This window comes from Sparus aurata, chromosome 9, assembly GCF_900880675.1.
Source record: "Sparus aurata chromosome 9, fSpaAur1.1, whole genome shotgun sequence".
NCBI lineage: Eukaryota > Metazoa > Chordata > Actinopteri > Spariformes > Sparidae > Sparus > Sparus aurata.
This window is the reverse complement of record NC_044195.1, coordinates 14,742,702-14,864,702: the sequence shown is the minus strand read 5'-3', so window position 1 is coordinate 14,864,702 and position 122,001 is coordinate 14,742,702. Positions and strand designations below refer to the sequence as shown.

At 40.9% G+C, this 122,001-nt stretch overlaps 9 protein-coding genes across 19 annotated transcripts; 4 read left to right on the top strand and 5 right to left on the bottom strand.

The window, feature by feature from the left end:
- Positions 1-524: 524 nt before the first annotated feature.
- On the bottom strand, positions 525-8,060 carry LOC115587584 (T-cell surface glycoprotein CD3 zeta chain-like). 2 transcript variants are annotated; one of them, XM_030427497.1, is made up of 7 exons: positions 7,815-8,059; positions 2,917-3,011; positions 1,790-1,819; positions 1,607-1,639; positions 1,464-1,523; positions 1,333-1,365; positions 525-1,165 (listed from the first exon to the last, which is right to left on the bottom strand). In XM_030427497.1, the coding sequence occupies exons 1-7, from the start codon at positions 7,876-7,878 to the stop codon at positions 1,085-1,087; spliced, it is 396 nt and encodes a 131-aa protein (XP_030283357.1). In that variant the 5' UTR covers positions 7,879-8,059; the 3' UTR covers positions 525-1,084. The 2 variants fall into 2 exon arrangements, with proteins under 2 accessions (XP_030283357.1, XP_030283358.1); XM_030427498.1 differs by lacking the exon at positions 1,790-1,819 and having other exon boundaries at positions 7,815-8,060.
- A 3,234-nt stretch (positions 8,061-11,294) lies between these two features.
- Positions 11,295-18,843, top strand: LOC115588376 (lysosome-associated membrane glycoprotein 1-like). The gene is made up of 6 exons (XM_030428974.1): positions 11,295-11,687; positions 14,073-14,266; positions 14,346-14,474; positions 14,663-14,729; positions 16,271-16,438; positions 16,530-18,843. Exons 1-6 carry the CDS (start codon positions 11,627-11,629, stop codon positions 16,667-16,669), a joined length of 759 nt encoding a protein of 252 aa, XP_030284834.1. The 5' UTR covers positions 11,295-11,626; the 3' UTR covers positions 16,670-18,843.
- Positions 18,844-19,538: 695 nt separating this feature from the next.
- LOC115588373 (growth hormone-regulated TBC protein 1-A-like) lies at positions 19,539-24,871 on the bottom strand. 2 transcript variants are annotated; one of them, XM_030428967.1, is made up of 8 exons: positions 24,672-24,871; positions 24,003-24,151; positions 23,752-23,910; positions 23,417-23,541; positions 23,214-23,310; positions 21,677-21,849; positions 21,400-21,585; positions 19,539-20,897 (listed from the first exon to the last, which is right to left on the bottom strand). In XM_030428967.1, the coding sequence occupies exons 1-8, from the start codon at positions 24,725-24,727 to the stop codon at positions 20,796-20,798; spliced, it is 1,047 nt and encodes a 348-aa protein (XP_030284827.1). In that variant the 5' UTR covers positions 24,728-24,871; the 3' UTR covers positions 19,539-20,795. The 2 variants fall into 2 exon arrangements, with proteins under 2 accessions (XP_030284827.1, XP_030284828.1); XM_030428968.1 differs by having other exon boundaries at positions 24,003-24,148.
- A 919-nt stretch (positions 24,872-25,790) lies between these two features.
- On the bottom strand, positions 25,791-32,795 carry dcun1d2a (DCN1, defective in cullin neddylation 1, domain containing 2a). Of its 3 annotated transcripts, none has more exons than XM_030428970.1 (7): positions 32,670-32,795; positions 30,080-30,296; positions 29,773-29,941; positions 29,318-29,448; positions 29,139-29,221; positions 28,389-28,485; positions 25,791-27,219 (listed from the first exon to the last, which is right to left on the bottom strand). In XM_030428970.1, exons 1-7 carry the CDS (start codon positions 32,670-32,672, stop codon positions 27,140-27,142), a joined length of 780 nt encoding a protein of 259 aa, XP_030284830.1. In that variant the 5' UTR covers positions 32,673-32,795; the 3' UTR covers positions 25,791-27,139. The 3 variants fall into 3 exon arrangements, with proteins under 3 accessions (XP_030284830.1, XP_030284831.1, XP_030284829.1); XM_030428971.1 differs by lacking the exon at positions 32,670-32,795 and adding an exon at positions 32,395-32,654; XM_030428969.1 differs by lacking the exon at positions 32,670-32,795 and having other exon boundaries at positions 30,080-31,947.
- tfdp1a (transcription factor Dp-1, a) lies at positions 32,110-47,624 on the top strand. 5 transcript variants are annotated; one of them, XM_030428965.1, is made up of 12 exons: positions 32,110-32,238; positions 39,704-39,790; positions 40,166-40,232; positions 40,447-40,568; positions 41,750-41,871; positions 42,040-42,205; positions 42,352-42,498; positions 42,594-42,662; positions 42,903-43,054; positions 44,696-44,862; positions 46,263-46,338; positions 46,438-47,624. In XM_030428965.1, exons 2-12 carry the CDS (start codon positions 39,779-39,781, stop codon positions 46,574-46,576), a joined length of 1,239 nt encoding a protein of 412 aa, XP_030284825.1. In that variant the 5' UTR covers positions 32,110-32,238; positions 39,704-39,778; the 3' UTR covers positions 46,577-47,624. The 5 variants fall into 5 exon arrangements, with proteins under 5 accessions (XP_030284825.1, XP_030284822.1, XP_030284823.1 ...); XM_030428962.1 differs by lacking the exon at positions 32,110-32,238 and adding an exon at positions 37,471-37,625; XM_030428963.1 differs by lacking the exon at positions 32,110-32,238 and adding an exon at positions 37,497-37,686.
- A 180-nt stretch (positions 47,625-47,804) lies between these two features.
- On the top strand, positions 47,805-55,241 carry LOC115588371 (rhodopsin kinase GRK1-like). The gene is made up of 8 exons (XM_030428960.1): positions 47,805-47,965; positions 49,868-50,581; positions 51,504-51,631; positions 52,639-52,796; positions 52,888-52,971; positions 53,074-53,198; positions 53,291-53,492; positions 53,627-55,241. The coding sequence occupies exons 1-8, from the start codon at positions 47,930-47,932 to the stop codon at positions 53,914-53,916; spliced, it is 1,737 nt and encodes a 578-aa protein (XP_030284820.1). The 5' UTR covers positions 47,805-47,929; the 3' UTR covers positions 53,917-55,241.
- On the bottom strand, positions 54,984-59,605 carry mettl21cb (methyltransferase 21C, AARS1 lysine b). Of its 2 annotated transcripts, XM_030428972.1 has the most exons (5): positions 59,268-59,605; positions 58,008-58,134; positions 57,704-57,867; positions 57,475-57,592; positions 54,984-55,786 (listed from the first exon to the last, which is right to left on the bottom strand). In XM_030428972.1, the coding sequence occupies exons 2-5, from the start codon at positions 58,120-58,122 to the stop codon at positions 55,389-55,391; spliced, it is 795 nt and encodes a 264-aa protein (XP_030284832.1). In that variant the 5' UTR covers positions 58,123-58,134; positions 59,268-59,605; the 3' UTR covers positions 54,984-55,388. The 2 variants fall into 2 exon arrangements, with proteins under 2 accessions (XP_030284832.1, XP_030284833.1); XM_030428973.1 differs by lacking the exon at positions 59,268-59,605 and having other exon boundaries at positions 58,008-58,202.
- Positions 59,606-66,599: 6,994 nt separating this feature from the next.
- Positions 66,600-69,207, bottom strand: LOC115587450 (pinin-like). Of its 2 annotated transcripts, XM_030427267.1 has the most exons (3): positions 69,031-69,207; positions 67,921-68,261; positions 66,600-67,857 (listed from the first exon to the last, which is right to left on the bottom strand). In XM_030427267.1, exons 1-3 carry the CDS (start codon positions 69,065-69,067, stop codon positions 66,856-66,858), a joined length of 1,380 nt encoding a protein of 459 aa, XP_030283127.1. In that variant the 5' UTR covers positions 69,068-69,207; the 3' UTR covers positions 66,600-66,855. The 2 variants fall into 2 exon arrangements, with proteins under 2 accessions (XP_030283127.1, XP_030283126.1); XM_030427266.1 differs by having other exon boundaries at positions 66,600-68,261.
- A 5,070-nt stretch (positions 69,208-74,277) lies between these two features.
- Positions 74,278-84,320, top strand: jam2b (junctional adhesion molecule 2b). The gene is made up of 10 exons (XM_030427467.1): positions 74,278-74,509; positions 77,493-77,558; positions 78,308-78,418; positions 79,338-79,487; positions 81,329-81,510; positions 81,620-81,728; positions 81,820-81,927; positions 83,229-83,247; positions 83,346-83,391; positions 83,549-84,320. The coding sequence occupies exons 1-10, from the start codon at positions 74,458-74,460 to the stop codon at positions 83,585-83,587; spliced, it is 882 nt and encodes a 293-aa protein (XP_030283327.1). The 5' UTR covers positions 74,278-74,457; the 3' UTR covers positions 83,588-84,320.
- Positions 84,321-122,001: the final 37,681 nt, after the last annotated feature.

Here is a 122,001-nt window from a genome sequence, read left to right as displayed (position 1 = left end):
TGTCAGTAGCATGGCTAGATTTTTTAACACTGCAAATTGACACAGAAATCAACACAGTGATTTGTAACTATAACTGCTAATGTTACATAACTGCATGCTGGTAGTTATTGTTAGCATTAGCACGTTAGCTACTGCTAATTGCAGCCTCAGGTTGCCTGTAGGCTAGCCTGGTTTTATTATTTATTTTATTTATGATGACAATTATGAAATGTACACAAACTTCAAATTATGTCCAAAACCTTAAGATACATTTTACAATCATCCAAGCATTGTTAGCATTAGCACATTAGTAAGTGCAGTGCATAATTACAGTCTCATGTATGGTTAGACTGTTTTTTGATGTGGCTGATATGTAGCCTAAATGCAAAAATGAAGTTATAATGTCTATCTGAGAGTTAATAATCATTTTTCTTGATATACATTAATTTGTCATTTTCCTTATCATTTGATTTATTAAATATAAGAAAACTGAAAAAAGGCGCATCACAATAAAGTGGAAACTCTGAGAAATGACACAACCAACAGTCCAAAACCCAAAGATTAATTTACTATCATCAATGACAAAGTAAAGCAGAAAATCCTCACATTTAAGAAGCTGGAATCAACAAGTGTTTGACATATTTGGCTACATTGCCATTATTAGCATTAGCACGTTAGCTGTGCTTAATTACAGCCTCATGTTGCTTTTATGTGGACGATAAGAAGCTGAAAAAGTGCAAAAATGAAAAGTTTAATGTACATCTTAAGAGCTTAAATTTGAGTTAGCAATTATTTTTATTATAATTATCCAATAATTCTCATTTTCTTCATCATTTGGTGAATGAAATGGAAGAAATCTGTGTTTTGTGCACAACCAACAGTCCCAAACCCAAAGACATATAATTTACTAACCTATAAAAGAAAAGCAGAAAATCTTTTTTGAGAAGCTGGATCTGGAGAATGTTTGGCAATTTAATTAGATAAATTACTAAAACAATCAATTGATTATTGAAATAGCTGCTGATTAATCTTTTGACAAATTAATCAGCTTATGGTTTCAGATCTAATCAGCGGCACAGAGGAGGAGAGGGCAGGTTGGAGGACCTCAGTGTGGAGACAGAGGTGGAGCATTGTGCCTGATGTTCAAAGGTTCGTAGTCTCTGTCCATTCCCTCAGCTGGGCCCGGCTGTGAGGAGCAGAGACGAAAGATTACAGCTCTGCATTGATTAAAGCAGCAGCTCTCTGTCTCGTGACATCAGGAGGAGACGGGCCTTTGACCCACGATCATAGAAAGTTTATTTTCTTTAAGATTTATGACTGTAAGAGACCATGTGAGCAAGTAAACCGTCTTACCTTAGGTGATTTCTTCTTCTTGCCAGCTTTTTTCTAGAGATAAACACGACACGATGACTGACAGTTTAGGTGCCAGAACAGGCGAGAATGTGACCTTTAAAAGTGTCCGTCAACAAAAGAAGGTGACTTACTTTTCTCTTAGAAGGCTCAAGCACCTGGTAAGGATCTGCGTCAGCTGGTCTCCTGAGCTCCTGGAGAGGAAGAATGACATTAGAAACGTAAAAGCTAACAGCAGAGCAGCAAAGTGAAACAACACCTGGTCAGATCCCCTCACCTGGTAAACAACTCCATTAGGTTCCTGGTTATCCTGTGAGAAAAAAAAAGGAACATGGAATAAACTTTATAAATCAACATATACAATTTATAGATACCATATATAAATCAATAGTCAGTATGAAATTATCAATATAGCAGTCACTGTGAAATGTAAATACACTGGCGAGATCGTGTGACTTACAGACACTTCAACAGGCTGGGTTAAGGAAAACTACGGAGAGAGAAGAGAGAAATGTGCTGAATGAATCCTGCATCTTATTGTTTATTACTGTCTTACTTTGACTCTGTTTTTTTCTCATTCTTCCATATTGTTTGTGGCAAGACACATTCTTCATACGCTTTCAAAGGTGTTAATTAATAAATTAATCTTCTAGTTGTTTAAATAATTGATTAATATTGGCGAACTGCCATCACATTACAAGATCATCAGAACTGAACAGTTGTTGAAGTCGTTCATTGAGGCTTTCTTCTCTGTAAAGATTAGCTGCTTTTTATAAAAAATCTGTTTTATAGCATTTTAAATTAAATACGTTTTTGGCTGGGCAACATTAGCAACGTGAAGATGTTGCCTTGTTCTTTCTTTCTTTCTTTCTTTCTTTCTTTACTGTTTTATTCACTTCACCATTATTCACAAAATAGTAGTTGGAAAAATTGATAAAGAAAATAATTGTTAGTTGCAGCTGTGCTTCAAATAGCTGTCTGTTCAACAGTCAGACGGCTTGGAGCTGTTTTTATGATGTTAAAACAGAGAAAAACATGAAGAAGCCTTCACCAGAAAACTGGTATTTTTACTGGTTATGCTTTACAATAAGGTACACAAATATGAGAGTAGTTACTAAGGAGCGAATAAGGAATGACTCAGAAAGTAATTGATAGTTAATGAATCGTTCATGAGCAATTCCTAAAATAACTGTGATACAAGAACTATATAGTAGATAATGATGAGTTACTGGAGAACAGACTGGGAGATACCACATTAATGAATCATTAGATTATAGTTCATAGATGTCTGTGAATCAACATACTGACTGACTGAAGTACAGTGAGACATCATACTGAGTAGTTACCGTGTAGAATCGTTAAATACATATAACTTAATCAGTAGTTACTATATTTATACACCTTCAAGTAAAGTGAGACGTCATACTGAGTAGTGACCCACTACCATATTTCCTGATTCAGTCTCTACTCACTCCTCAGTAACTACTCACATTTTTGCATACCTTATTGTAAAGTTACCTTTTTACCTGTTATATGTCTCGAATACAGCTATCAAGCAGCTGGCGTTAGTAAGTCAGCTAAACACACCTTTTCTCTGAAGTACAATGCAGTGGCAATGATGCAATAAAGAATAAGGATCCCGTCCAGGAGGAAGCAGGTGACCGGCTCAGTGAAGAACACATCTGCATGACAAACAGAGGACAGAAATGTTTAACTGCAGGCAGATGCTGGAAGTAACTAAGTACATAGACTCAAGTTCTGAACTAAAGTACATTTTCTTTAGTGCTTTCAGTGTTTCTGGACCTTTCCTACATTTTGCAAATTTTAGCAAAATTGTTTAAATATACATTAAGGGTAAAACAAGCAAATTAATTAAAACCATTAAAAGGCTTTTATATGGAAAAAACGGGTTTGACATGTCATGAATACATTAAAAACGGCCCTCCTCTATTCAAGTGCCCAGGAAGTCATGACATGGAGCCAACTACGACGCGTTGGTCAGTGCACAAAATCTGCTTATTGACTAATTTCAATCCATACTCAAGCCCCTTTAAGTCCTCTTCTAATAAAAAGTGACAAATTACAATGTTAATTTCATAAATCAAGCATAACATCATGCTATGGACACTCAAATCAATGACTTTTAAGATTATTTTTGGGTACTTTCTAGCGTTTATCAGATAGGACAGCCAAGAGATTGACAGGAAATGAGGGAGAGAGAGTGGCGGAAGACACGCAGTAAAGGACCACCAGCTGGATTCAAACACAGGGCCGCTGATGAGGAATCAACTCTGCTGTAAGAGATTTTTTTTTATTTCTTAGGAGAAAATCAAGGTTTTTAGAACTCAATTATACATTAAATTGTTCACAAAAAACACACAAAAAAAACATTTCTCTGCACAACAAGTTTAGCACTATGTAGTTTTGGAAGAACCATTCAAACTGAGAAAGGTAACATTTAGAAAATAATGCAAAAATAGAAATATTGATTGGCTATATTCCAGTTACTAAATAAACAAGCTGTACAGAGAATAAGGTCTCATAAATGCTGTATGAAGCTAGAAAGGTGGCAGGGTCCGCCAAATATAAACAAATAGAACAGTATGTACTGTGTTTTCCTTTAAGGTCAGATTGTTTCTAGTTTATTCGGTCATGATTTTTTTTTCTCTTTTGATTGAAATGTCTTCCCCAAAACAACATAGTGCACCTTTAAGTACATTTTGCTGAATATACTGCTGTACTTTTACTGAACTGAAATTTTGAAGGCAGGACAACTGAAGTGTTTTATTTGGAACAAGAGACGGAGCTTCAGCTGTGCAGTTGTGAGTGCTGGCTGTTAAAAGCTGATGCTAAACTGCATTGCTGGCTTTAAAAAGAGGAATGATAATAAGCAGCTGAAGGGAAACATATGTGAGGAGAATGTGAGTATTCTATTGGGAATTCAATCACTGAACACATCCTCCACTACTGGGTTTAAGTAAGAATAATAATTTAATAACAGAAATATTCAACATCAGTTGTTTCATTCATTTTGCTTACACAAATTATTGAGTGTGGAGCTTTTCTCATAAGAGTAGAAGATGAAACCTTGACCGATCACTTATCACATTCAAATGTTACAGCGCAAGAGACATTTTGTTCAGATAAACAACATTTGAATTATATAGATAAAGATGCAAAAAACTGAAAGGAATGAAAAAAATGTTTTTAAACGTTATCTATAAAGAGTCATATGAACATATCAATGAAAGGATAAAGATTTCTCTTCTGACTTTAAGGAGAAAGTCTACGTTGTGTGCGTCAGTGAATCTGATGTACAGGATGTCCATTCAGCAAACTATGATGGAAAAAAAGCAACATAGTAGGGCACATGACAGAATTGAGTAAGACCCCAGAAACAGGAAATAAGAGACTACAGATGTGCGGCTCAGTGTGTTCAGCGTCTTCCTGTCTGTTTGGTGGGCTTGTTTATCTCGGTGTGCGGTTGGAACAGAAGTCATGCTGTGAGAGCGAAGCCAGCGGTGGTGATTCATTGAAGCTATATAACTTCCACATTAAAATCTTGATCATCTAACGTTGCCTCGGGATGTAACATTTCTCTTAGTTTATATTTATACTTCAAAAAAGGCGAATTGCGTAATTACAGTTAGAGAATGAGGAGGTTAAAAAGAGTGAACCCTCACTTTTATCAAAATTTTTGACTCAGAAACTCTTCAGCTCGTCTTTACTGTTATCTGGTTTCGTTCTAATTTATGTAAATTGTTTAAAAAAATGTGTTCATAACCTTTCCATAAAATTAATCATGATCTTAGAGGAGGAAACACACTTAAATGCCACGTACTCTCTGAGTTAGATATTTGAACTGATACCATTCTAATGCCTGAAGCCAGCTCTGATTAGTTTAGTTAGGCACAAAACTCCTCTTCTTTTTATGCCTTCACCATTTCATCAAACGGAAATATTCTACGTTTGTTGTTTAATTTACATACATGGAAAACATTTACTTTTATTAAAAAAATCCCCAAAACTCAGCCTGACATTTTATGTTTAAAATACTTTATCACTAGTCGGATTTAAAGGTGCACTATGTATTATGAAGACATTTTAAAAGAAGAGAAAGTTCTTAACATATTGATTTTCATGACTGACTAAACAAACTATCCTCAAAGGAATTTGTTAATGTGAGTATGACCCTTCCTTGTTCCCCTTAAGAACAAACTATTTTTGAGTTTGTATCATCCCCTCATTAATATTGTAAGCATTAAGTTTGATTTGATAACTACACAGTGTTGAAATATGAATATATGAAGCACAGTGAAAGCAAGCATTTGCTGCCCAAACTACCGTACGGCACATATATTTTCAAAAATCAGTTTTGTGGACATTTTAATGTTTAATGAAAATGATTTGCCTTGTGATGTGTCATAAACAAGTTGCCTCTCCCAGGAAAATAAATAGCAAAACACAACTTAGTACGTAAAGAAAAATAACATCAGCCATCTTAGCTCCTAGCCAAGCAAACAGCTCATGGCCGTAGCTTCATATTTCACTGACAAACATCAGGGTGTTGTCAGTCTTCTATTCATCATCCCAGCTAAGACAGCGAAAAAGCTCATTCCACTAAATGACAAACTTTTCCTCTAAATACTTCCTAAAGGTGCAATGTGCAAGAATTTTAGATGAAAACATTCAAATATTAACTAAAATTGTCAACAGAATGTGAAGAAATAACAGTGCTGATGTTAGTTCAACGATGTCCATGTGTTGTGTCGACGAGATATCTACTGAAGTTAGCGTGCTGACTAGCTAGCCCGGGGCCCTGCACGACCTCTTTCTGCCAGCGGTGCAAAGCTCCTGTGCTCGCGTTGTAAAAACACCAACACTACCATGTTTGTCCCTCTAACTAAGCTATTAATTCAAAACTACATTTGTGGATGTATTGTGAATACAGCCAGCAGCTGTTAGCAGTCACTCGGGTGATATGATTTTGCGGTAACCAAGTCTTACATATTGCACCTTTAAAAAGGAAAGGCCCGCAGATAAGTCAGGTATTACAAACTCATGATGTCCAAACAAACATTGTTCAAACCCACAAAGTTTTGTGTATAACTCTGCTGGAGGCCCTGGTGTTTTTAAAAAACATACCAAAGTACACGATGACTTTTGAGGAAATGTGTTTAAACTATGCACACTTTTTACTGAAGGTATATACTGTGTTTTGGTCACTCTCTTCATTGGTAAAGCAAACACGTCATACATTTCTTGATAAATATATATTAGGAGGCTAATTGTTGCTAATTCATAATAATAAATGTAGATGAAACAAGATATCATCGGCAGGTCAGAACCAATCAACCCAGGCAATTAAAAGGTCACAAGGTTACAAATATGCAGCAAAGTAGTAAAGTTTATCAATTTGTCCCCCACAAGCACACAGTGTAGTGTGTTTCTCTGCAGTGGGAGTTTTATTTTTTTTCTTATCTTCTTCCGTCACAAATCGCTGCGGAAAACGCTGGCAATTCACCTTTGGTGTTGTCACACGCAGAGGAAGATTATTTATTCATGCCAGCTTCCTTGTAACTTTCATCGTGATGAATCTTACTTAGATACACGACAGGACATGAAAGTGCTTTTTGATCATTTTGAAAATATTTTTTAACTGCTACATGAAAGAGAAAGTCTGGGAAACATCAAATGAACAGAAACTTCCACTCATAAAAAAAAAAAAAACTTCTCGAGCTAAACCCAAAGGAGAGACAGGGCGTAGCATATTACTGTTCGCTTTATGTCGACGCTGCTTTGAATTACAGTCATCCACGTATGGATTTATTGATAACAAGACACAGATGATAAAATGGCAGAATATGAAGAACGGAACAAGCAAACTCCCTCTGCAAAATGCAACATGTAGGAGCAAGAAAATAGATTTTAGTTTTTGTGTCTTCACTTAACAGCAAACATTATGTATTTTTGTTTCCAGTGTTCCAAAAATAGAAAACTTTTTTATAGCATCAGATGGAAAATGTAATTACTGTCTCAAGTGTTCATTTCCTTGCCTCAGACATCTCTACTACTTTTTTCCATCAGATAAATGCTGTGTGGAAATAAAAAAAAAGCTTGTCTCATCTCCTCTTGATCTTTTCGTAATGCAGAAAGGTGAGAGAGAGGCGATCCCTTATTCACTGCTCCCTTTATACATGTTACCTCTCCAAAAAAAGTCATTTAAAGAGCTGCATGTGGTGATTGTCCGAGCAGAGAAGGCCCGTGTCGCAGAAGATGACGAGGAATTGCCAGATCAGGGCGTGAAACATAAAACGCATTAGAGCTTTACTAAATATAAATATAAATGAATACAGCATCAGTCTCTCAACACCTGCCGACTCTTTCCCAACACCAGCCTAGATCTCACATTCAAAAAAAGTCAGCCCTTTTTTCTGATTTTTGTCAACCTTAAAGAAAAGCTGTTTTGTATTTGCGTCACTTACCTTTACAGGAAACGGGCACCAGGAGCACAAACAGCACAATCACACCTGTCCTCACTACACCCATGACTCTCTTATTTCTGTCTTTCTGTGTGTGTGAACGGGGTTTTCTCTCTCTCTCTCGTTCTGTCCTGGTTGTTTTTTCTCTGGCTGCCTCGTTCAGAGTCCCCCTCCCCTCACTCTGATCTGATCAGAGGAAGTGGCTGAACTCTCTACCTGCCAATGGACTGAGTCGCTGCCTGTGTGAACCTCAGAGCATTGCGCACAATCTTCGACACCCACGGTGAGCCTCTCTGACTGTGGTCTGTTCAGCTGTTACCCAAACCAGGTCACTTTTTTCTTAGAAACACACACAGTAACAGGCCAGGGTGCTGAAATATAACAGGTGGATAAACTTCTGCTAGTCAGCTATAAAGGGAAATCAAAAGTGACTGAATGTGCCCTGTTATCTATATTTTTAGAAACATTTTTTCACAATTTATTTGAAGTCGAACATTACAACACACTTTATATAAGATACAGTTTAAGTGTTTCCTGTTAATCTTTAAAATGTTTTGCATGTTTTGACTGTCACTCAGATTTCATGTTGAGATTTGACTTTGGTTAAAGTGAAAGTCAGCCACATAAGAACCCTGAAGTAAAAGTCTTCAAAGTATAAAAATATAAGAGTAAATGTAAATCATACATATACTTACATATGCATATTCCGTATACTATGTGTCGATCAATTATTATGATCAGATCTGATATTCAGCATCAATGCAGATATATGAGAAATGTATATACTATGTACTGCAGCATGACATCTACAATGTAACCGGTAACTAAGGTGATCAAATACATGTAATGGAGTAAAATGTGCAATATTTGTCTCCAAAATGTAGAGAAGTGGAAACATGAAGGAGCAGAAAATGGAAAACTTAAAAAAATAAAGTTCAAATGCCTTAAAACTGTACTTAAAGTGGCAACAGACAATTCTCCCCTCAAGCATTTCTGAGTGGTTTTATTACTGGCGCCAGTGTTGCAAAGGCAACACGATCGTTACCATTTTCCTGCCAATGGGTTTATCATTCTACATCTATGACATTGTGCAATCAACATCTACTTCATAATGACAAGCTGAAGCAGAAAACTTGTCAATTGCCAGTTTCAGGACAGCACAGTGCTTGAGTAAACGCCCCATCGCTAGTCATGTTGTGTTATTAGGTTTTCTTTAACTGTTCAAACACCAGGTATGGACGCTTCAGGAGCAGTTATAATTATAGTGTTATAAATAGTGTGTCGAGCGTTTATATCATGCTCGTTGATGATTCATGAAGTAGGAGGGGCGACCCAATCGCCATCTATGTTGTGGCGACACTGGCCATTATAAGATCATGTGACGCCTGACCAACTTCTGTCATCTCAAACAAACAAAAAAACCTGGAACACATATCCGGTGGTTCCTCGCTTTAAAATGTGGAAACACCATCTACAACCTCTGTGCAGTCTCAACCAGCTCTCGCTCCATCACCACCCCCTCCACCTCCCGTCAGCTGTGTCATGTAGCGTAAATATGATATGTTACATATGAGAGGTACAAATTTGAGTGTATCCACGCAATGCATCCATCTCCATCCATTAGACAAAATAAAATTGTACAGGAATAAATACGTTTTTTGTTTTTTTTATCCTTTACAGATAATTTGTAGGATGCACTTTACATCCTCTTACTTACTGTGGGTAACTTGCAGGGATGAACAAACTCTATAAACACAGCCTACGTCAGAGAGTAAAAATCGGATTGTACAGATTACAAGGTTCAAAATCCTCCACTTAGTTTACAGTTGGCTAGAAAAACATCAACGTCTCATCAGCAGGCTGCAGAAACACTGTTGACATTTGTAGCCAGTTACAGCGTCTTGAGGTGACTGTGTGTTCAAAGGGTCAAAAGATAGGTCGCCCCTATGATACTTAAATGTTAGTGTTTGTGTAGAGGAAGAGGTTACAGACACGAGACCTCTGCAATCTTCCAAAGACTTGTATCTCAAGTTGCATAATCACACCGATCTGTGACGCTTAAGGAAACCAGTGAACCAGCAGGCAAATAAGTGAGGCCAGGTTAAGTTGCACTAAGAGGAGACTTCATTTTGTCACCGGTGTGTAAAATGTTTGTCTGACTGAGGAGGTCTGACCTCAGGGACCTTTAATTAGACGCCCACACCCAAGCATCTGGACCCTGTTAGTTAGACAAATCAAGTGGGTATCATTGCACTGTGAGGGACACAGCCACCAAACTACATAGACCTTAAATATAAATAAACAATGAGGTTAATGATATAATTAGTTTTTTACAGACATTTCTATTTCATTATAAGTCTTTCATAAATCTGACTTTACAAAAGGTATGCTCAGGTACAGGTACTAGTACCCATACCCTGTCTGTCGGTCTTTGAGTGAATCCCTGCTCTCAAGACATAAGGGGTGTCTTGTTTTCCGAGAGCCCCCAGATATCTACTTCTGCCTCTGGGAGACACCTATGTCTCTGAGTTAACTCAGACTGTCCCCTGTAACATCAGTGTCATCATAAATGACCCTACTAATTGGTTAATATGAATGCATCGGTGTGTAAGCATCATTTACTGTTGCAGCCGGTCGAGGCTGTGCTAATTTTAATCTCCATATTTTGTCAGTTTTGTCCAACCTCGGGGTCAGGCTGGGTGGTGTGACAAGATAAATCTGAGGGGTTGTGAGATGATTAATGGGAGAGGCTTAATCATCACTAGTTTACTGTTTAAAGGGTAACTCCAACAGTTTTCCACATTTAAATGTGTTTACACGTCTTGGGGAGTGCCACTGCCGCATGAGGACAGAGCTGCATAAAGCTCTTTTGTGACTCCAAAAGAAATTCCATGTTATCTGATAATCTGCCTCCAGTGACATCATTTTGTTGCATTATGGGTAATGTAGGCTCCAGGATAAAGAATACATGGAATGAAAAAAAAAGATGTCTATGGTCTTGTTGTATTGATTTTGATCATTTGTTTACAAACTGCCAACAGTCCAGTTTTAGTCCAGTGGACCGCTTTTCAAAACCTGCTGCCTACATTACCCACAATGCAGCAGAGCCGCTGAGCAACATCGCTGGAGGCAATTTATCAGATTACACAGCTTCCACTGCAGCAAGAAATTGCTTTCTACGACTTCTTTCACATATGCAGTAATACTTCCCAAGACCAGTAAACACACTTTAATATGTAAAACACCCTTCAATGTTAAATCTCAATCTACAAAGTAATAAGTGACTACTGATGTTGTAGCCTAGTAGAATAGAAGTAGGCCTATGTAAATGACACACTTTAATAAAAAAAAGTACCTTGACAGTGAGTAAAGTACTTGAGTTAATCAGAGCATGTCATCATTGCACTGACTTGTACATAACTCTTCTCCATGATAAGATGGTGTTGTGTCGCCGCGGTGACCACGTGACTTTCTGGGTGTTTCTTAAAGCCTCGGTCACATGATCCTGATGTCAGTCTTTGCAGCAGCAGCGGCGGTGATAAAGTGTTAGCGGCGAGCTGAATTAACCTCACGACCGGCACGTACGAATACAAAAACTAATCTGAACCGTCGGGGTGTTCTTTTGTTGCCAACGAGCGGCGTTATCTCCCCTCTAGCTGTTGTTGTGACGCTAGCTCACGTTAGCCCCGCTAATCTAGCACAACATCCCCCAGTTAGCTAACAAGCGGCGCCCTGCCACAGCCTCTCAGCCTCTCTGCGTCTGAGTCTGCTGTTGTGTTGCTGTGATTTCGGTCTGAGCACTTCGGAGAAAAAACATGAAGCAGATGTGTTGTGTCCAGTCATGGTGCCTGGGAGTAACGTTACAGCTGATTTTAGGTGAGTATTAATGTTAACGTTACTCGGAAGGTCACAGGTACCCCCTCCCCAACTAGTTAGTTGGACTGGCTAGAGGAAAAGACAACGTTTTTATTTGTCTGAAGATGTGTTTTATATTCACGTTAACTGTAATGAGTGTACAGAAATGAAGGTTCGTGTCAATCAGTTCGCCAGGCCTGTAAATGTTAGTTAATCTCTGTTTCTGTGGCTGAGTCGGTGTATTAAACCCCGAGCTGTGTTTGGGTAGCTCGGCTGTGATAATACTGAGTTCACATCTCTGTGGCGCATGTTAGCACGATTCTCAGGTCAGACAGAGGCTGGTCAAACAAACCATCATGGATCAATGAGGGTCAATACTGAAGCTTTGTTACCTCGTCAGTCCGCCATTGATTGTCTGTTGCCCTAACAGTCATAAGAGGAAGGGACGAGGGGAGGAATGAAGTTGAGAAATAGGAGTACGGTCTTCATCTGACATCGCGATATTTTGTTTAGGCCATATCGCGATACATGATGTAGCTCTCCATATTTTGAGATTTCTTCACAATCTAAGACAGGGAGACAAAATCAAATATGACAATATTTCTGACCAAATACATCGATATTAATGCTGCAACAATATTTGAGGAATGACTACTGGTACTTTTTAAAAATATGAACACAATGAGAGTTTTGATCAATAATCATCAGTGATGTGGATGTAATGATAAAGCGGTTAGAGACAAGTAATTGAACAACTACGACAGGATGGTAAATTCATAAAAGAATTGCATCGCTTTTCTGTAATGCAGCCTTTCAAACCACAGACAGCACTTATGCTGTATCACGATATCCAAAGATCTAAGATGATATATAATTACAATAACTTGCCCAGTTCTGGAGCATAGGATACTTGAGACAGTTTCTTTGATAATCTGTAATCACAATGGAGGCATTTTATTAAAAGTGGCTGGACATAATAGATGCTTTAAACTCATGCACTTTGATATAGCTGTGAGGTTTGTGCTTTGACAAAATATGTTAAAGACCCCCAAATCACATGTGACAAGACATCTGAAAATACTGTGATTAATAACAATAACAGTGATAAACTTTATTTGTATCTCAGTTTTCCGAAACATGATTACAGGTGAAAAATTTAAATGGCACACACCAAATATGAAAACAAGAAAACAGAAAATGCTACAGACAAGATAAAAAAAAAAACAACACACCACAAATGCATATGACAAAATAACAATAAAACTGATATATATATATATATATATATATATATATGTATATATATGTATATGTGTGTGTATGTATATATATATAGATACATACACACACACGCACGCGCACACGCACGCACAAGCACACACACACACGAAGCCACCCTAAAAAAGTACATTTTGAGTAGAGATATAAAAAAGGTAACTGAACAAGACCAGCTTCCTTTTGTGGGGATCGAAGACAGTGGCTCAGCACAAAGGGCACAAGTAAATCTATGATGCAGGCAGGAGCAGGGCCGTGTAGAGCTTTAAAAGTAACTAGTAAAGGTTTAAATCAATTCTGTATTGAGCGGGTAGCCATTGAAGCATTGCAAGGATCGGAGTAACATGGCTATATTTCTTATAAAATTATAGTAATTTTGAATAGTCATATGTGTCTGATATTATTATTATTATTATTTTTTTTTATTATTATTGTTAATATTAGTGTCTACTCCTTACAAGTAGGCCTATACAGCTTTAGTTTTAAATGTTAAAATGGTTGGCCCATACTTCCCTAAAAAGTCCACTCTCAGTGTCTCTGTACTGTAGGTCTCAAGTTTCCAAATCACACTTGTGATTTAGATTTGAGGTGAACACGAGGGGACTTTGCCCTCTCAGCAGCGGTCTTCTGTTGCACACACATTATTCTATCATGTGAAGGTTAAACGTCCAAGTTAAGCAACCATTAATCATCAGAGCAACATTTTATATGTTCTACTCTATAAAACAATTATTCGTATGATTAAGTAGTCAGTTGAGAGAAAGATAACGTGCTTTTATTTATGTGTTTATTTGAATGTCAAACTGCAAAGTCATTATAAAGCATTGAGCATTTTACTAAAGTATCGTAGACATTTTATGTTGTCTGCTGTAAGCAATAATGTTAGTTAGAAAATGTTTTTATATGTGGTTGAGGGTGTTGGAAGAAGTCTCTACCTTGGTTTTCATCATATTTCATACTTTGACTAGTCTGATTGTGAAACATGTATTACTTTGCATTTGATGTGATTTAAAAAAAAAAAGCATTACATTTAACCAGTCGAACCTTTCAGAAACCCTCTATTTGTTAATTTAGCATTGAACTGCTTGCATCGCTGTAATACTACACTCATAACTGAATGACCTCTTGCAGCTGCCGTCCTGCACCAGGGATCTGCGACTGTTGCTCCGCCAACAACTGCCCAAACAACCACTGCACCGCACAAGGAGCCCGCCAGACCTGAAAGAGGAATCTACCACGTCAGCGGCAGCAATGGCACTATGTGTTTAATGGCGTATATGGGTCTGCAGCTCAACATCACCTTCAACTCTGTCTCCCAGAATAAGGTACGCCCATGCTGTTGAACTAAAACTATAGACACATGAGCAGGTTTCAGATTCTTAATGTTCCATCTTCGATTCGCAGACTGTTCAGGAAGTCGTGAACATTCAGCCAAATGTGACAAAGAGCTCTGGATCATGTCGCTCAGAGAATGCCTCGCTGCTGCTTACAACAGATGGAGAGAAGACCAACCTCACCTTTGTTTTCACCCTAGTAAGTTACTGTTGGTATACTTCACAGCTGAGTGCATAAAAAAAACAAACCCTGAGCTTCTTATCTTCCTGTTTTTATTTTCACCTTGTACTTCCTGAAACAGCCACTAGATGGCAGCTGTGGCTCGAGGTAAAGTTGCTTTTCCTGAAGTGTCACTGACTTCTGGTGATGTTGCTGTTTTACTCTAGAATACTACGTCCAATAAGTACCACCTGGGTGAGGTGCATCTGTCAGCAGCCTGGCCAGACATGAAAGGTGAGTGCCCTTTACCTCCCAGGTGACGTCCTTATATTAGATTAATAAGCATTTTTCCAGCCTTTACTGTGATATTTACCAGTTTTTGCACCTTCATCAGGGTTTTTGTTGACTCAAAATGATGGAAAGGAAGGCTTCGCAACTGTACCTCACTTAAGTAACAGAACAATTAAACATAACCAGATGTGTGTGAAGCCTGATAAACCTATTCTAACTCTACAACTGACTGTGATTTGATGCTCAAATATATAGTAAATATTACACAGGAAATCAGATCTTCTGTTTTTACACTGCGGTGCTTTAAATCTACTCTGAAATACCAAGTACTAGGAACAGCTCAATGATGTGATGCAATGTGATACATAAGCCCTGCAATATATCCTCCCACTACGAAATATTTAGTTTTTGTTGAAACCATGTCAGGTGTTGATTCAACTGCCTCCGGGTAAAAGGCGTTTTCTAATCTTGTGATTGTTCTGGACATAATCTGAGAAAAAAAGTAGAAAAATGTTAAAAGGCCCAAATTAATCAGTGAGTTGACACATGTTTATCCTTCCTTATAACTTATTTAAAGCAGGTGGCTTTACAATGTGCCTACATATAATCTAATAAGGGATGAACCTTGTTGGTGAACTCGATTACAACCTGAAAAGGTAACTGAACAGTGGTCTTGGGACTATAATAGTGGATGATAACTTTGGATAACTTCAGAGCAATTGCATTTACAGGGCCATCATTAAATCGATTTTAGTGACATTTTTCCTATTTTTACAATGTATTAAATGCTAATTACACATAAAACATGTTATTTTCTTTGGTGCTGATAGGGTCTCTACGTTTGTTCTATCCCCTCTGATGACTGGTATTCTGAGATAACATCTGTTATCCTAAGAAAGTATTAAAATTAGACTTGATTGGACTACAACTCTCTCAACAGAGTGTTGGATTCTCCTTACTCCTGAAGAATTTCTTAAAACCAGTCCTCATGGGTTATCTTTTGTTGTTTCTCTGGGCAACTTACAGCAGTAACAGGTCATCGATATCCATTATCTAAAGCTGCTGACACAACTGGAGTGCACAGCGTGTACTTGGCACCACAGTTAACGCGTCATCTATCATCAGAGATTTTAAATCACTGACACGTTCAGTCAACTGTTAACTGGAAAACTAGTTGTCTGTTTCTCTTGCAGTAGTCCTGTATTTCTGTATGTGACTGTATCTGACAACACATTTACAGCACTTTGATTGAACATGAATTATGTGTTATTCTTTCAGTTCACCCCCCTGCAGTTGTTATGCTGGTTCATCAGTTGCTTGTCTTTTAAAATGGGTCTAGTTACCTTCGAGATCCGCAAGCCTCAAATTAATCACCCACCTTCAAATAAAATAAAAGATTCTTTATGCACAAAGAGTGAAATACTGCTGCCATTCTTCTCTAAAGTTTATCTTCTTTCATTTAAATGTGTTTTCCCTCTTCACCTTTCTTCTGCCGTGTCCTTCTCATTTCTTTTGTTTGCTCCCTGCGCTGTCCTCTACTGTAGAGCCCTTCTTTGTCCAAAACCGTAGTCTGGACTACCTGCGTGGCACCCTGGGGTTCTCCTACATGTGCCGCGAGGAGCAAACCCTGATTGTGGACCCGAAGTTGTCCATCAACACCTTCCAGGTGCAGGTGCAGCCCTTCAATCTCACTGGAGACCAGTTTGGAGCAGGTAAACACTTGTGTCTAGTATAGTATGTAATAGGATTTATCTATTTCTTTCTCGCTCTAAGTTGTCCTCCCTGTTAATTTTACACTTTCAGCTGAGGAATGCCAGTTGGATGAAGATGACATGTTGATCCCCATCATAGTTGGAGCAGCTCTAGCTGGTCTCGTCCTCATCGTCCTCTTAGCCTACCTCATTGGCAGGAAGAGGAGCCACGCTGGCTACCAGACCATCTGAGCTCCCTTGTCACTCTCATGTTCCCCTGAGGCCAGAGTACTCTATCCCACCCTGAGATTAACCTCTGTTTTATGAGACTTAACACTTCCCCTCCACCTGTGCCCCGTCTATCCCTCCATCCCTCTTCTCTCTGCCTCTGTGTGTGCTGTTCTTCGCCCTCATCAGTAACACTGGTCATTATATCACTTTGTGGAGGTTGATATGCTCTTTCTGAACTGACCTGCTCTGTCATTAAATATAGGGGGGGGGGGCTTTGTTTGGAGATGAAGAAAACTCTTTACTGGTACTATGTTAAAAGGGGGATGGATGTTGATCAGAGGGTCCATGAGAGTCCTCAAAACTGTAATGTACTATTTATAATTTCTATGAAAGGAATTTTGAGGGATTGTGGGATATGCTGCTGTAGCGTTTCTTATTGTTTATCTGCGTTTGGGTGGACCATTTTTTTTTTTTAGTGGTCTTGCCCTTAATGAGGTTCATCATTGTAAAGGGAATTTTTCAGGCTGTTTAACTTAATCCACATCAGACAGTAAAGATCTGATATTTTATCACTGTATCTCTGCATTTAGCCCAAGTGTGCAGATTTTAGGGAACAGACTACAAACACAGATATGTGAGGAGTCCTGTAGTTACGATGTATGCAGGGATTTGTTTTGTCTACTGGGATTGGTGATGATATGTCATTTCCCCCATTAAGGTTCTCAACACGTTTTGTATGGAGACTGTGGATGCAGTCGTTAGCTTTTTGTGTGGGCATTTTGGCCTTTTTCACTTCATTTAAAGGAATAGTTCAACATACTGAGAAATTGACATTTTCTTTCTTGCTGAGAGTAAGATGAGAACATCGATCCAGTCTATCGATACTTGCTAAATATGAAGCTACGGTTAGCAGAAGGTTGGCTCAGCTTAGCACACAGAAAGGGTCATTTTTACATTTAGTTGTTTCTTAGCTATAGAGTTCCTGGCAGGCAGATTATGTTACCTTTGAGCAGAGCTAGGCTAGCTGTCGTCCCCTGTTGATAGTCTTCATGCTAAGATAAGTTAACTCCAAGCTTGCTCTTGGCTGTATTTTCATATGTTCACTGAGGACATTTCCCAAAATGTCAAACTATTCCTTTAAAGGGTTACTACAACCAAGTTTACACTATTCAGTGTGTTAGTAGGTTGTGGGAAAAACTACTGCATATGTGAAAAAGAAGCTGCATTTAATCTGATGAATTGCCTCCTGTGATGTCACTGTGATGTGGCTAAGTTGCATTGTGGGTAATGTAGGTGCCATGATTTGAAAAAGGATGTGTGGTTAAAAAGGGGATGTCTCTTTTTTTTGCGGTATTGATATTGATTATATCGGTATTTGATCAGTTGCTTTTAAACTTTCTGTTATGAGTCCAGCAGTTTTAGACCAGTGGACTGCTTTTTTCACACCTGGCGCCTGCATTACCCACAATGCAACATAACCACAGGGTGGTAATTTATCAGATTACATGCAGCTTCCTCTGGAGCCACTGAAGGCTTTGTACTTCTTTTTCACATCCATAGTTGTACTCCCCAAAAAAACTTAATGTGTCAAATCTGTGGAGTTGCCCTTTAAGTTATAGTAGCCACTCTTTTGGATTTTGCTGTTACAATATACAAGCACACAAGCAGAGTTGCTTAAACAATCTAAATGAAAGAAACAGTTCTGTTGGTTTAGTTGGATGAAGAAGCTCAGGACATCACTGTCTGAATGTGATTATGTTGTTTTTAGTCCTCTGGGTGGTTTTTCTGTTCATTTCTGGGTCCACTCTTGATTTTTGGTTTGTGAAGGGAAAGAAGTTGCACTAAAGTCCTGAGAAACAGCCCCGTGTAATGATTTAAGTGGCCAAAACGCTCTGGTCAGTGTTCATCAGTGCCTTCCCAGCTGTAACATAGATGGGATTAAAGTAAAGCCAATACCACACTCACTCACTGACACTGTGTGCTGTCATGTCTGGGACATTTACTTTGTGTCTCACAAAGCCTTCGTGTACTGTTACTACCATAAATATGCATTATTAGATGTAGTAGGAGAAAGTGTTTTTTGTTTTGTTTTTGTCCTGCCTCATCTAAATCTCCATGTAGTGATTTAATAAAGTTTTAATGGATTTGTTTGAGCTGTTTTCTAAAGGAGAGGTCAATAAAAGTGAATGAACGGAGCTGTTTGACTTTTGTTTTGTCTTTACACTGTACAGTCCAGCAGCAGTCAAACCTGTTCCTGGTTGGTTTTGTTTGTTTTGACTCTTTAGAGGTGTAGGTCACAACATTACGGGGGAAAGAAGTGATAAGTGGTAAAAGTGAATTAACGTTAACTTTTTTTTAAAGCTAAACTACAGTTTAGGTTTTTAATTTAATTTAAGTGGTTGTCAGTGCTGCAGGTTTTATGTTCTTGAGGTGGAGTCCATCTCTAATAGATGACTGAAGTGAAAGCCAGCGGGAGTCTGAACAACAGGGCTTAATATTTTATAGTTTTTTTTATTTTTTTATCATATATGAAAATGCTCAGAGAACAAAATACAGAGCCTGGCTTTACTTATTCTTTTAAGTGTGTGTGTGTACATGCAGGGTGGAGTCAAGTTTTTCAAGGTGTCTGACAAACATGTTTGACCATAACAGTCCTCAGGCACCTTGGGCCTGTTACAGGGGGCACGTTCACCAACTTATCGAAATAAAGCAAGGGAAACATGTATTTACATGATGCCACTGTCCCCAGAGCTGGTGAAAGTTACCCAGTTAGTTTCATGGATATAAGTGGAAAGAGTTGTAAATGGCTTCAAAGAGACACAACGTGACTAAGATAAGATGGAAAGTGACCACAAAAATGAAAAATGATTACAAAGTCTTACCAACTGACTCTGGCTGTAGGCTATTTATTTTACATTGATTATTTATTGCATTGAGTAATTATAACAAAAGCACAGTTTTTATTGCCAAGAATGGTCTTGAATTTGAGTACAAACACATTTTTGCATATTTCATAACATTTTCTGTGAATTTTGGTTTGTTTAGATTTTAGTCAGCAAAAGAATGCAAATAGGCCTGCCTGCCTTTTTAATCTCTGATCTCACGGCTGGTAAATCAGTCTATTCTGCAACTGGGACAACCAAGCTTAATAAGTCATTTGTCTGAGCTCAGAAATGAACATCTAGCTTTTTGTAACCAAAACGTTTTTTTCACAGCTAAATCAATTTTTCTGAAACTTTTTTCAGATTTTTTGGTCCTTTAAGTTTTTTCTTAAAGCTGCTGTAAGTGTCAGTATAGCTAATGAACAGACAGGACCGCCTCTTTCTGGAGTTCTCTTTGCTGATTGGATAAAGTGGGCAGGGATACCAGAAAATGTCTTTTCTCTTTATCAGCATGAGCAGGATGAGGAGAGACATGAGTCACCTTATAACAGTGATTACTTTTTGAATATAAAGCTATTTAATACTTAATTTAATAACAACATATCACTTCCAGCAGCTTTAACTCCAGTTCCAGGTTTGGAGCGCCTGAATTTAGTCGTTAAAGATCATGTGATGCAGAAATTACTAGTTCTCCTCGATTTGATAGTTGTGAGGTCAGCTAAATCAGTAAAAAGATGAGACTAGTTCTGAGGTTCCTGATAATAAAAAAAAAGTGAAACGCAATGCTCTGTAAATTAGATCACAACAAATGATAACAACTTATTTTACTTCATAAAAAGAAATGGACAGTTAGGACAGTGTGGCAGTGCAAGAAACTATACTCTGAAAGATAAAATAGATTTTAAATTCTTACAACCCTTTTTCGTCAAAAGTAACAATCATTCTTATATTACTATTGTACAACTAATTAAAAAACATGACAGATTTAAATACTTTCTACAAAGCATCAGGCAAACTTGAAATGTATGTAGCAGTAAAAACATTCTGCAGAACATGAGACCATGAGCATAAGATGACCTTCAAAATCATTTCAGATCAGTTGAGAAACTTCAGCAACTTGTTGTAACACAGCAACTTATTACAGAAGAAACCAAAGAAAGTCACCAGTGTGTTCATTTGGTATTCGTCAATTGTCCCTGATAGTACAGTGATGCGTTTGAATGAACACTGTTCAGTCAGATGGAGCAAACGGAGGATCTAGAACCTTATGGCTGTGCAGACGCCTCCTCCTGTATCCGTTGTCTGCATTTCTCTCTCAGTTTATCGATAGTTGTCAAAGACAGGCTTCCGGGCTCTGTAAAGATTTTCTGTAAAAAATAAAAAAAGAATTCAGGGTTCGAGATTATTCCTCTAGAGACATTAACACACCAAGATGTGTTGACATGGAGCCTGCAACCTTCCTCATAAGAACCTCAGACAGCTTTCCTTGTCTAAAGGATAGTAAATTACTGTATATATTTGGGTTAGGAGCTGCTGTGTGGCAAAAACATGGGGAAGACATTTTGACAAATACTAGTTGGCTTTTTTCCACAGGTTTTATACATTTTATGGACCAAACAATCAAAGTTTGATCAACAGAGTATTCAGCTGAATGACTGATATTGAAAAAAGTAATAAGTTGCAGCCCCAAAGTGCTTCATGCAGGTTGCTCTTTTGCAAAGGATGAGTAGTGATGTAGAACTGGTGTTGGGGTAAGAACTGTTTAAACTGTTCTCAGCAGTGAACAGTTAATCTCATTGATTATGTTACAAAGGATAAATCCAGCCAGTGTTTGGTTATTTGTTCTCCGACAGTCCTTTCTTGTCGTACCTGCATGAAGTTGTGACAGTCCAGAGTGAAAGCTCCACACGTGATTTGTTTGAAGCACTCGCAGACATCAGGCAAAGAGCGAGCTCTCAGGATCTCCGGCTGGTGATGAATGATTAGAGTCAGAGCAACACGGAAAAGAACCTTAGAGCCTTCGTAGAAGAGACAATCCCAGACACGCAGGACAGTCTGCAAAGTATAAGAGACAGGACACATGTCACCATGAATTCCTCATTCGTCCATATCATTAAAGTTAAACATTAAACCAACTTCTCCTCACCTCAATTGGTAGTATATCAATATAGAGGCAGATGAACCAGCGGGACACCACCAGTGTCCAAATGCCAGGATACTGGGCCATGAGCTGTCCCACTGCAGGAGCTTTAGCCTTCACCAGCTCCCCAAGGACCTCCTGGTCGGTCTTCAGGCCCAACATGGCCGAGCTGTAGTAGTCTACAATATCCCCAAAAAGTAGACACGTTTACCTTTTGTATATCTGCAGCAGTAACACTTGTTGGTCAGCCTTTTAAGCACAGTTGTGAAACGGTTTTGTTTTTATCTCTCTGATCAAATCTAAACAATTCAGATTGTTGTGTTGGTCGCGAACCTATTACAAAAATGAATTTTACATGTGGAGTTCCACAAGGCCCCAAAACAGGTCCACTACTTTTCATTTTGTATAAATTAAACAAAGGGTCATCACGAGCAAGCAGGACTAATCTAAATTGTTATGCATATGATGCACAATCCGTCATTACTACAAATGTTATATCTGCCTCAATTACCTTAAAATTAATTTCTTATGCTGATAATGGACAATTTTATATAGTAGACTGAATCACAGTCATGTTGCTCTGACAGCAACTTAACAAACATCTTCATTTCTGTAGTTGCATTTAGTCGTAACTGAAAAATATATAATCAAACACTATGGTCCTACCTTTATGACAAAACAAAGCAACATGGTGTATATAATGTGCCATGTTGCTTTGCTGGTTTCTTTGATAAACCAAATCTACCCAACAGCGACTTGCTGCTGGTTTCAGGTAAACTCAAGCTGTCATTTTCTTTAGTCTGTGGCCCAATGGGTCTCACAACTAATGTAAGTGAAAGTCTTGTTACTAATGAGATATGAAAGCACCAAACATGTATGGCTGTTGTATGTAAACAAACACTGACGGTTCTATATACTATTATCTAATTCAGAGAGACAAAACCTGCTCCAAGATGGCCGTTATAAAACACAGTTACTGGTTCAAATCAATTTAAAGAATGGAGCACCTGCACACCACAGGCAAATTAATTCACTTTTCAGCTACGGGTAGATAAAACAGCTGAAACAGCATGTTGTCTTTGTTTCTTAAAGCCAAGATCATGTTGTTCTTCCCCTTATAAAAAGGGAAACAATGCAGACCTTTGTTGTAGGTTTAGGTTTAATTACTGTACTGCTTTACTCTGAGGGGCTGCCCAAAACCTCAGTTCACTCAGCATGCGGCTGCTACAGCTCTAAGGTCTGTACGCTTCTTTCATCTAATATAACTTGATCCATTAATATTAGAGGGGCTGTTAAAATCTTAAAAACTTTTTATGTGCTGAACATTTTACAGACTTGCCTTTACAAACATTGTGCTGCCAGGTTAAGCTCTTTCTGACGGAATAAGTTTGATTGATTAAAGGGCCTGCACCACTGTGGTTTACAGACAGCTGTTTTCACTTAGTGTCTGATAAGACCTCCTCTCAGGATTATTGGTGTTTATTCGAGTAATTCCTGGTACGACCAACAAAAAAAAAAAAAAAAAAAAAAAAAAAAAACCTACCTGGGAGAATTCTGCCCAACAATGCATCCATGAGCCAGAATGACTTCTCTTCATCTTTGGTGATGATGATGAGGTAGCCTGCAATAAAGTTCATGCCCTGGAATAAACAGAGGCAGCAGTGAGCTAACGGTGTGTGAGCCTGTTCTTTAGGTAAACAGGTGTTATGTTAAGTCAACTTTCATCTGTGACAGTGCTTTCTTCACCTGACAGTACCCCACTGCCTCATTATGATGTCCGTAGGCCAGCAGCACGTTATACAGAGCCCTCTGTAGGCTCGGTTCTGATTTGCTCTTGAAGAGGACGTTGTCTGGAAAGGTCCGGTGCATGTCTTACAAAATAAAACATGACAAGAATTGTACTATGTTATGGATCCGTGTGTCACTTGTGAAAATGTCCAGTTCACGTGTAACATTATTTTCTATTCTTGGTGTGTAATTATTCAATTGTGTAAAGGCCCCATTTGACGTTGTTAGGGCTTTCACATCCGTGCTTTTCCTATTGTCAAAATGTCTCCCATGAACAAGGCCTGTTGTCGCACCTATACGAATGGTTTCCTCCAGTTTGCCGTCGTGCTCCGCCGCCAGCAGAGACTTGTAATAACCCGGGTTGCTCTCCAGTTGTTCCTGTGCACCGCTAGCCGCCATCCAAATCCTGGCCCGGTGCTCGTTAGGCACTCCTTTACGCACATACCTTTTCACTTCCAAAACAAAAACCCAACAATTACATGACACAACCACACCTGCATGAGAGGGCCCCGACACTAAACAGCAGTGTGTTTGTTTCCTGTACCTGTCAAGTTCTTCTCGACATGCGGCTTCTCTTGCAGGAGTTTGGACCATCTCATGGACCTTCTGTTGAGGACTGCCACATACTCGTTCATCATCTCCTTATAGGGTTCAAAATCCTGATGTCTCTCGAAGCCGTAGGGGTCAACACTGCTGGGGCCAATCCACACAGTCCAGTGTCACGTACATAAATGTCAATGCACAAAGCATGATTGTGAAGAGAGGACTGACAGCTGGGTCACTTCCCTCCCCACCACACCCTTCTTTCTCTCTCCTATTCCCTGATGACAGACACTACAACAGCCTCCTCTGGGTAGGGTTTCTGGAGCAGGGAGATCAAATGCCCCATCTGCACAATTAGTCAGTTTTAAATTACTTTCAAGCGGGAGCAAGGAGCAAAATTCAAAGTAAAAAATAACAGAAAATGTCTTGTATTTTTCCACAAAACAACTCCTGGCTATGACATTTTACACAACTTGGTAGCTGGCTCCTAAAAGCAGCTTCACTAGTTTGTTAAGTAAAACATCAACTGCAAATACAATGAGGAAACAAGGTGATGCAAATAACTGGCAGTCGGGAAGGAAGCACAACAACACACGACACAAACATACAGTGAATATCAGAGGGACAAAACATGAAGTTAGAGTGAGCGTCACATCGACAAAAGGCTCACCTCTCACTGCCAGAATTACACGTCTGGGCCTGAGAAACATTTCCTGTTATCTCCATTTTCCACGGTGTGTCAGGTGCTGCAGGTTCAGTAGTCCACCGAGGCTATTAACAACCTGCACCGAGGAGGTTATTTCATTGGTAATACTTGGAAGAGATCCGGCTGCTGTCAAGGTAAATAACAAAGAGGTCTGAGTCTCAAATGACTCATGTTCGCTGAGAGGAGGGGCTTGTCTAAGTAACACCCAGGTAACTTCCACATGTACAGGTATGTGCTTTATTTGCATGGAAAACAATTAGAGGAAGAGAAGTGGAAATGTCTGCTTGTGATGTCCTCCTGGCGACAATGGTGACAGGAGTATAGACAGCAAAAGGTTTTATCTCTTTTAGATGGGAGAATGTTATGTTTCAGCCAGGATTGTAGGATTTAACAAAAAGATATAGCAATCCAAATTCCCCAAATGCACTGCCATCAAACTCAAATGTTGACTGACTACAAAAAGTACATAATCCTTTAACTGTTTAAATATATTTTATTAAAATGTAATTTCCATGCATGATCTAAATGCTGTTTAAAATCTGTCTCCACTGTGCCGGGAATACTAACATAATTTAAAAAGAAATCCCTCTTATTACTTGAACTTACAATGAAAATGTATTTAAAGTGACTACAATTTCTACATCAAGAATGCAGCATGTTAGCATCTTTCAGCCTTCTGTTTTGGTTTTGCAGCCCACATCTTTAATGTTCTGGTCGACTCTCACTGCTCTCATCAATCTTAGTTCCAGCAGCAGTTAGCAGGCAGACCCACTGTTTTGTACAGTCTCAGCATGTAACAGCACAGGCGGGTAAGGTTAATGCTAATTACTATTCAAAGATCTTGTTAACTGTTGTTGATTCACAAACAACTTATTACGTTATATTCTTTGAGGTGAAAATACATAGGATCCCTATAAATTATAATTTACTTTTTATAATCTGAGCCCCACATGCAGAGTGACACCTTACACAGAAACTCAGTTAATTAAGGTACCATTCCGTACTCAGCTTTGGCCCTTCAAGGGAAACATTTGTGCACCCCTGATCTGACTCATCATCAAGAAAAGAACTATGTACATGAAGGAATCTGGAAAAACTCATGCTTTATTCATCTTTCTTAAATGAACAATATACTTAGGCTACTTACATGATGTATCAACAATATATTCTAATTTTCACTACCTTCTGTAACACTGGACAGATGGGCTTGAACAGAAACATAAATATTGAACAGAGATATTTATTCTTAAGGCGTACTTTGTCGTCCTGTTTGTTGCCCTCTTTAGTGTCCTGGTGTCTGAACTAAGGGCTTCGCACTGCCATAACATACAGATATGTGCCATGCAATCCTAAGGGTCTGTGAACTTCTTAACTTTAAATTTCACTCCAATGCTGCTCATTAGTTGCTTTAGGATCATTGTTATCTCAGAGGGATCAACAGAAAAAAAACAAAACTCCTTTTTCCACAAGTTAGAAAAAAAATTCAATATGGTGCTCCTAAGGATTGGACCGACCTTCATTTAGGATTTTAAGACCCGCTCCCAACTGAGATTAACTTGACAAATGAATACCATAAACCATTGCCAATTATCTAAATTAAAGCACTGCTTTTCACTTGGTGAAAATGTATTTGTGTAACCAGCCCGAGGAGACGTAAAATGTGTTGAACATGCTTTCAATGAGAAGCTCACAATTCCATGACTTGACATATCCACCTAATAATTAAACCAACAGCATATCATCCACGATACTGAGGCATCCTGTTAGAGCTTAGTATTTACTGTACATAAAAGAACCATCTTTAGCATTTATAAATTGAACATATTTATATTATTCTTCATATAGCTCTCTTTGTAAACTGTCCCAATAGATACAGTATGTACAGTAAAAACTGCAACAGTTCTGTTGGTGCTGGTGTAGTAAGCACGCTGTCCCAAAGTGAGAGTAAGACTTTGCACAGTCAATCAGAGCCTCATATAACAAAACACAGCTGACTAGGAAGAATCTTTAAAACACACAGTTTTCTCCTCTCCAGGCCCTTCAGAATACACACAGCCGGTGAACCTCCTCCCAGTGCTGTGTCCATTCCCACTTACAGGGCTGTGGCCTGACAGGTGCAGCTCTTCCTGGAGCAGAGCAGAGCAGAGCAGAGCAGAGGGGCGTCCAGGACACTGAGAATCCAGCAGGAGAGACGGAGGTGAATCTGGCAATGTCCATATGACGCCTCAGTCGCAGGACGAGGACAAAAATGTGGCCAGTTGTTTTCATAGTTAGTATTCAGCTCCCTGAAAGGTGGTTTCCTGACAGTTTCAAGTGCTTCTGTTTTCTCTCTGAAGTCTACAATTTTCACTTTTTTTTGTACAAGTCTTAAAAAAACTATGAAGTCACTGTAAAAGAAACAACGTTCTGGTTTTCCAGAGTTGTGACTGGATTTAGAGAGTCTTACGTTTGGATCCTGTTACAATTGGTCGAGCAAATTCCACAAAATCATCTATAAGGACTGGCCATGCTCCTGAGAAAGAAACAACAAGGTATCATTAGTGTCACAGTGATTTAAATAGGAAAGTCCATATTCACTGCATTACTTAAGCTGTTTTTACACACATTAATTCTGGACAATGTCTGGATAATCAGGTGTGTATATAGTCCAGTGTTGCCCCTTCACACATTCTCATCCACTGTAAACACTTTATTTGGTTTAGGCGAGGGTTGGGGCCTGAGAGGTGTTTGCAGCAGGGAGATTTGTCTGTAATGATGGTTTGTTTAATTGTGTTTTTGCATTGATATCAAAACTACATGTTTTTGAATGAATCAATAAACTGAATCATTATGAGGTTGCAAGAACGGTAACAGCTACTTCTAGGTAGAAAACTGGCTGTTGAGTTGCATTATGGAGTTATCTGAAATCAGCAAACTTGTTTAATTGTGTAGTCATTTGCAGCTTTGACTGTAAATGTTCTGATGTTACTACTGTGCTTATTTTATGTACTGCGGTGCTTTGCTTGTTTCTCTGATATCTACACGACAGTGCATCACAGTCGGACTGCTAGTTTGGGTTAAAGTAACTACGAGGATCTTTTAACCATCAGTGAAAAGACTGCTATTTTAAAATATTTATTATTAATACTTGTGCTTGGGTCTGACCACATATATCACATATAAATACATTACCTCATCCCGATCCATCTTGCGGTCTCTCTGTCACTCATTCCAAAACAAATGGATGTGCCGCTGCCACACGCTAGCCAAGATCTTTTCAACAGCAGGAGCTGGCGTTGTACCCCCTTTGTCAAAAGGGGCCGCTACAATCAACAAAAACTGAAGGTTCCTCGTAGTCACTTTAACTAAAGCTGTAATTTTCTTTAGTCTGTGCCACTGCACTAGTATCTTTAAAAAATGTGTATGTAAGGCAATGTGTGAAACAGGGTTTTCTACCTGGAAGTTAAAGTAAAATACAACAAAAAACATTGTGATTCGGTCAATATCCTCAAATGAGTGGAAAGCAATAAAGAAGCAAGCATGAAAGAGTATGAAGCAGCTACACTCTCAACAACACTCTTCACTCATTTTTTAAAAAAAAATCATTTTCTTTGACATGTAGAGCTCCTCTAGGACATTTTCAGGGTTGCTATGCATGTGTGAAAAGGGCTTTATGAAGCAACTGGATCAATGCAAACTCACCTTCCTCATCATAGTTTGACATATCATCTGCAATCATGTTACCAAAGTCCAACAATAGGTTCCAAGTGTCCTTTGGGATTGATCGTTTATGGTGTTCCTGTAATTAACAAGTGTTTGTGAACATATTGGTATATACATCGTTTCATGGCTTCTATTTTCTTATCACTACAAAAAAATGTTGACAATTTCCCATTATAACATCATAGTGTCCATTATGATGGACTGAGAGTATGCAGCTTTGCATTTCAACTTGACACCATCTGGTTATACTCACTGATGTGCCCTTTTTGACTGAGTTTGAAATAATCAGAAAGATGTAATAAAAGCCGGCACAAGTTTCTGGTCAGTAGGCCAAACAGATTTCAACAAGGGACTCGCAAATCCAACTTTCTCACCCGATATCAATTCCAGTACCTGGTTATCTGGTGATACCAAGTAGCAATCTGATATCAGTGCAGACCCTTTTTTTCCAAATGCAAAACCTGTGTCTGGAAGTCATTGGTGTCATTTTTATGTATGGAAACATGAAAGCACTGATTATTCTGACTATAAAATGGGCTGTCATGGCTTGATGATTGTAACTCAAAGCAAGAACACAGGATTTTTTTAAAACTGAAGTTGATGAGGAAATTGTATTTCTGTCAGTCACATCGTTGCCAGACCTAAATTGTTTTATAAGGTCAGTATTTGGGTGTATACCAATTCAACATATTTGATCGGTTCATCTCAAATTTTACATCGGTGACTCACCAAAAGGAATCTATTCCAAAGATCAAGGAACTTAAAACGTCCTGAGAGAACTAGGTTCCAGTAGGCTACAGCCATCTCCAAGTCTGCACAAAGACAAAAGCAGAACATTTAATTGCATCAGTGCGTAATTCAGTGACACCACTCTTCCTCTTGGTGTTGATTATTGTCAGTCTTCTTACCTAGACCTTTCTGTCCAGGATTTTTGGCAAAGTTAAAGGTGAACTGGTAGAAGTCCTTGAACTTCCCACTATCTTTGAGCTCCTGCTCTAATCTTGGCAAAAGGGCCTTCAGTTTCTCTGGGCTGTCACACCTAGAAGTGAGACGATTCAAGCAATAAATAAACAAACTCCAATTTCACACACACACACACACACACACAGGCTTATGTTCAACAGTTGTAACATGATGGTCTTGATGCTGATGACAAATTAGCTGAAGTTAACTCTGACATATGAACCTCAGAAGTCACAACACTGCAGCTCTTCCACTGAGTCATTCTGCGAAGACACAGAATACTCTGCGCTGCGGTTGAGTAGAACTATATATAGATAGCCTTTCCTCCCTGGAGCCACACTATGAGAATCAACATGGGGGCAGTGTGTTTACGTCTTACTTTGTTGATGTCAACACTCACCCGAGCTCCGTCATTCCATCCATAAACTCCTTCTTGGTGAACTCGCACTGAGTGGCAGCACGAAACTTCCACGCGACGACCAGCACGGTGATGCTGGCTGGATCCAGCGAGAGGTCATCGCAAAACTGCTGGATCCCGTCAATACCAATCTTATTCTCATCTTGAGGATCTATCATGGAAAAAACAACAGTTGCACTAACAATAAGTGTGTTAAACACTAAATAATACAGTACTTTTTGGAAAACCTCTGTCGTACTAAATATATCAAATCAAAAACACAGACTGGTTGTGATACTGTGATACTTACCTTTGTAGCGATTGTAGAGCTGCTCGAGCTTTTTCCGGTCTACTGACGTTTTCATGGATTCCTTACAGTAGAGATCTGGATTCTGAAAATAGTTGTCGGTAGCAACCTCTAGTTTCCAGTCATTCTGCGTGAGGCAGTACACAGCTGTCTTTTCACCCGCCTGTGTGAAGGACATGAACTGCCGTACCTTGTCCCTCTGCGAAGACTTCAGCTTATGCTGCGTGAGTACAGGACATGGGCTGTCAGACACAGGTGAGATCAGACCAGGGAGCACAGACAACAGCACGCAAACGCAGACCGAGACACAGACGAAAACACACAGCGAGACAGACACATCTACAGGCATTCAGGCAGCAGTAAAGAAGACAGAGAAGACACTCAGAGACACTCTGACACACATTTCAAAAAGTTAGTCTGTCACACTGACAAGCACGCGTTATAGGTGGCGAGCCAAGACACTGGTGTGGCAATCATGTCCTATCCAAGAGCAACATGGGCTTTTCTGAAGGGGGATGTTGTAGATTCTCAAAGCACATGCTGTACCCGGGAGGGCCCCTCAGATAACTACAGTCATAGATGTAACATGAGTAGGGAAATGGGATGCCATCACCGGGACCTAGAGGTGCAACAAGTCTGGAGTGTAACACAAGCACCCTGCTAGATATATATTTGGCAATATTTAAAAAAATAAACATATTAAAACATTTTAAGAATACATTTGTGTGAAGATATTTTAAAGTGCAGCAAGTGCACAAAACAGAAGTTTTTCGAAGAAATCAGTTATGAAGCGACCATGAAATGGTTTGGTGTACTTTTCATTAGGCTAGAACAGCTGAAACTTTGTTTTTTTAGGTTTGGTAGCAAGTCCTTCTGGGCTGTGCGCAATAAGTGGACAACAATTCGTCTTCTTTTAAGTTTATATCCATTTTCATGACTGTTATTTTGTGAAAACTAAAATAAAGCACTTATTCAAACCAAAAAGAAACTTCTGTTGTCCCTTTAACCATGATATTTTCTGAGATGGTTATACAGTTGAAATCTAATAGTGTTGCAACCCTTATTGACAGCAATTGACAGTTGTTGAAATGTTTACCAAGTCCATATTACAAGATCTAAAGCGGTAAGCTTCTCAAACACTAGGACTTCTTTAAATGTCTTTGTCATTAATAAAAGACACAAATCACATATATACATGATATCTGCATATTTGTTAGTCCAATATATACAGATATAACAACAAGGCATGGGACGATATGAACATTTCATGTAATGATTATGACTAAAATTGCACCAAAACATACTTAAGTCACATAATGTTACATTTTGTGCGGAAACAAATATTTTTATTGCATCACATATGGGACACACATCTTTTTTAAAGGATAAATAAGTGGAGGTAACCTCATCTCCCTGTCATACAATGTGCAACAATGCTTTACGCCATGGTGACAGGCTTAGGTAACTCAAAAGAAATCATGAAACCAATACAGGACTGTATGTCAGCTACCTAGACAGCCTTATCCAGTCATTCGTGTGTAGATATATATGATTATCTTAATTCATGTATACACTAAAAGTTCACCACATTCAACTTACTGTTACCGTGTTTATTTTCGATCCACTATAAAATGTTTTACTGTCCCATTCCTAATTAAAACGTTCATTTTGAGAGATTGCAATACAGAAAAAGGTGCTTGGAGTAATTCATAATTATATTATGGTCTTTGTGCACTAATGTCATTTCCAATATAAAAGTCTAACAGTAAACTCTCAACTGGACAAACAATCAACATGAAGACCTCCCTGTGATGCCTAGTTTCCCCCATTTTCAACACGCATTATAGACAATAACAACAAAACGAGTGGACAGACAGGAGATTAATTAACAAGGCAGGTAATCTTACATCCGAGCCCTAATCGATATCATCCTGAAATATCTTCACATCACCCTACCATCTCCTCACAGCAGCTGCAGTATCTGATCAATTCACTGAAGAGGAGCAGCAGCAGTATTTCCTGAAACCGGAGACTGTGTGACTTCACCAGGCTGCTAATGACTTCAACACCCGTTGCTGATTTCTGTTATTAACGAACACATGAAGTCAAACTGAAGTCTGTGCTGGCTGCTGTTCAGACAGCGCGGATTACTGTGCGACCAGGTGGGTAACGTTAGGTTAGCATTATCTACACACCAGCAGCTAGTAACTTCTACTGGCTAACGTTAGCTAAGTTAGCCAGACTGTATCACTGACATAATATCACGGGAACAGACTGTCAGTATGGTTACGGACATGCCGGCATTTCACTCAAACGACCTTGTGTGTGTCGGTGCTTCAGGTCCAACCGCTGACCTGCTCACAGCCGAAGTTGCCAGACTGCCAAAAAAGGGACGCGTTAGCTAACTTAGCTAGCTGCTCTCAAAATATCAACTGACCTTCCCTGTAACAGCAGCCAACACAAGGAACTGGTCATTGTAGGCTTGCCAAAACGCGACACCGCGTGTACTTTAATAAGACGACAATAGTCCTGAAGGTAAGCATTAGTGGCACCAAAGCCAATGCCTGGCTTTGTGTTTATTTTGGTTACCTACCATTTTCACACCCGCTGTTTGACCAGTTTGGTAGCCCGATTGACGCTCATTATGCGCATGCGCGGAAGTAGCCGAGAAGCTATTGTAGGTTTCAGTAGAAAGATGAGGCTGGCAGTGACTGCTCTGTTATTGTCTGCCATATATGCTTAAAATCAATCTGTGTGTGTGTGTGTGTGTGTGTGTGTGTGTGTGTGTGAGAGAGAGAGAGAGAGAGAGAGAGAGAGAGAGAGAGAGAGAGAGAGAGAGAGAGAGTGTGTGTGTGTGAGAGAGAGAGAGAGAAAGAAAGAGAGAGATTAAGAAAGTGACATTTTTATGGATTATGCTGGTGACCAGATGTGTCAACAACTTATTTCATATTGCAGAGTATGAGGAGGAGTGAATTTGGCTGTGAAAATCCAATACAGGGCACACAGTCAGTGAGGTTGTCACAGAACACCAAGTTTATTGAATACAAGCTTCAAACCTGCAAGATTTTGGGCTCATTTGAGGGCACCCAAAACAAACTGCACTATAAATGCAACACTTTGTTTGTTGCTTCCATTTCTCTCACACGTTTAAGTTAACAATTTGATAAAGTTTTTCTTTTGTATGTACACAAAATAATTCCTTCTTTCAGATGTTGAGCACACATTTGTTAAAATCCAATAAAATAAGCCATCCAGCTGACAGGTGTGGCAAATCAAGATGCTGACGGAACAGGACTCAGGCACAGGTGTTCCCTGCCAGCATGGGCAGGGAACTTCCCATGCTGGTGCATGGGATGCTGGTGACCAGCTTCCTCAGCAACATCACCAGAAAGATTATGCTGGTAGGCCATCATAATTAATGGGACCTTGCTGGTGGACCAGCTTCTTCATGCTGGTCCACCAGCTAAACCAGCACCAAACCAGCACTAACCAGCATAAGAGCATATGGTTCTTTCAGCAGGGCACTCCTACACACTCTCTCTGACTACCAACACCCACACCCACACACACACACACACACACACACACACACACACACACACACACACACACACACACCATCCCATATCACATCCCCTCCTCCACTACACATCACACACTCTGTCTTAATGACCTACAAGGAACAGCAAATTGGCCCCAGGTCTCCAGGAGCCCCCAAAGATCCAGCTTATCTTCGTGTCAAATGCTTCATGCTCACTTAATAGGCACTTTTCTGAGAAGATGCATAATATCAACTGACATGATAAAGGCCTGAGAATCAGTCCAAGTTCATCCCCTACTCTTGAAGTGCTCCCTGTGTCAACTCTGTTTTTGCGAATTTTATTATTTGAGTTGTTTGCTCATATGGATGCATATTTCTAAATGAATGTGTTTAAATCTCAAAGCAAAACAAGTCCTGGTTCAGGTAGCATTCAGACAGAGATCACGTGCACTCTTCACACAGAGAATATGAGAGTTAGGGGGTCAATGGGGGCCCAGCAGCTTATTCTTTGACACCTTGCAGATTAATCTAGCCAGGGGGCGAAAGTATGTCAAAGTGTGTTCTGTGCTACGGTGCAAATACTTGGAGCTTTATTTTATTCTGTGCAGTAAAAACGTAGAGTCATAAAGTGCAGACTGTTAGTTGTGTTTCTTCTTATGTTCTGACAGTGTACAAACAGACAATCTTTCTCTGTAGCTCAAAACACTTTTCAGAGACTTGCCTTCCATTTGTTTTATGTCACCGTTGTGTGATATTTAAAGAATTACTGTCCTCACATGGCGCTCCTTTTATGAGAAAAATAACATCAGTGGCTGTTGGGCTGTGTCTGGCTCGTCTAAGTTTTATCTCATGTGAAAATGAATACACCCTTCAACAAGTGTGAATAACACATGCAGCACTGTGCTGATAGAATATCTATGGACGTCAGCCTTTCCTTTTTTTTGTTTCACTTTGAAAGCGGCCTAGCTGGCGGCCGGATTTCGAGTACACTGCACTTCAGTTGACTCACAGGATGCAGCATGTAAGTCACAATTATGATGAAGGAAAACTCCTGTCAGTCACAACAGTTGTGAAACACATTCATGGGCATTACTCCAAGTACACAAGTTTGTTCTCAGTTATGCTTAGTGATGTTTCTAATATTACATAATAAAGGCTAACCTTAGTGAAAAAAAGTAAATAAGGTGGACAAAATAGTAGAAACACCTCTCATTCAGCAGCCCCATTAATTACATCCTATAGAATTAGCATTAAGTATAATTAACACCTCTCTCAAACAGTTTCAACACAAACCGAGCACAATTAAGGAGAGATTATCATAAACTGCATGAGCATCATCCAGGTGGAGTCAATCAACCCGAAATTGAGTGTACTTTATGAAATTATTTTCATATTTTCTGTATGTGTACATCACAGCAATTACACTTTTGCCAATAAGATCACATCGTTGCCATGGTCTTAGAAATTAAATATGTTCATCTTGTCAGATTTGCTCAACTCAAATGAAACTTAAACTTAAACTTAAATCCATAAAGGTGCTCACTGACTTGGTAGCTCCACTCAGATTTTAAGGCTGAAGAACACTTGGAGCATTGCAAGAGACACGGTCGCTTGTAACTAAGAGGTTACACAATAATTTAAACATGAAAAAATTAGCATGAAAATGTTTGCTGCATGTAAGGGTCGACAGTCTCTGATGAAGTCTAAATGTATGTAAATCTGCTTTTGCAACGTTGCTCGCCATCTTAACTTGCTTCTCAGGTTTTAGATGGGAATCTAATATATTACCCCACAAACCTTTTTCAACATGTCGCCCATTAATCTTTAGTTTAACTCATCAGCATCTGTTGAAGAATGAGTCCTGGAAGACAGGGAAAATGACCCAGTCTTTTACAGGTTGGCATGTTTGGGGAATGTTCCACCTTTTCTTCTTAAAGCTTTAGATTGTTGGCATGTTGTGTGGATGTAGTTAACTGTGGGTGCTGCCAAATGGAAAAAATAACAGTTTTTCTGCCAATCTGCCACGGCTGCAGCCAAGATTTGTAAAATACTGAAGTCACAAGTTATAGTTCTACCAGCGCACGTTACCACCTCTCAGAAATGTTTTACTGAGAGGTCACCAAAGAAGCTTGTAAAAAGAAGTCTGTCAAATTGTCTCTCCTTTTTTTGGGTGAGGTGGGTAAAGGAGGGTCGCCTGTTAATTGCAGGCTTTGTGGTTTAATCCCAGCTCCCTTTGTCCACTTGTGAAAGTGTCCTTGTGTAAGACACTGAAGCTTCATTTCTTCAGACGGTCAGGTCCAAATTTTGGGTGAATGAAAAGCCCCATTGAAAAAGTGCCTTGGTATTAAAAGTGCCACATTTATCTATTCATTTAAATGATCAATTATGTTTTCTATTAATTCTGTTTTCAATCTGGATGCTATAAGGATGTTTCCAGGCGTTTGCCACACTAGTGGGAATATAATAAATGGTATGTTCTCCTTATGTGGAATTAAAATTCAGGGACAATAGCCCTAAAACCCATATGTGTCATTTCTGTGTAGTTGTGGAATGGGCGATTAAACTCCCATATTACCAGAAACAATATGAAGACATAACCTTGATGTCGTCAGTGGTAGCTGTGCACGGCTTGAGAAGACGAATAAAGTATATATTTTTGTGTTTCGGTGCAAGTACAGACTTCAGGCTTTTATACACACCCTGTCAGGAGCTCATTTTTGTTTAATCCGCATGCGGTTATCCCTTAGAAACTTCAAATGTGGCTGAAACAAATCCAGGAGTCTGAGCTGAAGGGAAGAGCTAGCTTTAGAGCATCGGGATTACAGTTTTTCCCAAATTGTTTATATATATTTCCTGAAACTATAGCTCAGTTTCTTAAAACTCTAAACACAAAACTGGAAACTGTTAACCATTTAATCAAAACTCTCTCGTTTTCTCTCTTTTCATGATACATATGGCTGTCATCCACAATTTAAACTCTGGAGCGATAGATTTAAAACACCGCCATCAAAATGCTGTTTATACAATCACGAGGCCATGTTCAAACATACAGAAATGAGTGGGTATTGTTTCATTTCCCTCATTTTTACTTTAATGCCGAAATCATATAGAATGGAACAAAGCAAATTATGTAAAATGTACAGTTGACTGAACTAACTGGTAAACAAAGGAATGAATGGATAGATGGATGGATAAATGAATGAATGAATGAATGAATAAATGAATGAATAAATGAATGAATGAATGAATGAATGAATGGATGGATGGATGGCTGAACAGGAGGCCCACAAAAACATGATGTGGTAAAGTAGATTTACATGTACAGTACACATTCCTGATATTCCTGATCGGGCCAGAGGACCTCGTCATTGGCTTATGTCGGAACCTGGGGACTTCTTTATTCTCTGACATGGTTGAGTTTGAACAGGTGAGATGTGAGTAAAACCAATTAGTAGAAGGGGTGTGTCATTTTAAATAAGCACTATTCTCCCAGCGGACAAAGTGTGCTAAATGATGCCACTTGCATTTAACGTTGAGCAAACAGGCGTTTTAGAAATTCCCTTTAGGTGAAAACAATGGCAGCATGCTTAAAGTGTGGCAGTCTGTAGTTTTGTTTTGATATATGACATTTGGGTTTTCATTATTGTGCGTATAGTAACACTTTTTGTGTGAATGGAGAAGAAACTGTGAATGGTGAAATGGTGTAAAAATGGAGGCAAACTGTAGTGACAGGTGCAGGAGGGAAACGTACCGTCACACTCCTGAGCAGCAGGTGGCGGTATATGCGTCTCTGAAGCAGGCTGGTATCCACCAATCCCAGGAGGCGCAGGTTGTGGGCATGAACTACTTTGACTGCTTTGCCTTCGTCTCGTCGATGCTGCCCAATCAGAGGCCGCGAAAGCGAGACACCGCCAAGATCAGATTGTCAGACGCGCTGCTGTAGCAAGGCTAGCAGAGAGTGGATAGAAAAAGGCTAACAGGCGATTTGCTAACTTGTGAAGTGCACCGGTAAGCCACATTTATTGACTTGTGGCTCGCTACACAGCTGCCGCACAACAAAGTTCCTGAGGTTAGATGACTGTTTTACAAGTTATTGTGCTTTTAATGTCCTGGAAACACACTGGAACCCAGGCAGAAAGCTAACCACGGTAAAACGTGCAGCTAATTGTAGCAGTGTTGTGGGTGACAGCTGTGGATTAGCTCCGTCGTCCGCAAGCTAGCAGCTAGCGTATAGTCAGTTAGCTAACGTTAACAAAGCGCCGGTGGTCCTGGCTGTTCAACCGTAATCGCGAGTTAGCTTGTAGCTAAAATATACAGTTGACATTGCTAACTAGCAAAGTGAGTTGCAAGTCGTCGCTGTACTCTGTGCGTAACTTCAATTAATCTTCTGCAAAATTGCTAGCGAATCGTTCGAAAACTGAGTCATTAGCAGGGGTTTGGTTAGTTTAACCTAACGTTTATTGCAATTGTGAAAGAACTAACCTAGTTACATTTACAAAATCTGCTTGTCTTTTATAAAACATTAACATTACGTTTTTATCAGAGCTTTAACGGACCTTTGTCTTCCGAAACGAAATGAAAACAAATGTTTTAAAATGCCAGATCAGCGGTCGATCAAATCATACAAGTAACGAAAATTTAGTCGTCGATAATTTATTCAAAACAAAGATAATAAGGCTAGCTGGGGAACAATCATGCATTTAAAATGATGCAAGGGATTCTGCTTGTAGCAGCTCACTGCTTGTATGTCTGTTGACTGACCGTCTAAAAGAGTTCTGTGACTGTCGATAAACCACAATTTAACAGCAATAATCTAGCTAATTACAAGCGAGTAATTTAAGGGGTATGCTAGGAGTTGAGGTGCAACTAGGAACTTGGGTGTGACGAGAAAAATATCATAACATTCACAGTCTGAATAAAATATATGTTGTCTGTATTTTATTGTCAACTTTATTTTGTTCATTTCCCAGTGTTTCGTGCTTCTTGAAATTATAGCGATCACTTTTTATACAGCCCCAGTAGTGGACGATCAGGGATAATCATGGCATTACTTACTGTATAGTGTAAAAATGACAAAAACCTGGAAGACAATTAAACTAAAATTAAATACCCAGCAATAGGAACATATTTTGTCCCTGGAATTAACTATATAATTATTAAAAAGTACTTCGACATTGCTTAGTTTGTTTCCTGTTTGGTAGGGATTTAGACCTCCTCTTCCTCCATTCTCAAATGCCAACAACAACAGCCGTCGAAGAAACAGGAGAGTGCACTCGTAAGTGCACAGAATCAATATATTATCCTTCTTCACCGTGCGAAAAGCACACAAATATCTTATCTTTTTAACCCATGCTCAACTGTTCGGAACATGCAGCACGGAAACAAAAATCGCTCATTTTTAAAAAATGTGAATCCTTTCAAAACGTGCATAAGCTAACCAGCTAGCTAGCGCCAGCAAGTTGTATCCTACGCTAACTGCTAGCAGTAACAGTTAGCTAGCTGCATTCAACAAAAGATTGTTCATTGCTATCGCCGTGTGATATATATGCTGTTACTACCGCATGCAACAGTAATATCTGTAACCGTGTGGTGCTATCACTTTGGTCAATCTAATAGTTTTGCGCTGGTGTGATAAAGTTAGCATGTTTGTGTGACCTGTAGCAGAAGTTCGACGATGCTTCTCCTCCGGACGTGCTCGGTACCTGAAGTAGGCCTTGTGCACACTTAGCGTAGTAAAAGTTGTGAGCATCGAGGGCTGCTTTAATATGGTTTTGTGCACACACGATGCGTTCTGAAAGCCCCCCTCCCCAAAGGTTCATACGATTGAGATGGATCGAGAATACTCACATTTTCCACCAGTTTTGTCTTGGGGGGAGAATATCCGTTAACTATGGCTAACGTGAGTGATGTAGCTTTTTACTGTGTGCTGGCAGCAAGCACATCAAATGGGCCTCAGAAATAAGTGCAGTTGAATTTTATACGAAAAACAGAGTCAGACATGTTCGAGCTCGGCAGATATAACGGAAAAATGTGATGTTAGAAACTTGCCATTGTCACTTAATAGTTGGCTGCATTTCTGTCCACAGGGGTCTGAATAGCCACAAATAGGAGAACATTTTTTATTTTAGCCTGAAGCTCAACTCCTCCGGTCCTTTGGGATCATGGCTAAAGATGTAAGTAAATATATGCATGCTTTTTACTGGGAAAAAGTATTGTCATTTGTGTGTCACCTTGTTGGCGCTATAGCTGAAGGCACAAGTGTTAAAATTAGATCTGGAATAACATCATGTTTCTTTGTAGTGTTTTTGTTCAAAGCAACAAATGGTAACCTCCAGAGAAAGCTAGTTGATTGCTGGGTCTTTTCCCCAGGTTATCAAAAACTGACACTTTGGTATCTGACCTGAGCTGCCGACCCAAAGCATCAGTATTTGACGACATGGGGATGAGACTATCTTTCTCCAGGGAGTCACATTCTCTTGCTTTAACTTGGCTATTGTAATGCCTTGAATGTTTATTTCTAAGTTTATTGAGTTATTGTCCCTTTGCAGGCTGGTCTGATTGAAACAAATGGAGAGCTGAAGGTTTTCATCGATCAGAATCTGAGCCCTAGCAAAGGTAAAAGTTAGTAATTGCCTTTCATACAGCAATTGCACACAATTCAGTGTTTTCTTTGCATTTCGTACAGTGTAGTTTTATTGATTACCTGTCCCACAAAAGAAACACTGTTTCTTCTGGTGAAGGTCTAGTTGCTTGTGGTTAGACGATAGGGGGCAATGGAGTATCAATCAAGAGCTCTACTCATTACTGGTCCTCTTATGTCTTCTATTAGGCGTCCTATCTTTGGTTACTGTCCAGCCTACAGCTGCCCCTGTGGCCAAACAGCTACTTCCCAAAACTCTTGGGCCATCCAATGTGAACATTGCTGCCCACATGCAACATGTGCCACACATGGTGAGTGATACTCTACACAACTTCAACATGGTCTTGATACGTCAGGCTTTTGTGCTTTCTTAATTACATTTATATAATTTAGATCCAGTTAAAAAAAAAACAAAAAAACATTCTGCATCATCAGTGATCCACAGATGCATTTGCATTTAGATTACTTGCAAGGTTTCTTTGCTATGTCTTACTATTGTGTAAGCCCCTCCATTATCATAGTGAGGTGACCGAGCGGAGGGTAGGTGGAGGCAGTTGATCCTAAGCTTATCAACTCTACAGTCAGCAGGATTACACCCATCATCCCATTATATACGAGGAATGTATACATAACGGAAATCAGCTTAGATATCACCTTAGTGAAGGAATAGATCACCTATCTCCTAGATGCTTCATATTACTAATAGACATAGTTTATGAATGTCTTTGATCGATAACTAGCCATGATCATAAACAAATTGTTTAGTTGATTAAGATGAAATGCTAAATGGTCTCTTCTGCCATTAAAACTTGACTTAAATAACTTTCAGTGGTTCATTTGGCAGCACAGTACAGATATGTTAGGCATTGGAAACATAGTTGTGTTTTATGAAAGGAGATTTATCAGGTGACAAATTGAATTTAATAATTGTCATTCAGCTGTGCTGCTTAATCTATTGCATCCAATACTCCTGTTGTTATTATGAGTGTATCACTTCACATTAAAAGTTGTACACTACAGCACTAAATGAGTGAAGTCCTCAGGGCAACAACCTGTTTCCTAATGTTGACAAGATAAGAGATGGTTGTTGACTTCAGAAGACAGGGTGTGACCATTTTGGGCCGGTTCCACTGTGAAAAAGGGTTAAACTTGTTCAAATAACCAATGTCTCTCCTGGTCCCTGAACACAACCAGCCTGACTTCCCATTTAAATGAACCTTATCCCCTCTGTTAAACTGATGTTTTTTTTTTGTATGTGCAGTTTTAGAAAAAGTTTAATGTATATCCTTTCATCAGATAAACTAAGACTGGATTTTTTTTCCCATCCCTTGCATTGACGGCACATTAGGACGGGTTCTTCTATTGCTTAGTATGAACAGGAGGGAAGATTACAACAAGCAGAACCTGTGTGCCCTATATTGTACATGACTACTGCTTCAAGACAATAGTCATGAAATGATTTCTTTCCTTTCTTATGCTCTGTCCTCTGTAGGTGATTGGAACACCCCAGAGGCCTACGGTATCCAATACCATTTTGGTAAACAGTCCACACACACCAAGTTCTCAGTTCCTTACTCAGAGTCAACCATCTGACGCCTCTCCCTGGTCATCAGGGTAAGTCTTGAAAGGTCCTGTAGCTTATAAGCTTGGAACATCATTATTGATAATGTTAAACTATTTTAACATGTATTAAGTCACTTAAAAGAAAATAAACAAGTTTGACATACTAATCATTGTGTTTGATGTGAGAATTGAGCGATATGTGGGATTTGTTGTCCACAGAAAACGAGGCAAGAAAGGGGAAAAGAATGGAAAGGGCTTGAGGCATTTCTCCATGAAAGTGTGCGAGAAGGTGCAGAAGAAAGGCGTAACCACCTACAATGAAGTGGCAGATGAACTGGTTGCAGAATTCAGCTCTGCAGACAACCACATGTCACCCAATGACTCGGTGAGTGCTTCAGCTGCGTGATGCTCCATCTGAGTGATGCCAACATGTTTAACAACCCAAAGAAATACTTGAAAAATAGAGCATACAGCATATTGATAGATTTGACAGTTTTTTTTTAAATTTTGAATTATGTTTTCCCATTTTAGCACGTGTATGACCAGAAGAACATCCGGCGGCGTGTCTATGATGCACTTAATGTGCTCATGGCCATGAACATTATCTCTAAAGAGAAGAAGGAAATCAAGTGGATTGGCCTTCCCACTAACTCAGCGCAAGAGTGCCAAAACCTCGAGGTAGAAACACACAGTGAAGACCTGTCCTGTTAGAGATATCTTGTATTTTACTCATGTTATAATTCTTAATTATTGTTCCTTAATTTCAACTGCAGGTGGAGAGACAAAGGCGGCTGGAGAGGATTAAGCAGAAACAATCACAGCTTCAGGAGCTCATACTGCAGGTGGGAATAATATGAGTGCTTGTGTCCAGGGGGTTCACATGAATCCTCTAATATCTGATGATGCCTTTAACTCTGACCTCAGTAATAAGCGTGTAGTTAAATTAACACCTCTCTGACGGCATCAATCACAACTGAGCGTTATTATCTTTGTGAAGGTAGAATTTATGGCAGGCTAATACATTGGATTGTATTAGAATTTACAGGTCTACCTAATAAATAATTTTTTTTTTTGTCTTGCAGCAAATAGCTTTTAAGAACCTGGTTCAGCGAAACAGACAGACAGAGCAGCAGGCAAACAGACCTCCACCTCCCAACTCCATCATCCACCTTCCCTTCATTATTGTCAACACCAGCAAGAAAACTGTCATCGACTGCAGCATCTCTAATGACAAGTATGTGACTGTGCTACCCTTCATTTTAGGTACACTTAGTGCTTTTGCATGTTTACATTTAAGGCTAATGTTCTTTAAATTGATAGCAAAAGAACAGTAATGTGAAATTACCTTTATTATTAAATGTCTCTATACTGTAGGCATACATGTAGATGTGTTTACGCTTCTCAACGCTGGCCAGGTATGATTTAAGATTATCGCTAGCTATACAAGTCATGTGACATAGTTGTATTTAGAGACTATTTAGGGTAGTAAAATGTATTAACTTTTGCTTAATAATTTTCTTGCTCTTTGGAAGTAAGCATAAAGTAATTTGAAATGGGAGGTTATTAAGCTTGGGCGTTGGTATGAGTGTGTAAAACACAAGACAGTTTCTTGAGCAGATGACTCAACACTTCAGTATGTAGCTGTTTAGCAGCAGAATTTTTATGTAACACTTTCCCACTGGCCTCTAAATGAAACGTAATAACTAGGGTCATTATAGGATACAAATATTTGATACAAGCAAACTGTCATGCTGCACCTTTTTCATTTTAAAGGGCAACCACAGATGGAACATCAGCGGTTCTGTGATATGACATGTAAATACTGTTCTTCTCCCTGCCTTTAACATCCGGTTAGATTCATTCGAGTAGATGTAAAGGAAAAATGTATTGGATTATTCCATGATTTAATGGTTCTGATGGTATTACGTGGCATGACTGGAATGGAGCTTGGTAGCAGTTTAAAACATATTACCTTATTGTATCATAACATTTGCTATTAAATGTCTTTTGTGGTAGAAACTGGGAGATAATGGATCAAAACTGTTGTCGCATAAGAATGGAAGAGTGCATATATAAACCATCATTATGTAATCTACAGTTACACATGCACTTAATCCAATACCCTTTAGGCCCACCCAGGGTAGTTAAAATAGGCAAGCTAAGGCTGAAGGACTCACTTTTCGGAGAAGCGCAGCCCAACATCACGGTCTGGTGGCCAGTCATCTAAACTGGCGATCAGACTATCACTGAAGCCATGGTGGAGTGTATGGTGTTTTGTGTATTCTCAGTTTTGCATTGTGCACCACTGTAAAACAAATGTGTTGATGCTGACGCTCACTATAGGACTTGCAGTCTTAACCTACTGTGGCAGAGGCAAGACCAGAGATCCTAAGCAGTGTAGAATGGGTCAGTAGCTGGACGTATTATTTAGCATGGCTTAATGCTACAGAGAGAACACGATGGTTATTTCTCTGTGTAGCGGTAAGTTTTACTTTCACTTCGGTTTGGTCTTGTCCCACAGTTTAAAACACACATTAAAGATCAAGTCTGATCTCATCCCTGTTGTTATTATTTTTAATCCTTCGATGAGGACAAACAATCACTGGTAGGACCAGCGTCATAGAAGCATAACAACATAGCCGCTTAGTCTTTTGGCAAACTGATCAGCGGGGTTTCCCAATACGTCACAATACCAGATTTGGTGTAAATGCAATTTCATTATTCTATATCCATTAGATTGTGCAAACAACCCTGTCTTACACTCAGAACTCCTCAAAGCATTCAAAAGTTAGATTATTAACACTTTTTGTTTGTTTAAAACATTGATAACTCACCCATTCTCGTGTCTTCTCTTCTCCCTCTTTCTCATCTCCAGGTTCGAGTATTTGTTCAATTTTGACAGCATGTTTGAGATCCACGATGATATCGAGGTGCTGAAGCGTATGAACATGGCCTGTGGTTTAGAGGTTGGGAACTGTTCTCAGGAGAATCTGAAGGTTGCACGAAGCCTGGTGCCCAAAGCTCTGGAGCCCTACGTTATAGGTCAGTGCTACGGCCCCCGAGTGTACCACATGCTCATTTTTATTTATTAGTCATTTGTTGACGAGCTACCGCTAAGACAGTACTACCGGAACTGTAAAGCTGAAGTGGTCTAGGACATTTCTCAGAACTTTTAATGCCTCCGCCCCTGTCATAGTCGTGACGGGAGGCATAATGTGCTCTAGTTCTCCATCCATCCCAGTCTTGTAAACACTATTGCATTTTTTAAAAATTTGGCATCCAGTTTGACTTGATTGAACTGATTTTGGTTGTCAAAGGTCAACGTCCAGCATGCATATTGAGTTCTCACTGGAAGTTATTCACTGGAATCATACATATCATTATAGTGAGAATTCTCATTTCTCCAAAAAAATAGACTGGATACTTTTTTACAAATTCCTTCAAAGTATTCACTACATGCGAGTCTGGACAGACTTGGATGTATACTTGAACTTGCCTGGTATGCAAAGGCATACAACTGTGAGGCATTAAATCCAGTTTGGTCAGCGGATCAGTTTTAAGATCACAAAGGAACAAACAGTAGAAGAGGCAGCAGCAGTGAACTGGTTAGATGACAATCTCCTGCTGTGAGGCTTTCTACATCTTTTGGGGTTGGTTCCTTAGTCTCGAGGGTAAGAAGTGTCTCTTGTGTCCACTTCATAGCAGGAGCCATCGAGGTGTCTCAGATGCAGGGAAATATGACATGTGAGAAGAACATGCTATGAAATTATTCAGTTCAAGCTCTAAACCAAGAGAACCCTCACCTACTCTGGTCATTTGTTTTGATTGAAATAAATGTGTTCAAATCCCACACACTGCAAAATTGCAGGTGTTAAAAAGGTTTGATGTGCTGATTTTGGTTGGCATGTAGTAGAGTATGATGGTGCAACAACATTTAAGTAAAGCGCTGCCTGTTTGATATCATACACTGCCTCTGCCTGACTTATATCATTCATTACACTGATAACTGCTAGTCAGCTGCTGCACTTTTATACTACTTTTATAGTGTAACAGTATAAATGCTCCACGTATGACTGAAAATCTTTACCTATTGCATTTTCTGTAGGATATTAGCCATTTACTTGAAGGCATTGTGGGACTGCAGGTGACATTGATTGAAATATATATATTTTTTAACTTGAATAAAGATAAGAGTGAAATTTGCCTCCCTGCAGTAATTTGGTAGTAGTCGTTGAAATTCCATGGAGGAAGTTTTTATTATTGTATCTCCTGGGTTGTTCCTTGCCATTTTATGATGCAGATACAGTGGTGACATAACTTGTTGGAAGAAGTTGTGGCCTTATGACCGTCGATATGCTCACAGCATTAAAGCGAGAAGTTATTGATTTTAGGTTCCACCAAAGGAATTTCTTTATATTGCATTTTCTTATTTTCTATTTCAGAGATGGCAAAGGGTCCCATCAGTAACGTCTACATCACTGGAGGTTCCTCTGCCAATGGAGCTCGTTACCCTGCAAGGTGTGAGAGTGATTCAACCCATGAATATGATAGAAACCAGATGTTTTATTCCATCACCTCCTAAAGAGTGATAACATTTCCCTCCTCCTCTCTTCATAGTGATGGTTGCACTGATGGCACCATGGCCTCCAGCTCGAATGACTCTCACTACAGCGGCTCTCGCGTGGAGACTCCAGTGTCTTATATGGGGGATGATGACGATGAGGATGAGTACGACGAGAACGACGATGAAGACTAACCTGTCTACGCCTTGCCACTCCAACAAGCACAGTCCTTCAAACAACCTTCACCGTGGGAATTTAGTCCCTTTTTTGTGTGTGCTTCTTCGACCTTTTCCCCTGTTTCCCATGCCTGTATCTCTGTGTGGCTTTCTCAGGGGTGTAGATGAATATTGAAAGAACAGAGGTGTAAATTGCACCCATCTTTTTTCTGCTCCTGAAGCACCTGCACCACAGCTCTGGGGGCGGTGTCGTCCAAGGGAACTGTAGTCTGTGGCCCGGCCACCACGCTGAAGTCTTTGTATTTCTAATCCACTTCTCGATAAGCCATCCCACTAAAAAAAAAACCTCTGTAAAACCTACTGCTGTTGGAGAATGTATAATGTACTTGTTTGAATAGTTATTCCTATTATTTTGCAATTGCCTAAGGCAGACACGATGATGATGATCAAAATGTTGCGAGATGGCCAAAGTGTCTGCTTTAACATGCTGCGTTAGTGCAACAACATGGATTCAGAACGGCCTGATACAGGTGCCATTGCATCCCTGGATGGGGCTCCGTCAGATGTGTTGATACTTTTTGTTTTGTGTTCTGGGCAATAATTTGAAATAGTTTCTTATCCCCCATTTTGTTGGGCTGGCTTCCTTCTGTTCTGTAGGCAGCTGCTTTCCTGATCTTGTTTGCTAGTGTTTTTTTGTTTTGTTTTGTATTCTGGAGTTAAAGGAATTCTCCATCACCACCCTGTTAACGCCTTGGTAGTGTTTACAAAATAATGGCACCAGCAAGGTAAAGACTTTTATAACCCAGGCTCCTAATAGGTAAATAAGCTTTTCTTTGTGAATTACGTATATGAATCCTACGACGATTGTAGCTTATAGTATCCTTTAGAGGCCAGTGATAAAGGTAAAAATTATTGATGTAAAAAAAAAAATGTGGTTGCATAGGTCTTTATGTACTCCCTTCAAAGATCTCCCTTTTAAAACTTAGCAACACATGTACTGACTCTTCCAAATACCTTTTTCTGTAATCTAATATAAGTTTGCAAATTAAAATATAGATTGTTTTAATAATTTTGTATCTATAATTCATGTTGGCTTGATGCAGAAACAAGGAGGCCATTGTGGTGTCAGGCCTTGTGCAATGAATTATCAGATTTAATTTCTATTTGCACATTTAGCAGCTAAGCTTTTGACAAATTGTCACGACACTCGTATTTCTCAAACATTTATTAATGGATCTGGCAAAAAGAATGTTTGAGTTTTGAAGACCCTCAGCTGATTGCAGACTCATGGTCACTGATTAAAGACGGTCCCTAGACATAAGTGTGCTGGAGAACAGTGGGGAGGCGTCCGTCTGATTGTCAGAGAACTACATGCTAAACACTAAAGAAGAGGAGGATAGCCATGAGGTGAGACTCCCTTTTATGCTATTAATACCCATAGAATAGGGTTCTTAAATTATTCTACCATAATCTAGAGAATTTAATGAGAGTCTCTTTCACATGAATTTACAACGGCAGTCCCCGACATTGAGACTGAGCCCAAATGTTTTTGACATGGAGAACCAGTAAGGGGCCCATATGTAGCACATGTTGCAGGCACTGGAAGTTTTTACAGTGTCTGACTTGCTTTACTAGGATCCTAGGGCAGTATAACATGTCCCCGCATGGTATTAAGGCAATTTTTTTCAAGACATTTTAAAGGGAAGATTCACTTTTATTTGAAAAAACACAAAAACAAAAAAAGACCTGACATGCCCATGTGTGAAATTAAAGAAATACTTGTTGCTTTAATCATTGCTGCTGCTGCTGCTGCTCATACTGGCTGCAAGGCAATCTCTTCCTTAAATGCTCTCTTTGAGCTTGTGACTGCAGTTCTTTTGTGTTAAATAACACTGAAGTTCAGCTGAAGCTAACATGAGGCTCTGTTAATAATACTAATGCCTCTAAATGACCTACATATTCAAAGGAGACCATCAGTGAGAGGACTGGCAATTTCTATAGTTATCCTAAAGGTCCTATTCTCTGTGATGTCATAACATTACTTGTAAATGTTGATAACCTTAGCTTTCTCAACAAAATTATATTTCTGGAGCAACTGAATCTGTTGGATGTAGGCTTACCTAGGTGTTTGAACACCAACAAAACAAGGATTGTTTCAGCATGGAGAGTTGGGTGAAGTTCTGTAGTCCACAAAACATTTCTGGAGCTTCACAGCAAAACACTGTAAGCATTCTCCTGAACAACTGGGGACTTATAAAATATAATAAAAACATCAGAAATGAAAGTACAGCTTTTCTGGAATAATCCAAGTCTCCAATAGCCCTGAGATCTACTTGAAAAGATGTTACTGCTGTTCTATTTTTAAGCAAAATGTTCACTGTAGCTGCTAAGATAAAAGCGATAGCATGCATCTGAATTGGGTGCACAAGATCGACCACGTGTCCAAGGATAGTTGTCGTTTTGCCGCGATGCTCCAGAAATGTTTTGTGCGCAATGAAACTTCCCTGACTTTCCACCATTATGCGGTTGAAGTAATAGTTAAAGAATTTCCAGCACTTGCTTCCAAAAGAAATGCACAAGATCTTTTACCACTAGAGGCTGGCTGCTTTTGTCCACAGAATTAAGAAGAATGAAAGGTCTTGTTGCTGCTTTAAAGTTGGTCTTTTTATTTAAACTATCTCTTTTTGTGCTTTCACAGCGCCCCTTGCTAAGACGCTTAAACACGACAATGATGCCAATCAGTAATTTTGGAATTGTAATGTATTTTATTTAAATGAGGATTTAAAAGAAGTTTGCACCGTACGTGGTGTATTTAAAAAAAAAAAAAGAATAGTTCCAACATTATTCTATGGCCTTCCAGTTAATCACAGACACATTGTTCCTTTTCCAAACCCGACTTGACTTTTTGATATCCATCATCTGTTTGATCAGCGCCTACATGAGTGTCCCACTGCTAATTGTTATTTCCCAGTTGATTGACTGGTGCCACTCCAGCTGCACATACTGCCTGTGATGTTCTGTTCCAGCATGTGCTCGCACTCTTTGTCTGGGGCATTAGGGTGTTAATGGATTACCGAAAGGTGTTGACTCAGGTGTGTGTGAGCGTGTGTGCGGATGAGGGTGGTATAGTGCTCAGAGGGTGCTGGGATCTAGTTGAGACACCAATCTCAAGTTCCCCTCTCCCTGCTGCTACTCGATCTGTTTCTCACCCCTGCTTCACCCTGCACTGCCTCACTCCTGCACTTTAGTGAGCAGCACTTATTTTTTTGTTTTCTCTTTGCCATGTCTCCTCTTTGCGCTGCATAACAGTCACCCACCCTCAACATGGATATCGGAGGACTGACCACAGTGGTAGCGAACTCCGCTTACATCAATGCCCGTGGAAGCATCGATGGCTCTAATGCAGCAGCTGCTCGGGATAAGAAGTACCATTCTCGCCTCAAACTGCCCCACATCACTGTGTGTGAGGGTCTGAGGGACACCCTGGATCTGGCCTTTGACACAGTCTGTGTAGAGCAGCCTATCGGCAAGCGCCTCTTTAGGGAGTTCTTGGATGCAAATAAAGAATACCACGGAGCTTGTCGTTTGTGGAAAGACATCGAGGACTATGACCTGGCGGAGGACTCTGACAGGGTGAAGAAGGCCTCAAAGATTGTCCAGCGTTACATGGACCAATCTGCCAAACACTACTGCCCATTCCTGCCTGAGGACATCATAGCTAAGGTGAAGGAAGGCCAGGAGGCTGCAAGCGATGATTTGTTTGCTGCAGCGTTGGCCACAACGTTGGACTTTCTGCGGGAGGCCCCCTACACTTTCTTCATGGAGAGCTTGTACCTGAAGAGGTACGTGCAGTGGAAGTGGCTCGAGATGCAGCCCATGGATGCGGACTGGTTCCTGGACTTCCGTGTGCTGGGGAAAGGTGGGTTTGGGGAGGTGTCTGCCTGTCAGATGAAAGCCACTGGGAAACTGTATGCCTGTAAGAAACTCAACAAGAAAAGGCTGAAGAAGAGGAAAGGCTATGAGGTGAGAGAATGATTGTCACTTTGAAAAATGTGTTCACGCACCATGCTTTTGTTTTTTTTGCAACTGGCCAGCTCAGTTTTATGCCTATAAGCCCTCATTTTAATTAACAAATAGAGTCAAAACTTAAATTTACATTGATTCTGGTGGCCTCTAAGAAAAATGGTGACAATGGTGAAACAAAGTAAGCTTTGTTTTAGTGCCGTATCACAAAGCATCTTCGCTCCTCAGGTTTGAATCTCTTTAATTCTTCCTCAGGACTCTGCCACACAAATATAGTTTTAATTTGATGACCTAACCAACCAAGATAATTTGGAATCTGACCCGGTTACAGACTTTAAGAATAACAGAAGTAGCCGATTTTCACCCTGGTGGTCTCTTTTGCTTATGTAGGTCATATAGAGACTTCAGTATCACATTGAGATTGTTTCATAAGTAGTCAACATTCATTGTAGTATATATAAAGAAGCCTCAATCTACACATTGTAGTGTTTCTGTAATTCCTTGCATTAGATTTTGTGGAAACATGAGGCTCGTTAGTTGCCATGCATGCAGTGATTTGATTATAAAGGTATTTTGTCGGCTCCATGTTCCAGAGAAAGTGCCCTGCGATGGTGCTAATCGTCTTTGTCCCTGCCTCTGTCTCGTTTGGCTTTAGCCTGCAGTATTAAACAACTGAGACAGGGATAGAGTGATTACTGGGAGCTTTAGTAGAAAGCTCTTCTGAATGGAACTTCTTGGCACAGTTATATCTTGCCCTTGACTTGTCTGAGGTCATTCTTTGAAATGGAGTTTTACCTCCTTTTCAAAAGGCACGCATATCCAACTGTTCTTCTTCAACCCAGAGGATGAAAAGTCACTGTAGATTTCAGCCTTTCTCTTTTCTTTGTACCATTGTTTTTCAAAAATGTCTTTCCTCCTGTAGGGGGCGATGGTGGAGAAGAGGATTCTTGAGAAGGTTCACAGTCGCTTCATTGTGTCACTGGCGTACGCCTTCCAGACAAAGGACGAACTTTGTCTGGTCATGACCATCATGAATGGAGGAGACCTCAAGTAACTTCACATTCAGAGAAACTCTCGAAGCACAAACATGAACAGACAGGCTCATTGAGGTCACAGAGAGAGCATGTTTCTGCTCTGCTGCGGTTTGATTTAAAAGAGCTCTTTTGGGGAAGAAATTTTAATCACAAGAGAAAGATCTTCATTGACCGGTTTCTTTTTTATGCCTGACCAAACTAAATAAACAAACTCTCTCTCTTTCCATGACTGAATAAACAAACTGCCCTTAAAGGAAAACCCAGTTTTACACTGTTTAACTTTGTGTTTATGTGGCAGACCCTGCCACCTCTCTAGCTTCAAACAGTGTTCTGGGGACCTTATTTTCCTCTGAGAACAGCTTGTTTATTCACTTATGGAAAAAACGAAATATTTCTGAGTTTGTATTATTACCTCATTAATATTGTAAATAATAAAATTCTGAGTTTGAATTTCTTCTCCAAAACTACATAGATTCCTTTTAAAGCCTCTGCTTTTACAGACAGCTTTCCCTACAAAAGACTAACATGAGAGAGTTTGTAATATTCTGTCTATTGTCCAAATGGGTCACATTCACCTCTCTTTGAGGGTTCCTTACTACGTCCTTTACACAAGGACAGATTATATGTAATAATATGCACCTCTGCTTGCTTTTTACAGAGACAACATGTTAATAAGCTACAGTGTCTCAGTCACATTTATGAGAGAAGAAACCCACTCAGAGTCAGTTTGTTGAAGACAAACTGGACTGCAGACTTTATGCAAATGTTCAACTGTTGTTCTGTTATTCTCAAGAGACATAAGGCTCGAACTTGTTTATGATCACCAGAATAACCTGGAGTGGTTCCTCAAAAAGCAACCGTCACTTTTAGTCACATTTTTGTCTCAAAACAGTCTTTTAATGTGTGCAGACAAGCTTTCAAAATAAGAGCACAATAACAACAGCATTGTAGTATGTATAAAGATCCCATATGTAAATAGGTACATATTGGCAAGCTGCACACCTGTTTTTCTGTTACTTATAGGTACCACATCTACTTGGTGGATGAGAACAACCCGGGGTTTCAGGAGCCCAGAGCCTGTTTCTACATCGCTCAGATCATCCAGGGCTTGGAGCACCTCCACCAGAAAAGAATCATCTACAGAGATCTCAAACCAGAAAATGTGCTGCTAGATAATGATGGTAATCAGCTTTTTTAGTCAAACTCTGGAAAAGTGGTCTGTATCCATATGTTCTTCATAGTTAATCAAGGTGTTTTTTCTTTGTTGATCAGGAAACGTGCGTATATCTGATCTGGGTCTTGCTGTGGAGCTTAAAGAAGGCAAAACAATGACCAAAGGATACGCTGGAACACCAGGTGGGTCTCATCTGTATCTACAAAGTAGGATTTGTAGGTGTAAATTCACTGTTTACATGCTCAATGAGAATGTTTTTTTCTTCAATGTTTGACTTCCTGCAGGGTACATGCCTCCAGAGATGCTGAAAGGAGAGAAGTACGACACTTCGGTCGACTACTTCACTCTGGGAGTGACGCTGTACGAGTTCATAGATGCTAAGAACCCGTTCAGAAACAGAGGAGAAAAGGTGAGCCGCCTCTTGTCCAACCCCGAGCTGTGCAACAAAATGGCTAACTATGTTAGAAGGATGAGAGTGAAGAGAGTTTGTCTCCTGTTTAGGTTGAACGCGAGGAGATGAAAGAGCGCATGCTGACGCGGGTGCCGGAATATTCAGAGAAATTCAGCGATAAGGCAAAGTCACTGTGTGACGGGCTGCTGGCCAAAGAGGTTGATAAGAGGATGGGTTTTAAGAACAACTGCTGTGATGAGCTCAGAGCACACCCATTCTTCAGTGATATCAACTGGAGGAAGCTGAATGCAGGTACCATCTATTTTCCACACAATATTACTTACTTATGACTTAAATACTTTGTCTGAAAATAAAGTCTACTTAACCCCATGACAGCCCTTTTGCAGTTCGATGTCATTTCTAATTTCCATTTCTCACCTCTGCAGGTATTCTGCCTCCTCCTTTCGTCCCTGACCCTAAAGTGGTGTACGCTAAAAGTCTGGATGACGTTGGGGCTTTCTCCTCCGTGAAGGGAGTGGCCTTGGATGAGCCTGACAAGACCTTTTTCGATGAGTTCTCCTCAGGAAACATCCCCATCCCCTGGCAGGAAGAGATGATCGACATGGGCATTTATGGTGAGCTCAACGTCTGGGGTCCTGAAGGCACCGTCCCGGACGACCTGCGCAGGGAGTCCATACTAGAGCAGCCAAAGTCATCAACCTGCTGCACATCATAGAGAAAACACCAACCATCCAGTGTACAGACTTGTAGTTCTTTAGAACGTCTGACGTGAAGACTCAGATACTCAGGACTGACGCAAGTCCCTTCTGAACTTTCTGATCGCAGAGCTAAAACAGTTCCGGTGAGTGCAGGAAACAACAAGAACAAAATGGAGGAGGGTTTTAAACCTGGAATCCACTCAAGCATAGATTTTAGAGTTAAAGTGTAATTCCACCAATTTTATACATTACGTGTGTTTATATGTCTTAGGCAGTACTGCTGCATGTGTGACAAACAGATTAAAGCCTTTTGTGGATCCAGAGGAAGCTGCATGTAGTCTAATAAATTACCTCCAGTGATGTCACTTGGTCAGCTAAGTTGCATTCTGGGTAATGTAGGCACAATGTTTTGAAAAGGAGAATGTGTGGAATAAAAGGTCTTAACTTTGGTTCTACAATATTGATTTTGATCCTTTATTTCAAAACTGTCTATAATGTGGACAGAGTTATATGCTAGGCGGTGGACTTTCTCTTCAGAACCTGGTGCCTATGTTGGACACAGTGGAGGAAATTTATCAAAGACATGATACTTTATCTAGGGCTGCAACAGATTTTATCCTATTTTTTTGATATAAGCAGTAATACTCCCAAAGACCAGTTAACACACTATACAAGCATGTAAAATTAGTATAGACATGAGTTGATGGATTATCATTATATCCTCTGTCCCCTCCCTCACACTTATTCTCTTTCTTTCTCCAGCTCTTAATCCTTTTCTTTGTGTGCGCTTGTGTTAAGTTATTGTAATGCTTTTAGATTTATAAAATCTTAAGAATCACATTCTTGTAAAGCAGGGGGTTTAGTAATGTAGTATTTTTTTGGTGCTAAGTGACAGTAACACGTTGCACATATAATATTTTGATTTCCCTCTGTCGCATATGTACTCCTCTAGAGTGTATGCCATTTAATGGAAAGTGCTTTTGTTTCTTTTAAAGATTACTGTCCCTTAGTTTTTACTTTACACAGCAAATTAACTGCAGCTGTTGAAAAAAAACAGATACTCGACACCACAAATACAAAGTTGTATGTTTTTGGAAAAAAAACAAAAACATTCTCATGTTTATTTCATGGTTCATATTGACTCTTTGCACGAATAGCCAAGAGCAGAGCACCTTTGAAAAAGGTATACATGTATTATAGTCTAGTTGTTATGTGACACATTTGAATGCAGAGACATGTAAACAGCAAATCAATGTATTCTTAAAAACAGCAAAAGATGAAGTCAGATATAATAAATGTATGAAAAAGTACTCGTAAATAAAATAGCTTCTTGAATTGTAAATTTGAGTCCGGAGTTTCATTTTTACAGCACTGTCCAGGAATGTTAACACAGATCACAACCAGACTTTTTCTCTGCATGGAACTTAATCAGCGAGAGGAACATGGAGTTTTTAACGCAAATCCAGAAAAATCTCTCTGAAGCGTCTTCTCACTCCTTTGCCGTGGCCTTGTATATGCTCACCTCCTGCTCTGGGAACTCAGCGAGCAGCGTTGTGTTGAAAATGCTCTTAAAGCGCTCTGTGAACCTCAAGTCTGACTGGAACCGGATCTTGTTGGCCCACAGCAGCGTCGTTCGGCTCCCTGGCTGGCAGAAGTGACGCATGGTTTCCAGCAGCTCTTCAAGGAAGTCGTGGTGATAGACGACATCAGCTGCCAGCACGTAGTCGTAGTGGTAGGATGAGGAGGGAAAGTCTCGCCCCAGGTCCTGACCCCAGGTAAGGGCAGCCACCTGAGGGGTGTAGAGGGACCGGCTCTTGGTGTTCCGCAGAAGGTTAAAGGTCAGATTGGACAAGATGTCCGGCAGGTCAGTAGCTGTCACCCAAGCACCTGGAGAAGAGGACAGAACAGGAAAGACACGTATTGGCTTGGCCCTTATGATGCAGTGTTGGTCTGTTGATTTTTTGTTCCTTAACTTTGATCCAGAATGAAATATTTCACTAACTGTTGGAAGTTTTGTCGCATTGACTTTTGTGACCCCATGATAATAAGCAAACTTAACATGGCTAATACTGTATTGCCTGAAAGGCATGGCAAATCTTCATAGATTTAGGTTTCATTTGAGTTGTTTCCTGTTTTGTTTTATCTTGTTTTAAACTTCCTGTCTTTGTCTTTTTTCCTGCCTGTTTTACTGTTCACCTGTGTTTCATCTGCGAGTTAGCAATGAATTTCATCATCATCATCCTCAATAATTCCATCTGACTTTCTATCAGTTCGTCTGTGTTTCTGTCACCCAGTCCTGTTTTCTCCTCACGTCTAGTCTGCATTGCTGTCCGTGCTCCAAACTGAAAAGATCTACCCCAATCCTCACCAAAGTGCTTTCTTTGCCAACCTCAGGCAGTGCAGTTTGTGTAGAAGTTGCAGTACGTGTAATGAAAGGATAAGATTGACAATAGACCCTTTTCACTGCAGGCATTTTGACTTGTCAAAGCAGGAAAAAGTGCAACCAGTAACATTAAAGATGGCTTCCTTCTATCAAGTATCCCAGTAAAACATGCCAGTGAGTGAGCATGCACAACACCTGAGCTTTGGAGCTAGTTCATATAAATGTTTTTTGTGTAAGCCAGTGTCAAAATCGTGGCTAGAGATGACTCAAATGATAACCTTGATAATAAAAAAATGCAATTTCAGTTTGCCTGCGATGAGCTGGCGACTTGTCCAGGGTGTACCCTGCCCTCGCCCAGAGACAGCTGGGACTGGCTCCAGCAGAAAACCCCGTGACCCCATAAAAAGGGATAAAGCGGTTACAGACAATGGATGGATGGAATTTCAGTTTGACATATTATATATAACAATATTATCTGAGTTAACCTGGATCTACTCATAAATCCCAGAACAGAATAATGTGGGCAGGACAAAGTGCATACTTAGAGAGAAGACATTCAGATCAGTGTTTAAACTTGGTCAAGCTTGTGTTGGAGCTCTTTGAAAGTGTAACTTTTTACTATTGATAGAAACAGATGAGAGAAGAGAGAACAAGGGCATCTTACAGAATCCTAACGTGAATAGATGGTTTATTTCACAGGGAATAAAAGGACACTTATTTTTCCACTGCATGATTAGTAGAGGGACCAAAGTATGCCAATACTAGTCTGATAATCACTTTGTTTTTCAAGATATCTTTAAGACTACTGGCCTGTTTGCAATGCAGACATTTTGGTGTGGGTGGACAGTCACGACCCTCAGACAATGAATCACAGTGTTTCACTGACCCTCTGATACTTCCTTGAGGCTAAAATGTAGATTTTGCACGTAATATGAACATATATCCATAAAATATGCAGTGCATATTTCCTCATCCGAGCGAATAAACATGTTTTGGCTTTTCTGCTTCTACCACGACTGTCCTGTCAGTATTTGCATGTCCTGATATTGAAGTTGGCAAGAAGCTTGTCAGAAGTTATGCTGTGACTCAGGACTTCAGTGTCCAGACTTTCTGACAACTTGTGGAAGTGATTGTTTGAACATTATTTGTAAATGTGTGTAAAATGCAACTGGACTTTATCATGATGACTCACCAAGCAGACTGGCCACTATTGAGAGCAAGCCAGTCCCGGCTCCAATCTCCAGTACCGCCTTGTCCATCAGGCTCACTTGTTGCTGGTTATTCTCCAAAAACTGGCACAAAGCGATTGCCTACAAAACAAACTATAACTATATCTATTATATCTATTAATTATATCATTACATGTTTTACATGGACTAGGTCAGTATGTACAGACACACGCAGTGGTTCACAGCACATACCCCTGGCCAGATCAGAGCACCGTATGTATCCATGGACTCCCTGATGCTGATGTCGTGACCAGCAAAATGAAAAGACTCCTTCCCCAGCGCGTAGTAAACACTCGGCTCCCAGATGTTCCTCCTGTCAAAAGCCTCTCCTGCCATCACTTTCTGGTCTTTTAACACTGTAGAGGAAACATTAAGAGCCAGATCACTGTTCAACAGTAAAATTCTGAGCGATGCACATCTGTTTGTCTCCTCTGCAATACACAAGCTGGACCTGTGACGGCAGTGCAGATAACAGTACAGTACAATGTGAACCTACCTTCATCTGTGCTCCCCTGCCCCGCCTGCAGTTTCCCATCCTGACTTTTGTCATCCACTTCCTTCTTCTTTCCAAGATGCTTCTGTTGGTCAGGTTGGCCGACTGATCTCTCCATGACCACTTAATACTGTTGAGGGGGAAATACTGACATTCTAAAATATTTTTTCAATACGGTATGGCTTTGGATAATGATTAAGACCTTTTCAAGGTGCAATCTGTAAAAAAAAAAAAAAAGGCCAGTATATATATGTATATAGGGCAGTATATCATCAGAGTAACCGCTAAGTCAAAGGGAATTATACATATATCTATATGTGAGATGTACTGTATCTGGGGGTCAACTGATTAACAGATCCGATAATCCCACTGCCAACAAAATAAACTAAATTAAACTGCACTACCTGAGCTCTGATGCAGCATGTAAACTAATGACTAAAGTTATCAAATAAATGAAGTGGAGTTGAGAAGCAGAAAGTGGAAACACTGGAGGAAATTGCAAGTACCACAGAATTGTACTTAAGTAAATTAAATCGAGTAACGTACTCTGTTTCATTCCATCACTGGACTTAACGGGAGTGCCCCTTTACATAACATTTCAAACTACATCTTTTGTACGTATGTATTTAGACCAAAAGTCTAGCGACTCCTGCACACTTGCAAAACTCCATTTATCTGAGACGTTTTGGTGATACATGTAGACCATCAGGCAAACATTACACTCACCTCGCTCCAATGTACCTGGCTCATGAAACAGATGTGCACAGTATTTTCTCTGTACTTTTTCTTTTAACCTCCTAAAAGCGCATGAGCAACTACATAAAGCTGTATGATATAAATTATTATCACAAGCGTTTGCACTGTCGACAACTCTCTGGTGTTTGATTTTTAATGTGTCTGTTAAATGACGTTTGGGTTTGTAACTTATTTTAAGATCAGTATTAGCTGGAATGGGTTCAGAATGGACTGGCCTCTAGTCCACCAGTCCCTCTGGCTGTCATTAGACTCCGGTCCGGAGCCCAGATGCACAGCTGGTTAAAGCTCCAGGCTAACAGGCTACATGGAGGGATACAGAGGGCACATTGGGTTGCTGTTTACCTCAGATGCACATCACATTCAGCTGGATCTCCATGCAAATACGAAGGATACAGTTTGATAACATTTACAGAGATTACAGTCATCTGAAGTATGTGACAGGGATTTTCTTACATGATTTACTTATCATTTACCGAAACCAGAAATATGTTGCTCGTGTAAACATACCTGTATGAAGCAGTGGTCTCTCAGTCCTCACTTCTCTCCTCGGTCTTCTTGTGTTTATAGAAGCAGAATAGTCTGACACACCCCTGAGAGAGGCTGGGGTCTCTGACAGCCAGATCTGAGGGACAGAAGCCCAGAACAGATTTATAATGCCTGACATAGTCAACCCTGACCCCTCCCAGCACCTCAACATCACCTCTGGTTGTCAGTGTGAACATTCTGTACATTACTGAGCAATGTAATGGCTTTAAAATCAGGTCCAGCATTATGTTTCCACGGAGGGCTTTTCACAACACGTGCAGAAAGCTTCTCGTAACTCCCTCCTCTCGTCCCTAATCAACCACACATCTGGCAGGAGCTTCAGGCAGGGCTGCAGGGACAACAACAACAACAACAACAACAAGGATTATAATTATAATGATCATGAATAAAAGATCCTCCCCTTCTCTTTGGCCAGAAGAACATTACACTGACCTCATCTCTCGCCATGATCATTTTGATACAGTCTCTCATATTAGTGTGACAAAAGAAAAACAACATATGTCAACAGGCTGCATCAGTGAAGAGGAACAGTGGCCACAGACTGAATCACCAGAAGGGATGCAGACAATTTAAATAAATTCTGAGGGTGTTTCACATGACCAGGCGACATCACAGCTGCAAAAAAAAAAAAAAAATAGACCAATAATTTCATGAGTTGACATTCAGCCATGTAAAGGTGCAGTCTGTGATTCTGGAGAAGCTGAGCTGATTGCTGAGTCTCATTCCCAGATCGTTAAAACACAACGCTTCTCAGCGATTGGTTGTTCGTCTTTGATATAACCACCGACAACCTGAATGAGACTCTACAATCATCTTTCTCCAGAATCACAGACTGCGCCTTTAAGTGCGACTCAGACCTTTTAAACACAGTATCATCCACTGCCGAATGAGCTGTGTATACATTACATACATTGTAAAAATTTGACCTTAGACCAACATGGGGCAGCTGGGGCCCAGGGGTAGAGCCAGTGTCTTGTTCGGAAGCATCAGCAACATCATAGAAGTGAGATGTCTGCACAGAGTCTGAAGGATACCAAAAGTCGACACCCACCCAGCCACAGTCTGTTCACCCTGTTGACATCTGGCATCGGAAGGTCGCTAGTTCGATTCCTCTGATGGCCATCAGTGTATGAATGTTTGTGTGAATTACTGTAAGTCGCTTTGGACAAAAGTGTCTCATACATTACCTAAAATGTAAATTTAAACAGGAAGACGTTTGAATGGACTTGTAGTTACATCAACCAATTGTTGGCATGTATTTCACTACAATGTGAACGGCAACAAGCAGACTCTTGACACTTGCTTTTAAACTTACGTCCAGGATTGGATTGGAAGAAGTGTGTAATCCATTACAATGGACATCAAGTAAAGGGACTAAAGGGATTAAAGGGACTTTTTGTAGTTTGAGATGAGAAATTCAAACTCAGAATTTGAATAGTTACAATACAATCTCAGATATGATATCTTTTCCATAACTGAATGAACAAGTTGTTCTCAGAGGAATCAATCAATCAATCAATCAATCAATCAATCAATCAATCAATCAATCAATCAATCAATCAGTGCCTTATCACATTTGTGACTTTGACAGATATCACAACACAAACTGATTTTCAATCCAGAAGTGAATGGAATCCACAGGAGCACAGGCAAAGAGTAGTCAAAAAACCCAAAATGTTATGAAATATAGTGACATACACGTGAGGAAAAGATGTGTTTGTTATTTGTCCACACTGTACCGCCATCTACACTGACCACTGGTGTGTATCCGCACTATAAAAGGCTGCGGTGTAAACACTGTTTACTGTTTGCACCATCCTGTTATCCAAAGTTTACCACTGGGCACTGATACTGTGGTATGCACTGCACCCAGTGTTTGTAAGCCGGGCTGTAGGATTCACAGCCTCGGAGCATCAGCGCACACAAGCCAGCAGACAACTGAGGTTGTGCTGCATGAAGCTAGAAAATGACTTGAACTGACAGATGGTGACAACAACACTGAGTCACTCTCATCTAAACAGCAACACCGATAAGCAGTCGAGGTATTAGGGGATTTCCAGAGCATCAGGATGTTGACTCCAGGAATCCACCGTTCTCTTTCTCGTTTATCAGTCATAGCTAAGGAATGATTTACAGCCCAGATTTTGTTGTTTTGCCGTATTGATTCCACCTTTACTCACTTCTCTGCCTGCCAGATGATGACTGACCAGATCTAATAATGTTCCAAGTCTAAAAATACGTATTTTTCAACATACCCACAGAGGATACAGTAAAGCTGCCAGAGATTTCCCCGATTGTAGATGCAAACTAAACTGTGATCTCTTAAATCCAGCAAAAGCCGCTCTTCCTGGTAGGAGAACAATGGAGGATCTGCCAGGGGCAAATATGCCAAATATTGTATTATTAAAACAATAGCTCATATTGGATCATGTCATCTGATTATTCGTATTGATGAATGAATATGTGTGTACTGGTGGTGGTGGATGTGTGTATATGTGGAACCTACATCAATTAAAATAGAAGGATAAAGAGCTGCCAGTCATCACCTTAGAGTTGGTAATCCTCACCTCCATGTCCAAAGGTCAGGAAAAGGTTGTGTAGGCCAATGGAAAATGAGTCACAGTCACACACAGCAACATGTGAGCCCCGGCAGGCTTTACAGTAGCCGCATGTGCAGCGTGAGTGTGTGAGTGTATCAGTTAATGAGGACTAAGCTCCTGTAGTTTATAAAGGGCGGGTGATGAGTGGAATTCATCGAGTGAAAAACTTAATTGAACTCACTTATCCAGCTGGAGAGTCAACGTGAAATCTGAAATCTGGGTGTGAACAGCTTTTATCGTCCTGAAACATTTTTGGCACCAGAGCAAATTGCTCTCAGACAGAGCGACTGTTCCCTGATCTGCCAGAGTAAGCCAGAATTCTTGGACTCCATAGTTGAATAGGGTCCTGCCTACCTTATATGGGTCCTGGGGGGACTGGAGGTTTAGACACACCTGATGGACTGAAGGTTGTGTCACTGTTTCCTCACTCATTGAAACTTCCAAAATGCTCCACACTGCAGGGCCACAGCGCTGCTCTAGCTGCACGATAAAGCTTTGATCTACTAAAGTCAGATTTTTAGGCGCAGCATGAAATGAAAAAGATTGATTGTACTCAGCAGTGTGCTTTGATTTCTGCACTTCACTCAGTGAATAATCAAGATCAAATTAGTGCAATTTAGAATATATGTAATGAAATATATTTAAATATTTAATAACACTTTAGCTTAATGTAAATCACTGGGAATCTTTTTTAAAGAGACGCAGGCTTCATATATTTTATATAAAACTTTATTCGATTCTGATTTTATGGCTTCAATCTAAAAGTTCATGAATTGCCTTATTTACAACACAGGGTTGTACAACAAAAAGCTAGTTGTAGGCCCTTTATCCTTCTTACGAGAAAAACCTTATAATTATTATTAATTTCATGATTTTCTGCTTTTCGGTGTGGCAACGGATACTCCTGTATCTGTTGCCAGATGTCAGCAGGGTGAACAGAATGTGGCTGGGTGGGTGTCGACTTTTGGTATCCTTCAGGCTCTGATCAGACATCTCACTTCTATGATGGTGCTGATGCTCTGTAGACGATGGGCTATTTCACATGCTATATTATTTGTATATCAAAAACAGCGTACTTCAAGATTCAAAGTAAAGATTTATTTGTCACATTCTCATATTTTCTACAGACGCAGTGAAATGCAGGGATGGTATATATATTATAGGATCAGCTAAAAGGCTAGTGTGTAATAAAAGTAGTTTGAATAAAAAAAGTCAAACATAAGGATTAGAAAAATAGAATATGAAAATCTGAAATTTCAAAGATGAAATAATGTAAGTATGATATAATGAATGTACATGGAACTATAAATACACCTGTATGAGCTGTAATTTGTTGTACTTTTTCATAAGAGTAATAATAAACACAAAGCTTCAGAATAAAACAACCAATGTTCACTTTATTTACAGAAAAATAGCTTGTTATCAAAAACAAATAATATTATCTTTGAATATAATATACATAATGCTTAGAAGTCCTGATTTGTTCATAGTATTTCATATTTATGTTTGTGTTATGGCCCTTTAAGTCATTGTGTCGTCTGTACATTTGCTTTCCCAGATGTGATTTCAACCTTAAAAAAACAAACGAACACTGCATCAAATCAGACAAGGAAGCATTTCGGAAATGAGCTCACCGTCTATTCACTGATAAAGATACACTGTAAAAACAGTTTATTTTACAGAATCTTCCTGTGTTCTTTTAAAAACCTGGAAATATCAATACAATACAAAAATAGACTGTCAAATTAAATGAATTATAACATTGCTGTTACTGTGAATAACCATAACATTAAAAAAAAATCACTCAATCATTCTTCAAACTGTTACTTTCAAGTTTAATACTATGATGACATTTCAAGATAAGAAAAGTGAACAGTGAAAAAGGTATTGGTTTTGTAGGTTTATCTAAGTGTTTTTCGTAATTGACACTACAATTATGAAAGTTTTCATAACAAAAATGTTGACTGAATTAAATCAACTTTCCATCCATGTATTTCACAATCTAGCAACTTTACTGTAAACACAGCTTGCTCCACCATCTGTTCAGCTGTGATGTGTATTCTGCTACAGATTGAGAGCAGGCCCAAGTTCCCCATCATAAAATGTGCTGACTAAGTTAAGTTTGTTATTTTATCTTCCAAATTGCAAATGTTACATTTTGTTAATGTTTGTACTAAATCTGTTCGGAACATCCTGGCTTATAATCATAATTGTCATTTTTGTGCTGGTTTATATTTTATAGCAGTGATGTCAGTTTTAGAATCTGCAATTTTAATCCTCATTATTTGTATAAATGTTCAACCACGTTTAAATGTTATTTCACTATTTCGACAAAAACAAAAATAAACAAGATCTAATGTAAAATTGAAGCTGAAACTGCACAATTACAGTATTTTTATGAGACAGATATTCTCTGTTATTGTTCAGTGTTTTTTTTGGGACCTTTCAGCTGCTGGATTATTACTGTTTTTTTTTTTTTTACATTTGACTTTCTTTTGCAGTGTAGGAGCAGATGAAAGCCTGTGGTTCCCAGCATGTGAAGTCATTGAACTTTCCATTTCCTGAAAGGCAAACATGCAGCACATAAAAAACAGAGTGGCACAGTGTTCAATATTCAGATTGGGTAGAACATAAAAGTATGAGCTTTAAACAGCAATTTGTCGCCTACCACATGACAGCACCTCCAAACAGTTCTCCTTGTTTGACGTGTTATTGGGCTCCCCCATCAGCCAGTCACTGTAGTTCCAGCGCGATCCATCCAACCAGATAAAGCGATCAGTCTGACAGACAACAGGAGATTATTTTAATTCAATCAAATGGAGGACTTAAACATGTGTTGCTTGAGCGCATTTCCAGTCTCATAAAATATCAGCATAGCCAATTAAAACATAAATATATAAATCATATATATATATATATATAAAACCCTATATATATATATATATATATATATATATATATATATATATATATATATATATATATATATATATATAACCTTATATATATATATAACCTTATATATATATACACACACACACACAATGTGTTCAGGTGAGAAATCTGAACAAACTTTTACAGAAACTCCACAGAGCACCTTTCTGTCATTCTCTATTTACAAACGGCACGTTAACCCCTCTCATGGTTCGAATCATGACAGGTAGATTATTCATGTGTATTTGATCATCGGACCCCTCATTCCCTTACTGAACATACATACATCCAGATATCGTAGTCCTCCGACCCAGGTGCGTGTGCACGACCCGTTTTGATCCAGGATCAACTCCATCAGCATCAGGTGGATGTGTTGGCTGGTGATGGAGGCCAGGTGACCACCAGGGAAATGATCCTGGCAGAAGAACTGCAATGAAATAGAGATAGAGGACAGGAGTATCATACACAACATCGACTGTGTGTTGCTTGGGAAGTCTGGTTTCATAAATATATATTCATGCTTCTCTAAGATAGAGGAAAACATGTAAATACCTCTGCATCTGCAGCCTTCTTTGGCCCTCTGAAGAACAGGTAACACTTCCCCTCATATATTACTCCAGGGCAATAGCTCCCTCTGGTGGCTAGAAGGTGAAATTACATTACTATGAGTCTTCTTTCTCTTTAAAAAGTAGGTTTATGTTTTTCAAATCTATGTTCAATAACAACAACAACAAAAAACAACAAACATAAAACCAGAACAAAACTGCAGTGAAACAGTGAATGGTTGCTACATTCCTCTTGTTTAAAGTGGGTCTGAAGAGCTCCCTGTGTTCCACGATTCTAATGCAAGTGACAGGAAAGAGTATCTCAACCTCTTATTTACAAAAATACTTCCATTACTTATTTATACGTTCAGCTGATGTTAAAGTGAGGCTTTGAGTGTCGTTATTATCAAATCCTCACCTTTTGGTTACTCTTCCTCTGCTGTAGCTTCTATCTTACACTGGAACTATGACACTGTTGAAAGAAAGCATCAGTTGTACCGGCAAGTGTCCCTAAAATGTTATTTGTTTACATTCAGATGGCAAAAGCCTTCCAGTGTGTGGTGGTAGTAGTAGTGTGGCAGCAAAGGATCACGTGGCGTTTTTATTGAGCGACAAGGTCCACAGTGGGTGGATGGGTCACAACACATTTGACTGTAATGTGGGAGACAGCTGTTTGCTGCAATCAAAGCTTTTTTTTTTTTAAAGCATGACCACAATCGATCAATATGGAAAAAGCCCCCTAAACTTAACAATGTGACCTCAACCTTTAACCATATTGTTGTCACTTCATACAGCTGACTTATATTTCATCACGGATTTGTTACGTTTTTTTAACCCTTAAAAACCCACTGCTAAGCTTGCTATTATGTGAATGAACCCTTTTAAATCTCTTTATTTGCAGAGCATTGGGGGGATTTTGCTTTGCCTTCTAGTTTACACTCCTCCTCAGACTTAGTTCTAAATTTGCTGTACAGAGTTACAGCAAAACGTGATTAATACAGGCACAGACAGAGCATGTTTTCCTGCATTAGGGACAATAATGTGTGTATTTATCATTGTAGAGGGTGGTGGTAAACGGTATACTGTGTCATTTAAATACACAGTATGTAATATCTGCAGCCTGAAGGCAAAAGACGCGTTGTCCCGTGGGATCACAGGAGTTGTTGTCTTCGCTGTTGAGCAACAACCACTGGTGATGAAAATCAACAAAGATCTAACTGTTTTTAGACATTTTAATGTAGAAATCTTACATATTACATCTTGAACCTTAAAGGACACACTTTTACAATTACAGTTTCAATGTACATATGAGCCACTGAGTGGTGTTTTAACATGCACCACAATGTCCAAATGCTGGCCCTTCTTCTTCCGTGACAGCAGAATCTGACAGCACCTGTTCTTACTTCATCTCAGGCTCCAGTTCCATGATTGGTTACTATTCTACAAATCCTCTCTCTTCCCAAGCCTTTATTACTCTGGCTGTGGTTCATTGACAGGATCTTTATTCTCAAATGCCTCCCTCAAAGACTTTTCCACCTCTGACAGCTCACCATTGCTCAGTTCGTCTCCAAACATGCTGTCTTCATCCTCCAGCTGCATGGTTGTCTCGCCCACCATTTCATTTTTTCCTTCCATGTCAATGTGCCTCTCAAACTCTGTGTCAGCCTCTAGTCCCTCCTCCTCTGGCAGAGATTGAATGGCAGGATCTCCACTCCGAAAAGCCTCCTTCAAAGACTTTTCCGTCTCTGCAAGCTCTGGATTGCTTGGTTCCTCTCCAAACATGTCTTCATCCAGTGGCTCCAGCTCCATGATCGGTTCTGCCCCTAAAAACCTCTCCTCATCGAGTCCCTCCTCCTCTGAAAGCGTTTGAATGGCAGGCTCTTCGTTCTTAAATGCCCCCCTCAAAGATCTTTCCTCCTGGTCGAGCTCCGTATCGCTCGGTTCCTCTCCAAACATGCTGTCGTCGACCAGTGGCTCCAGCTCCATGATTGGTTCAGCCCCTAAAACCCTCTCCTCAGCGTGTCCCTCCTCATTCTGAAATGCCCCCCTCAGAGAGTTTTCCACCTCTGACAGCTCCGTGTCGCCCAGTTCCTCTCCAAACACGTTGTCGTCATCCTCTGGCTCCAGCTCCATGATTGGCTCAGGCATCATTCCATATCTTCCCTCCATGTCAATGTGCCTCTCAAACTCTGCTTCTGGCTCGTCCTCGAGGTTCATTTGCACTTGGTACTCCTCTTGAGCCCCTTGCTCCTCATTGAACATGGGGTCGTCTTCAGGCTCCGGCCCCTTTTGAACGTCTGGCTCTATCTCAGCCTCTGGATTCTCGTTGACCTCTAGTCTGGCCATGACCTCTGGCTCCACCTTTTCCTCTGATTCTAGCTTAAAGTCTGGATTCTCTTCAAGCTCTGGCGCTACCTCCTCTGGCTCTACATTAACCTCCTGTTCCACCTTAGCTTCTGCCTCTGCATTAACCTCTGGCTCCACCTTAACCTCGGCCTCTGCTTTAACTTGTGGCTCTACTTTAACTTCTTTAACCTCTGGCTCCACCTTAACCTCGGCCTCTGCTTTAACTTGTGGCTCTACTTCAACTTCTTTAACCTCCTGCTCCACCTTAACCTCCGTCCACACTCCACCCTTTTGCTCCTCTACAGCTTCAGGCTTCACTTTAACCTGCTGACCCTGCTGCACGTCCACTGGAGCCGGAGCCAATTTTTCCTTCTCCTCCTGGGAGCCGAGCCTGAGTTGTGGAGCGGGATCTTTCACCACCACATGACCCTGCACAGGCAGCACATCTCCCAGCAGAGGGCGCAGGTCTCCTTCAGCCAAGACAGGATTCTGTGGCACTCCTGGAGGAGGTGCTGGCACCCCCAGAGCCACTGCAATGAAAGAATGTAACAAAAAAATAAGCTTGCAAAATATGGAAGTTTTCCCTCACTCCCCCTCCTATTTTGCTGGTTGATCTGTGTCACTTTCTGGTCATTTTATGTTTTTGTAGTGGTCGGTTTGCATCTCTATGTGATTGTTTTTTGTACATTTGTCGTCATGTCTTTTGTGGTCAGTTTACATGTCTTTGTGGTGGTTTAGAGTCTCTTTATTGCCATTTTGCTTGTCTTTGTGGTCACTATATGTCCCTTTGTGGTTAGTTTCACGTATGTTTGTGGTCACTTTGCATCTCTTAGTAGAAGATTAACAAGAAATGTCAAGAGTCGCTGGGATCCTATGAACCCTGATTTCAATAACCTTTCCAGGCGTACCCATCATTTCATAAAGCAGTATCAGTTGATCACAGAATCATGTTGATACGATGTTGATGATAATCCATATTTGCATTTCCATTTTAAACCCTGAACAATCACAGATGACAGATTGATTAAATAAGATATGAAATGACATTGATTGTTAATAACTCTCTTTAAGAACGTGACAAAGTTCAGATTATTGGCCGACATGTTTTAACTTCAGTCTTTACAGCAAAAAGGGGTTGACGTTATGCTGAGATGAAACCCTAAATCTACAGTGATGAGGAAATGTTTAAGAATGCAAAATCTAACAGAGCAAATTTTCATACTACGAAAAATAAATAAATAATGAAAATAATAAAAACAGGCATAAATATTCTAAAAAGACATGAGTGAGGTCTCTTACCTGTTAGGCTCAGTAAGAGCAATGCTAGTGTCTTCATCTTGATCTTCTGCACGATCTGTTTGTAGACTGTGATTTACTGAACAATGCGTCTTGTACCGTGACTTTCTTACACCTTCTCGTTTCTGTGACTGTTGTTTATCTGTGACTGGTCACGGTACTTCTAATCTTTATGAAGAGAACAAGCCCTACCCTTTTTTTCATTCTCCTTTCAGTAAGTTAATAATACAGAGCCTTCCCGTTACCTTATCATGTCATTGGGCCGATATTTTTTCTCTTTGTTTCCTCTTGGCGCGAGTTCAATCGTAATTAAGAGGGCAGAAAGTCCACTTCGTCAAAGGCTCTTCTAAAGAAGTAATCAACTTGGAGAGCATCTAACAATTCCACCTGATAAAAACAACCACAGACTCTGAGCATAGAGATATAAAAGTTAATGTTTATTTCCAAGGTCATCAGGTTTGGATGCCAGACACGTGTACAATAAACTCACAGTTTAGATTATGTTTATTGATTGTTGAATTGCATTCGGCTGACGAAGTAGAAAGGTTGGCTGAGGAGCAAAGAGTTAAACCTGGCGTAACTGAAAACAATTTCGACATTATAGTTGAAGAAAAAACTAGCAAACTAGCTACACAGTTGAGGCTTTAACCTCCAAAGGACGAAGAAGGAAGTTTAGCAGTGAAATAGATGACATGCAACTTTTTCAGATAAGTAGATCTGGACTCTGACCTGTGAGAGTACAGAGAATAATTAACTTTGTTTCAATGGTATTATTAGTAATACACTGCATATCTGGCTTGACTGCTGAACTCCCGGATGTATTATTCCATTCTCCTGTAAATAAAACATAGAAAGGGGCACACTGTAGCCACAAGGAAATACACCTACCCAGTGAACACCATGAGGGTAAACATTAATGGGTGTAGTGTGCGTCAAGGTTTTCCCTCAAAGCAGTATGTTACGACAGAAACTAGGTTCAGTGAGTCAGTATCAATATTTTGTCACTTTGGTTACTCTTGCTCTTACTCAGCTCACCCATCTTTGAATTTGGCCGTCTGAGATGTCCCTCTGAAATGTTCTGCTGCCAACAGAGGGTGGGTTATGCCAGGGAAAATGAATGTAAACCAGAAAAGGCAAAATGTTTTGATTTATGTTCTGCTGGATGAAAATTGCTCAAGCTAGGTTTATGGCATACCTGCTGCTTGATCCTCAGGACTTTTATAGCTATTTTTGAGGGCATTTCTTGCCTTTACTTGATGCAGACCTTTTACACAGCACACATTTGACACAGCAACAGTCAATAATATTAATGGTGGTTGCATATGATTCAGTGTTGGTCGTTCCAGAGCCCTAGGCCCGAAAGTAATGCTAAATGGAGCCTTTGAATGGGACGGAGCATTCATACACCTGTGTCTCTGTTGCTTTGACAAGTCATAATATCTGCTTTGAAAGTGGTGTATTACAGTGGAGAGGCAGACAGCAAATATGAGAAGAAAGAGAGGATGACATGCAAAGTTCCCCCGCAAAATCTTAATGGAAGCAAGTCATGAAGCAATACCAGGGGCGGTGAGTAATGTAGGCTAAATTTAAAGCGTCTATAATTCATAGTTATGTCCAGATCTCAGTTATGTCCAGAGGATAATCTGCAGGTGGTCTGATCATAAAACCAGCATTCTGATTAATAGTGGATGGGTGAAATAATACATCTTTAATGAGGAAAATATTCACAGCATTTCCTGCAGTGATCCCCCAGAAGCAAAAACGCGCTCTTTCCTATGCATATTTACAATACAGCAGCCTAACTTCATTGATTATTTAAATCTCTCAACAGGCTTACAAGATCAGTCAGAATGTAGTGTTGATCAAAGTTATATGTTCTTTCACACATCCCAAAGGACACACGTTCAGAGTGGTGTAATGAAATTATTTGAAGTAAAACAGCCGTCCACCTGATAAATCCTGAGCTCCATCTGAGCTACCTGAAAAATATTATCGGTTAAAGTTAAATTTGTCCCCCCAGTGAGTTTCCTCTGTCCTGTCAAGTTTGTAACTGCAGTTTATTGTTTTGCTGCTTCAATGTGCCATGATATTTGCTGCAGTGGCATTACTGCATGCATTGAAACTTTATAAATGACTTGAAGTAGTCCCTCTAATCATTAATTTGAGCTTAATCTGTGCCAGATCCTGCCATCCTAAAAACTGTTAACAGCTTTTTCCACAATTCTAAGTAGTTATTGTGAATGCCCCAATGAATGTAAACAAATGGCTTTGTTTGTGATGATGGTTTAGTCATGAACATAGTCACGATTTCCTCCATGGTTGCTGACCAAGTTTTAGCCTCCCCTATCTACCCTCAGCCTCACCAACCACCCATGTAAGACACAGTGACGCTGCTGGTCTATGAGAGTTTCTGTGCACTAACGTGGGTCCCATAGGTCGTTGCAACATGAATATTTTGTCCGGGGTGACATGACATTCAAAATATGGTTTGAAACAATTAAAATGAAACCTTTATTTTAAAAAAACTTTGTGAGGATTTAAGACTCAGTTATTGCCTATATTTCACAGTGCCTTTCCTAGAGCATGGTAAAACTGCTACTGTATATAGATAAAAGCCAAATCTTCTTCCCTTAAATATTAAAAACTTAAATCAACATATGAAATTATTGCTTAAGTCTGTATTTAGAGGGCACTTAGGGTGTTTTTTGCTCTATATTGTGCAAATCTCAGCACTTTCTATGAATTTAAGTGGCAATTTCACTGAGTTTTAAAGGATTACATATGATCCTTTTTAGCTTTACTTCTAAACTAGGGTTAAAGGTCACAGAAAAAGGACCCCTGCTCTAATCCAGGTATAATCCTAGTTGGCACAAACAGAAGTGAAGTGTGTTGAGGACAGCTGTTTAAGTGATGCTTGAGCTGCCCTTTGGTCATCAAAGATCGTGATGCGTTTAAAGCCAAATGCATGTTTGGTTCAAATAAGATTCACCACGTGGGAGAGATTGTTTATCCAAATGTTTGCGTAAAGTGAGGCAGTTGTTGTTATGGATGTGTATGTGTGTGTTGCTGTGTGGTAACATGACTTGGGGAGAGCAGCTGGGATTGTTGATGGTGAACAGGTGTCGCAGCAGAGATTTCGTGAGCTTGTGTTTCGCTCTTTCTCTCAGTGTGCGCTTATGCACACGTGTCGGCACGTATGGCCCCTGTGTGTGTCTTTGTGTGTGCATATGGCCACAAATGTAAGCATGTGTGCGCATTAGCCGGAGCGAGGGACAATGTGGTGTTGTGTGAGCGCTGGTGGTGAGAAACCTTATAGCCAAGGACACAGTAGCTCAGCCAGCAGCTGTCCCATCCCTGCACTTCTTATTACACCCACCTCTGTTGTCACTTAGAAACTCCAACTATGGTGATTTTCATCTTTTGAATTCAGATTCAGAATGTCACATAATTAACAGTGTGAGATCTCAGACTTGAACAGAAATATAGGTAAGATTAAAGTTAGACTAAATGTCTTTGTTCCTAAGATAATGGCTTGAACAACAAAGAGAACAGAATGGTCATTATTTATACTCACACTGTATGTTTTATCTGTCAAATCTAAATCTGAAAAGTAGCCTTACTATTAAATATCTCTCTCAGATAAGTGGAGGAAAGGTTTACTGTGAAATGTAGTGGGGTGGAAGGATAAACTAGCATGACACGAGAGTCAAAAAAGGGTTAGGGTTAGTACAAAATTGTACTTTAACCTGCAGTAACTGTGTTTTGGCCACTCTAAAACAGCAGAAAACAAACTCTGAACCCAATATTAAAGTTAATATGGTGAACTTGTCAGCAAATTTGACATATTTACACATCCAGCAGATATGTGGAGCAACATTATCATTCATTTGGAGCTGTCCTTGTATCCACCTGATATATGTAAATATAATATTCACTCTTCTTTTCTGGGTCTCAACCAACTCCCGACATAGATATCTGGCTATTTAGCTGCTAAATGCTCCATCATGCTCACTGGCTAGTTGCTGATTTTGTCATCTTGCTCTTTGGTGCTGCTGAGCAGGTAGTGTACATTAAGGTTTATGAAGCTTTTCTGTCTACTACGGATAAATACAACACTATGATAGTAAAGTTGTGGGCTGCCCAGCTAAATAATAAGCTGAAACTCATGTTAAAGGTGCAGTGCGTAAAAATAGGGCCTGAACTTTAGTTTAAGATAAAAAAACTATGTTATTTATGGAATGTAAAGAAATAATTGTTTGATATTATGTCAAAGATGTTTGTGTTGCAGAGATAGTGTATCTACTGAAGCTAGCAGGCTAATCAGGCAGGTTTGCTGCATTTCATAACCTCTATTAGCTTTTTTAGGCTAACGGTAGGAAAAAAAAACTCACAAGATCTCAAGAAAGGAAACACCTATTTTCCTTTTAAAACATTTGTACAAATCTGAATTCAAGTTTCTCATTTTAAGCAAACTACAATGAGCTCAATTGCTCACCAAATAATTTGTTGTTTGTCTTTCCAATGTTCCAACAATCCTCAACTCTGGTCTGGTCTGAATATGAACCTTAATCCGTTGCTCGAGATGCTGATTTTCCAGGCTGGTGATGACCAGCCTCGCTCTTGCTCCTCTCCCACTCCGTGCCTCTCCTGGTCTGTGGACAACAATTTAGTTTAGACTCACTAGCTGCATGGCTACGTAAACCAACTAGTAAACAGCAGCTAATAGATACAGCCACAGATAACTACAGCAAAGAGCAGCAGTTAGTGAGCAGCAGATAGCGGTGCCTCTGGTGAAATGCTGCCCCCTATTTGTTTGGAGGAACCTACGACAGGGGACCAATTCTTACACATTGAACCTTTAAAGCTCAATAAACATGAGTGGTGCTTCAGATCATAAGCAAACCCTTTGACACTGTCACATCCAAATGATACAAATTTATATATGTTGATTCTAGCCTAACAACTGAATACATGAATTGGTTCGATGGTCCCTGCATCTTTGTTATCTTTGCACGAAGGACCACAGTAGAAATCAGTCTCTGACTTTATTGTGTCATCTTGAATATTTTCATGCAACAGAGTCAAATAAAGTCGAATGAACTGAAGTAAACTAGGAAGTATGAAGATTGTCCTAAAGATACTGCATGAGATACCAAAAATCCGAACAGGGCAGATCAAAGAACAGACCCCTGTCAAAATAAAAGGAGCTCATATCTCCTGTTTGCTCTGCCTCCTCAGAGGGCAGTGGTCTCAGGGCAGCAGGCAGCACAGCAGCTCTCCCGCCTGCTCGCGTCAGTTGTCCAGGAGACGTGAGTGTGTGCGTGCTGCAGATGTAACTTGAAGAAGCTGCAGGGAGTTTGGAGAAAAACTAGTCTCATCCAGACTCAGCGGACACCCACAGACCCCAGGTCGGACCTGAACCGACTGAACATGAACACCTTGAAGATGTTGGCGTTGCCTCTTCTCATCACTTTATTGCACTGTGAGTTTTTTGTTTTCTTTACTGGTTTTAGAAAGTTCACTAAACAAGTTGCTGAGGTTATTAATGACAGATTAAGAGGCTATATTAGGCTTAGCCACCATATCAAACATATAGCTAGACGTCTTCAGAGGAAGAAAAGCATTTTTTTTTTTTTTAACAGAGTATGTTATGGGCAATTTATCTGGTTGTAAACACTCCTGGTAACCTCATTGGTGTATTGTAATAGGACACTCCTGTTAATTAGGAATGTTGCCTCAGATATTCAACTTCACTTCAAGTTTTGATCTTTGATTGTAAAAATCAATATAAGGTAAGATGTGAAAGTTTCTTAAGTTGTGCATAGAAACAAAAAAAGGGAAAGCATATTCTAAAGAAAATAGTTGGAGTCTAAAGAGAAGCCCTTATCAGGGTCATTAACATTTTATTTGGCCCATCCACCAGAGAGAGCATTCCTCCAATATCTCAAAAATAAACAGTATATTGGTAATTTAGCTCCCCAGTTATAAAGGACAACACAAAAAAGAGCTAAATAATATTAAAAATGAACCTTAATGTGATTGGAATCGTTTTTTGCTTTCTTTTTTTGAACATTTCAGATTAAAGGTACCCTATGTATGTTTGGGGAAGATATTTGGATCAGAAAACAAAGATCTTCATTGACTGATTTTTATGACTGAACAAACTAAATAAACAAACTCTCTTTGTTTTCATGCCTGACTAAACTGAATAAACAAACTGACTTTAAAGGACAACACAATTTCATACTGTTGTTTATACTTTGTCTATAGGCGGACCCTGCCACCTTTCTAGCTTCAAACAGTGTTTCAGGGACCTTGTTTTCCTCTGAGAACAGCTTGTTTATTCAGTCATAGAAAAAATAATTGTGTCAGAGTTTGTATCATTACCCCATCAATATTGTAAATATTAAAATTCTGAGTTGGAATTTCTTCTCCAAAACTGCACAGTGCCCCTTTGAAACAAGTTTTGGTTATTCCAAATATTTCTTGTGCAGTCCCTCAAAAATGCAGGATACGGATTTGTCACTGATCATTAGTTTGTTTCATTTTTGTTTGTGCACGTTAAGTTCACACACATGTGGGGGGTTGGGGAGGTGTGATGTGTTCAGGGACTCCATCAGGGGGTTGAGATTGTGCAGGGAGTGGCTGCGCCTGGGCTTCATGTTTACACTGAACCCGCTCTGATGCTGTTTGAACCCGAGATCCGCAGGCAGATGAGACACGCCACGTGGCCCCGCGGCTGTGCGGCCCTGCGGAGGAGTCCGGGATCCCACCCTCTCAGTTTGAAGATAGCCTCCGACTGACCCTGTTGTTTACTAGACGGAGATGAAAACGACCACTTGCTATCTGGAAAAAAAAAGCATTTGAAGTTGCTGTGGGAATTTGAAACTTTCTCTATGTTGATAATTGCAGCTTTTTCGTGTGTGTTTTGATCTTTGTTGTATTTACTCATGAGGACCAAATGTCCTCACAGAGAGTTAAAGATTGGAATCCGTAGCCTCGGGGGACGAGGCTGGTTCGGGATGTGTTTGGAATATTTGAAGAATGATATTGATTTTAAGCACTTTCTAATGCTTTTAATATCATAAATAACTCATTTGAAATATAAAAAAATATAAAAACATTATTATGGAGAATACCATGTTTCTATAACATGAACATTTATTTTAAAACATATTACATATATATTCAAGATTAGTTCACGACTTCAGGATCCACAATGAGTGTTACAATCAGAATCGGGTTCAGGTTTGGCTGAGGGTCAAAGTAAAGCATATGGAGCCGAGTGTGAGGGTGAAGGGTTCAATCAGTATAGACCCTCACAAGTGTGCCAACAGATATCTGTGTGTGTGTGTGTGTGTGTGTGTGTTGTGCCAGCTGAGGGGGATAAGGTTACTGTCATGAAGAGCTGCTTTGTCCGCAGAAGAAAAGCATGCTCTCCATGCATGTGTACGCCCCCCCCCACACTCACTCACACACACACACACACACACACACACACACACACACACACACACACACACACACACTCACACCTCTCTTCAGCTTCTCCTGATTCGCAGAAAAAAATCTCTTTTAACGATCTGCTCTCTGTTGTCGTGGATTTGTAGCTATCACAAGTGGTTTTGATGGGAAACAGCAGCTGAGGACAGGTTGAATGAAAGTGAGTTGCACTGGATTTAAGTTTTCACAACAGAAGAAAAGCAGTAAAACATCAATGGTAACCACACAAATCTGCAGAATTTTCTATTTTCTGTGAAAACGTGTTGAAATCCATTGTAACGAGCATTAATTTGAACTGACACAACCTTCTACAGCCACTTTTCATCATACTGGAAACCCTGCGAGTTTTCCCCTGAAATGTTTTTTTGTGCTGTGTGCTATGTGTGTGTGTGTGTCTGTGTGTGTGTGTATGTGTGTGTGGGTGTGTGCGTCTGTGTGTGTGTGTTTGTGTGTGTGGGTGTGTGCATCTGTGTGTGTGTGTTTGTGTGTGTGTTTGCGTGTGCGTGTGCTGGTTGAAGGGACAGATCACTAAAAAGAGGTTATCAGGTCGGGATTAAGCAGCTTGTCGGAGTCATCCATCACCTGCATTCCTGCACGCCACCGCTCCTGGTACCAGCAGACCACACTCTGTATGTCTGTGTGTGAGTGTGTGTGTGTGTGTGTGTGTGGGCAGAAATTCTGTTGTGGGCAAATTAATGTTGTAGGCCTACTTGTGTATTGTGTGGTGAGGATGCACGCCTAGTACTGTATGTGAGGGCTGTGACTCAATCTGTGGGCTTTGTACATGTCTGTTTGTGCTTTTGGTCTCTCGTGAGCCCACATTATGAAACTACAGATATACACTGAGCATGAAATACAGGGAGATGTAGAGAGAGCAGAAGTAAGTCAGATTGTTGTTCTTGGTGACCGAGAGTAAAAACTGTCTGATTTATAACAGCTGATTGATCGTCTCCCCCCTGCAGGTCCTGTGTGTCTGTCAGTGACAGTCAGCAGCAGTAAACCCAAAGTGGAGGTCCACGAACACACAGGTGAGACTGTGCACTGCTGCTTCTCTCAATATCATTGATTTGAAACACAACTTTAAAGGTCTGTTGAATAAGCTTGAGTGGGATCTATTGGCAGACAAGGAAAACAGTCCTTACAATTAGGTTTTTATTTAAAAGCCGGCACGGCGGACTGATATAGTACGATTTCAGTCAGATGAACATGTTTACATGGACTTTAAAAGTCTGATTTAAGTCGGAGTAAAACATACAAGACAAAAACTACAGTCCGAATATTTCTACCGTCATATAAACGTAGTGACTGACTCTACAGAGGAAACGTTCGTGTTTTTAGCATTTTTGGTATTTTCAGTGTTCACCACTAGATGTCACTAAATCCTACATACTGGACATCTAGGGTACAAAGATGTCCATTGTGACTGAAGTTAATTATTTAACTGAAGATTAAAAAGTGACTTAACGAAACACTAATTCTGGACACAAAATGTGGTTAAATATGACTACGAAACCAAATCATGAATGGTATTAATATGAATCATATTAAAGCGCACGTTTCGGAATGACTTGAGGACAAAGATGAAGAGGGATACGACATGTTCTGATTTGCACATTTCGCATTCAAAAATAAATCAGTCAGATCAACAGACAAAGCAGATTAAGGCAGATTTTAAACAGATTTACATAATTACACCTTTAATAACCACTGTCTTCTTTCATGAGAAGAGTAACAGGTATTTGATTTTTAAGATTTTCTTGCTCTGTTTGTCCTCCAGACGCTGTGCTCTCCTGTGAGTTCAAGACGGAGAAAGATCAGAACCCTAGGATCGAGTGGAAGAAGAAAGGAAAGGCAGTCACGTTTGTGTACTTCAACAACAAATTTACAGGTGAGTGACGACAGTCCTTTACTGCGTGACCTCTCCAAACTGACAGAAGCTGATGTTTTGCCGTCGCTCTTTCCATCACCCCATCATCATTAAAGGGATAATTTGGGTTTTTTGAAGTGGGGTCATATAAAGTACATATCTATAGTCGATCTGTTTCCTACCGTAATCACCGATCAGCGCAGCCTCAGTTTGGAGAAGTAGAGAGCCGCTCCAGCCCAGACGCTCAGCTTTGTACTGCAGTGAACAGGGTTCAGCAAAAAAGCGAAATTAACCACCTAAAACAAGGCTCACGTAAAATGTTTTACACCAGTTCAAGTGTATGTTGTATAGGTAAAATTCACACCGCTTTACATCACTGTCAGACCGCGCTTTCTTTTGGCACTACATTTTCTCAACCGCAGAACCTTCGTATCCCTACGCATTAGCGTAACTGGGCAACAGCTGATCTGCGAGTGGCGGCTGGACGAGAGGTTTACTTTCGATAAAAACGAAACTTAACTCTCTATATCCTTCCGCATTAGCGCTCATGCGAAGGGATACGGGGGTTCTGCGGTTGAGAAAACATAGTGCCAAAAGAAAGCGCGGTCTGACGGCGATGTAAAGCGGTGTGAATTTTACCTATACAATGTACACTTGACCTGATATAGATTTTTTTAGGTGAGCCTTGTTTTAGGTGGTTAATTTCGCTTTTTTGCTGAACCCCGTTCACTGCAGTACAAAGCTGAGCATCTGGGCTGGAGCGGCTCTCGACTTCTCCAAACTGAGGCTGCGCTGATCGGTGATTACGGTAGGAAACAGATCGACTATAGATATGTACTTTATATGACCCCACTTTAACTGTGATTGATTCTGTTTTTTAGCACTTAAGGTGAAGAGAGTTAAGTTTTCTCCATCCTCTCTCCATTACCTTCCATCGCAGGGCCGTATGCAGAACGGGCAAAGATCGAGGGAGCGACGCTGACGATACACTCTGTTACACAGAAAGACTCGGGGGAATACCGCTGTGAGGTGACAGCCGGCGAAGACCACGTCAACCTCGGAGAGGCGTCCGTGACCCTCAATGTGCTTGGTATGATGGGAAACCTCCTGTTGGACATTTAGGGCGTCCTCTGCTTCTGCTTCTGATTGAAATTAGATTGGAGTACAATTACAGCTGAGTGAGTCGTCAAAAATGACTTGACATTTTACAAGAGGATAGGGGGATTTGTGTAAAAATACAAAAATAAGATCTTTTCAACATATTTAGCGTATAAAAACTAGGGATGCAACAATATTCAGTATTTTACCGAACCGTTCAATACGCCCTGTTTGGTTCAATGCACAACGGCAAACAACGGCATTTTCGGTACGTTTCCCTGTCACAAAACTTTTTCAAAACTCTGTGCAGCCGCGCATGCTGTGTGATCCCCTCAGGAGCAGAGGCATGAGAGCAGCACATTGTTTAGGCTCACCCTCCCACACCCATTTTAGTAGTAAAGTGATCCCAGAACTTTATGAAGTATGCCGGGGGATATTGAAAACGAACTGAGGCAAGCACCCTACCTTGCTCTCTCCACCGATAGCTGGACCTCCCGTGAACAGCGCTGCGCCGCTATACTCATTTTCAATGTTAGCTGCTTTATGGCGGATGTTAGTGGGCTGCCGCGGTCTTCTCGTAAAAAAAGCGTCCCCCGGCTGATGGCGATAACGACCGTCTCTTCCCCCCTCCCCCCCCTGGCTGACGGTGCGCCACTACACTAAAAACTTCTGGGGAGAACCCTGATACTTGGGAAATGAGGGGCTTTGTGCTGCAGACTCATCCACTGTATGAGAGCCACACAAGTGAACACCTGGCTGAAGAACTAGTGCATGCAGTTACTGAATGAAGCTAGAGAGAGCAAATATCCAAATTCCTGTAACCACAGACAATGCACAAAGAATTGTGCAATTATTTTTACAATGCAGTATTGCCTTTGCTAGTCTGAGTAGTTTTATATTAAGATATTGAAACCGTACCGTTACCGTGGCCCAAAAACCTTGATGCATACCGAACCGTGGGAAAACTGTACTGTTGCATCCTTAATAAAAACACGAGCGAACAGCTTAATCACAGGGACACCGGACTAGTATTTGAAAATTATGTTGCGTCAGCGTGCCTTTACTTAAAGGGTGACTCCACCAATTGTACACATTAAGTGTGTTTGCAGGTCTATGTCTAAAACTGGTGGACTTATCCTTTAAAGCACATGCGCTGCTTTCAGAGAGGACTCATTAAGCGTTCTTGACTTAGTAAGTTACCCATGATTACACGTGTGCCCATGAGTTTACCTGTGAGATCACCTTTGCAGGACAACTGACAACAAAAATGCTTATCATGTCTTTTAAAGACTGGCAATTAGTTTAGCCTTTTCTGCATTTCAGTGTCAAGCTCTTGAGATATGGATGATATGAATGGTATCTGACACTGACAGCATGAGGGCTCAGTGGTAAGCGCTGTCACTTCACAGCAAAAAGGTCCTGGGTTTGAATCTGCTGGCTCTAGTTTCCTTTTCAGTCCAAACACATGCAGGTGATGTCATGTGGAGCGTGCATGGCTTGTGATTATCTATATGTGTCAGCCCCCTGATAGAGAGGCAACCTGTGTCAGGCCATAAACAAGGTGAACTTCAGCTTTTTTTTTTTTTCCTGGTCGAGGAGGAAGTACTTTCAATCGAATTCGAGTTTGGCTTGTAGATCGCTGCTGAAAAAGAGTAAATGAACATGAGTGTTTCTTTCAGCAGTTAAGTGCATCAATATCTCACAAAAAACAACAAAATGCATCAACAAAAGCAATATCTTCAGGTTCTTTAAGATGGATTTGTCTTCCCATAAATGAAAGAACCCTGTATTTTTTCTGCAACTCGAGCTGTATTCTCCTCTCTGCCTCCTTAGTGCCTCCACATGTCCCGTCCTGCGAGGTGCCGAGCTCTGTGTTCGTGGGCTCGGGCCTGGAGCTCCACTGTAAGGACAAACTCAGCGTGCCTCCTGCCATCTACCGCTGGTACAAAGACAACAGGGCTCTGACGGCCACAGCGGACACTCCGTACAGCGTCGACACGAGCAAGGGCACGCTGGTAAGTAAACACCGAAATATGGAAGTACAAGGTAAAACACATCCACATATGTTCTCACCAGCTGCTGTTCTCTGTAACTCACCTCTCACCTTGTCTCTGCCTGGAGCAGAAGTTTAAGAGCGTGTCCAAAACGGACACAGGGATGTACCGCTGTGAGTCCTCCAACAGCGTCGGGGCCCCCAAGAGCTGCGTGGCCCAACAACTGAAAGTTATTGACTGTAAGTTTTTCATATAACTCCTCTCTGGAGTTAACATGTTACGCTCCACACACCAAAGACTGAGCGTATACTCTCCTCCCTGTCCTTACAGATCCTTTGAACATGACGGTTTTGATAGCAGGAGCTGCTGCTTTTCTGACGCTCGTCATCTTCTGCTGCATCTGCGCGTGTTGCTGCCGACGCCGAGGCTGCTGCAAGGGTGAGCGGTGTGAAGCGTGCTGTATGTGCGTCATGTAATCACTGGCTTTACATTTGAGAAGCTGCATCGATGAATACATTTGAATCAAAAATATAAAGAACGGTTCAAACCTGACGGGTCACTTAATAGACCTTAAAGCTCATATATTAAACATTCCCTTTGGTCTGCAGTGGTTTACAGCTTTGACTCCTTTCTCATTCACTTACTTGAGCAAATATGAGGAACCGGAGATTCCGACTTTCATCTTCCATCGTTGTTTGGGTCAAGGAATGAAGATGCCTCCGTGGGGGGCGCTAAATGGCACAAAATGCCAGTTTCTACATATTGTTGCTTTAAGATAAAGTATATAAAAAAATCAAAATCTTACATGCTCCATGGTCCAGAAACAGTTGCTGTCATGCCAAAATAAGAAAAATCTGTATCACACTGTAAAAATGTGGCATATCATCTTATTATGTTATAACATATATTTTCATATTATTACAAAATACAAACATATCATAACAAAAAATCTTTCTTGTTTTAACAGTTTGCTTATTTAATGTTATAACTTGATTGTTTTCACAAGAGACCCTTCTTGTTATAATATTTATCTTTATTTGTTGTTACAGAAAAATGCATGTGAAACATAAAACATTTCAAGATATTTTCAGTGTATATTAAAACATACCATAGTGTTTCATCTTATAACATAATGTTCTAATGATGTAATAAAGTAAAAGTAACTCGTTATAGCATGGACACGTGTTATAACATGGACACATGTTATCACATGGACACATGTTATAACAATACACGTTTGGTGTTATACTCTGATACTGAGCCGTTCTTATTTTTCTGTTGTACCGTTTCAAGTGAAGGACTCACATTCAAACTCTTACTAAATTAAAGTTGTCCTCCACATAAAGCTCTGATCCATAAACAATGGAAAAAAATGTGGCCTTGTTCTCCGACTGCAGCAGGCAGATTTTATGAGCTAAAAAGCTTTAAGGAGCCAGAGTCCACTGAGTGCTCAGCATCAAACAGCGGGCAGACACAGTTACCGACGAGCCGCTGAACAGAGTGCAGCATTTAGCAGCTAAAGAGACAATTATTTCCCTCAGGAGAGCTGAAGAGAGTGAATATTGACTAAAACTGTCAAGTGTACAGAAACAAGACTGTTAATATATGCTTGAGTAAATGTACTAATTACTATCCAGCTAATTACTGCTGCCAGATTAAGAGACAAAGTCTTCTCAGGCGAGCGTGATAGTGATCTTGAATAATGTTGACTTTTTCTCTTTTGTTGTTTCTTTGAACAGACGAGAAGAAGACCAAAAGGTGAGGGTTTCACATTCAGTCCAACTCTTGTTTTTGCCCACAGCGATGTTTTATTGACTGACTGAGCTCAGGCTGAACTGCCACCCTTTGTCTTTCAGTGGCAAGTCCTTCAACCCTCCACCTCCGCCTCCTCCCATCCGCAACGTGAGTGATCAGAGGGATTGTTGTTGTGTCAGGGCTTGTTTTGCTCGCCGTCGTGTATTTGGGTTGCCATAAAAATCCTGTTGATAGGTCGCTGATAACGCTTGTCCCTAGCTAATTAAAGGAAATGATTCATTGTGTGTCTCTCTGCTCTTTACAGTTCAAGCACTACAAACAAACCCACTCCTTCATGATCTGAGGGGGGGAACACTCTCTCACTTTGACCTCAAGCCGTCAGAGATCTAAAGTGTGCACGTGCAATCGGGCACTGGAAAAGTTACTCCGCCGTTGCCTTGATTTTGGACGGCTGCTCACTGCTGTCTGGGATGGACACACACACAGAGATATGAAGACATCAAGCATCACGAAGAATCTAACTAGATTTTTTAAAAATCTTGCTGCCTCCTAAACACGGGCATCCGTGCACTGACAGTTTAGACTGTCTTTCCTGCTTTCATATTTCCTTCAAACTTCTGTAGTGTAAATCCAAGGTTAAACTCGCCTCTTTACTACGTTATAACATATTTTGTCATCATATTTCTCTTTAATATGTCGAGACATCTTCAAAATCATATTTTTTCTACTCTTCTCAGACTTAAAGGGTCATGTTCAACGTATGTTTGAGCTCTCTTGTGCCATCTGTAGGCAATTAAACGTCATTCACCCACACTGTATAGATTGTATTCTTTGTACTGCCTTTCAAATATTTAGATGTTGTTTTATATGATGCTATTTTTTTCCTCTTTGTCAATTTTATATATTTTATAAAAACATGTGTGTTGATATCGTAATTGTTCAATCTTCTGGTTGTATAAATTCAAATTATGTGAACTGAGTGACATGTGAACAGGTGTCTGCACACACTGAATGGTGGAACCTTTGTTAAATATTTTAAAATGTATCTCTTGATCAATAAAGAACGCTGAAAAAAAGAAATGGCTACATTGGAATTCAAGCTGCGCAGTTTATTGGTTTATTGGTACCTAGTCAGGCGGAGGGGAATAACAATGACAGTAAACTCAGCACGTGTTCAAATAATCTAGCCCAGATGCATTCAAGTGGCGTCTCACGGGCCGAGTGCCCTTTAACAACCTCAAGCAGGCCGCTCGATCAATTTGTTAGTCAGCTAATTAGCCCATTCATTAGATATTTCTGTTGCTAAGCACCAGCTTACGCCAATAGACTGTTTGAACCGGGGCTGTTTAAGCAGAGTGAGTTCACGAGAATCAAACTGACAGCTTACTTCTAGGATTACAAAGATGGATTTTTCCGACTGTAGTTTTGTGCATATGTTTTTGTTTTTGTTTTTGAAACTATTAAACAAAACAGTAGAAAATGAAAACAGTGACATTCTGAGCTTCGCAGGTAAATAGGCTCGATCTTGTCCTATACGTAGTCCATGTTAAACCATCCACAACATGAAAAATACATTGTTTGGTTGATAGTATGTGTTCCAGCCTCCTTAATATTTTACATTCAATCTTGAAGACAACATACTTTTTTTTTGCTAAACTAGCAATATGGCCTGTGATTGTGATTTCAGTGTGTTGGTCAGTAGGTCTTTTGACTCTTTTCGTTTATTGCTTTTTCTGAAAAATATTGGATTCTTAACTCCTTTTTAGTTGCTTTAACAGATTTTTCACAATTTTCTGCCTCTCTTGCCTCCATGTTTAAAAAGCCCAAACAGCAGCTAAGTGCCAAACAACGGCTGCTACGTGTTTATTTTATGGCAAATGTCCTGTATTGTAAAAACTTTAATAGCTGGTGCTTTATTCCTGGGCACTGTAAACAAGCTACAGTGGGTTGTCATATTTTATTGGGTGTTTTCTTTTGACAGATGACAGAGGCAGTTACAGTCGGCCATGTTGGAGAAGAAAGGATTTGTTACAGGACGATGACGTCACAGCTCAACTCCCATTTTTAACATATTCCCTCTGCTTTGGTTTTTGTCTGAGGAGGACCAGTTTGCCAATAAAGCTACTAAACAAGAAACCTTGAGTTCCAGAGATCAATTAAAAAAAAACAAAAAAACTTTATATTTAATGGTTTTTGTACACTCTCTCTGCTTCCCTCAACCAAACAAAAATGTAGCTGGCTGACGATCAACATTTCCCCACTGACCACAAGGTGGCACCAAAGCACTGACAGGATGTGTTGACACTGGCACAGACTATAGGCCCACAGCTCTGTGCTGCCAGCTTTTATCCATTATTTGTCCATGAACAGTGGCACTATTGTCTTCCTCCGTTTGTGCTCATTGTACTCCTTATTGTGCCGCCCATAAATTAAATGTCTCGAAAAGCAGCAGTTTCCTGCAGCTTCGGTTCCATTCAGTTTCGAAGAAGACACATGGTCTGTGCAGGCACTGATGATGTATGCTCACGTTAATTGCTACACACTTTGGATATCTTTACATCTGGCTCATGCATATTAGTGCAGACAGACTGTCAGGAACCGTAAGCAGAGATCTGTTCCCGCACATGGACATAACCTTCGCTAATGATTACATTAGTGGCTCGTATTGATCTGCTCACATGGCCGCAAAGAAAGGACATCCGTCGAGCTCGAAAATATGCAAATTGTCACTCCCAGTCAAGTCAGTCGTGTGTGAAATCTGTACCCTCAATAGTAACTGCATTTGTTTTAGCATAATGAGGATGCTTATGAATTTGTAGCATGCTTTTTTTTTTTTATTGGGAGCTATTCATAAGCCCAGGACATCTGGGTCCAAAGAAATCCCTCATTCCCTCCTCACTACTCTGTTCAGAGGGAGTTATGTGAAAAGAACAGTATAATGTGTAGCTGTGTAGCTAAAACAATGCAAACAAACAAACAAACAAACCTTTGGGACACTGATGGAGTACTTTATTTAAATCAGACATTCACTGTGCAGACACATTTTTTCCCTCCTTGGACAATGCATGATGATAGTTAGCTCTCAATATTAAAATGGTGTCAAGGAGGATAAAGTATTCGGATAGTTTAGTGAAAGTAGCGATAACCATCCATCCATCCATTTTCTTCCGCTTATCCGGGGCCGGGTCGCGGGGGCAGCTGCCTGAGCAGGGACACCCAGACTTCCCTCTCCCCGGATACTGCCTCCAGCTCTTCCGGGAGGACCCCAAGGCGTTCCCAGGCCAGCTGAGTGACATAGTCACACCAGCGTGTCCTGGGTCTTCCTCGGGGTCTCCTCCCGGAGGGACATGCCAGGAACACCTCCCGAGGGAGGCGTCCCGGGGGCATCCGAAACAGATGCCCGAGCCACCTCAGCTGGCTCCTCTCGATGTGGAGGAGCAGCGGCTCTACTCTGAGCTCCTCCCGGGTGACAGAGCTCTTCACCCTATCTCTAAGGGAGCGCCCTGCCACCCTGCGGAGGAAACTCATTTCGGCCGCTTGTATCCGGGATCTTATTCTTTCGGTCATGACCCAGAGTTCATGGCCATAGGTGAGGGTCGGAACGTAGATTGACTGGTAAATCGAGAGCTTCGCCTTTCGGCTCAGCTCTCTCTTCACCACGACAGACTGATACAAAGACCGCATTACTGCGGCCGCTGCACCGATCCGTCTGTCAATCTCACGCTCCGTCCTTCCCTCACTCGTGAACAAGACCCCAAGATACTTAAACTCCTCCACTTGAGGCAGGAACTCTCCTCCCACCTGGAGGGAGCAGGCCACCTTTTTCCGGTCGAGAACCATGGCCTCGGATTTGGAGGTGCTGATTCTCATCCCAGCCGCTTCACACTCGGCTGCAAACCGCCCCAGGGCATGCTGGAGGTCCCGGCTCGAAGGAGCCAACAAGACCACGTCATCCGCGAAAAGCAGAGACGAGATCCATTGGCTCCCGAACCAGATCCCCTCCGGCCCGTGGCTGCGCCTAGAAATTCTGTCCATAAAAGTAATGAACAGAACCGGTGACAAAGGGCAGCCCTGCCGGAGTCCAACATGCACTGGGAACAGGTCTGACTTACTGCCGGCAATGCGAACCAGGCTCCTGCTCCGGCAGTACAGGGACCGCACAGCCCTTAACAGAGGGCCCCCGACCCCGTACTCCCGGAGCACCCCCCACAGTATGCCACGAGGGACACGGTCGAATGCCTTCTCCAAGTCCACAAAACACATGTGGACTGGTTGGGCAAACTCCCATGAACCCTCGAGCACCCTGCGGAGGGTATAGAGCTGGTCCAGTGTTCCACGGCCAGGACGAAAACCGCATTGTTCCTCCTGGATCCGAGGTTCGACTATCGGCCGAATTCTCCTCTCCAGTACCCTGGAATAGACTTTCCCGGGGAGGCTGAGGAGTGTGATCCCCCGATAGTTGGAGCACACCCTCCGGTCCCCCTTTTTAAATAGGGGGACCACCACCCCGGTCTGCCAGTCCAGAGGCACTGTCCCCGACTGCCACGCGATGCTGTAGAGACGTGTCAGCCAAGACAGCCCCACAACATCCAGAGACTTGAGGTACTCAGGGCGGATCTCATCCACCCCCGGTGCTTTGCCACTGGGGAGCTTACGGACTACCTCAGTGACTTCGGCTTGGGTGATGGATGGGTCAACCTCTGAGTCCCCAGCCTCTGCTTCCTCAATGGAAGGCGTGTCAGTGGGATTGAGGAGATCCTCGAAGTATTCCTTCCACCGCCCGACGATGTCCCCAGTCGAGGTCAACAGCTCCCCACCTCCACTGTAAACAGTGTTGGTGGAGGACTGTTTCCCCCTCCTGAGGCGCCGGATGGTTTGCCAGAATTTCTTCGAGGCCGACCGGTAGTCCTTCTCCATGGCCTCCCCGAACTCTTCCCAGACCCGAGTTTTTGCTTCCGAGACTGCCCGTGCTGCCGCACGCTTGGCCTGCCGGTACCCGTCAGCTGCCTCAGGAGTCCCCCGGGCCAGCCAGGCCCGGTAGGACTCCTTCTTCAGCTTGACGGCAACCCTTACTTCCGGGGTCCACCACCGGGTTCGGGGATTGCCGCCGCGACAGGCACCGGAGACCTTACGGCCACAGCTCCGGACAGCCGCGTCAACAATGGAGGTGGAGAACATGGTCCATTCGGACTCTATGTCCCCAGCCTCCCTCGGGATCTGGTCAAAGCTCTCCCGGAGGTGGGAGTTAAAGATCTCCCTGGCAGAGGGTTCTGCCAAACGTTCCCAGCAGACCCTCACGATACGTTTGGGCCTGCCAGGTCTGTCCAGCTTCCTCCCCCGCCAGCGGATCCAACTCACCACCAGGTGGTGATCAGTTGACAGCTCAGCCCCTCTCTTCACCCGAGTGTCCAAGACATACGGCCGGAGGTCAGATGACACGACCACAAAGTCGATCATTGATCTCCGGCCTAGGGTGTCCTGGTGCCACGTGCACATATGGACACCCTTATGCTTGAACATGGTGTTAGTTATGGACAAACTGTGACTGGCACAGAAGTCCAGTAACAAAACACCACTCGGGTTCAGATCGGGGAGGCCGTTCCTCCCAATCACACCCCTCCAGGTAACACTGTCATCGCCCACGTGGGCGTTGAAGTCCCCCAGGAGAACGACGGAGTCCCCGGTTGGAGCACTCTCCAGTACCCCTCCCAGGGACTCCAAGAAGGCCGGGTACTCTGCACCGCTGTTCGGCCCATAAGCCGAGACAACGGTGAGAGCCCTATCCCCGACCCGAAGGCGCAGGGAAACGACCCTCTCGTTCACCGGGGAGAACTCCAACACATGGCGGCTGAGCTGGGGGGCTATAAGCAAGCCTACACCAGCTCGCCGCCTCTCGCCGCGGGCAACTCCAGAGTGGAAGAAAGTCCAGCCTCTCTCAAGGAGTTGGGTTCCAGAGCCCAGGCTGTGCGTGGAGGTGAGACCGACTATTTCTAGTCGGTACCGCTCAACCTCCCGCACCAGCTCAGGCTCTTTCCCCCCCAGTGAGGTGACATTCCATGTCCCCATGGCTAGAGTCACCATCCGGGGATCGGGCCGCCGGGGCCCCCGCCCACGACCGCCACCCATATCCCTCTGCACCGGCCCCTTCTGAACCCTCCCGCGAGTGGTGAGCCCACGGGAGGGCGGGCCCACGTTGCTCGTTCAGGCTGCGCACGGCAGGGTCCCGTGGGCAGAGACCCGGCCACCAGGCACTCGCCTGCGAGCCCCAACCCCGGGCCTGGCTCCAGGGTGGGGCCCCGGTGACGCCGATCCGGGCGACGTGCACGTCCTTGGTAGTATGACTTTCATCAGGGGCGAGTGAACCGATCTTAGTCTGACCCGTCACCTAGGACCTGTTTGCCTTGGGAGACCCTACCAGGGGCATTAAGCCCCGGACAACATAGCTCCTCGGATCATTCAGGTGCTCAAACCCCTCCACCACGATAAGGTGCCGGTTCAATTTTTTCCCTCCTTGGACAATGCATGATGATAGTTAGCTCTCAATATTAAAATGGTGTCAAGGAGGATAAAGTATTCGGATAGTTTAGTGAAAGTAGCGATAACACAACGTAAAAATGCTCCGTTAGAAGTTTTGCTTTCAAAATTCTGTAAACGTACATAACTAATCAGCTAAATGCATTTGTGATGTATCAAATGTACAGTCGCAGAATTTCAGCGTGCAGAAAGCAGCATCTGAACATCTGGGTGAGATGGAGCTCAATACTGTCGCAGTCCCGTCTGAGTTTGTCGTGTTCCTCTTCTGGGTTCCTGTGCTTCCTCAGCCGCCTGCCTCTCCCTCCTCACCTGCCTGATGCCTGCCTCATGCTCTAGTTATGTTTATGCACAAAAACCACTTGGTCAGGGTTGGAAAAAAAACGTCATGATTTGGCTTAAAACACATGTTTTGGTAGTCACGATCACAGATAGAGGTGGTCAAACTTTCTGTGAATAATAGCTGGGTTTGGTCGCCACAAAATCGATGGAAAAATTTCCACAGGTCTCCTTATCCCACATGTGGAAGCAAAAACATGGAACATAAGTGAAGTGAAAATGGCTTTTTTCGCATGTGGACAAAAATGTGAACATGCCAAAATAATGTCACATGTGAACTGGACATTTTCAGCCTGGCTTTTTAAGACGTGCATACAAATGTCAACATTTTTAATTCACATTTTCACATGTGGATTAGGCCTAGACATACACTAACACACCATAATATGCTGGGACAGGACCTCACATACGTTTATATATGACTCTGTGTAAATGCAGAAGAAATATAACGTCACACATGCAAGATTAGAAAAGTGATGTTCCTGTTTATATGAGCGTTTATATGAGCACACAGACAGACAGCTCTGGGGAATAGAGGACATCTTTGACTGAGGTAGCGAAATGATAACCCCTGCCACAAACACACACAACACAACCTGTCACATCCAGATGTGGCGGCTGGTTAATGGCATGCTCGACTGTCAGCTCCATTCATTTTTTTCCCGTGGTTCCCTTTTAAACATCTTAACAGGCCTTCTCGGGCCGCTCGGACCTCTGTTACAGCTCAGGGGGACTGTTACATCATATTTTATAAATGTGTGTGTGTGTGTGTGTACATGTCAGATAGCGACAGAGGAGAGCGTGTGTGAAAACGAGTGAGGGAGAGGGAGAGAGTGTGTGAGTGGGTGGTGGCTGTCAAATGAAATCTATGTCAGTACCACTGTTGTCTTGGATGTTAAATTAAGCCTCAACCTTGGTTTCCTCCAACACCGCTCTTTCCTCTGCTGCCTGGTACAGAGTTGGCTGCACCGGAGCCTTACCCACAATGCATTCTGCGAGTTGAGCTCCCCCTGAAAACCTTCGGGAGCATCCATGAACAGGTGGCAGAATTCACACAGCACATGGCACGACACCTCCGCAGATTTAAATAGCTGTTTTTTCGTTTACAACAAAAAAACAAAAAAATTGTTTATTTTGTTTCTTTTGTTTCTGGTCTTGTTCCTTAATCGTTCTCCAGCACTCTGCTTGTGGAGCATTAACAGCGCCACGTTTAGCAGCTCCTGGGTTATGCAAAGCTTACATCAGGCAGACATTGATGTATTTATGCCTGGGGGTAATTGTTGTGGTACAGGGAGCAGGAGGAAGACCACTGACACTGGGATTACTACAGGAAACTCTCTCTTCCCCCTGATGCAGTAAGAAATAGCAACATTTAAACATTTATACCCCAGCAGACGACATCTCCAACAGTTTCATTAAATCTTTATACTGAGGTCCTCTTACAATGCTGACAGTCTGTGCTGTGTGTTGTGTGTGTGTGTGTGTGTGTGTGTGTGAAGCCGGGAGCGGAGAGAACGTTTGCTATTTGTTCTCTGTTTTCTGTCTTCAGTCTGAATTGTGTGGTTATTTAGCATCGTTCACTGACAAGACTCTAATGTGTAATTACAAGAGAGTCAAAGGATGGAAATGGTTTTTGTCACTACACACACACACACACACACACACACACACACACACACACACACACATATAGTCACACAGAGACACATACATAGCGTCGTGTCCTCCTGCACAAGCAATCAGTCCGGACTTTAACTCCCACAGCAGCACTGTGCTTCTTATTTGAGCTCAGATAGGAACAGTGTAGGCAGAGTGTTATACAGATGAAATGTTTTGTCTGTGTGTGTGTGTGTGTGTGTGTGTGTAAGAGAGAGAGAGACTGTAACCCAAAAGCGTTACATGATATCTGACTGCCAAGTGCATTTGTTAATATGTGTTAGTTAATACATCTATAAACAGATCTGTTATCAGAGCCCCATAATAATGAGATGTTAATCTCTGGTTAGGCTAAGGAACAAAAAAACACTTGGTTACAGTTGGAAAAAGATCATGTTTTGGTCTAAATTCCCGCATTGGTCACCATAAACCTGGCCTTAGGTCTCCTTAAAAATATCCAGTGGTTTCACACACAGATGTTGTGTAACCCCATAGCCATCCCCTCCACCACCTCATACGATGGTCAGGTCATACACATCCAGTGTGAGCATGAAACGACACATCTTGTGGAAATGTCAATATGATAAGTAGCCTATGACGCATTTTAGCAGCTGTCTCCCCAAGCTGTCACATCAAAACCTTCCCCTCCACTTGACAAGTTGACAGCAAGCTCAAATACATGTAATGAAAATGTGATACAACAATAATATTATAACTGTGACGCATACGTATCTGGGCTTTAAGGAAACGTAAAATGGAAACTTTTTTCTCTGGCTTATGGCCAGCAAATAACAAGACATAATGTACAAATCTGAGAAATGCTGTCTGTTTGATGGTTACAGCCTAAGTTTCATTATTTAGTATTTAAAAAGCAGAGAATTGAGATTCATTAAATGGTTTATGACACATAATAATGTATTTGTGGGCTGATGTAAGTATTTATTGATGTATTTATTAACAGCTATGCATCAAATGACTATTGTTTTTGCAATAGGGGCAGCTGTGGCTCAGGGGGAGAGCCAGTGTCTTGTTATCAAAATGGTCTGCATGTTAAATTGTCCTCGGCTAATGAATACGAAAATGAATACATTTAAGTTATTGGAGAAAAAAAAAATACAAAGAAGAAAAAAAAAACACAGCACTGAATCGTCATTTGAAGCTGCAAGAAGCCAGCCTCACTGAGGGACTCGAAGACTGCAAACAAACGCACAAACACTGCGACCTGATTACCACGTAACAATCCAGTCTGTGAGGAACTAGACATGCATGATTCAGCTGGTCCCAGAGCTCAGAACTGCCTCTTAGAGCTCAGTTTGTTCAGTAATTGAAATACAATGACGTGAAGGGAAATGGCAATTCTGTCCTAATTATCAGACCGGTGTTACACACGATTTATGTCTTCTGTGACCTTTACATCCAGTATTTATGTGCTGCAGGAGAACCAACACAGAGAACTATTAAGCTGCTGAAAGCTCTGCAGAGCTGAAGATTTCTGGTCTAAGCTCGAGTAACCTTTCCTTAGGACAGTCACGAGATTTCCTTTTAATATGAAAGCAATCTTGATGTAGGTTTTCATTTATGAACAATAAGAATTCACAAACAAAGTCTTGTCTACAGTATCGCCTTAAATGCAGAGAGGAGACAATATGTTGTAAATAACCTGACTGCAAAACCATAACCAAACCCGCCGTAGGTTTTATTATTGGAGCGTGTAAAGGCATAAACTATGTAGACTTGTCAGATGTCTGTTCTGCTTCTCACTGCCCATCACTACCTAAGATCCTGTGCTGCAGTGTGCTATTTGATAAGACTGTTTAGCATTCAGGAGGAATCCTCAGCACTCAAGTACTCACCAGTATTATGCTTTTAACTCGTTCCCCCAGAGGAGCAGAGGGATAGAGAGAGAGGAGGGAACGGAAAGAGAGGCCGAAACAGAGGGATCCTTATGGGAAGAGTGAAATTTCACAGGACAAAAGCCCCTTATTGAATTCCTGTCATGATTCTTTAGATAATAGCCTCCTCTATCCAGCCCTCAAGACACATTTTAAGGCTTTCACAATCCCACTCCCATCTGATTCCTCTGGCTGGAAGAGTTCGACTGCGTACAAGCCGCTGCACTGTCCCACCACTTGCTGGATGCTGCTTCACGCCTCTGTGTTGGACAAGATTTCCCGTCCCTTGAGCAGAGCTTAGAGAACGCCACAATGCATCCCATCAGTATGTGAAACGCACAAGCAGTGCCGCTTTTGAGCGTGAATTACCCCTGGCTAATGGCTGGGGGAAGCCGTGCCCCGTTAGAAAAAAAGCCGGTGAGATGTACCTGAGCGTTGAGCGTGCACCGTTCTGGCCACAGAAGCCATGATGAGGCCTGATTGCTGTGTGATTTGAGCATCCTCAGACCCACAGCTCATCAATATCCCTCGCAGCTCGGCTCGGTAATGCACTGCACTGCAGCAGGACGCAGGCATCAGCGAGATGAATATTTATCAAAGCCGTAAAAAGGCTCAGGAAACAATTTATTCGTCACAGAAACCAGGCCAAACCTCTCCTGATTGCATTTTCAAAACAATACCGTAAAACAAACACACGGCCTGCCAGGGAATTGTGATGTTTTTTGTACACTCCCTGGTAGGACACACTTTTAGCAGCGCGGCTGATTGGTGAATAAAAAGAGCATCAGGTTTAGTCGAGTGCCTCCTGAATTAGAATAACTGTCTCCTCTAATCTGCTGGGATTCATTAAAACAGTGAGATACGCAGCACAGTCCCATGCAGCCACCAGGATTATAAGGTGAGAAGCGAGAGCAGAATGCTCCCAAAATGCGAGCGAAACACAATTTTATCCTCCTTCAGTCCATCTTCAGACACAACTCATCTCCTCCCTCTCCTCCTGCTCAGCCCTCCTCGGTCCAGTGAGCTGGCTGGAGACAGGACGGAGGGGAAAACACCCCCCCAGCTTATTAAACCCCCGAGTCTACAGGAAGAATCTCTCATGCGGAGCAGATTTACGTAAGGAGGAGAATTTACTCAATTCTGTCCTCATTTCCGTACGCTGTACACACCAAATCCTCCTTATACGGTGTATTTGAGCGTGGCTTTCCACAGTATTGTTTTGGCATCCACCAACTTCTCTCTGTAGCTATTTCTTCCCTCCGAGGGCGTTTTTTGCACAGGCCATGTTTGATGTGCTAGCCCCGATTAGAACATGTTAAAAATACCTCCACCCTGCACCGCTCCATCTCCTTGATCCTGCCTTCTGTCTCCCCTTTCTGTCCACCTCTCCCTCTCCGTCTGTGCTCTCCTCTTCTTTCTTTTCATTTCTCCCCAGCATCGCCTCCCTTTGTCCCTCTCTCCCTGAATGATTAAAGGTATTTTCCCTCAAATTTCTCCCTTCCTCACCATTGTTGTGTTTTTATTTCTTCCCCCTTTGTCTGTTTTCTGCCTCCGTGTTTGATTACAGCTTCGCTCTCTCTGATTACGACCTCTTGTCTCGGTGAGTGGTGTTGTCTTCCTGGCGCTCTCGCTCCCCATCAGCCAGAGTGACCTTGGCAGAAAAACGGAGCTGGAGATAGTGGCAGATTTTTCACAAAGTCTTCTGGATCTAAGTGTAGGTGAAAAAAGAATACAATATCAAAACTACTGAAAAAAGCAACGTATTTATCATGATTCTTTAGTTAACGCTTTATTTTAAAGGAACAAGACAAACGCTTCATCACTCATGAGTAATGCAGACTTGATTCTTGTTGAACACTATAAAGAAATGATTGAGTCACGACACATTTAGGTGATTGATTAACACCTAAAGGCTAATCAATAAGTGAATATTAATGACAAAACTGCAATACCAGATTCATTTGTCCACTTGGTGGCAGCAGAAACAATCTGTGAACGCAACATTGACATATCATCACCTGTTATGTTAATATAGCAAACTAATATAGCTATATTATATATATATATATAGTATTACTATAGTGTAGTACATTACTGCTATAATATATAGCAGTAATGTGGCAACATTAGCATTTATTTGGAGTCCAGTATTTACTCTCTTTCAATTCTGTTTGGATTCTCAATACCAACTCCTGATGAAATTATAGCTATAGCTGCAAAATGTCATCAGCTAGTTGCTAACTGTGTCTGTCAGCTCTTTGGTGCTGAGCAGCAGTGACGGTGGTCCAGAACAGCAAAATTTGTGTGCTGGACAGATGAACATTGGGCCGAAACTGGCTATAAAAGCTCTGTAAAGCTGTGAGGTGTTGCAAATTCAGTTGGTAATTAGTGATGGGAATTCCGGCTCTTTTAAGAGAGCCGGTTCTTACAGCTCGGCTCGCTAAAAAGAGCCGGCTCTTTCGGCTCCCAACTGGCTCCTCAGATTTTTTTGTTGCTTTAATTAATTTATTACCAAAAATAATTAAACATGGTGTGTAAAATGAATTACTAATGTACAAAATATGTATTATATCAAATGTTTATTATCTATATGGCATAGTATGCTCAACATGGAACAGAGTGCTACAAAAAATAAATTCAAAGTACATAGCCTTTTGCACAAACTGTGTCATAGAGCTCTGGTTGTAGTTGGAGGTGGTTGTGTACTGTAGAGGCTGCAGCAGCAGCAACAGTTGCAGCAGACAAACTGACACTTTCATTAGCAGCAGGTTCACTTGCTTGTCTTTTTTCTTCCAACTGCCCTGATGGATGTACAGTTCTAATGTGCATGTGCAGGTTATTTGTAGAGCCTGCTACATATGAGATTGTAACCTTCAATACTCCACACTCAATTTTACTGCGTTCCCTGCCGTCACTCATTTTCTCACCTTTCCAGTGTGTTATCTCTGTAGTGGCTCTCTCTCTCTCTCTCTCTCTCTCTCTCTCTCTCTCACTAAGCCCCGCCCCTCCTGCTCAGTGCGGACACACAGACGGCAACACATCTTGTAGTTGACCAATCACGTGCGGCTTGTACAGAAAAAAAGAGGAAAAGAAAAAAAAAACAAAGCGGCTCCGGCTCCCAGACAGGAGCCGGCACCGATCGTTCACTTAAAAGAGCCGGCTCTAAGAGCCGTTTCGTTCGCGACCGACACATCAATAGTGGTAATTCTCTGTAGGTTCATCACACATGGAGTGACCCTGTTTGAAAGTGCCATTTCATACAATTACTAAAGCTTCTCTAAACCTGCAGTGCAGGACATGAATATATAAAAGAAACTCCAATACATTCAAGCCCTTTGCCAAGTTCACACAACGCTGATTAAGCCTGTCATCACTGCTTGAATGCTGGTATAATGTTAGCGCTCTGCTCCAGGTTGCAAGTCATATAAATGTCGGGAATCTGAAAACTTGCCATCATTTAATGCTTCCCAGTATATCAGCAACTGAAAAGATGATGGATTGAGAAAATCTGGAGGCACAATGGGCCATATTTCACGGTAAAACAACATAATTGACAATCCATAGACCCTTTTCTAATGGCTTAACAAATATGTTGTTTTACCTTAAAATATGACATGACATCCCTCTGGATTTCCACCTTTCGTCATGTTTTCAGTTGCTGATCATGAAGGAAACAGTAAAATGACAACAATTTGTTAGATTTCCAACGTTTATTCAACAACTTGGAACACAGCAGTACGGCATTTGAGCCTCCCTCCCTGAACGTGATGTCGGAGGAAAATGGCTGCCAACAGTATTACTCTCGCTGCCTGGAGGGGAAGACGTAAGTTCTGTATTGCATGTTATTATTAAATGCTGCCAAATTAGCTGGAAGTTACATTGAACATTTTAGACCCATTTGAGCAGCCTCTCTGAAAAAAGAACAATAGGAACTATCATTGTATCGAAGCTGTTCTTTATCAACACATCAAAATCGACAAATCTATTGATGAGCCATTAATCTACAAATATAAACTATTATTGACTCGATCATTACTTAGTGGTGAACAACAGGAATAAATGACAGGTCGTTTGTTAATTCAATGCATTAAATCGTCAAGATTCATGCATTAGTCATGCGTTACTTCAGCTCAGAATGTGTTTTGTCCAATTATAAAGGGTTTTTTTAAACATTCTCCCTGAGTCAATTCGTTAAAACCAACAAGCAAATTCCCTTTTCATGTCAAATAAAGAAGTTGAGCCAACATAGACAAAATGAGACCTAAAATGTCTGTACCCAGGCATTGGTTGTCTTGTTAAAGTGAGGTTTGTGCTCCCTGGGAAATCAATAGTATTTTGATATTATTTTCAGCTTGTTGTCCATGCTTACAGACCTCTACCCCCTTTACAATATATGAGCATACGAGAGAATAGATATGTAGTCCTTGAGGAGAGCATTTGACACTGTCTTCAAGGAATATCAGTGAGATTTGGTGCCTGCGTTCCTCCGCCCCTCCTGCTTCTCCTGCTGATTGCACTTCCAGACTTATGATTCCTTCTGCAGCGCAGGCAGAAATCCCTCGAACCAAGGACAATATCAGAACTCTTGTGTCTACAAACCGTGTTACGGGAGGAGAGGATTGTAAGAAAATTAATGTTTACCCAGAAGAATTACATTTTCCACCCTCTCACTGAAACTGCTATTCATCCAAAGAAGAGAAAAAGAAACAAATACTGCACTGATTCACATTTGATGTTATCAGCTGCATAGTGCACATACTGTAAGCTGCTGATGAACTACGAGCGACCACAATTATGTAAAAAAATATATCTCGGGAACATAACAGGATGTGATACTGAGAGGCAGTGGCTTTTGCTGGTGCACTCTGCAGGCTTAAGAAAAGTAGGCTGTAAAAGATCAAGATGAAGACAGTAGGGAGGGCTATAAAACGATCTTAATCATTTTAACGATACATTTTTCTATGATAACGATGATGAATTTATGAATGTATTTTATTTCATTTTATGTATTTTCAATAAAGTTTTTTAAGTCCGTATTCCTCTACCTAGAAAACACTACACCAACGGCAAATCGCAAAGCAGAGAAACAAATGCATGTGGTGGATGCATGTTTCTGGCCCCTCCCACTCCCAACAACTCAGAATGGCGGTGTCGAGCCGACACAAGAAAATGAGCGGTCTGACTGGCGAAACTGAGCGTGAGGAAACTGACAAAGACAAAAAATTTGAACCAAGAAAATGTCACACCACTTTGGTTATTTGGAAATAGTTCTCCTACCTGAAGTCTGACAAATGACACACCAGCATTAGGTGCAAAATGTGTCGGCCACCACTAACTTCTTTCGTCATCTCAACCGATACCGAACAGAACTCCACGAGCATAAGTTTGAGCTATCATGCTAGCGTCAGCCTCCTGCAAGTAGCAAACAGACCAGCCCCACTGCTTTTACTAGTCAAACTTCACTTCGACAACCAACAATTGCCGCTGCTTTTTCATCCATTACCCCATATGAGAAGAAACCGAAGCCATACATAACCGGGACATAACCAGTGTAATACCGTACTTTACTGCTAAAGATGACTCTGCCAAACATCAGTCCCTCAGCTATACGCAGCGTAGAGGGTAAAGGTGGAGGAGCAGCTCAGAGATGATATGTCGTCTGGTCGCACATCCGAACCACATCAGGTCTAACAGAACAGGAAGCTAATGAAGCTGAGCTGAATAACTCAGTATACTGCCTCTAAAATGTTTGAGACATGTTTGAAACCAGCAATTTGTTGTACTATTTTATAATTTCATTTATTGAGTGTTCAACATAAAGCCAATTTGGTTGGTTGGTTCTGTTGAATGTTTGTCATCTAGTATCTATCTGGTTTGTTTTGGGTTCCGTCCTAAGGAGAATACTCTTAAACTGTAAATTCAACATTATTGTTATTGTTATGTGTGTATATATATATATATATATTTATATATTTATATATATATATATATATATATATATATATATATATATATATATATATATATATATATATATATTTATATATATATATATATATATATATATATATATATATATATATATATATATGTATGTATGTATAAGTAAAGCAAACATTGATCACTGATTGATCATTATGTCTCAACCAATCACCTTCTGTAGGTAGTCCTCCCAATCTAAAACAAACATCTCAGAAGTAATATTGTTAAACCCTTGCATTGATAGAAAAAGCAGGTTTTTATTTATGATTTTTGGACTTCAAGACTCAAGATTATTGCCCTTTAAAAAGTAACTTATGGTATGGTGCTACCTATTAGAAAAATAACTAATTGAAGTGTTTTCACGTTACCAAAAACAAAACCTCTTAGTGATTTGTTTAGCATTTTGCTGTTTATACTGTCAAGAGGATGCATGTCTTCCCTTCAATGTGTTGACTCCACTGACATTAAAACATGTTTTTCTGCAATCCATAATATCATTTTTGTTTGGACTTTGCAAAAACACAGAATTTTCAGGAGGAAGTCCAATAACCGAAGAGGGCAATGTGTTTACTGGGGAAACTACAGGTCACAATCCCCAGAGGAGAGGCCAGAAAATGCAATTACACCAATTGGACCAATCACGGTATATTTAGTGAATATTACAACCATAATTTGTGGTTTTCAGTGAGTCATGTGCTGTAATTCTTCTTTGCAAGGGGTGCAGTGGACTTTCTGAAGACTTCTCTGGATGCAACCCCACCGTGAGGACAAGACTCCGGGACTCCTGTGGCTAATGAAGAAATAGTCCCGCTTATAACCCCTGTAGACGTTCAGCAAGAAAGGGGACGAGAAAATCAGCCAAAATGTAGAACTAACCCTTTAGAAAGGGTCTTTGATGTTGTAGCCCTCAAGAAAAGATTTTTCAAAACAGACTTTGCTACCAGTTGCATCACAAACAACTAGAGAATAACATGAAAAGGATGGTTCACGTATCTCTGCAGGATCCTTTTCATAGCTCCGACTAATGAAAGACAATTCCTGTCTGGAAAAAACATGATTTATTTTGTAAAGAGCTTGGCACTAATTCAAAGTGTATAATTGTTTCAACTTAATGAATTATGTGAAAACCCTGGTGTGGTCCACCAGCACCTTGGGAAATAGAATTAGGGACAGACTGAGGATGATAAAGGGAGGACAGAGATAACGGGAGGACAGACGAAATGGTCACGGGCCCACAGGGAAGCCACTCAGAAAGGAAGTCTTGCTCCCACTGTAAATGGAAGTCGTTTATCATCCTTTCATTGCAGATGGGTGTAAGTTATCAAACATTCTCTCTTTTCTCCTCTCTCCATCCGTCATTTCCATCTCACTGCATCTATCATTCACTGTCACTGCCTGCCTCTGACTCCACATGTATCTGTTGTCCAACTTTTTCTGCACATTCCAGTTTGAGCACTTTCTACATTCTGTCTGTGTTGTTATTAGTACTCATTAGTGTATTCAGTGTTAATGTCTCGTTCATTAGAGACGATTTGATAAGCAGACACAGAATATTTATGGATAAATGTGGCTCTTCTCCCTGTACTCAGACTCCCTTGCGATGCAGACAGAGGTGCATATTCTTTTGTTTTTTTTTATTATTGATTATTATGTCAAACATTTTGTTTTATCAATAAGTAATTTAGTCCATCTAATGTCAGAGAATAGTGAACAAGGCTGAAAGTCGACAGTCAAACAAGCAGCTCCGCAAGGTTGTACTGAAGGATTATATGAAAATTTCTAGGGGTGGGACAAGGGCGCAGGAAAAGGCAGACTTATATAGTTTAGATTTTTACTGAACTGTATTTTCCTTTTTTTGAGAAAGCAGAGAAAACAAATCAAACATCTATCAGCTGTGCTCTTGAGATCATACTGACAACTAACCAGTCAATAAACGATGAGATGATTTAGCCTTGTTTCTTTTTAAACACACTTTAAATGCTGTGATATAAAACATTTTCTGCATTGGTTTTGGTTATTGAGCGTTAATTTCCTGTTTTATTTTGTAGTTATAGCCTCTTGTGACTTGTTGTCACTGTCCCCTTCCTGCTTTCGTGTACTCAAAGGCTGTATCCAAATTTCCGGACTTCACCATACAGACTTGTAGACTGGCAGACCTTTAGGGACAGCTGGTAGTAAGTCCGCAAGTCTTGAGGGCTGTCCAAACTCATATTTCATCCAGTCCACAAGGGCCCTCTAGCAGACTTTCTACAGACTTCCAGGGGAGTCCACTTGGGCTGCAGGACTTCACCAGACATCACTCATTTAATTATCACAATTTACTGCAATATTGACGTGACATTGCAGTACTTATTATGAATTTGTAAAACAGTTGCTTTATTGGAACGTTACTTGAATCGTGTAGGCTAGAAATGATATTCAACCACATCAAGTTACAGAAATATTATAGTACAGACTGTAGAGGTCATCAAATGCATTTAATAATTGTAGTCTTTAGGCCAACCAATCAGTGGCTTGTGTCTCGCACCTTGCAGTCTCCCGTGCTTCTCTCCAGTCTGATTTCCCCCAACACCTGTCTCACATCAGCCTCATTAGCACAGCCCTGTTCCCAGTGTCTCTCCACCTGCACCTCAACCCCCTTATTAGTTTGGTTTGTATTTAAGCCTGCAGTGTTCCCTCACTCTTCGTTGCTTCATCTGTTTTTGCCTCCTGTGCCTGTCCCCCCGTTGCTCGTGTGTCCCTGATTTGTCTGTCATCGTGTTCTGGTTTGTTCTTAGTTTTTGTATTGCTTTGGTATTTTCCTTTGCCTACCTTTCAGGTGCCAGTTTTTGTTGCTTGCCCTTTTGTGACTGAGATTTTGGACTTTGGTTGTCAGCCTCTATGTGTGTCTTGCATTTGGGTCAATTTTTGCAAAAACATGACAGTTACTCCACTGGAAAGGATATACTGTATAGACTACAGTAAGTACAGATGATGTGTTCTCTTACCAAAAACTTTCAGCTCCCTGGTGGTTTCCCGACAGCCAGTTGGCACCTTATTTATGTTTTTGTGGTATTTCAACTTCAACTTCCCCCATTCCTTGTCCATGTTGCACCTTCAATATGAGCAAAAGGAATAAAAATATAAACAGGGCTCCAGGCTAAATATGCCGTGCCACATTGTGTTGCGTAGCTCCTGGCCAAATCCCTGAGAAACTGTGGGGCTTTGAGCTAAATGCTAATGTCAGCATGCTAACAGTAAAAATGCTAACGCTCAGATGTTATGCAGTTGTCACATTTGAGCATCTGGAGCCAGCAAATACTTGGCATTTTTAATTTATCGACAACTTTAAAAGCATTTTAGATTGACAAACGATAAATTATCAATTGACTAATAATTGAAATGCTAGATTTGATTCTTAGAAACATGCCAGCAGGAAGTGTTTAAATGTAGAAGTGATCTTGTTACCCCAGCTCCAACAACAATACCCCCCTCGACATCACACACACAGACGCTCTTCCTCTTCTAACTTTCATCCTTTTGATGTCTCTTTAGGACTCTCACACCCCCACACACCACCCCCACTGATTTCACATCTGCTTTCGACTCTGCTCCACCCACACTCCGACGAGTCATCAATTCAACACACATTAAGATCTTTGTCTTCCGACCTCTGGCCTTTTACAACTCTATGCCCCCCCCCACACACATTAGGGCAGATTTGCAACTCTTGTCAGTGGTTCTCCCGTCAGCCAGGAAACCACAAAGGAAGTATGTTTTTTACTTTAAACAGGAAACTGCCAGAAGGATGGTGATGTTTTGGTTGGCAGAGATGCAACATCATGCTTATGTATGCAAAGAATATGTTGAGAGTACAGACCGCAGATAACATCAGTATCATGTTAAACAGGAACAACATGATCGTCCCTGATTAATGCTGCCACCACCACGAAATATAAATAATTCAACAAAAATAAAAATCCTTTTTTAAATGTTTATCTTTAGTTAATAGTTATTCCACTGTTGAGAAAAAAAATCTTTATAAGCTATTTGTCAGTCAGTTGTAAAGGGTTTCAAACATCAGTGACAACCTTAAAATAAACAATTACTTGATGAATGGTTTATAAAGGCATTTTCATATTTGTTAAAAGTACAAGTGTAATAAGCTACACATGTACTTACCTATGATAGTGAAATGTTGGTGAAATGATCAAATGTTACTCAATTACAAGATCCCTTTCACATATTAACATATTTTTCATACTTTATACTAGATTATTCTGTTTTGACAAAAATGTAATATATCAGGTTTGTATTTACATTTTCTTAAGACCAAATAAGTGACAGACTGACTGACCATGTTATTACCAGAAAAATGTCTTGCTTTGACAGTTTTTCAGTAAAACTTAATAATTTAGTTTGGAGCAACAACATAGTTTTGTCATTATTGAATGAGAAATATCTAATTGAGAAACTGAGCAATTTTTTTGTCGTTGTCATGATGGTGCTATTATGTTGACATAATTACAGCTGTTGCTTCATTTGAAAAGTTCAAGCACCTACACACACACACACATATGATTGATATGATGATTCATAAGACATGACATAGACTTGCCTGGAGACATCCTTGCCTAATCCTTACCCTAGCTTATACTGGGTAGTAAGTCGACTGTCATCGGCTGCAGAATGGCGACAAATGACTATGCTATGGAACTAATGAAGCTCCAGTGAAACCATTTGCTCACTCTCTAAATCAATGTGGGTTACAATACATCTAAAATGTATGGGACTGGCATTAGAAACAAATTAAATGGAGAAAAAAAATGGAGTTTATCTCCCATCGCTAAGGCATATCTAAGGTGGTTCCTGTTTATGACAACAGCAGACAACGTCTCAGTTGCATGAGAACCAGGTGTTTAGGGGAAATTTCCCTTTTATTTAGTAATGTTTGTGAAAACCGTCATACCACAAAATGCATGGAAATGGAATTCAATGTGTAAGTGGGACAATCAATGGACTCAATCAATGGAGGCAACTGTTCTCTGCTGCGTGTCAGAAAGTTCTGGCCTCCACATCGTCCATTAATTCCTGATAATGAACACTTTGCTGAGCATAATCCTTTAGTTAACCATTGAGCACCACTTCTTCCCAATTAGGGTTTATGTCCCTAGTAGGACAAGCCGTCCTCAATAAGTATTTTGTCTGACTTTTCTTCCTGAAAGTAGCCTATGTCAGAAACACACACACAGCAGTTTTTGGTGAGCTATGCAAACTTTCATGCTGATCGGTGCTCTATCTGAACAGGAAGTTTCATGCCTCCTGTTATGACCAACATTCTTCCAGTCTCAGATTGAGAACGTGATACAACAGACAAATGTTTATCTCGTAAGTGAGCCGTGAAAGAGTACATGCGTACATGCAATTAGAGAAAAATAGGCCCATGTAGGGAAGGGGAGGGAGGATCATCAAAAGGAAGTGGTTTAGAGTGCACACAGGCGGGTCGTGCCCTGACTTGTGGTGGCCGGAGGTCAGCGCTGCAGATGAGCTGCACCTCGAGGTCATGTTTTTCACCGAGCTATAATGCTTATTCAGCCTTCTCCCGGTGGTGTGTCTGTAGGAGTATCAGAAGCGGCAGCCAGGCCTTGAGGGAATGTTCATTTCATCCAGCTGCTCTTTCATGTGACTGAACTCCTCTCAGAAGCAACAGTCTCTGAATCCCTGTAGACTTCTACTGTTTTTATCAAGGTTAAAGAACACAGACATAAAACGCAGCTGAGTATCAAGGTCCTGAGTGTTTTCGGTTGCACATATTGGAGTCCCTGGAGAGCACTTATGAAGAGCAAGGAGTCAGTCACCGGTTCGCGATGGCTGTTTAACAAATGGAGTACTATCAAATGATGTGCAATTCATTGTTGTCGGTGTGGTCTGTAAGTTTATATATCAACACGTCTGAGGAGAAAACCGAGCAGATGTCAACAGCAGGTGTGCTTTTCCCTTTGACAACGTCGGCAGCATTGGGATCCCTCACAGCATTTGCAGTATTGCTCCACAGAACCACAAGCCTTTTGGTTATTTTTGCCAACAAAAAAAGGAAGTGAGAGTGATGTTGCAAAGCCAAAAAATATGCTCAGAGCTGAGTGTGCTGTAAAAACATCTCTACTTTCTTTTGTTCTTAACAATGACTTTTTTGTTCCTCAGCGGTCTGAAGTTTAAGCAACACTGGGTTAAAACAAGGACTCACATCCCGGCTCACAGATGCTTCGACACAGCTTTGCTTTTTGCTTAAATGCATCACTGTCACTTAAATTCAAGTCTGAAGGTTAAGGTTACAGTCTGAGTGCACTTCAATTCTGCCTTTTTGTCAGTGTTAACTTTAAATGTGTATGTGCATATGTGAGTGGCCTCCTACTTCTGTCTTTAAGAGTCATCCACAGAAACAGTGTGTGACAAACCAACGCTGACCAGTCTCCTGCACACTTCCTTTTGTTTTTTTTCTCTAACTACTATCTTAATGGGTACATGTATTATTTATAATGCAGTTAATACACATACGGTTCCCTTTTTTTTCTTTAACCGCTCGACGGGAGAAGAAATAGCCTTAATCCAGACCGTCATCTTGTAGTTTATATTGCATGAAGATAGTATGTATGTTCAGTGTCAGCTGGAGACACTACTAGTGAAAACATTGTTTTTTAATGCACTAATCTGTTGTTGAGAAGTTCATACAATGCCTGGCACATATTTGCATATCTGAATATGAGATGTTAGTCATCATTTTTAATTACAACCTCAACGTCCCTTTGTGACGCAGACTTCCAGGGCATCATCAGCGACTTGTGGCTGGCATTTTTAGAAGCGAGCCTTTTTTACCTCAACACACAGCACTCTTTTTCTTTTACTGACTCACCCATAAACACACCAGAATGCCAGATCCCCCCCTTTGATGTAACTCTTATTATGTTTATAATTAATGTGTTTCCGACTGTTATTTGTTGTCTTTTAATGCATCTGGTCAACATGCAATGAATTTCTGCCTTTTGCATGTAAAAGGTAGACAATAAAGCATTTTCTATACCTATTTCTAATATATAACCAACTGGAGACATTTCAATATATTCTCTATTCTTTTATCTAAAAAGGTTTGGAATTTTACAAAACATATTCTTAAAGAATGAGTTATGATTTGTTCATATGCTGAGCAAGAAATGCACTGCAGTAGCATCTGCTGAATATACATCTCCAACAGTATTCTGAAGGCTTTTACAGGGTAGTTTGTTGATCTATCATTCATATCCTCATTTTATCCCCCCAATGCTGGGAAAATTGCTTCTTTCATGACTGTTTACCATATTTTTTGATTTACCGAGTGAAGCAACAAGAAATCCAAAACCTCCATAAAAAGGTTTCTCTTTATTGTGTCATCAAAATTGACTCGCCTTTATCAAATGTTCAGCTTTCTGCTCTGGAAATTATTCAAAACAGTGCCAATTTATTTAGATAGAGAGATAATTTGCAGAGTTAAACATCTATTTTCAGAAAAACAATACAGAAAATATTTGTCTTATTGTAAGTAATCAAGTGGGATAGTTCTCAGTCTCGCTGATATCTATGAAATGGCGAAATTCAATGAGAATTTTTACCGCTTCACCAGCAGTGTTACCTTCATATGTTGTTCACCCTCACAAACATTTAATCTTGCCGCATCATTCCACCAATGCACAATATTCTTGATGTCTCACGGATCATTTCAGAAGTATTTCCACAAAAAATTCAAGCAGACATCGTTTGTATCTTCCAAATGTTGTGATGTCTGCTAGAAATTAAAGATTTGTTATTAAGTTTGGTGACTTTGAACACTGTTTGGTAGCACAAAATGAATGTGTAATGAATGACCGACTGGAGGGCTGCTGCCTACACTAATTAATGTGAAGTGTTCCATTCACATCACAAGTGTACTGACGATTGTCAACACATCTGTGACTGAGTTTTTCTTCAGGCCTAGCCTTCAATGTGCGGTCCTGGTTAAATGTAGAACGACGTCAAACCTTTTATTTTCAAGCAATCGATTAATAATCAAACAAAGTGCCAAGTTTCTGACTAAGGCAACAATCTGGAGAGGTTCCAGTCAGGCATTTGGACATGACACACCACAGAAACCAGACCACAAAAGTGTTTTGTTGTTCTCAGCACTGGTTGCCATGGATCTGTTATGAAACTAAGGAAATGTTGTGGTTAAGTATACCTAATTTTGTTAAGTGCAACACAGCTGCCTTTGACCCATACACTGTTCATTGTACATGAGGAAAACAAAAAAAAACATGGTATCAGTTTTTATGATTATTCCTTTTGTTTTCTCTTTACAAGTGCCACCTAATGCACATTTCTTTGACAATCAATCAAAGCCAAGTATTGACTTTCCAAAGAGGAGAAAGAGAGGCAAAAAAATTAATGAATCCATTATCGACAGATTGTGCTTCTCAGGTTCTTAGATCACATTAAGTATGGGTGTTATTTCAGGTCTTATGATTTTTTACTCACACATCGAAGAAGGGCAAAAAAGGCATTTTTACAGCCTCCACAGTAACACTAAAATATACTACAGTTATTCCAGATTAGTCGCCAGGATGAAATGTAATTTATCTGCAAGCTATAGATATCTGTCCGTATGTACATGTCATAGGCTACGTAGTATATTGACCTGATAGCGTGAGGTGGAGGGGACGGTGGTAGGGTTACAGGCAATAAGGTTGCCAGTCGGGTGAACGCCCTTGGAGACTATGTCAACATTTGCAAGCTGGTACACCACTGGATATTTTTAATGAGACCTCGGGACGTCTACAGCATATCACCTGAGTTTTAGCTGGCATTTTTGCACTGCAGCAGTCAAAGAAATGTAACATGCCAACCTACTGTGACCTGAACCAAAGATAATAACACCTGGCTATGTCACGCTGCCGGCTAAACTTCTGTTGAAATGAGCTGACTTGGCTTACGATCAATTGTTGACAACTTTGCTAACACAGCCAAACATCAAGGAAGTGCATGAGACATACTATTACAAGTGACATTAAAGAAAGGGGACAAACCACATTTTGAATAGAAAGTCTGCATTGCCAGAGATGGCGGTTTTATGAATATATATATGTATATATCCCTTGTCACTTCCCCCAAAAGCAAATTGTGTTTTTATCACCCATCACCTACTATTACATTCAGATGTTGCATTGATGTGAGCGCACAGTTGAGAGTCAGCTTCAACCGTTGTGGTGTGGCTGATGACAGACTTCTAATGAGACTGAAAGAGGAAGATATCAAGCTACTGCAATCTTCAGTGAACCTTAAAAGACACTGGTGTTGACAAACCATAGCGCATGGCTAGCAGAAGTATAACCTATTGGAAATAGACATTTTAAAACTTATTCTGGGGCTAGGTGACCAAAGTATTCAAGTGTTAAAATGTTTTGTATGACTTGACTCAGATACAAGTCCAGGCATGTCTCTGCTTATTCATTTAGATAGACTAGCCTAGTCTTGATAGACTGTGTGTGCCTGAGACAGAGACATCGTTCTATTACAAGTCACTGTATCAAATTTATACTGAAGCTGTGACTTAAAGGTAAAATTCTTACATAATGTTGCTTTCACAAACGTGAATTTGTTGTTTTTGCCGACTGATTTTAATGCCAGGACATTGATTAGATTTGACTGTTGACGTGTTCTCTTTAATCTTGCTTCGTTTTTGTAAGGAACATTGGACTATGATGTTCTGTATGAACAGCTGGTCTTCATCTTATAATCCTTTAACCCCTTTGTTTGTTTTCGTGATGGACCCAACTCAACTCAAGGGGCGAAATTATTATATCAAAATGTAAATCTATAATTAGGCTCAATCTTAGCCAAACGCCACATTCATCTCTGAGGTAATCCATACAAACACCTTTCAAATTAACCACACACAGTAAACACAAACACTTCAGCAGTGAAATAAACAGCCCCACAGTGAAAAAAAGGGCTCAACAGCTGATTTAAACAGTGACAGTGTCTGTGTCTGTCACCCTGGAGACTCTTCTAACCAACCCCGGCTTTGTTGCTGCCTTCTTATTGCATCCAAAGTAGTCCAGCCAAGCATGAGATGGTTGTATAAATGTTATCTCACGTACTGGTGACCTTTAAGGGGCATCATGCCAGGCAAACACTGCAGCTGAAAGCCCTGAATGGATCCGTGATGACCCATGTGTCCCCCACCCCAACCAGTCTTCACACTTGGATGGGTACGCAGAAAGAGCTTCTCATTCCAGGCAACTAATGGCTGCCTCTGGGCTGCCTGAAGCAGGAGGTCACAGAGATGCTGGGAAAAAAATGAATACAAGCAAGCTGTAGACTTACTGTAGCTGTGATTGGAGGAATATATTTCCAAATGTGAGTCCTTTCAAAGCCTGGAGTCAATCCTGAGTGAGAAAAAAGGGGATATCCAGGAACATTTTACATAGTTAAAGTTAAAAAATTGAATACTTGACATAGGTGACATGATTCACGTTGGGAATGTCAGTGCACCGTACAGGCGTGGAGTTATATTACAAGACAGAAATATTGGGTTGAATTAGTTGTAGTCGTAAAGTAGTAGTAAAATTTAAAGGTAAATTTTTTATTTCTATTCCACAGCCTCTATTCCAAAGACTGATATAACTTATTCCACTGTGCCACAGAGCATCTTTGTTGTTTCATAACTTCAGTGATCTGAACAATTGCACTGAGTGACATGTTCCTTCATTTTGTAGAATATGGACACTGAGGTTCATCATGAGTCAATCCCACATTCACTACACTATTGCAGCTGACATCTAAGAATTGTGCTGCAGAGATATTGACTGAAACTAGCATGCTAACCAGCTAGCCCTGGACCTGTCCCAGTCCAAAGCTCATGTGCTAGCGGTGCTCCAAGCACCCACTCCGGACCGCTAGCTGCACGGATGAACTGAGCTAATTAGCCAATGGCAGCTACAGTTTGAAGCAGTTAGTGGTTACACTACTGATATGCTTCCCCCGATTTCAAAGTACTGTACTGTAGGCAAGTCCAGTTGCCTACGATAAAGCACTTAGAATCACCAGGTGCTGGATGGCTGAGAACCTTCATCAACATGTTCGATTTGTTTAAAATATTAATTGGACAGGTGGCCAATTCTAACATAGCGCACTTGTAACATCTTAGTGTGAAGTATATACAGCAAGTGTTCTTTTTTTTCTTGTCTTTTTTCAGTACTATTCTGGGATATAGTACAACAGATTATTCAAACTCCCTCAGGTATTCAGAAGGCTTCCTGTTACTTTGGGTTAATTATTTTAGGAAGCAGTGTGTTTGATGTGCAAGAGTGATAACATTGCAAACACTGTCAGTTTTAAGATCGCTCTCATTTAAATTCAGCACTCATGTTCATGCAGACATGTAAATGAAGACACTATTGTACTTGCTCATAAAGCCTCTCCTGCTGGTTAAGCTGCCTCCCTGCCACACATTACTGCTCTGGCTGCTTCACCATCTCAGCCTCCTCCTGTTCGGGCTTCTTCTTGCCATACCTTGCTCTGGCTTCTCATCTGTTGTGCATTTCATCCTATTTTAGTGACATTAGTCTGTTAGGTATTGTTCTGTACAGCCGTGGGAGACTCATCGGGCTCCCAGCTTAATCCTCCTCTGTTTCCTGGAATTCAGTGCGGAGCGATGCCTGTTTCACTATAACACGATGTATGCAATAAATGATGCAAGTGTCCAGTGTAGCTACATGTTCATGTCACACAATATTAAAGTTGCTGCTTCACATTTCTATCAATTTTGAATGAAGACATTTGCTCCCTGGGTTTTTCAGTTTTTTTTAAACCTAACATTCGCAGTTTCACTGTAAATTTCTCAGACCACTGAGGTGCCGTCTATCTTCTGCTGTTGGGTGGATTGCCATAAATATTTCCACAGGAACTCAAGATCAGCAGATGATGATTCACACTCAACTTTGGTGATGGACAAATGAAAAAAACAGCATAAAAAATGTACAGATCTCACCACAGCGACAGTACTAAAAGCGAGAGCGAAGCGAGGAGAAGCAAAATGCACAATTAAAGCATATGTTGCCAAGACAACAACTGAGGTTGAGCAAATACTTAATTGAAACAAGTAAAATGTATAATCTGAGCAACATGTGTAGATATAACAATACTTGTCATGGAGGAAACTCCACATTGGGAGGTTGGCTGGAGTTTAGCCATTCAAGTTTAGAAAATAGTGTTGTTAAAAATCATTGATTCACGGCTCAGCAGCTTCTGATTGGCCCCACCTACTACAGCCCATATTTAGGCTTAAGTCCTGCCCCAGTTTTGTGTACAGATAGTACAGCTATAGATCAGGGCGTATTTGCTCATTCCTAATAGGGTAACAACCTCTCTCTAAATGTTGATAAGACAGAGAAATCATTGTTGACTTCTGAGAGATTAGAACAAATCACTTTCATATTTCCATCAATGGGTCATCTGTTTGAAGCTGTGGACAGTTTTAGATTTCTTGGTTTACACATCACAAATATCCTCACATGCTCTTTCAACTTCAAGAGGGCACTGCACAGACTATATTTCACGAGGCATCTCAACAGTTTTGGTACTCATACCAAAACTCTTGTGAAATAACGATGCCACAGAAAGTGTCTTGACACATGTAGTTTGGAAAACCGACTGCTCAGGCATGTCAGACTGCTTCAAAGGACTGTGAAAAAAACAAAACATAGGCATGGAAACATAGGCATGGAAACCGTAACTTGTTCTCATCACTCACTGCAAAAGAAAAGCCCCAAAACAGCATTAAGGACACCAGTCATAAAGCTCATGTTCTGTTCTCACTCTTACTTTAACTTCTACTTCGCAGAAGGAGCAACATCCCGCTTACCCAGAAACACAGAAGTGACTAAAGGTCATTAATGCGTGAGTTTATTCAGTAAGGAGAAATGTACTTCTAAACAGCCAGGCCACCCCCCCCCCCCCACCCATCACCAACATGTTAGTCAGGGAAGTACTAGCAATTAAATTTTGTTGACGTGTTCCATTTAATCTTGCTTTGTCTTTGTAAGGAACATTAAACTATGATGTTCTGTATGAACAGCTGGTCTGCATCTTATAATCCCCTTTGTTTGTTTTCGTGATGGACCCAACTCAACTCAAGGGGCGAAATTATTATATCAAAATGTAAATCTATAATTAGGCTCAATCTTAGCCAAACGCCACATTCATCTCTGAGGTAATCCATACAAACACCTTCCAAATTAACACAAAGTAAACACAAACACTTCAGCAGTGGAATAAACAGCCCCACAGTGAAAAAAGGGCTCAACAGCTGATTTAAACAGTGACAGTGTCACCACAGAGAGTGTCTTGACACATGTAGTTTGGAAACCTGACTGCTCAGGCATATCAGACTGCTTCAAAGGACTGTAAAAACAAAACATAGGCACAGAATTACCACAACTTGTTATCATCACTCACTGCAAAAGGAAAGCCCCAAAACAGCATTAAGGACACCAGCCATAAAGCTAATGTTCTGTTCTCACTCCTTCCAACAAAAAACGTTGTTTTTACCGGAGCATCAAATCACACACCACCTGTCCCAGTAACAGTCCCTCTCCACAGGCAGTCAGGTTGCTGAACAGCTGACACATCCATATGCACCTGACATTCCTGTGTTATGGTGCACTGTATACTGTGACACAGAGCACAAGGACTGTCTTGGAATTACACTACATGACAATAAACTTGATGTTTGGTGCTTACAGCCAAGGTTCGCAGACAATATCCTAGAGTTTGTATTTGTTAGCTTTAATAAATGGTAAAATATATAGTTAATCAACAACATGATGGCGACGACAAAGTTGCAAATAATGTTTTCAACCCTTTACAATTGCTTCATAAATTATTTTAAAGCGTTGTTGTTACAGTCAAAAGTCTTGATAATTACTGGATACATTTCCAAGGTTTGGATTAATGGTCCCCGTATAAAGGAATTGCAAGAACTTTATGGTCCACTCAGTTTTCAACTTATCCAATATTTGTTTAACTCACAAAACTGTGATTACATTACTTTTGGCCTCTGCTGTACTTTATGTTAGTGCTTATTAGCATTATGTTAGCAGGCTAGCATGTAGCACCAACATGGTGAGCATTGTACCAGCTCAACATATGCATATTAAAATCATCACGGGAGAATGTTTGCATTCTAATGTTAGCATTCAGCTCAGTATTAATGTTCTCTTCTCTCCCGACAGCAAGTTGACCTATGCAGACCTGAGCTGTCCTGTTGTTGGTTCAATAGAAGCTCATCCCAGAAGGTAAGGTCATAAATAAACACTGATGCTTAACACACACTATCACTATCACTACTTTTTTTAAGTTAGGAACTCCAGTATAGCGACAACCCCACTCAATGCCGCCTTTAAAGACCTGCTTCTGTAGAGGCTGTTCAGACGGAGCGCGCATGCACCCCGGCTCACAATCTGTAGGGGTCATGTCGGCATCTGTTCTATTTTCTCTGCATGACACAAGCGAATCGAGCAAGCGAGAACACTAATGATCTATTATAGATAATGTCACTGCTGCTCGTGATCGTTGCTTTTTTTTTCTTTTTCATAATCTATTCCTCAGCGATGAGATGATGACACACACGGAGACACACAGGCTGCAGACACCAGACCCAACCCCTCCCCGCAGATCATCACACCAGTCGATGGCCCTTTAACTTCTTCTTCGCGGAAGGAGCAACATCCCGCTTACCCAGATACACAGAAGTGACTAAAGGTCATTAATGTGTGAGTTTACTCAGTGAGGGGAAATGTACTTCTGAACAGCCAGGCCACCCCCCACACCCATCACCAACATGTTAGTCTGGGAAGTACTAGCAATTAAATTTTTACAATTCAAGCACTGCAACATTTATAGAACCATAGTCATGGAGGTCAGGGTGCACGTTGGTGGCATATGAGCTCTCAACAGTCATATGAGCATCGTGTGATCTTCATGCAGAATTAATGTGTTAAAGACGAGCAGCCAATGGGATGCAATCTGTCGCACATACCTTGCTAATTAGAGTGACAGCGGGAGAGACAATTAGCTGGGGGAAACTGTACGTTCACGGGGACTTAAAGGCGTCTTGTGAGGTTTTGCATTATGAGGATGCAATCAGGGTGTCTGTCATGGTAATGGCAACAAAGCAAGCATAAAATATAGACAATTATGTGCCTGCTAAGCGCATGTGCTGTCTGGTTTCTCTCCTCCAAAGGCACAATGAAGAGTCCCAACCATGGGGCCTATTGTTGGAACGTACCGCTTTTCCGCAGAGCAATCTTGCAAAGTTGTAATTTTCTGTAGTGATTAAAATAGTTCAAGCTGTACTAGTATAAATAGATGTTAGGGATGTTGAGCTAAAACCTGAATTCACTCATTCCTTTGCTCGGGCACCACAGCTAAATATATGACTGCCATCTAAATGTGTCCTATTACTGTCTTCCGATCTCTAATTCTGCCGTGCTAAATCAGTCCCTCCATCTCTTTTAGTCGCAGGGAGTCTTACTCATTACCATTTCAAACCTCTAGCTTGGCTTCCATGTTCCCTCATTATATCTGATGGCGAGTCTGGTCAGTTTGGGGAGAAGGAAGCAGGCGTTCAAAGCCTAAAGCAAAATTACACAGCGCTGTTCTGAAACCACACACTCGTAAAGCAACAGTAATGGATTTGATGGTCGATGTGGTCACCATGTCTTTCTGTGTATTTGGTATACGGTTGATATGTTCCATACATTTGGGATATGCAACAAAAAAGGAGAAAAGGTGGGTCCTTGCAACTTTGCTCTCTGCAAGAATCAGCGACACTGGGGAAGGAATTATGTATGACCAGCAACACTGACTATCAATCACACTTCTGCTGCTGCTTTACCTGTAGTGCTTTTCACAGCGCGGTATAACAAAATCAACCCGTGCAGGGAAATTATGCGGAAGGCAGCTTCATTCAGTCCTCTGCTTTATCTTATTACCATTTTACAATATTTGTTTTGTCATGCAAATCCTCGTTGCCCGAAACTTCTTGATGGATTAGACAGGTTCCTTTGTCGCCGAGGCTAACAGCAAACAGCCGCATTATCCCCAGTGGGCTACCTGTATCACAGTAAGCCTAAGCCTATGAGAGGATCTGCGTTACAGAGGAAAAATGTAGCTTAAACACAACTTGACCTCAGGTGAAGAGGCATAATGAATGAGATGCTTTCCATCTTTAAATTCCCATTTGGATTTGGAGAATATGAAGGTGTTGGCAGCAGGATGTTCCTCTCTTGTGTGTGGGTGTGGGGGTCCTGCTCTTCTTGTGAAAAGGCATATGGTGTCTGTGACTTGCAGGTGTTGAGTCACAGGCGTGCTGAGAGTCCAACAGGAAGGGACACTCACTGTCAGACATACATTCGCTCCGGTGCTGGATAATTACTGCTGGTTCAGCTGTTGTCTCTTCTGATGAAGCTGCTGTTTATAAAAAGTGAATTGTCTGAGGAGAAACCGAGTGATAATAACAATGGGGTCTTCACGCACCGTGCAGCGGGAGAGAGAGGATATAGGGAAAAGAAGTGAGAAATCTCATCCTACTCACACAGTAATCCTTTAAAGAGGGCTTTGCTGCCTCTCACTGCCAAACACTTTGATACATCCCTTTTGAAAATAACTGTAAAAAAAAAAAAGAAAAAAGAAAAACGCTGGAACAGGATGATTTTAAGGGGATTCGGGGAGAGAGAGTGATTTGCAGTTTTTCCACATCTCTTTTCAGCGTGCAAAAAAATGAAATAATCTATTTTAGAGGTAATGAAACTTGTCAGGGAAAAAAAAGGAATCGCTCAGAGCAACTATTGATGGCAGTCTTTGAAATGCTAAAGTTTCACCACAGTTGATGCTACGTGTGTTGAAAAGCTTTCTGAACTGTTTTGCACTTTTACTCATAATCTGACTACACACGCAGTCTTTTAGCATTAACAGTTGATGTGTTGAAGTAGTCAGAACATTTCTGAGTATAAGAAGCGACACAACAATTTAAAAACACTCTGCTACAAGCTACAAGTCCTGCAATGATATGTCAATTATTTAAGGGTCCCATTTGTAAGACAAGTTGATTTTTTAATCTCGCTCCCCACTCACCAAAAACTCACACATTCATATGGCGGCCCGGCCCAAACTACAATTCCAATGTGTCAGTATTTGAAGAGTTGGGACTGAGACTGAAAAATCTGCTTTTCTTACAAAAAGAACCTTTAAGAGCCCATAGTGTTTAAACTATGAGTAAAGGTATCATTAGCAAAGTGTATATGTATATGTCAGTCGCATGTCAAAACTAAGATTGCCTTAAATGCTGAAAATGTCCCCTGTGGATGTCATGATACTGAGGCATTAAGGCGTTAGTACCATTTTATGGTTGCAGTTGGTCGAGGTATCATAATTTCACTATATCTCATAAGCTTGTTTTACTCATTACAACCGACTCTCATTTTGTGACAAAGACGAAATTGAAGTAAAGAATACATCAAAACTGCAATGAGGTGTAGCAGTCAGGATCCATGGTGTATGAATGCAGTAGTCTGCGTGTTGTGCACGTTGTCAGTGTTAAACAAAAAAAGGACACGCAAAAGCAAGGAGACTTAGCAGAGCTTGGTGAAGGGACCAGTGCCGGTGTCTCGGCCCATGGGCTTTAGTAACTTAAGCATTGGCCAGGTGTCTCTAGTGAACTTGGTGGCACCTGAGCTCCACCCAGCCCAGGACCTGCAAGACACAAAACAGACCAGGACCAAGGCTCTGGAGTAACTAATGCTGTCAGATCATTATAGTGGAGAATAAGTACGCGGATTTGAATTGTAGAAAAGCATGGAATGGAAATACTCAGTGATGACTTCACACAGTCAATAAAAATGCATAAACACAAGATACAGGAGATAAGCATGCTCACTGCAGACTAGTTTTGTGGATGTGAAACATCACCTCTCCGGTGGGGAAGGAACCGGAGCTGGTGCAGGAGGTGACGTTATACCTACTAGATATAATTCAATCAGGACAGACGAGCGAATGAAGTGAAGAAAATGTATTACAGCAGATGAAAAGTGGTAATGAGTGTAGTCAGAAAGTCTTTGGCGCTTCGACTCTACAGGGAGATTTTTGCGATCGAAGGCCGTCTGCCCTGAGCAGCAGCAAGAAGAATCCCCCCGTGGAGTCCACACCAGCTGGTGGTGCTGACTGATGACTCTTCTGAGACAGGCTGATGAAACGGTGAAGCCTGTGAAGACTGGGTAGTGATGGAAAACAGCAGCATGAATGAACTGGAGGCAATCGTGTCTAAAAAGACAGTAGCAAGATGAAAGGCTAACAGTGAAGGTGCGTTGCTAAGCTATTGGAAAGATGTGCCCAGCTGATGTGAACCAATGATGTTAGTTGACAGCCCCAGATAATGACAGGCGATAATGAGTGAGAGGAGTAAATGAAAGGATGGCATAAGAAATAAACTAAAGACTGAGCCTGCAAAAGAGTAGTCTTCCTATCTGAACTTTTGCTGAAGCTTCATTTGGACTCAACTCTAAGCGTAGCATTTGGTGGGGACCCAAACTCCTGCAGAGGGGGATTATTCGCTCTTTTCAGTAGTTGCCCAGGGTGAGAGGCGCCGGACGGGTGCTGGGATACTGACGAGTCCCTGGCTGAGTGCCGCACTGTTCTCCCCAGAGAATGAAAGGGTCGCCTCCATGTGACTGCAAGTCACTGAGAGGAAGGCTCTGACTGTTGTTTGTGCACTGAACAGCAGTGCAGACGATCCATCTCTGGGTAACGTCCCGGAAGGGATACTGCTCCAGGACTTTTTGAAGTTGTGCTAGGGGATTTTTCAGATCACATAGGCAGCGATGGAGAGACCTGGACAGGGTTGACTGGAAGGAACGGCCGACCTGATCTGTGCTATTCATGGACTGGCCACATTAAACGCCATGTGTGTGCCTGAAGTGTTTAATATAGGAACAATATAGGCCAAAGATTAATTTGGTGTTTAATGCAGCTGTATGTCTTGGAGAAACTTCCACCTTCCACCAAGAATTTCTTTTCCATCTTGAAGGCAGTTGGGAACATGGAATCAGAGCGTTTAAAGCTGCCATTTTAGAGACAGTGGGAGGGTCTGTGTGGAGGCTGTCAGTGCCTGCTATGGCGCCAGCATATGAACCAAGTGGTGGACACCAGCGTTGAAGGAAGTCATCAATCTAAAGAAGGAGGCCTACGGGGCACGGTTGGCTGGCTTGGCTGGAAGAGGGTGAATTGGTCCCTCTGGATTGGGAGTGAGCTGCTGCTCCAAGTTAAGGATTTATCTTGTTTACACGTGAGGGTAAAATGGAGCATGAGATTGACTGGCAGATTAGAGCGGCGTCAGCAGTAATGTGGGCATTATAGCACACCATCATCGTGAAGAGGAAGATTTAGATATACCCTGAGCTTTGGGTTATGACCAAAAGAATGATATTGCAGATAGAAGCAGCTGAAAAGTTTTTTTCTATGCAGCTTGGATGGACTTATGAGAGATAGGGTGAGGAGTTGTTCTTGTTTGGCCTACTGCTACCCTGACCTGGCCCTGGATAAGTGGAAAAAGATGGCTGATGGATGGATGGATGGCATACCTGCCAACATTTGGCTGTGAAAAAGAGGGCAATATTCTAGGGTGTCGACTAATAGTTTATCGTCAATGCCCCCCAACTCCATAGAACCCTACACCACAGATTAATAGAACAAGTACAGGGATAAAATTCATAGCTCACAGTAAAATTTATTTATAAAAAGCACAAGAAATACACAAGAAATGAAGAGTTAACATCGAAAATTTACAGTTGAGGCAAGAGGAGGAGAAAGTGCAACGGACAAATGTCAACAAACTTAAGTGTCCAAGTGGAGTGAAAATAAAAAGTGTTTTTCTTCTTCTTGGGTTCCATCCGTTTTCATCAGTGAACAGAGTTGCACGGAGGGCTGGCAGGGTCGTTTGCACGTGGCTTTCTGGTTGGGTTGCCAGGTTCCACAATACACATCCCACATGGAGACTGAGAAACACCAATTTTATTTGTATCACCGTAGAATCAGGAGTATCAGCAGGATAGATCAACAATAGGGAGGACAGCGGGAGAAAGGATTAGAAATTGTGAGACTCCTGCAAAAATGGTGAGTGTTGGCAGATATGGGATGGATAGATGGATGGATGGATGCAAGGAGGGACGTCTCTCATGAATGACACCTTCTCTCTGTCTGCATGTACTGTACTGTGGGCGTGCAGGATTGGCTGCAAGAGATGTAGGCGTTTGTACGTAAAAGTAGAAGTGCTGAGTGCAGATTTGGAGTGTTGGTGTTTAATTTGCACAGTAGCTTGACAGTGAAAGTATCTATGTACATACGTATGTGTTTACAGTGTACACACATGAACATGTAGAGATGCCTTATCCTCAGCATCCCGTTCGGATGACAGCAGAATGTGGAAGCTCTCACAGCGGGCCGGCCATCATACGCAGACCTGTCCATCAAATACTTGGTCACCATGGAAACAACCTAGTTCCAAGCTTGCACAAGGCGGGCGCAGCGAGATAATGGAGGACCAGACAGAGCCGTGCCTGCCTGGGGATGTGTTGCTTTTAAAGCGACCACCCTCATCCTTGTCTTTTCCAGTTAGACAGAATGAGACTGGGTTGAGAGAGAGTGTGACACTATATCTGGCTGCGGCAACCCAAAACATACACGACCAGAAAAGCAAGCGGATGTCTGCGCAGTAACAAACGCACAGCAGCTTTTATAAGTGGCTGTTTTTTTTGTTTTTTTTTTCTTATTGGAATGAATGCAGAGGCAACATCACTCTTCATCCACTGCTTCTCTGGGAATGATATTTAAGGTTTAGAGACGTTTCAGCAAGTCTTCCAAAGAGCTCAAGGAGGCTTATCTTATCAACAATGTGTAATCATTAAAGGTATTACATCCGGCTTACATCAGTCAGATAACAGGCAGATTGCAAGCTGAGCCAGAAAATAAAAGAGAGATGGAGAAAAAGGCAAACAAAGTCAAAGACAGAGAGAACGAAGGAGCCATCTTTCCAAAAATGGAACTTGAAAAAATAAAATACAGACAGACTCGCTGAGGTTGTCATGGGATGACAACAGACATTTCTAAGGAACTGTTGAAGTGTGACAGCAAATTGGAGTCTTATCAGTACGGATGATTGTGACCTTACACTGTGAGACATGGAAAAAAAAGGAGACTAATTGCTGTTTCGAAAAGTGTGAAGCCTGTGTGGGACATACTGTGAGGAGGAAATAAGTAGAGAAAGTGAGCCCTATGGTGAGGCTGTGAGAACGGGGCTGCCATCTCCCAGGAAGTGACAGTTAGAGTGTGAAGAAATCTCAGGGAAACCTCATGGGGTCCAACACTGCTGTGAAAGCAGCAGCTCAAATGAATATAGCTGCAAGTGACAGCAACCGGCAGGGTCCAAACAATCTGTGTATGAAATATACTTGAAAATATGTTGAAATTCAGGATTGGAAATGTTTCCATCCCACTGGAATACTCAAATCTGCTTTGAGAGGTCCCAGCTGATAAAAATCGATCAAAGTCTTCTTCCTTCCCTCCCTGCGTCCACAGTGATCCAAGTTATTTAAAACAGTGAAATATCTGTGCAGCTACATTTTTAGGTCCTCTGCACACACGCAAACCCCCGAGTAACAGAAAAAAAGGGCTGAATCTCTTTAGCGCAGGACACCAGCGTTTTTCAATCCGGATCCTTCACACACGATTACAAGACTGCATTACACGATTGACAGAAAATTCATCGACATCAATTTTGAGCATTGCTAGTCCCAGCATTTAAAATCTGACGATTCACTGCTTTTTACTCTATTGTGGATCATTGGCCTGATGGCTTCTTGTAACTGCATCATTATGTGTTATAAATCATCTATTAAGATGAATGCTTAATCGGACTTGTAGGTGTTCGTCTTACTTACATTCAAACTTAAATGTATCAGCATCACTGATAATGAAATGAATCTTCAGCCCTGAATCTTTTCAGACTGAAATTGAAAATTCAATCTTGACTTTGGAAACAGCAGTTAATAATAACATAATCTGTTCAGAAGGTCCATTTAGAGGCTGCTCTGCCTGACGCTGTTTCACACGGTCTCCCTCTGAAGATGGAGTTCGCCCCTTTTGTCAGTTGTGCTTATTTACATTTTCATTTTCCTGATAACTTCAAGGACTTTTCACCAGCGACTGCATCGCAACCACCAGGAGCGAGACAGACACAGCCATCCCACTCTGCTGAGTCTCA

Excerpts from the sequence above, each read along its gene's own strand:
- LOC115587584 (XM_030427497.1), bottom strand. The coding sequence starts at position 7,878 with ATGGGTGTAGTGAGGACAGGTGTGATTGTGCTGTTTGTGCTCCTGGTG. Across the intron at positions 1,640-1,789 it reads CCCAGCCTGTTGAAGTGTCT|GATAACCAGGAACCTAATGG; the intron begins GTAAGTCACACG and ends TTTTTCTCACAG. Across the intron at positions 1,166-1,332 it reads AGAAGAAGAAATCACCTAAG|CCGGGCCCAGCTGAGGGAAT; the intron begins GTAAGACGGTTT and ends TGCTCCTCACAG.
- LOC115588376 (XM_030428974.1), top strand. The coding sequence starts at position 11,627 with ATGAAGCAGATGTGTTGTGTCCAGTCATGGTGCCTGGGAGTAACGTTA. Across the intron at positions 14,475-14,662 it reads TCACCTTTGTTTTCACCCTA|AATACTACGTCCAATAAGTA; the intron begins GTAAGTTACTGT and ends GTTTTACTCTAG. Across the intron at positions 16,439-16,529 it reads TGGAGACCAGTTTGGAGCAG|CTGAGGAATGCCAGTTGGAT; the intron begins GTAAACACTTGT and ends TTACACTTTCAG.
- LOC115588373 (XM_030428967.1), bottom strand. The coding sequence starts at position 24,727 with ATGGAGATAACAGGAAATGTTTCTCAGGCCCAGACGTGTAATTCTGGC. Across the intron at positions 21,586-21,676 it reads TTGATATACTACCAATTGAG|ACTGTCCTGCGTGTCTGGGA; the intron begins GTGAGGAGAAGT and ends TATACTTTGCAG. Across the intron at positions 20,898-21,399 it reads ACTGTCACAACTTCATGCAG|AAAATCTTTACAGAGCCCGG; the intron begins GTACGACAAGAA and ends TATTTTTTACAG.
- dcun1d2a (XM_030428969.1), bottom strand. The coding sequence starts at position 30,425 with ATGCCTGTAGATGTGTCTGTCTCGCTGTGTGTTTTCGTCTGTGTCTCG. Across the intron at positions 29,449-29,772 it reads GATGGAATGACGGAGCTCGG|GTGTGACAGCCCAGAGAAAC; the intron begins GTGAGTGTTGAC and ends TCTCACTTCTAG. Across the intron at positions 27,220-28,388 it reads GTCAAACTATGATGAGGAAG|GAGCATGGCCAGTCCTTATA; the intron begins GTGAGTTTGCAT and ends TTTCTTTCTCAG.
- tfdp1a (XM_030428965.1), top strand. Across the intron at positions 41,872-42,039 it reads GCCTCTCCCTGGTCATCAGG|AAAACGAGGCAAGAAAGGGG; the intron begins GTAAGTCTTGAA and ends TGTTGTCCACAG. Across the intron at positions 43,055-44,695 it reads TGCAGCATCTCTAATGACAA|GTTCGAGTATTTGTTCAATT; the intron begins GTATGTGACTGT and ends TCTCATCTCCAG.
- LOC115588371 (XM_030428960.1), top strand. The coding sequence starts at position 47,930 with ATGCTAAACACTAAAGAAGAGGAGGATAGCCATGAG. Across the intron at positions 50,582-51,503 it reads AGAAGAGGAAAGGCTATGAG|GGGGCGATGGTGGAGAAGAG; the intron begins GTGAGAGAATGA and ends TTCCTCCTGTAG. Across the intron at positions 52,797-52,887 it reads TGTGCTGCTAGATAATGATG|GAAACGTGCGTATATCTGAT; the intron begins GTAATCAGCTTT and ends TTTGTTGATCAG.
- mettl21cb (XM_030428972.1), bottom strand. The coding sequence starts at position 58,122 with ATGGAGAGATCAGTCGGCCAACCTGACCAACAGAAGCATCTTGGAAAG. Across the intron at positions 57,868-58,007 it reads GCAGGGGAGCACAGATGAAG|TGTTAAAAGACCAGAAAGTG; the intron begins GTAGGTTCACAT and ends TTTCCTCTACAG. Across the intron at positions 55,787-57,474 it reads AATAGTGGCCAGTCTGCTTG|GTGCTTGGGTGACAGCTACT; the intron begins GTGAGTCATCAT and ends CCTCTTCTCCAG.
- LOC115587450 (XM_030427266.1), bottom strand. The coding sequence starts at position 69,067 with ATGAAGACACTAGCATTGCTCTTACTGAGCCTAACAG. Across the intron at positions 68,262-69,030 it reads GCTCTTACTGAGCCTAACAG|TGGCTCTGGGGGTGCCAGCA; the intron begins GTAAGAGACCTC and ends CTTTCATTGCAG.
- jam2b (XM_030427467.1), top strand. The coding sequence starts at position 74,458 with ATGAACACCTTGAAGATGTTGGCGTTGCCTCTTCTCATCACTTTATTG. Across the intron at positions 77,559-78,307 it reads GGAGGTCCACGAACACACAG|ACGCTGTGCTCTCCTGTGAG; the intron begins GTGAGACTGTGC and ends TTTGTCCTCCAG. Across the intron at positions 78,419-79,337 it reads CTTCAACAACAAATTTACAG|GGCCGTATGCAGAACGGGCA; the intron begins GTGAGTGACGAC and ends CTTCCATCGCAG.